Genomic DNA, 144,179 nt, shown 5'->3' on the forward strand with positions numbered 1-144,179 from the left:
CCACCTCCGCCCTGCAGAGCCCAGTCCCGGGGAGGACGCCGCCGGTGCCCCGCTGGGTGACCCCGGGACGCTGTTACCCGCCAGGCTGCCTGGAGAAGCCGAGAGCTGGCCCTCACTCCTTGAGCTATGCCTGGACTTCGGGCGCGTCCAGCCCAGTTGGTCACCCAACTCCGAAGAGGGCAGAGCTCACAGGAGCGAACCAGCACCGAGCCCACTTCTCCACCGCTCCGGTGTCCGAGGGCTCTCCGGCCTGGGCTGTCCTGGGCACACACGCGTCGGGCTCCATGCTCACCGGGTGGGGAGGCGGCCGGGAAGCCGTGTCGTCTCCGACGCGGCGATCTTCACCAGGGAACGCTCAGGCGTCCGCCCGGCCAGCCCAGGACGACCGAGGGCAGGGTCCGCTCCACGCCGACTTCGGTGGTAGCAGGGGCGGGAGCGCGGGCCGGGAGCCCACCTGCCCCTCCAGGTCCCCGCCTCGCTCCCTGCGCTGGCCGGCAGGGACGCTTCCCGCCTGTGTCAGCGGCACAACTCAGCCCTCGCAGGCGCCCAACGTCAACCCGCGGCCACGTCGCCCAGGTCAGTCCAGAGGAGGTGGCCCTTTCAGACTACAGCAAGACACTAGGAGTAGGAATTTGCACAATCATTATATCTTTTTATTTACATATAGAAATTAGTAAAACTTAAAACAAAACCAAATGCGACTTGTACAGAAATCCTTTACTTTTCTTTATTTCACACATTAGAAAATGAAACACACTATACAAATGGATCTTCATAGCAGATGACACGTGGGCCCTCAGCCTCGCTCTCCGTAAGCGCTGCCCCGCGGCAGCTGGAACCAGGTAGCCAAGTATTGACTTAAATGCAGTAGCATGCAGCCCTCAGCGTGGGAGGTTCAGTCCCCTCTGTTCTTAAATTAGGTTAAATGGCATCGGTGTCCTTATTTACAGACTTGAAATGTGTCGATCCTGAGCAGTTCTGATGTACTGAGACCACCGGTGGGAGTTCTGGTCTCGGTTTTAAAAAGGGAGGTCCAAACGGCGCAGGCTGGCTGCTATGACCGAGTCGCTTTCCTGTGCGTCCGAGCCGCCGGCGGGCCGCGGCGCACCCGGAGCAGGGCTAGGCCAGGTAACTGTAGGTGTCCTTCTCGCCGTCCACGCGCTCCAAATACTCCTTCTCAATCAGAATGTCAATGCATTTCTGGGTTCGTTTAATGAAAGGAAAGAGACAGACAAGCCACCATCAGGACGGGCCGGGCCACCGTCTCCTCGCTGCCCCGCGGGCGGGCTCAGCTCGGGCAGGTCTCGCCCGGGCGGCTGACGCTGCCTTCCTGGCCCCTCCTCGCCTGTCGCCTGCCCCCCCCCCCGCCTGAGGGAGCCCGGCTGCCCCGCCCCGCCCCGCCCCTTGCCGGCTCCCGCGGCCTCCGGGATCTGCTGGGGGGAGCCCCTCTCGGCTCCGGCCCGAGGCCCCCCTGCGTAGCGGGCTCTGTGGACCCGGCCAGGCTCTCCCCGGCGCTGGGTGCTTTCTACACAGCTTCACCGCGTGAGTGAGCAAGCGGTGCGCTTTGCAAACACGGAGTCACAAGTGAGCGGATTTCCTCCCAGACGCCGCTTCACAGGAAGCAGCCTCGCCGCGCGCCTCCCTACCTTGATCACCGGGACCCGCGGCTTGAACCTGGACGACAGCTGAGTGAGGACCTCGCCGAGCAGCTGCTGGTGCTTCAGCACCTTCCTCATCTTCATGATTCGCACGATGGCCGCCTGTGCGAGCGAGCGGGGACACGCGCCGCCGCGGTCAGCTCCGGCACGGCCGCACGGGGCACACGGGGCACACGCGCCGCCGCGGTCCCCTCCGGGCACGGCCGCCGCGGAGGCGCGAGTCCTGTCCACGCTCGCTTCCGGCGCACGGCCCTTAGCGCACCGCGACCTGCCGAGCCCTCTCATTACCCGGCAGCTCGGAAGGAAGACGGAAGCGCACTCCGCGGCCATGGGGGCTCTCGCCCTCTCCACCCGACGGCGCGCCCTCGGCTGCTGCCCCATGAAGAGAACAGGTGGGTTCCGCCTGCCTCACAGCGCCCCCGGCGACTCCCTCCGCGCACAGACCCACAGAACCACGGCCACTCGCGCTCGCTCACCGGCCACACCCAACAGGCGCCGCCCGCGCGCCTCCCCCACCGCGACGCTGCCGGTCACCTGGATCAGCAGTTTGCGGTCCTCCTCAATGTTCTTGTGCGTGGTCTCCTGCTCCTGCTTCTGCTCCGTCTTCATGGGCACGTTGATGTTCACCCTTAACTTCTTGCTGTGGAGAAACGAGGGGACGCCATCACGGCGGTTCCACCGGCAGGCGACAGAGGTCGGCTCTGCTCCTGCGCGACCCCACCGCCCACCTGGGGCCGGGCCTCCTGGGAGCCCCGCGAGCCTCCCGCTCTGCCACCAACGGGGACATCTGTGACAGGAAAGCTGCTCCCCCAAACGCTGTCAAGCAACACAAAATAGCACACTTGGCCCCGAGAGTCTGTACCTTCCGCGCGTGCCATGTAGGGAGACGTACTTGCCCGCACACTCGAGTCACCCAGAGAAACACCCCTAGGGTCACCAAGTGGCAGCAAAGGCCTACGCCAAGCTCAGGGCGCAGGGCCCCGCCCATCTCACGCTGAGTCTGCCCTCTGCCCCAGCTCACATGGACACGTCCCCACAGTGCCAGGGCACCCGCCTAAGGCCTAGGACCACCTACTTAGATCTTCCTTACTTTTTATAGCCAAGATACAATTTTATTAAGGTGTCCGGCTTCAATTCCACTTCATCGACGTTCGCATTTTCATCTTCCAAGACCTGTAAGAAGGAAATGCTGTCACCACACCATCTCCGGGAGGCGCTTCCTTGTAGCTTCACATAGAAAGTACAAACGTACCAGTAACTTTGACTTCAATAAAATCTGGAGGACTTGGGCCAAAATGTCCTGCAATTAAAGAAAAAGGTGGTAAGGGAAAAGGAAAATGCACTTCTCTTTGTAATGACCTCCACCGGCAACCCCCGGGGTCCACTTCTCCATGAAAAGCACAGTAATGACAACCACCACCCCCGGGGACGCCCAGCGGATTCTCTGAACCCACCACTTCCTCCCACCTCCGAATACAAAACCAACCCCTTCCTGGTTGGTTTCCATTACTCAATAATGAACATGGATAATTGCCATATTTAAATATCAGACACCATGCACAACTGACTTCTTCCATTAAACCTACAGGAACCTACCTGTGGGGACCCATGAGCCGGCCATGGGCCCCCATGCTAAGGCTTAGCTTGCTGACCGTTTGCAATAGTTACTGCTGTGTGGATGTTTACGGTTTCTGCTGAGCTGCGATATCGGCCCGTTCCATAACCCCAGGGTTGAGTCTACAACTATGGCCTTGGGGCTTCCCGTACTTCTTTTCCCACTGACCAAGGCTGAGAAAACACCAGGTGGAGCAACGATAAGCTTTCTGCTGGCGTCCGAGCCGCCTGTTACGTGACCAGGAGCTTGATTGGATGAAGACACGTGATCACCTTTATGGTTGGACAAGGAGCGCATGGACTGTGCGTGATCAGGCACCGGACTGGAGCGCCGCCGCATGGACTGTAGCATGGACTACGCTTGCTTACATGCTTCTGCAATGTTATACTATATAAGCTGTTTGTGATATGGGACGGGAGCTTCCCCTTTCTTTCGGAGCTCCCCTTGCTCAAGGGTTTCTCTTTCTTCCTGTTTAAATAAAGCCTACTGAAGGCCGATCAGCTGGGAGCAGTGTCGTTCCTTTGCGGGCAAGGGAACCACACTATCCACTTCTCATCTGTCAGCTGTTCTCGGACATGTTCAGCAGGACTGGAGGTCCGGTGCTGTTCACGACTGTGCCGGACGTGCCGGGGTGTGGCCTCTCATCTGTAAGCAGCGGGCAGCCCGGGCGTCGCCCAAAGCTCTGTGACCCCATGGTCCAGGCGTACCATGAGCCTCAGCGGCCACAGCCAGCCATGGGCTGCCCTCGCAACGGGGAGCCCTGCTGGCCCACGGTGCACTGCCCAAGCTCTCAGGGCCACGTGGTTCGGAATCCCACAGCAGTGACGCCAGGGAGGGCTCACTTCGTAGGCCGATCCGACTCCACAGTGGGAGGGAGAGAGCAGCTGTGGCCCCAACAAGCGAGTCTAGTATGAACACGAGCGGAGGGACCGCAGAGTCCGGCTGTCGGCCCATCCAGCGCGGAGCAGGGAGTGAGCGGCTCTGCCCGGTCTGGGCGGCACCTGCGTCTCCTCGTTCTGATGTGGGTGAAGGTGAGCAGACTCTCCACACACACGCTGAGCACACACCTGTGACGAACCTTCCTGATGCCATGCTCCGGGGTCAGCACTGAGCTGCACCAAAGGAGCCACGAGAAACCAGACCACTCCCCGACAGAACAACCTGCACGGGCCCAGCAGCCGCCCCTCACCAAAGCGCGCGCCTGGGACGACCAGTGGCTCAGACTCCAGAATATCGGCACAGACTCTATCAGTTCAACGTTTCTAATTGAAAAATCAAAAATGCTTCAAAAGATGGAACTTTCAGAGCAGCAAGTTGGTGCTCGAAAGGTTTGGGATTTTGAGACGTTTTGGACTCTGGGATTAGGCTTGCTGAGCCTGGAGCAGCCAATCAGGCCCTGCAGTGTACAAAAGAAACGACCGGGGGTGGCTCCGCACAGGGCCATCGCTCAAAAGGCTGCGCTCCGCCGACAACCAGGAGGCACATGGCTGCCTCAAGGCAGGGAGAAGAACTCGACAAAATCCAGCATTATTTCATGAGCTCGAAAACACACATGAAAAGCTAGGAACAACAGGGACTCTCCAGTTCGATCCTGAAGGCGCGCTGGAAAGCCGACAGCCCCTCACTCCCCAGGGATAGCTTCCCCCAAAGGGCAGGAACAAGGCGAGGACGTTTTTTTAACCACTTCCACTCAACAATACATCAGCACTTCTCATTCAGAAGAACCGGGCAAAAACAAAAACAAAAGATCAAAATAGGGAAAGGAAGAAATAAACTGCAGATGCCATGATTATATTTTTAAAAATATCCTAAAGAATTCACCCTCCAAAGTACCAGAGCTAATAAATGAGTTTGTCAAAGTTACAGGTCACATCAACTGGATTTCTTCATAGTAGAAATCAGAGCGAAACAAAGTCATTTACAACAGCATCAAAAATAATACTTAGAAATAAATTTAACTAAAGAAGTGCAAGACTGAAGCAATGAGAACTATGAAACATCTTGAAAGACACTAAAGGCGACCTCGTTAGATGGAAACACACCTCCCACTCCCGGACTGGAAGACAGTGCTGCTGCCACGGTAGTAAGGCCCAAGGCAGCCTGCAGTTTCAGTGCCCGTCCTATCAGGACCTTGACTGTTCTTTGTGCAGAAATGTACAAGAAGTGTCACAGTTCATATGGTGATAGAAGGGACCCAGACCAGCACAGAGCACAGTTAGAAGTCTCAGTGTCCGCACTCACCACGCAACAGTAACCAAGACAGTAAATACCGGCCAAGGGGAGATCTTCAGATCACTGGCGAAGTACTGAAATTAGAAAAATGCACTCGAGTGTCTATGGCCAGCTGCCTTTCGGCAGAGCTGCCGGCACTGACCAGCGGGGAGAGAAGGCGGTAACCTCCGGCAGGCAGGCATTCCCCAGACACCAGCTCACAAGAGCAGGAGGGAAAACAAAGCGGGCTTCATCACAATCAAAACGGCCTACAACAAGGCGAGAACACAGCCCAGTCACGGTGTCCAGAGGGTTTAAGATACAGACTATGGGCCGGCGCCGCAGCTCACTAGGCTAATCCTCCACCTTGTGGCGCTGGCACACCGGGTTCTAGTCCCGGTCGGGGCGCCAGATTCTGTCCCGGTTGCCCCTCTTCCAGGCCAGCTCTCTGCTGTGGCCAGGGAGTGCAGTGGAGGATGGCCCAAGTCCTTGGGCCCTGCACCCCATGGGAGACCAGGATGGGTACCTGGCTCCTGCCATCGGATCAGCGCGGTGCGCTGGCCGCAGTGCGCTGGCCGTGGAGGCCATTGGAGGGTGAACCAATGGCAAAGGAAGACCTTTCTCTCTGTCTCTCTCTCTCACTGTCCACTCTGCCTGTCAAAAAAAAAAAATAAAATAAAATAAATAAAAAAAAGAGAAAAAAAAAGATACAGACTATGAAGAATTCCTGCGACAACAATGAAGAGAGAAATAACCCAATGGAAAAATGGGCCACGGAATTGAAGATGTTTCACACAAACAGCTAATAAGCAAATGCAAACATTCTGAACAGGAGCAGTTGCTAGGAAAATGCAAATCATAAGAGTGGTATCATTTCATGCCCACTAGGATGACAATCAGAAGAAATGGAAAGTAACAAACGTTGAGTTAGAGACACTGAACTCTCATACGATGCTGGTGAGAATATTAAATTGTCCAGCCACCGTGGAACAGTTCTGCAATTCCTTAAAATGTTAAGCACAAAGTTGTCACATGACCCAGCAACTCCATACCTAGGTCTATACCCAGGAAAACGGAAAACATACACTCATGGAGGGATTATTCAAAATCAGCAAAAAGTAGAAGCGATTCAAACATCCACCCATAGACCGAACACTGGTCAACTATGAGAAAGAAGTACTGGGGCCGGTGCTGTGGCACAGTGGGTTAAAGCCCTGGCCTGAAGCACCAGTATCCCATATGGGCGCCAGTTCAAGTCCCGGCTGCTCTACTTCTGATCCAGCTCCCTGGGCATGTGCCTGGGAAAGCAGCAAAAGATGACCCAAGGACTTGGGCCCCCACATGCACATGGGAGACCTGAGTGAAGCACCTGACTTCCTAGTCCCAGCTGTTGCAGCCTAATATTTAGGAAGTGAATCAGCAGACAGAAGATCTCTCTCTCTTCTCTAACTCTGCCTTTCAAGTAAATAAACAAATCTCAAAAAGAAAAAGAACTGGTTAAATGAATGAGGGAAACTTGTCATGGGGCAGGAGTGGGTATTATGTTGAAACTAAAAATTAAGTCTTTTAACATTAAAACTCAGACTAAGAGCATATTCACCTCCATGAGGCAAATGTATTTCAAATCCAAGACACCACATTCTCTCCCGTGCCTCCCCCACAATACACGCAGCCCTCAGGCTGTGAAGAGAGTACCATTTTAATCTGAGTGCTGTCAGTCAGCTGTTGGACCGTGTAGGCGTCTTCCGTGTTGTACTGCAGCAGGATCGCCATCTGGAACGTGGATGCCTGTGAGGCGCCGACATAAAAGCAAGAGAAGAAGATTTAAATGCGTGGGAGAAACCGAGAAGTATGCAGCCTGGGTCTGGGTCTGAAGATCTAATCTAGGAAACAAACTCTTCATATCGATGTAAAGATAAAGGAATATATTATAACTATAGTGGAATACAACGTAATAATTCCATATGGGCACTGGTTCAAGTCCTAGGAAGATGAGCAGGAGCTGTCAAAGAAGGCAGCTCTCATGTCTTGGTGACCGAGGGAACAAAAACAAACCTCACAGAAATGTTCCCTGTCGGGCAGGCACCTGGCCCACAGTGGGTTAAGCCGCCATCCCACGTGGACTTGGTTTGAGCCCCCAGCTGCTCCACTTCTGATCCAGCTGCCTGCTGATGTGCCTGGAAAGCAGTGGAGGATGGCCCAAGTGCTCAGGCCCCTGCGTCCACGTGGGAGACCTAGAAGAACCTCCTGGGTTAGGCCTGGCATATTCCTGGCTGTTGCGGCCATCTGGGGAGTGAACCAGCAAATGGAAGATTCTGTCTCTCCCTCCCTCTCTCACTCTTTCAAATAAGTAAATACATCTTAAAAGAAAAATCAATAATAAAGAAACGTTCTGTCTTGGGAGTGGTTACACAGGTGAAACATTAGCCATGACTCAAAGTGGGTACTTAAAACACCTGCCTTTTAGCATGTAAGTGATCAACAAAGTTGATGTCAGTATTTTTTACAAGAATCCAGGAACACCAGGAAAAAGCACCCTACTGAAACTAAACAGAGGCAGAAAGGCAGGGGAAGAGCACTGTAGCCGGTATCCTACAGCGCGCCTGCTCTGGGCCACGCTAGCTGTGGCAGACACCCTGCGCTACGCCTCTGATCAGACACAGGGCAGGGACACGCAGGGACTCTGGCATGAGCACCCCGCGTCTTCTGTGCACAGGAATAAACACAACTCCACCCGCCTCGCAGTAACACACGCGAACGGAGCGCGCCTCTGAGCCCAGCGCGACTGGGGGGATCACAAGAGAATCCTGGAAGCTGCAGACATCCCCGTCACTGTTACAGGCTCACCGGGGCCCTCCGGAGCCTGAAACAAGCCATCACGGCGAAGCCCCCTTCGCAGCAGCGCCAGCACAAAGACCGGTTTCCAGGGAGGTCACTGACGTAACCGGAGCCGCTTTCGAACCCACGGAGGGCAGTGTCAGCGGCCACCGCCCGGCGCTGGCACTGCAGCAGGCGCTGTTTGCTCTGTCCCGGCCGCCAAGGGCTTCCTGGAGCCGCCGGCCCACGCCGCGTCTTTGTGCCCACACTGTGTCACTCCGTCACACCCGCCGCTCGCCGACCCCGCGGGCCCGGAAGGCTGGAAGCAGCCCGGCCGACCCCAGCCCGGGGTTCCCGGGGATTCCCGTCATCCGGACCGCGCAAGGCTCCGAATGCAGCGCGACCTTACCTGCAAGGTGTACCTGTTCTTGAAGCAGTTGGTGACCAGTTCTCCTTTAGACAGCTGATACAGCCACGTCAGCTTCCGGCCGCTGTGCCGGCTGGCGTAGAAGGCCGTGAAGCGCTGGTAGCTCCGCTCCAGCTGCGCCCAAGGACAGCGTTAGGGGAGCGCCGGCCCGGCCCCGCGCCCCTCCGGCCCCGCACCTGCCCTGTGCCCGGCCTGCGCCAGGCCTGTCCTCCCGCCCGGCTCCGCCCGTCCGCCGCTCCCGCCCGCGCACGACAAACGGCGCGGTTCCCGTTCCCAGACGCAAGGTGCTATCGCGACGTGACGTACATTCGTCACACAGACCGGGGCTGCACTGCCCAGCCCGGCCGGGAGCCGCCCAGCTTCGCGGCCCACCCTGCCCCGCCGCGCGGCCGCGGCCCCTACCTCCGAGGGCAAGGCGAACGTGCAGGACTGCTGGAAGGGCCAGGACCCCGAGCTCAGCACCTGGATGCTGAAGTCCACTGGGGAGGAAACAGCGGTCAGTCTGTCAGCGGGACGCGCCGGGCCAACGCGCACCGCTTCTCACCAGGAAACACAAGAAACGCCAGACCCTGCCTGAACCGAAAACCAAGAACTGACCTACGCAACTTCAGTCTATTTTATTTCATTAGTAGTACAGGTTTAAGAAGAGCCAGAAATTCTTTCCCTGCAGAGAGGCAGTTTCTCCACTTGACCGCCAGCTCAACTGTGGCAGCCTCTGCCTGGTGGCTCCCCTGGCTTCCATTCTCGGTCAAGGACAACTTCAGTCGTCTCAAGCCACACCCGTGTCGCCTCGGCAGGGCCGTACAGCCCCACACTCAAGGAAGCAAAAATGCAGATGTAAACATCTAACTACCATTGTGAGTAAACACACACACACACACTGCAATAGTAATTTCTTCTCTTTCTTAAAGAAAAAAAAATTATTGGCCGATGCCGCGGCTCACTAGGCTAATCCTCTGCCTGCGGCGCTGGCACACCAGGTCCTAGTCCCGGTTGGGGCGCCGGATTCTGTCCCAGTTGCCCCTCTTCCAGGCCAGCTCTCTGCTGTGGCCTGGGAGTGCAGTGGAGGATGGCCCAAGTGCTTGGGCCCTGCACCCCATGGGAGACCAGGAGAAGCACCTGGCTCCTGCCATCGGATCAGTGCAGCGCTGGCTGTGGCGGCTATTGGTGGGGGGTGGTGGTGAACCAACGGAAGGAAGACCTTTCTCTCCCTGTCTCTGACTAACTCTGCCTATAAAAAAAAAAAAAAAAAAAAAAAAAAGCCCTACCCTTACTTTGATCAAATTCCCCCTGAGGAAAACTTGAGTGAGTTCATGACTGGCATGATGACCCCCACACCCATCCTGAGGCTCTTTCCACCCATCTCTCTCTCAAAAAAAGATAAAACAAAACAAAAAGATAAAAAAAAAAACAATTTATTTCAACAGAATAACACAGAGAGAGAAGGAGAGGCAAAGAGAGAGGTCTTCCATCCACTGGTTCACTCCAATTGACTACAACAGCTAGAGCTGAGCTGATCCAAAGCCAGGAGCCAGGAGCTTCTTTGGGGTCTCTAACGCAGGTGCAGGGGCCCAAGGTCTTGGGCCATCTTCCACTGCTTTCCCAGGCCATGACAGAGAGCTTGATGGGAAGTGGAGCAGCTGGGACTGTAATCAACACGCTATGCCACAGTGCCCGCCCCAACAGTATTTTCATTATTTATTTATTTATTTATTTATTTTTAACAGGCAGAGTTAGACAGCGAGAGAGAGAGAGAGAGAGAGAGAAAGAGAGAGAAGAGTAATTTCATCTTAACAGATAGCCAAAATCTTCTCTTGTAAAACTCTTTTAAGATTAATAATGGAATAGCATTCTCGGTCTGAGAAAAACAAAATTTCCCATTTTTTCATTTAAAAAGACAAAAATTATCATGTGATGATTTAAGCATAAGTACGCCATCCTGCTACGGCAAGACCTAAAGAATATAGGGCTGGCACTGTGGTGTAATGGGTAAAGCCAGTGCCTATGGTGCTGGCATCCCATATGGGCACAGTTCAAATCCTGGCTGCTCCACTTCCAATCCAGCTTCCTGCAATGCGCCTGGGAAAGCAGCGGAAGATGGCCTAAGTGCTTGGGCCCCTGTACCCACATAGGCGACCTGGAAGAAGCTTCTGGCTCCTGGCTTTGGATTGGCCCAACTCCAGCTATTGTGACCATTTGAGGAGTAAACCAGTGGATGGTTGATCTCTCTGTCTCTCCCTCTCTAACTGTGCCTTTCAAATAAATAAATAAATGTTTAAAAAAATGACCTAAAGGATATGCCCTGCTGCCTCTCCCGGGGGAATGGATTTCTGCAGCCCACCTGCATTAATTCCTACTTTAAACCTGCAGTCACAAACTCGCTGGTTTTACTATCTACATAGGCCAAGCAAGTTTCCTTTAGCTTAAAAAAAATGCTAAAAGAGATCCAAATCAAGTTTGAAAGCAAAATAAAACAAGCCCATGAGTCTCTCATTTGTGTGTGGGGTGGCAAGAGTCCAGAGGTTTGGCCTCAATGCAGGTCGCCTGCATGGTCTCCCCGACTCCCAGCGTGGTGACCCCATCCTGCCATCTCTTAAGGTCACACTCGGGCCAGGAGAGAGGGGCATTTGGGAGGAACTTCCTGCTTCTGAGTCCTTGAATTCGGAAGAGGCCTCTCCCATCCTTTCTGAACACTGTACCTGTCATCCCATCTGCTGCAAAGAATCCTGTCCGTAAAAGCGGCTTAGACTCACACAGATACTCACGGTCTAGTGGCTCCGAATTCGTCAGGTGTTTCTTGAACTGCTCGTTCAGATCCTTGCTGACACCGATGTCCTGAAACATCCGCTGGAGCTTAGAGGTGTACTCAAAGCCACAAGCTTGCTGAAATGAATCCAGGCAATGGTCTCACTGACTTGTACAGAGATCTACGCACGCAAGGGAGGTCACAGCACAGGGTACAGACCCGACTGTACGAAACTCCTACTAAAAGTTAGTAACACCGTGAGTATCCATTCATTACAACTATACACTATGAAAACCAGTGCAACTAGAAGCTAGACAGCCCTTATCTGGGTACCCACTTCCCCCCTCCCCTTCCAGTGTGATGCTGCTTGCGGATGGTCTGTGCGGGAGACGACTGGGTTTGGATGAGGTCTAAACCTCACCTGGGGCCCTCCCGGTGCCATCGTGTCCTTATACAAGATGCACAGGAGAGCTGCAGACTTGCGCTGTCGTGTGAGGGAGACAGCCCTCTTCAGGAGCCAATCGGCTGGCATCCTGATCGTGTACCCTCCAGCCTCCAGAACTGGGAAGAATCAGTTTCTGTGGCGTTTGAGTCACCCTGTTTACGGTATTTTGCTCCGGCAGTCTGAGCAGACAGAGGCACCCACACAGGGATGAACGCGAAGGAAGCAGAGAAAGAACTACTCGGTGGCAAGGGCGCACTCATGGTCCTGCCTTCCTGCACGCAGGGCTGCAGACGGTCAACCGAATCCAGGGCAAACCAGAGCATCCCATCAGCTCAAAGCCAACGAAAAGTGAATACCCAGGAACCGGGGTGGGGGTGTGCGGATGGTGTCTGGAAGGGACAGAAGGCCCCAAAGCGTGGTGGGGAAGCACTGGGAGAGTCCTTGAGGCCTGATCACGGAGGAGCTGGCTTGGCCACAAAAGCTAGCATGGACTTTTGCCTGGAGCAGCAGAGCCCACACTACTGTACAAACTCCCCTGCACACCATGCAGCCTGGAGTGAGTAAGAACTATTTTGTGAATGACTGAGAAAAGGGAACTTCTCAGGACAAGAGGAAACTCACCTTTAACTTGGAGATCATGCTTGCTTCAGCGTCGTCACTTGCACTGTTCTGATGCACCAGTCGCTTGGCCAGCATCTTCGCGTAGAACTTCTGAAACACATCTTTGTCCTCGATGTACTTGAAGACAACCATCTGGCAAAGCCCAAGAGAATACACTGAACACAGCACACTCACAGGCAGCCTGTCACCCGCCACACGCCAGGAGCCAAGATGTGTGCTTGGTTTTGGCTGGGCCTGTTTGCCAACATTTATATGGTAAAAAACTATGCCAAAGACTTTAAATATTTTCATCAACCCCTTAAAATCACATCAAGTTGTACCAGACTCAGTAATAGTGATCAAAATACAAATGCTAAAATTAATGACTCAATTTAGGGAGTAAAACTGTAGATTTGAAATAAAATCTGTGGTTATTGCTTTCCCATTTCAGATGCCCTATGTGAATAACGTTACAAACAATTTGTGTAATCAATTGCTACGGAAAACACATGTGATAATGAAGCACCTTACCACTTGATTAAGCGTGTCTTCTAGCTCAGCCTCTTCTGGGTTCTTGGAACTGAAATTTTTAAGACGACACTGTGTTGTGAAACAAATCAGCGAACACTGTAACAAGCACCACTTACCAAATTCCCATATGAGGATGTGGAATCGAGCACTCGCACTCAAGTGATCAGTTCTCTTCCGATTAGTACAGGGGAAGAGGGAAGGGTACCTTCCTTACCTACAGCTAGCTGGCAATTTCATACTGTAGCATCATCACAAAATAGGTTATGAATCAGTTACTTAGAATATCCAAGATGACAACAGAGATATTTATAGTCTCCAAACAAAACGGTTCCCAAAGAACTTTTCCTTTAAGATAATCCATTTATATGTAAGTAAATGAGTCTCACTTCTCCAATTGCTTTCTACAATTTACAGTTTCCTTTTCATCAGCCTGATAAAATTAACGCGGCGGTTCGGACTACTGCCGAAGTGAGGCCTTCCATTAGGAGTCATGTCTACAAAACAGATTATCCTTCAGTAACTGATTCATTCAATGAACAAGCATTTCTTTAAATATGATTTAAGTATAAATGGATTTTTTTAAAAAGTTTTTCTACAAGAGTCCTTTATGAACTTCATCTAAAACAAATCCGTCACCAAATAAGCTCTATAGAGGCATTTCTAACCCGACAGTTGGCTCAGGAAGCTCAGTCCTGTTCTTCACCCCCGTAGGTCAGGGCTGTTTGTTTGTCCCAAGAGCAGCTGCACTCTGACTCCAGGTGAAACTCACCAACGCGGGCTCATCAGACACGGCCAGCCCCGTCTCCGTGCCCTGTCTGGCTCGGCAGCCTTAATCAATGACCTATCAGTGGACTCGGTGAGGGACACTAAGTGTTCTCTCACAGAAACTGAGGAAGTTCTCTCGCTGTTTAAATTCACACTTTACATAATCTAAATAAAAATCAAGTCATTACACACATTCCAATTTAAAGCCCCGTTTCATTCCTAGAAAAAAATGCATTAGAGGATCTGACCAGAATTGCTAAATTATATATTAGATCATCATTGCAATACACAGGAAATAAATCCAATACTTGGTTTCTCACTGGCTCTGGGCAAATGGCTTTGTGGCAAAGTCAGAAGACACACAGCTACCAATCTCTACCAAACGTTTCCTCGTCACGTACCAACACGTCCACATGGTTCCCACCTGGTTCTGTTATCTCAGGAAATCACACTGAACTCGCCGCTGCTGAGCCACCCTTGTGTTCCTAGAACCTGGAAGGGAGGCTGTGTCCTAGCCCACTGGCCGGTTTGGTCTGCCGGCACGCCAGTGACAATTTCTACAGATCTGTAAGTGAGCCTTGTCTGCAGCCTTCCTATTCTGCCAGGTGCAGGTTTTCTTGGTCTCTGCTAATGGGCTTATGCTAGCCTCAGAGAGCTGCTTAAAACATGACTGACTCATGTGCAAGCCACCGTAACAGAAAGCCAGAAGAGGACTATTCCTCCTGCAGGAGAATCTTTCATTTTTGCTAATTGCTGCTTGGAATAGTGAAATACACCTTGAGCATTTCTGATCAGAAACTGTTAAAAGTGAAAGCAGCAGAGGAAAGTCAGAACAAACACAGAAACAAAAAATCAGAGAACTTTAAAAACACAACACAGACAGAGGTGAAAACCGCATTAGATGATGTTGCCTCTAACTCTTAGTACACATAAACTGATTAGGAAAACTGTCAGTTGATTAAGAAGCACAGACTATGACACAGCACTAACACAAACTCATGAGATGAGAACAAAGTTTGAAAGTATACCAAATAAAAAAAGTACTGTAGCACATAGAGAAACTTTAGATTTAATAAACAGCCTGCAGGCACTAAAGCAGGTTTTCAATGTCAAAAAGTATAACGTTAAAAGTATTTTCTCAAAAGGAATGAAATACAATCATTTTGTTTGTAAAATGTAATGTAATAGAAGCTGGTATTTCAAACAGGTTCACTCAGAAAAAACAAAGTCACTTAAATACCTTTTCTTCAACAAGGAGTCACAGTATCGAGCCAGCAGCTCAGGGGATTTACTGGATGACTGAGCCATTTTGGTTACTGCATTGTTGTTTATGAAGCGGCCACAAGCCTGTGTGACGTGAGACACAGTTAGAGAAGGATTCTGATTCACACACTCTCGCACTATAGTGAAGTCACAAGTCATACTTCACCTTGTCAAGCGCAGCCACGAAGCCAGCGTCGTTGTTGAATGCTGACATCACCAGGGCGTTGTACTTTTTATGAACATCTAGCACTGTCTGTACATACATTTTGGGGTCCTTCGGTAGGAGAGAAACAGAATCAGAAGTTGGTTACTGGATTACATTATCTACTACTGTGTTGCTATACAGCATTCTAGAATGTTCAGCTTTTTCTTCGAAGACATTAACCAATAAGATAAAAAAAAACCCAACTTTTGGTTGTATCACTGAAGCACAAGGCACATTTTGTCTCAACGCGTAAGTCAAGAAAATATCTTTTCCACACTCAAAATTAAGCACCAATTTCAAGCCTGCACTACAAACAGCAAAACCTCAGCAGAATCATGAAAACAAAATTTTCAAAGTGACTGCTTTGCTTAGCCAACCTTGTGTTGTTACGAACTCACATTTTGGACATTAATGGCCACAATCAGTAGCCAGCCGGCAACGCAGAACTTAGCTGGGCAGATAATGTCAGAGGAACAAGCCCATGGGGAAGGGCATTCTAGCAGGCACTGAGGTCAGAGCCAACCAGAAGACTCCTGGGGACCGGCAATGGGAAGGGGAGGACAGGGACCGAGCACCCAGAGCCAGGAAGACTGGAGACCACTGGGCACTCCACACAAGGGACGATGCGACGGCAATCAAGTGGGAAGATCAGCCAGCGGGGAGGTTCTCTGTCAGTGCCAAAGGAGACAGCGCTGAGACAGAGGGGGCAGAGCGGAGACTGAGCACTAGCACACTCCAGACACAGCGAGGCAGCTACTTTTATCCCCACTACACAGATAAAAGAAACTAAGTCACAGCTAAGTATCTTGCCAAGAATGAGACGCAGAAGAATCAGCTGTGGGCCCAGGCAGCCCAACCTTCCGAGTTCAGCATTTCCTCAACAGCTATGGAACAAGACGAGGCCCACATGCCAAGTCAGACACGAGCCGGGTAAGCCGTGGTAGCAGCCCGGGAGGCGGCATGATGGAGAGGGGACACATCATCCAGGAAGGAGGGTGGTCACAGCACAGCCGGGTGAGCTGTCACCCCAGACACAAGGGCTGCGGTGTGGATGGCTGCAATGGGTCGCCAACGTCTCCAAATGCCTGACATTAATTCCCTGTAATTCAGCAATGAGACCAGAATCCTCTAATTCTAATTATTTTGCATGCTTTTAGAATGTTTTGACTTTAAATGGTAACCAGCAATAGTGCATAGTTTTTCTGTAAAACAAAAAGGATGATAAATGTGATTATTATGAAGAAATACAGTATAAGATAATTTAGGGGCTGGCACTGTGGCACAGTGGGGTTAGGCTGAGGCCTACAATACCAGCATCCTGCGTCACAGTACCAGTTCTAGCCCTGGCTGTTCTGCTTCCGATCCAGCTCCCTGCTGATGCATCTGAGAAACCAGCAGAAGGCACCTCCAAGTGCGCCACGGGCTCCGGGCACTCACGTCGGAGACCCAGAGGGAGCTCCTGGCTCACGGCTTTGACCTGCCTCAGCCCCGGCCATTACAGCCACCTGGGGAGTAAAGATATCTCTGTCCTTCCTTCTCTCTGAAACTTTCAAACAGATAAATCTTAAAAAAATCAGTAAAATGCAATTATGGTCTCCACCTGATACAAACATCTGAGAAGAAAAAACACTAAGAGGGAACTTAAGGGTGGGGTGTTTGGCCTACTGAGAGCCCACTTGGGTGCCCTGTGCCCTCTACTGCAGGGTCTGGATTTGAGTCGCGACCTTGCTCTCCATTTCAGCTTCCTGCTAATGTGCACCTGGGAGGCAGTGGTGAGGACAGCTCAGGAACCTGGGTTCCTGCCACCTGTGTGGGAGGCCCAGATGGAGTTCTGGGCTTCAGTCTGGCCCAATCCTGGATACTGTGGCCAACTGGAGGGTGAATCAGCAGATGGGAAAACCCTCTCTCTTTCAAATAAGTAAATATTTAAAAACATGTTTGTTTATTTGAAAGAGTGAGAGAGGAAGAGACAGACAGCAAGATTTCTTTCATTGCTGTTCACTCCCCAGACAGCCGCCAACGGCCAAGCCAAAGCCCGGTCTCCTACTCGGGTGGCAAGGGCCCAAGCACTTGGGCCGTCTTCCGCTGCTTTCTCAGGCTCATTAGCAGGGAGCTGGATCATAAGTGTAGCAACTGGGACACTAACCAGTGCCCATATGGGATGCCAGCATTAGAGATGGCAGATTTAACCGCTACTCCATGCTGGCCCCTAAATGAATTTTTTGGAAAAAGCACTTAATGCAAAAATAATTGCCAAATGGATATCACTTAAAATGCTGATGGGTAATCACAGGTAACATTTCTAAATAATCCACCTTAAAGTGATAACACTGGGGCTGGTGCTAAGGTGTAGAAGAGGTTAAGCTTCCCTCTGCAACACCAGCATCCCATATGGGCACTGGTTCAAGTCTCAGCTGCTCCTCCTCTGATCCAGCTCTCTGCTATGGCCTGGGAAAGCAGCACAGGATGGCCCAAGTGCTTGGGCCCCTGTAGACACATGGGAGACATGGACGAAGCACCTGGCTCCAGCCTCACCCAGCAACAGCCATTGAAGCTATTTGGGGAGTGAACCAGCAAATGGAAGACCTCTCTCTCCTCTTTGTAACTCTGTCTTTCAAATAAATACATTAAATCTTAAAATGAGTGTTTTTTTTTTTTTCAAAGAGTAATAACTAATTCATGAACATCCCTTTACTCGTTCACACACAGGAGCTTTTTCATGAAACACACCATCGCACAGGGTTGTCCCAGGGGCCACTGGCACTGTTTCCATGGCCATCACTATGCCAACGACACATTTACATCTGTAGACCAAACCTCCCCACAAGCTTCAACTGCCCTTGGATGCTGCATGGGATTCCCAAACTCCTCTGCATGTCAGAAACGACCAATGCTCTCCCCGCCTCTGCCTCCGGAGCCCTCCCTCTCATCTCAGTAAGTGCCGCCTACCACCCTGAGTCACGGCGACTCCTCCTTTCCAACATCCGATGACTTGATGACCCTACCTCTTTTCTCAACATTTTACTGCGGAAAAATTTCAAATATTGTTAACTACAAATAGTGAAATCTGCCCTGTGTACTCATCATGCAGCATTGGCAATGATCCAGACACAAAGCCTGCCTCTGTCAGTGTCCCATCCTCCCTAATTCCTTCTCTCCAGGCCACCCAGATCTCCTCGGCTGTGGTCATGCTCATTCCACATGAACCACTGAGGCAAACTTCTCCCTTTTCATCCATTTCCCACATGGAAAATGCGAACAATTTTTAAAAAATAAAAATTCCATCTTTTTATTTCCATGCTCTCTTAGCTGGCTTCCGCTTGCCCTTAGGATGAGCCAATCTCTTTAGCAAGGGCTTTCAAGGGCTTCCCGGATCTGCCGAGGTCATCACCCTCTCACGCTTACTCTCAAGGTCAAGGTTCTCACCCCTGGCCGCGCCGTGTCTGGGGTCAGCCTGAAGGGCTGTGCTCTCTGGGATCCCCTTTACCCAGCTAGCTCTACCTCTTCACTTGGTCTCCATGCTATGTGATGCCACCTGCAGTCTGCTAACAGCTGCCTCTCTTGCAGGGCACTGGCCCAGTGGAGCCCCCGGGACACCAGTCTGTGCCTACACTGCTGTTCTAAGTGCTCGGGGAAGCTGGCAGCACCAAAGATTTCCAAAACAACTAAATCAGGAATGTAATGATGGTCTGAATTATTACGCTTTACCCCACACATTCCCACTAAAAGGATTTGGAAAGCCAGTATATGGAGAGAAAATAAACGAGGACAGTCTCACTAATGTCTACTTTATTCTGTTCTTAAAGTAAGTGGAATACACATCCACAGACATTGGGGCACATTCCCTCATGGAGTACCCACTAAGAATAGGGCACCTCAAAAAACTTATGGAAAAAATGCAATTAAGAGGGGCCAGCGCTGTGGTGCAGCAGGTTAACGCCCTGGCCTGAAGCGCTGGCATCCCATATGGGTGCTGGTTTGAGACCCCGCCTGCTCCACTTCCTATCCAGCTCTCTGCTATGGCCTGGGAAAGCAGAAGATGGCCCAAGTGCTTGGGCCCCTGCACCCTCGTGGGAGACCCCAGAAGAAGCTCCTGGCTCCTGGCTTCGGATAGGCACAGCTCCGGCCATTGTGGCCAATTGGGGAGTGAACCATCGGATGGAAGACCTCTCTGCCTCTCCTTCTCTGTGTAATTCTTTCAAATAAATAATTAAATCTTTTAAAAAATGCAATTGAGATAAATATGCTTTTTAATTTTTTTTTTTGACAGGCAGAGTGGACAGAGAGAGAAAGGTCTTCCTTTAACATTGGTTCACCCTCTGATGGCTGCTGCAGCCAGCGCACCACACTGATCCGAAGCCAGGAGCCAGGTGCTTCTCCTGGTCTCCCATGGGGTGCAGGGCCCAAGCACTCAGGCCATTCTCCACTGCACTCCCGGGCCACCGCAGAGAGCTGGACTGGAAGAGGCGCAGCCGGGACAGAATCCAGCGCCCCGACGGGGACTAGAACCCGGTGTGCCAGCACCGTAGGCGGAGGATTAGCGTATTGAGCCGTGGCGCTGGCCTAAATATGCTCTTATCCAGGGCCACGTTTGAGGGTACTTTTCACATACATTTCAGGGTGAAACAGAACTCAGCAGCTCCCGGAGCCTTGGGGAGTTGTGGGGACAGGCAAGCCAGCACTGCGAACAGTTCCACCAGAGACACAGGGACCCTGCTGGACAGCAACCACGGTTCTCACCTCCGGGCAGTCTCTCTTTCCAAAGAAGGAGGAGGAGAGCAATCAACCCTCCTGAAGTCGCTAACATGATGCACTTATTTGGGGGCAATGGGATTCTTCCTCCTATCCACTTGATCTTTGGAGTAACATCATCTCCACAGATAATATGGAGAGCGCAATTTCCAGGAAAAAAAGTACCACAAACCATCTGCTACAGAGAAAAAGGAAACAATGTGTCTGCATGCAGAGTCCCATTCAACTGACTACCTGCGAAAATCAGCCCTGGCCTGGCTTCCCCACCCCCAGCAGGTTCCGTGTTCTCCCCTCCACGGTTTGTTGTGTAGCCAGGGAATAAAATTAGTGTTGATATGATGATCAATAATGGAGATAAACGTGAGGTCTCAAAAATCATTTCGTAAACATCTTGCATTTTCTTAACAGACTTTTCCTAGCTAACCTAGGAATCAACCGTTCTTCAGAGGGTAGTTTTAATTTTAAAATACTGAGACAAAAATACTATCATGTAAGTATGCTCTGTTCCCATTATCTAACCTGTCTCCTTGCTACTTTTGGCTTTCTCTTGTGATCAAGGCTCTGAGTTTCGGGCAGGTAACATTACCCGTGGATTCTGCTAACTTTCACCGGCTCCTGAACCAGCCGCCCCAGTGCAGGGGTTAATGTTGACCCTGGTCTTGCCCTAGTTCCGCTCACACCTACGTTTTTCTTCAGTCCCAGGTACAGCTGCAGCTTCCGTCACCTCAGCCTGCTGGTATTGCTCCCTGTCACTGCTGAGGCTCTAGGCTGACCAGAGTTAGGGCTGAGCGATCAAAGGTGAAACACTGAATCTGAATGCAGAACTAAGACTTGCCATGCCTTGTCATTCTGAAGAGAGTGAGTAAAGATGCATCTGAAAGACAGGAGCAGTGGGCAGGAAGGCAGGCACAGGGCTGCCTGTCTCAGGAAGAACACAAGACGGGGAGAGCGACGCTCGCAGGTAGTCTCTAACTGCCTCGACGCAATCAGGGGTCACGTCAGGACTCGTAAATGAGAAGTCAGAGTTGAGCAGGAATGTGCACTTCCAAAAGGGGCTTGCTTGTGACATGGCTCAAACCTTCTCTACAGTTGGAAGAAAGCAAGGAGCATCCTGGATATAAAAGCAGACTGATTCTCCTAGACTCAAAAACCACAACTAGTTTTTTCATTCAAAGTGGTTCCTCTTTTCCTCCCGATAAACAGACCCAGGCCATCCTTGCTTCCCTTGAGTTACAGATCACAATTCAGCTGCCTGCTACCTAAACCAATTTCTATCTCCAGCACGTATCAGCTCTTGGTAAGTAAATCCGTCAGTCTGAGACGCTGCGCACAGCTGTGCTTTCTGTCCTACAGTAACTTTCCGAACACATCCACTAACTGATAGCCTATGTGTTCCTTTTCTTATTTTTTTTTAAATGTCTTTTTTTTTTTCTTTTTAAAGATTATTTATCTGAAAGGCAGAGTTACAGAGAGGAAGAGGCAGAGAGAGAGGTCTTTCATCCGCTGGTTCACTCCCAGTTGGCCACAACGGCTGGAGCTAGGCCAGTCCGAAGCCAGGAGCCAGGATGTGGGTGCAGGGGCCTAAGGACTTGGGCCATCTTGTACTGCTTTCCCAGGCCATAGCAGAGAGTTGGATCAGAAGTGGAGCAGCCAGGACTAGAATCGGCACCCATATGGGATGCCTGCACTGCAGGCAGTGGCTTTACCTGCTCTGCCACAGTGCCAGACCCTAAAATGGTCTAATATGGAAAATTCTCAAACATATTCAAAGTAAGAAAGAACATCATCTGGCTTTCAGGGACCGTCACGCCTGTGGCCGGCTAGGATTTTCTTGTTCTATAAGCTTGTCATTACCTTCTTCGACCAAACCAAGCCAGGTCAGACTCCAAATGTAAGGTTCCCTGGTTTCATCACTAAATGGTTATTATTGTTTTCCACCCATCTACAGAATAGGACTCAGTTGTTTAGGCATGCAGTTGACTGTGGAATACAAAGGGAATCGCAGATGTACAAAGCAGATCCAGACCTCCCGCAAGTATCCAGTACTGTGTTACTCTGTTCACTCTAGCCTAAGTTCACACATGACCAGGGTTTTATAACTACTTACAACTCAAGCTCTCAATACGGACCATAGAACATTTCATAATTCCGATAAGTTCTTAAACACTCCTGCCTTTAACGCCATACTGGAAAACATGCTTGTTGGAGCTACCTGGTTTTATTTCTGCCTATAAAATTCTTCATGTTAAGTTCTCCCTCTTGCAAGCACTATCATTACAACCCTGAGACCAGCCGCTCCTGGCAATTTGTCCTCGGATTTCATTCAAGACACAATCTCCTTCAAAGCTGAAAATAAATATGCATGATTTGGTTTCTGGGTCAGTCTCTACAGCCTAATATCCCCACGTTAGACCAAACAGCCTTGCTGGACATCAAAATACCTACACACCCATTTCTGCTGGATCACATTTCAACAGCAGTTAAACCAAGGATGCTAAATTAAGATACGGTTTTATGCTTTCCTGTTGCCATTGTGACCCTACCGACAGCAGTGACACATTCTGCTGTGACCCAATTTATGTTCATTTAGGAAACCACCTTTGAGGAGAGGACAACAGCATTCACATCCTGAGGAATCATGTAATTATCAAGATGGCTTCAGTTTTATCCTCAAGAGCTAATTAACAAGTACTAACAAGTGTGCAGGATTTGACTCCCTCCCTCAGTTTTTTTTTGGCATTTTGCTCTAAGCTGCTGTTAAGGAAAACTGCAAAGTCATCCAGTGGGTCAACATCGTATTTACCTCTAAGCGTACTGCTGAGATTCACTCTACATTTAGGATGTTGCCTCCAGATGAGACTGGAGAAAGAACTGAATAGGAAAAACTGTTCTGAGTTGCCAGCTGATCATACTTCCTAGTACTGACTAGGAAAATTCAATGGCAAATATGTGACCCACCCTTACCAAGAGTTAGAGTACACTGATTGCACTTTACGTGCCCACTTAACCTTTGCCTTGTGTTCCATATGCTTACTTTGCTACTCTGATTTATCCTGAGGGGGTCTTCAAAAAATTCATGGAAAATGCTGTTGAAAAACTATGCATGAATTTCAAAAATTTTTTGCACCCAAATAGATCAATGTTTAAATTCCATTTATCTACTCTTTTTGGTGTACCCCAAATTTTACACATTGTGCAAGCAGCCCCTAAATGGGAAGAATAAAGAGTGCAATTGAAATCTAACAATAATGCAACTCTACACAGGGCACTGTGCTAAACTGAGGATTCACATGTGGGTAAATCTTTCTCTGCTAGAAGCATTTCAAAAATGGTACTTGATTATTTTTCAATTACTCTTTGAAATTTTATTTTAAAATTACTTTCATTTCCTTTGAAAGTCAGAGAGACAGAGGCAAGGCAGAGACAGGTCTTCTATCTGTTGGTTGGCTCACTCCCTAAATGCCTGCAACAGTCATGTGTGGGCCACGCCAAAGCCAGGAGCCCAGAGCTCAATCTGGGTTTCTTGTGTGGGTGGCATGTAAGCCAACCCCTGCAGCCCCTCAGGATACACACTAGCAGGAAGTAGACTGGAAGCAGAGGAGGCAGGGCCTGAATCAGGCACTCCAGTATCAAATGTCTGCTTAACTGCTATGTCTAATGCCTGCCCCTCTGTTAGAAAACTACACAGATAACTGAACTGTAAAGTGACCCAAATATCACTTAAATAGTCCAACATGCTATTATTCCAGGGGGAGATTCTAAGGTGACCGAGGACAGGCTTTTTGCAACAAATGGCATCGAGCTAGATTTTGAACCATAGACGACAGGTGTTTAACAGAACTAGGAAGGTCAAGAAAAGCACATTTACAAACAGTGAGGGCTCCAGCTGAGACAACACACACAACCAGGAAGGGAGAGGTGGCCGTGGAGAAGACAGCTCTTCTTCACCATCATCATCAATGAATACTTGATGAGCTAAGTGCTAGGTGCTAAGATTACAGAGAGGATACAACTATAATGAGGGTATGAGCTTCACTCGAGACATCTGCAATATATGGCAGACAGACAGGAAACACGGAAGTTATAAGCAAACCAAGTGATAATGAGAGAAGTGTATAAATGCCACAGGGAAGGGGAGGGGAATCTCTTCTTTGCCAAGGTCATCTGGATATTTGTAACATCACTTCGGGCCACACAAAATTATCAGCTTAAAATTAGCCTGCTGTAAATTTATTGAATTTCAAGTTCCACCTGTGGTTGCCCGGGCAGGGCTAGCCTGCAGGCTGGGCCTTCCCCACCCCTGCTAGGGGCTTAGAATGGAGTAGTGAAACAGAGTTCTTCGAAGCGAGGACTGGAGTTGGCCTAGCCAGCAGGACTAAGCCAGCAGAGAGCAGAGATGACTGTCATCAAGAGACATTCCCGGGAGTCTAACCAGCGAGTGCACAGAATCTGGGGGAAGACACAAGCTGACAGAACAGTTCACTGGAAGACAAGGTTCAGGAAAACGGGGGTGGGTCGGAGAGGATTTCAATTTAGATACAGGGATTTCACGTATCATGGAAGGAACAGTTTTATTTTTCCTGTTTAAAACAAAAGATCAAGACTGCAGAGCATTGGCCGGCGCCGCGGCTCACTAGGCTAATCCTCCGCCTAGCGGCGCCGGCACACCGGGTTCTAGTCCCGGTTGGGGCGCCGGATTCTGTCCCAGTTGCCCCTCTTCCAGGCCAGCTCTCTGCTGTGGCCAGGGAGTGCAGTGGAGGATGGCCCAGGTGCTTGGGTCCTGCACCCCATGGCAGACCAGGAAAAGCACCTGGCTCCTGGCTCCTGCCATCGGATCAGCGCGGTGCGCCGGCCGCAGCGCGCCGGCTGCGGCGGCCATTGGAGGGTGAACCAACGGCAAAAGGAAGACCTTTCTCTCTGTCTCTCTCTCTCTCACTGTCCACTCTGCCTGTCAAAAAAATAAATAAATAAAAAATAAATAAATAAAAAAAAAAGATACAACATTAAAAAAAAAAAAGACTGCAGAGCAAAACTATTAAAGCATTAAATGATGTTTTACAAAGATTAAAATGCTGTGGACAGTGTTGGGTGTAGCTGGTTAAGCCACTGCCTGGGACACTGGTATCCCATATGAGCGCCAGTTCAAGTCCCAGATGCTCCACTTCGGAGCCAGCTCCCTGGAAAAGCAGTGAAAAGTGGCCCAAGGACTTGGGCGCCTGAGCCCACATGGGAGGCCTGGAAGAAGATCCTGGCCTAGCCCTGGCTGCTGTAGCCATTCTGGGCAGTGAAACAGAGGATGCAAGCCAACCCAGCTTCCTGCAAATGCACCTGGGAGCAGATGACAGCTCACATGCTGGGGTCCCTGCCATCCACCCGGTAGACTCACATCAAGTTTCGGCTTCTGGCTAGTCTGAGCTAATTCCGGCTGCTGCAGCCATTTGGGGAATGAACCAGTGAACAGAAACTCTCTCTTCCTCCCTCCCTTTCAGTCACTCTTTCAAATAAGTTAATTTCTTTTCTTAAAAAAATGGATCAGTCGGGGCTGTGGCTCACTTGGCTAATCCTCTGCCTGCGGCGCCAGCACCCCAGGTTCTAGTCCCGGTCAGGGCGCCAGATTCTGTCTCAGTTGCTCCTCTTCCAGTCCAGCTCTCTGCTGTGACCCGGGAAGATAGTAGAGGATGGCCTGAGTGCTTGGGCCCTGCACCTGCATGGGAGACCAGGAGGAAGCACCTGGCTCCTGGCTTTGGATTGGCACAGCGTGCGGGCCATAGCGGCCATTTGGGGGGTAAACCAATGGAAAGAGGAAGACCCTTCTCTCTGTCTCTAACTCTGCCTGTCAAAAAATAAATAAAAGGATCTACAATGTAGTCACTACGCTAGGCACATGAGCTCATCGGGATCTGATGAGAAGATAAAGGTTAGCATTTCAGTTTCAACTATTCAAAGGAATTCCCTAAATGCTTGCTGAATAAGTGAAAACAATGACTTCAATTTTATCTGCAACATTTGTTGGCCCTTTGAGCTGTAACACCAACTAGTACCAGTCTGCTAGCTGCCTCAGTGGACTTAAAAAACAAAGAAAAACTAGGAACCGAGGGTGGCGCCAGACACACAGCTGGAAGGAACGGTCTACTTTTAGGGTGCTCCCCAAGGGGATGGCACCTCTCTTCCTATGTTAGTGCACAGTGCTTTCTATAACACGACACTGCCAACTACTAAACACATTTGTGTTCTGCCCCGCCCCCTGCAAGCACACAAGATTTTAAGTTTCTGACTACCAATAATTTTGTTTTGGTTTTATTTATTTGAAAGGCAGAGCTGGAGAGAGGGAGGCACAGAGAAAGATATCTTCCTAACCACTGTTCTACTCCCCAGATGGGCCAAGCAGAAGCCAGGAGCTTCATCCGGGTCTCCCACGTGGGCACAGGGGCCCCGCATTTGGGCCATCTTCTGCTGCTTTCCCAGGCACATTAGCAAGGAGCTGGATCAGAAGCAGAGCATCCAGCAGTGGCTTAACCCACTGTGCCACAATGTGGGCCCCTCAATGGAGTTAATGCCATGTAAAATGTGCTCTTTACCATCATGCCCACTGTTTTTTCAGTCCAAAGTCAAACACGGGGTAACTTGTCTATTAAATAATTACTGATCCTCTTTGCTTGGCTATAATAAACCAGTTTTACACCCCATCCTTGCATGTCTTTGTGTACCAGTTTCCCCAGTGATAGCAACATGGTCATTCATTTCTGGCACAGCAGTAGGGTGTCAGCACTCTCAACCCCAATCTAGGCTGGGGAGAACTCCAAACATGCTGGATGCCTTAAGGATGGGGGCAGTACGCTACGTCAACATCACACAGCCCGGAAGCCCCTGTTCTCCATGAGGAGCCGACACCTGCATGCCCAGGGCAGCAGCTGGCAAGGGTGTCTGGGCAAGGTACAAGAAACAGCACAGCTAAAAATAGTACCCGTTTGGAGGGCTCTCTCTCCAGTTACGCTTCATCAAGGAGGACTGCCAGTTTTTATTTAGGTACAGACGGGGAGACACCACGAGGGAAATCCCCCTCTGAGCCACTTATTCAGGAACAGCCTTTAGTTTTTAAATCAGTTTTAACTATGAGAACAAAAATCTTAAGAAAAAATTCATAAACATGTTTTGAAGCATGTAACAAAAAGATACTATTTCAATCACATTATGAATCTGCAGTCTAATAATTTCAATCTAGCCCAGATATTTAACAGTAAAGCTGGTTTTTAAGCAGATAATTATCGGCCTAGGTGAATAAGAAACGCTGGGGGAAGACCTCTCAAAGGATCTTATTTAATAAAGGACAATTTGGGTGCAACATAAAGTATTTCAGTTTAGACCAAGACACTGGATTAGCATGTAAGAACTTTTTTGCCCTTAAAAAATCATTTAAGGGCCGGTGCTGTGGCACAGCAGGTAACGCCACCGTCTGCAGTGCTGGCATCCTGTGTGAGCACTGGTTTGAGTCCTGGCTGCTCCACTTCGGTTCCAGCTCTCTACTGGGAAAGCGGCAGAGGATGGCCCGAGTCCTTGGACCCCTGCACCCGCATGGAAAACCCAGAGGAAGCTCCTGGCTTCAGATTGGCCCAGCTCTGGCCCTAGTGGCCATTTGGGGAATGAACCAGCGGATGGAAGACTGCCTCTGCCTCTCTGTAACTCTGCCTTTCAAATAAATAAAAAAATTTTTAAAAAATCATTAAGTAGTTTCTTCTATGGCATTTAATATGCTGATTATAAGTACTTCTCAGATACAATGGTTCAACTCAATCAGGCAAAAGTTTTTAACTTTAAAAATTGAGTTCTCAAAGTATTTAAATCCTGTTTATAACTATGTGGAATAATTTAACTTTCACTAATTCCAAACAAGCTTTTTTTGAAACAGTGGGCTTTAGAAAACCACCATATTTGTGTTATCTTTTACACCTACCACATATGATCACAATTATTACCTACTTTAATTATTTTTTGGCAGACCTACTTATTCTATTATTCTTTTTTACAACAAGTATTTAAGCACCCACTGTGTGCCCGCCACACAATGGGTACATCTGTTCTTCTGTGAGCTTCCCCAAGTTCATGGGTTATCCTATCACTGGGAATGGAGGCAACAGGTAGGAAGCCAGAGCTGGAAAGGTTGTGCAGTACAAACTCGGCAGTCTGAAACTTCACAGCCATGAGCAAAGAAACATTTGGGAAAATATTCTTTTTGCAGAAATCCAGGAATAGTATTCGCTCTAAAAATAATCTTTCGGGGCTAGCATTGTGGCATAGCAGGACAGCTACCCCCTGTAGTGCTGGCATCCCATATGGGCACTGGTTCAAGTCCTGGCTGCTCCTCCTCTGATCCAGCTCTCTGCTATGGCCTGGGAAAGCAGTAGCAGACGGCCCAAGTGCTTGGACCTTGCACCTGTGGGGGAAACCTGGCGGAAGCTCCTGGCTTCAGATTGGCTCAGCTCCAGCTGTTATGGCCATTAGGGAGTGAACCAGTGGATGGAAGACCTCTCCCACTGTCTCTCCTACTGTCTGTAACTCTACCTCTCAAATAAATAAATCTTTGAAAAATAATTTTTCTTAATTAAAAACATTTTGTGAGTACAATATAAAAACTATTCTATGGAAACAATAAAATTCTGTTTTAGGATAAGAACACAATAGTAATGAGAAAATTTTCAAGGAAAAAAAAACCAGTGACCTCCTCAATGAAAAAACAGTACAAGAAAACCTACGGCAGCACGTGCTACCCAAGGTGCCCGTGAATGCTCCACTTCAGAAAGGTGAAACTAGGGCCCTCTGCCGACCTCTGGGGACAATCTTACTCTCTGCCTTGGCACAGAAAGGTGCAGAATATGTGGCTGCAGTCCACTGTGAAGTTAGGTCCACAGCTGCGTATTACTCACGTTCAAAGCAGCTTCTCCACACTTTTCAATTGCTGCAAGACCCTGATTGTGGATGTGTGTCTCCAGCAGTTTTTTCAGTTCTCCTAGGCCATCCTGGATCCTGGAGACAAGGTTATACATGCGCCCCAGATCTGAAAGAGGAAGGTGGCCACTGAAACAAACTGTATACCCACTCCATTCACTACGCATTTCCATTATGACGAGAGATACCCTGACACGAAATCACCATGCATTTAGATCTTAGTAACCAAAACAATCATAACCTAGTGTTTTCTATTTGGTTTATGTATACTTGGCTAAAATGAGATCATGTTGTTGTGAAGATTATTTTTCTTCAGTGTAAAACACCATTAACATTAGAGAAATTTTTAAATCTGAAATCATATCTAATGCCTCCCCAAATTCCCAAGATCAAGTTGTTATTTATTTTGACACATAGTAAGCTTTCAAATAGTTGTTTAAAAAAAGGAATAAATTCAAGGAAACTACAGATAAACCTCTCAACTACATAAAGAAGTCACTAAAAAGTCCTCCAAATTCTTCATTAAACCTGTGTATGGTATATGTTCAATTTACAAGGACCGAAGACAAAAGAGATTCCCAAATCTTGAACATCTACCTTTTACTGAGCTTCTAACACGTCCTAGTAAAACATGCTGTGAAGGAAAACATGAAATCATCTCAGAATTTTCACAGGGAAGCTACTCAGGGTAAAAACCAGGGGTATGGGACAGGTCGTAATTCACGCTAACCCCAGAGCACGCGCTTCCCCGAGTCGCCCGGAAGCACCCTGGCCAAGTCAGAGACCTACTGGGTACACGCAAATACGCGCACGTGCAGCTGACCTGAGAAACATGGCCTTAGAAATAACGTTACTTCACAGGATAGAATTTCCAAACCGCAGATGATAACAAATACCTACTCGTGAGGCTTCACGACTCACCTTCATTTTTGTCAGCATCCAGCAAATTCTGAAACTCCGTGTGGAAGATTTCCAAGTGCTTCTCGATGAGGACCTGCTCACACTTGCGCGCCAGCTCGTCCTGGGTGCTTTCGTGAAGGTAGACCTGGACTCTCCGCTGCTCCTCGAGCAGGCGCGCCTCTGCCTGTGGAGCAGGACATTTCAGGGAGTGGTTCTGACTCATTTTTAACAACTGTTCTGCGAATAATGGCAGATTCAATCACAAGTATGCGCTCATGAAGTAAGATTAAGAAAAAAAGTAAGAGGTTCTTTGGTTTGAGGGTAAATACCAACCATATTTAAACAACCACCAATGTGTTTTTTCTCTGCAAAATATATTTTCATTTAAAATTCCTCTTTAAATACCCTAACGATGTTATTATCATCAATAGAGTCCAATTGTCTATCAATTTTTTCCTTCAGGTAAGTGCCAATTCACCTTTTGGGGGTACTATCCCTCCCTCTGACACGGAGAACCCCAGGGACCCTCTCCTGGGTGTGGACCCACTTTCAGCAGTTCTACTTTGTATGGGAAGCTAACCTATGTCAAGAGCCACACGAATATACTACCTGAAATGGCCACATGCAGACAAGCACCAGCAATTAAGACTTCTGGAAAAGACAGGCATCTCCGTGACCACAGAGACACTCCCGTGCAGAGAGCAGCATGTTTTATGTACTGGTAAAGAAACCAAAGTCCTAGGCAGTGAGTGTCATTAAGTCGCAGGAAGGACAGCCATTTTCATTCTTGGTCGCTTCCAAGTCATGTAAACTCCCTCTAAGCATAATTTAACTCATCTATATGTATTTATTTGAAAGAAGAGTGACAGTGACAGTCCTCCATCTCCTATCTGCTGGTTCACTCCCCGAATACCTGAAACTCTTGAGGCTGGGCCAGTCTAAACCCAAGGGTCCAGAATCCCACCTGCGTCTCCCATATGGGTGTCAGGGACTCAAGTAACTGAGCCGTCACATGCTGCCTCTCAAAGTGTGTATCAGCAGGAAGCTGGATCAGAAGCAAAGCTAGGGGTCAGACCCAGGCATTCTGATACGAGATGTGGGTGTCCCAAGCAGTGGCTTGGCCAGTATGTCATGCCACCTGCCCCAGATAAACTTCTGGTCATCACTGTACCTGGCAGAGAATTATAATAGAACATCAAGATAAAATCCAGATAACTGAGCAAGATTACACAATCAAAGACTGCATCTTTTGAATTTTATCTGGGTCTCAGTAAAAACAAAAGGAAAAAAAGAGGTAAGCAAAAATTGGTAAACAAGGCATTTTATTTTTAAAGTTTTAAATTAGAAGGGAAAGCACTGGATCTAGTGGTTCAAACAGCTCAGTCCCATACCACGGTGGCTGGGCTTGATCCCTGCTGCTGGCTTCCGATTCCAGCTGTATGCCCATGCGGACAGCACAGTGGAAGCAGTGGTGATGGCTGAAGGCATGGGTTCTTGCTGCCACACAGATCTGGATTGAGTTGGCTCCAGTCCCAGCCGAGCGCTGGCCACTGTCGGCATTTGGGGAGTGAACCAAGAGATGGAGACTTGCTCTGGCTCTTCTTCCTTCTGCCTCTCAGATAAATTTTGAAAATTTAAAAATCTTGGGGCCGGCGCCGTGGCGCACTAGGTTAATCCTCTGCCTGCTGTGCCAGCATCCCATATGGGCGCCGGTTCTAGTGCTGGTTGCTCCTCTTCCAGTCCAGCTCTCTGCTATGTCCTGGGAAAGCAGTGGAGGATGGCCCAAGTGCTTGGGCCCCTGCACCCGCATGGGACATCTGGAAGAGCATGTGGCTCCTTGCTTCAGACTGGCGTAGCTCCAGCCATTGAGGCCATTTGGGGAGTGAACCAACGGAAGGAAGATCTTTCTTTCTCTTTCAGTGTTTGTAACTCTACTTGTCAAATATAGAAAAATTTTTTTAAATAAAATTTAAAAATCTTAAAAAAATGTTACAAACCTGAAATCATGCAAAGTTTTAATAGTTCAGATTAATCTCAACCATGTGAGATAGTAAGACACCATGAAAATACTGCCATGGCTTAGGTTTGTTTGCTGATCAAAGCCACCCTTAGAAAGACAAGCCAAGGAGTCTCAGATATTCCCACTAAAATTCTCCTGCCTACAGAGAAGAGCATACTGAGGCCACCAGGGAATCTGTGAATCTAGCCCCAACTGGCTGCTCAAGAATATGTCTTAAAAAAAATCAATACTTGATATCTCAATATTGTTCATGATATGTTTTACTGTAATTCCTGATAAAATGTATGTTTTCATATAAACATTTCTTCCCAAGTTACTGAGTAACATTTGTTCTCTTCTGCCACGTGGCTTTGTACCCTCTCAGGCACATACTAGGGGTTCTGTGAGATGTGTGTATGTAACACCAAACACACCGGGCTTGCTACTTGCCACACACTATTCTAGCACTTTGTCTTTCTCTCTCTCTCTCACACACACATACACTTTAAAATTATTGTAAATTATTTAAAAATTAAAGCTTATTTAATCTTCATTACCTATTATTATTCCCTTTTTATAAATGAAGAAATTACGGAAGAGAAAGGTTCAGGTCGTCCCCTAAGTAAATGGCAGAGTACGGATTTAAAATTAAGATTCACGTCCCAGTTTGAGACGAAAGGTTACAGAATAGAACTGCTCACATGGCTAAATTCTCATTTCATGTTTATAGATTCTTTGCATTACAGACTCTGAGAATGTGATGGAAAGCATGTTTGGTACGATCCAAGCAGATATGAACTGAACTTTTAACTTCTCTAGAAAAAAATACCTTTATGGGAACCAGGAAGCAGGAAGCATATTGCTACCTGAGGCGGGGCTCATGCTGGACTGAAAATATTCAGGCCATTGGATGGAAACGCTAGTTTCTCAAGTTGCCTTTAGCTTTAGGGCTGATTTTAAAAGCAGATTTCTCTGCTTTGGGATGCCTACAAAGCTCTGTCCTATAAAGCTGGTCTCCTTGCACCAGAGAGCTACCACCGTCCTAAGTACAGAGAGCTGACTTTAATAATCATCATAATCTACTCAGAAGCCTGAAGTAGGACAGTTTTGCTCCCCCACTGCATACATGTACTCTGATAACAGGTTCCACCTTAAAAACATATGGTTTAAAGGAGTCACCACACAGGAGACTTCAGCAAGAGATATATTCACTGTCAAACTATAAAATGAAATAACAGGCAATGCTAAGATTCAAAACAGATTACGTTTCAAAAGCTCATCTGTCAGGCAGTTGTTTGAAATGCTGAATGAACTGGCTGGGTTCCAGGTCAGCATACAAAGTCCATTTAACCCCAAAATACACATACACAAGGAACTATTAATATTTCAAGTATAATACTTCTGAACCAATCCATTTTTTCTTAGATTCTGAGCTATCAGTTTTTGTTGTTATTCTAAGCCCCAATTATAACTGCTATCTCCTATGAGACAACACATTCAGAACACCACAAACTGGACAGGACTTTATCGCTTATTTTCTCACATCATACAAGAGGAGGCGAGTCTGCAGTCCCTCACCAGGTGCACAGGGAATAAGATCAAAGCAGCCACCAGACCAACAAGACCCAGACTCCCTAGAAATCTAACTCATCTAGTTCAAGGATCAGCAAACTTCCACGTAGGCCAGATCCAGCCTACCACCTTTGTTTTTCTTCTTAAATACAGATGAAGTGGTACTGGAACCCAACCACACCCATTTATTCACAGGATGTTACGTCTGCTTTTGCCTGCAGCACCAAGAGAGACCACATGGCCCACAATGCCTCAAGCATTACTATCCAGTCTCTGGCAAAAAACGTTTGCTGACTCCTGACACAGGTCTTTCCTCAGAGCCCAAGTCCAGGATTCCTGTATTTCTAAGAAAGTGAATACAGAACAAATCTGTTAGAACTTGGTCATATCACTCGGTACAGAAAAGGACTGGAAACCCTGGTTTAATCTTAGGTCTTGTCCCACATGAGAAACAGGATCCTGCTGTGTCAGAGACTACTCCTCTACCTTCAACCTGAAACTGTTATAGATTCTCAGGGAGACATGTTAGAAGAAAGCAAAAACTTACTCACAAATCTGAGAATATTTGTATCTGAAAATGTTCTCACTAACATGGTAAGACCGAGACAACCCTAAGATATTTACGTTCTAGGAAAAATAGTTCAAAACAAAAGTCACACAGCTTTTATATATCTGTAAAACAGCCAGAACTTTCAGGCATGGTCAGCAAACAAATTTATAAAAAGCTCCCTGGAGAATTAGAAGAAGTATTTACACCTGCTGAAGACATGCTAGGACAACAATGCCCAACAAATGACTTGTGTGAAGAAAAGTGCATATGCTATTTTAAACAGTAACTCATCTGAATGGCACATTTTTAGCTTGTCTACTTTAAGTACTATATTTAAGCTTACCTTTTTCATATATTCGGTAACTGGGTTCTGTTGCAAGAATTCAGTACTCTCTCTGGTATAAAATCTTTCTGTGTCAGCCAAAAATTGAGATTCAAAGGATTCTTTATACACTGTTAACGTAGGGCCCTTTGCAAATGCATCATCTTCATTCAGCCCCAATTCCACTAGAAATAAATATGAGCTGCATTTCAATTACCCTATTTTTTGTTGTATTTCACAGAATATACTTAGATAAAAGATTAAGTTAGGCATAAAGGTAAATGTGAATGGCAGAGCATAAGGTAATTATTATTCACTAATAATAAAGTGCATCGCTCAATAGAAGAAAAAAGCCAGGACACACAAAAATAATTGACTCATACCAGGTATCCTTTAGAATTATCATGAAGTACATTTGGAAAACTTCGTATTTCCAAAAGCAATAAAAACCTCTAATTTAAACTTTCAAAGAAATACCATGCTATCCAAGGTTTTAAATACTGTGTTAACTTATCAGTTCCTCAATGTTTCAAGCTGATAGATTTCTATTTATCATTCAGTTCAATAGCATTCTATCATTAGCCAGTAGCTAATTATGAGATCAGAAAACTCAAATGTCTATTTCATTAAAGTTTCTCAAAGGCATAAGGATCAAACAACTTTTAAGAGGGTAAAATCAAGTAAAATATCACCAAATAGGAATTATGAGTACCTCTGTAAATGCTAACAGTCCTGATGATATTAAATGTTTTTTAAATGAATCTGGTATGGCACTGTTGTGACTGTAATTTGACATGAAAACTCCAAATAACTGAAATTATTTACCATAAGACTGTACAACTCCACTAATCAGTCTTGTATTGATGGTTTCACCATTTCTTTCCTTTTCAATCAGTTTTAAGACAGCATTTGTTACCTTTAGAAAGGAAACATGAAATATATTAGAGATTACAGTATTTAATATTTAATATCCCATGTCCCTTAAACATTCAGAGCCATTAACAATGTGAGATAAGGGATACTCTCAAGATGTTCTAAAGGACAGAGGCAGGAAGCTGGCAAAGGATCATAAAAGAGAACACACAAAGTTCTTCAGAGTGGGTACCTGTTTATTCAATGGCCTGAACAGACAATCTCTCCAAGTCACCAATGCAAGCTGGACAGAAAAAAAGAAAAAAAAAAGTGTAAAATGCCTATACTCACTGTTTTCCCAAGACATCTGAAGTCACAGGAAATAACCTGAATACAAGATGTCATCAAAATGTCCAGATTATAACCTGGCAAAAATTTATTACCATGATGAAATCAGACTACTGCACGAGCTAGAACTTCAAAAGGTATCAGCTCACATTTTAAGTTTAAAGGAAATTTTGCATTTAGAGAGACAATTCATACTGGCTTAAAAGACAACAGTGGATTCAATCTATGAATGTGTTCCCTGGATCAAATAATTTTAATATTTGACCTAAAAGAATAAAGATAATTCCATTTATCATCATGGTTTCCTAATAGTCTGCAAAATAAATTATAGACTATAAAAATCTATCAACTTTCAAGTTCTTTTTTGTGGTGATGGTATACAGATGCACACAAATATAAATAACTTTAAATTTTACATACTTCAAATGGATGTGGTTTACTATAGATTATTCAGATTCCTACTTCTCCTCGCATGTGTTTATGCATATGTGACTTCTTTTTAATGAAAACATTCAAAGATGATATGGTTTATTTTATCCATTTCTCTAAACTCCCCACAGGAGTCATGTTAGCAAATTAACTAATAATATAAAACATTCTCTGAAACAGGAATATTAGAATTCATACATGGGTATTATTTGTTGGGAGATTATCCAGTTAAAATGAAATTCAGATTTTTTAACACAAGAATACAAAATGCTGAGAAGTTCATTTAAATATAAACACAATCAGCCTTACTTTTCCCAAATTTAACTAGAGGTGCAACTGGGTTTATATTCATATTGTATTTATGAAAAGGTTATATGCAAATTTAATCTATATAAAGAACTTCAAAGTAGCAATTCTGCTAAAAATGTAAGAAATAACATGAAAGCAATATTAAAGGAAATATTAATAACACATAATATACACTCGAGCCTAACATAACAAGGTAGAATGCGTGGGTTTTGAAGGTAAATTAAAGAAAGGTGAGCCATGACAGACATACTCTAGAAAGTACCCTCTACTTCCTCTGTACTTTCTGTAACTATTGTTAAACATAGTACAGGAGAAGTTAAAAACTAGGGATTTTTAAGAGTCTGTGGTTCAAGAGAAATCTCAGACATGGAAAGCCAAGACACTGTGGCAAAAAATGACCTCAATGAAAGATCTGAGGGAGACCTTGGTGGAAAGAAGAGGCCATCAAAGGAGGTATCTTTCTCTGAAGGGAAGAGAGAACTTCCACTTTGACTATGGCTTTGTCTAAATAAGGTCAGAGTTTGTGAACTCAAGAGGCTTCCATAGCTTTGGCAGCTCCAGACAAGAGTCTTGGGTGATTACTGGCGTCATAAATAAGAGTGACAATTGCTAAATCAACAATGGGAGTCACGGTGTACTTACTCCCCATGTAGGATCTCTGTCCTTAATGTGTTGTACTATGAGCATTAATGGTAAAACTAATCTTCAAATAGTACTTTATACTTGTGTATCTGTGCAAACTGTTGAAATCTTAGTAAATATTAAGTCGATCTGTATATAAAGATAATTTAAAAATGAATCTTAATGAAGAATGAGATAGGAAAGGGCGTGGGAGATGGGATGGTTTGTGGGTGGGAGGGTGGTTATGGGGGCAAGAACTGCTATAATCCAGAAGTTGTACTTTTGACATTTATATTTATTAAGGGCCAGCACTGTGGTGCAGTGGGTTAACGCCCTGGCCTGAAGTGCTGGCATCCCATATGGGTGCAGGTTCAAGACCCGGCTGCTTCACTTCCTATCTAGTTCTCTGTTGTGGCCTAGGAAAGCAGAAGATGGCCCAAGTGCTTGGGCCCCTGTACCCACGTGGGAGACCCGGAGGAAGCTCCTGGCTCCTGGATTCGGATCAGTGCAGTTCTGGCCGTGGCAGCCAAGCCAATTGGGGAGTGAACCAACAGATGGATGACTTCTCTCTTTCTGCCTCTCCTCTAACTCTTTCAAGTAAAATAAATAAATCTTTAAAAAAATTTATATTTATTAAATAAAAGTTTTCTATATAAAAAAGTCTATGGTGGTGTTGTAGGACACACAGGGTGTTTTAGGGCAAGCAGGTTTCCGAGAATAAATCAGTCAAAACCATGCAGGTCCTACACTGAGAGCACTGAGCCTTAAGAAAGGATTTGTACGTGGATAAGAAAAGCCTATTCGTCATTCCACCATGGATACAATTTCAAAGCAACATGTTGTACATGATAAACATACACAACTTCTGCCAACTGAAAAAATGTTTAAAAAGAAATAAAGAAAAAAACGAGTAAAAAACCTCAAAAAAGCTAACCCCAGAAAGTTTAAAAACTTAGTAATGCTGGAACAGGGGTCTGGTATAGTAGTTCCCACTTCGGACACCTTTACCCCACAGGGTGCCAAGGTCCATCCTGGCTTCTCCCCCAGTGTCCTGGGACGCCTATATCCCACAGGGTGCCAGAGTTAACCTCAGCTTCTCTGCTTCTCCCCCAGCGTCCTGGGATGCCTATATCCCAAAGGGTGCCAGGGCCAACCCTGGCTTCTCTGCTTCTCCCCCAGCGTCCTGCTAACTTATACTCTGAGAGGCAGCAGGTGATGGCAAAGTACTCAGGCCCCTGTTGTCCCTTTGGACTGACTTCCAGATCTTGGCTTTGGTTTGGTCTAGCCCTGCCTGCTGTGGGCCTTTGGGGAGTGAACCAGTGGATGGAAGATCTTGTTCTCTCTGTCCTGCCTTTAAAATAAAATGAAAATAAATAAATTAAAAAAAAAAATCTTTAAGGGGCCAGCACTTTGGCTGTGCTGGGAAAGCAGTGGAAGTTGGGCCAAGCACTTGGGCCCCTGCCACCCTTGTAGGAGACCAGGATGGAGTTCTAGGCTCCTGGCTTCGACCGGGCCCGGTCCCGGCTGTTACGGCCATTTGGGGAATGAACCAGCAGATGGAAGAGCTCTGTCTATCTCTCTCCCTCTGTTAACTATGCTTTTCAAGTAAGTAAAATAAATCTTAAAAACAAAAAACAAAAACAAACCCAAAACTCTGTAATACATAACAAAGTACCAGTATGAAGCAGTATCAGCTCTGACACAGACATTGAGCTATATAAACAATAAAAATAAGTCATGATTCTGAGAAGCACTGTTTCTTTTAATCAAATTTTCAAAAGTTAAGCAATAAAATATTGCCACTATGGCAACATTCTTGAATATAGAGATAAGCTTATTATTCAGAATTTGAGACTTTAACAGCATGGTTCAAGGAGGCAGTGTGCTTACTTCACAGAACGCTTTTGCTACTCTCGCTCTGTCCTCCCTTAACGGCCCTGGAACAGTGTTTCTCAGAACTGGGTGTGCCATGACAATCACCCAGAAGGCTGTCAAAACTCGGACGGCCCCGTCTCAAGCATCTAATGAAGTCAGCGCAGGACGAGGCCGCAGGTGCCCGGGTGACGCTGATGTTGCAGGCGTGGCGATCACACTCTGAAAACACCTTTGTTGACTGAGGAAATATCGGAATGTGGGACAGTTCATAGTTTGTTGCGGGTGAGGGTCATTCCTGAGGCCATTAGCTCTGGTAAGGGACCTGACTGGCCCAGGACCATCAGGCCTCAGGACTTCAGCAGAAACAGAGTCCCAGGCAAAACATGATGGTCTGTGAAATGATGGTAGAAGAGACCTTAAACAGCAAACGCAGAGGCATACAAGTTGTGTTTTTAGAACTCCCAATTCACCCACACTTCCACTTTCTTGCTACAAATATTTAAGAGTAATATGTTGATAAAACAAAGACAAACCGTCTACTATTCTGAAACAGACTCATATTTGCTTACATCCCCTTTCTGAAAGGTGATGTATCTTTCTGAAATACACATGTGAAAGGTTTTTAAAGGAAATCTTACTGAATAGATTTCATATATTCCTTTTCGTCCTTCGTCACATTCACGGCGAACCCAATGTCTATTGAGGTAGGCACAAATTCCATTCAACACTTTGCTTGAAAATCGATAATCTTCCCATTGTTGAGTGTAGAATTTCAGTACACTCTCATCCATCAAATCTTCTCCATCCTAAAAATAAGTTAACTCAAACTTTAAGATGACTAATTTGCATTTTAACAAATTAAAGATGAAAGCAAAAACAAACTGATAGCCTTAAAACACATGAATGCATAAGGCTAACCTATTTTGTGTAAAAAACATGCTAATTAACAAATTCAAGAATACAGCAAAAAAATTCTTTCATCAAATTAAACTACAAATGCTTTCATAATAGGTACACACTCAATAAAAAGTATCCTGAACTTTAAAGTATTTCAAGAAAAATCACCTCGATATTTTTCTTGTTAAAAAAAAAATTAACATGCAATTTAATTTAGCAATTTAACCATGAAGCCAATACTATTAAATTGTATCTTCTTCTTTCTTTAAATTTACTTAAAAATTATAAACATTTTGTGTTTTGTGGTAATCTGTTGTGCTTTTGTAAAAATAGTACATTTCTTCTTTAAGGAGACCTCATAAATAAAATGTATATTCACTAAGATTATTTTTATTGAGACTTCCATAGTTTAAAATCACAGACTTTTTGAAGAAAATCAATTTAAATTTTTTATTGGGTATTAATGGCATCTACCAAGTCTCACCCTTTAAAAACTGAGCACTGTACAGCACTACCACGTACATGGGCTGGAGGAAGGCAAGAGAGGTGGGGCCTGCTCTTTGTAGTCAGGGCCTGGCCTAAGCCCCTCAACGCCTCTAGGCTGCAGTGACTTCAAGTGGGCAAAACAAGACTTGAAGCCCCATAAATCTGCAGTACACAAGTGACCATCTAGGTAAAAATCTGATCTTGACACAACCACAGCTTTGTTACTTAAATAATATGAAATAAACTTTAAAATGTAAAGTTAAGGTATTCTCAATAATGGAAATGTGACCTTTTTAAAAATGCAAAGACACCACTGAAGGCATGGCTATCGACACGCTTACACGATCTGCTGTTTTCGTTTCAGAACTGAATTACAGCTTTCACTTTACAAAGCGTGAGAGCAAGACATTAGAAACACCCTTAGGGGAACACGAAAATGATCACTGAATTTGTCACAATTTGTGATCAATTAAGAGTCTGTCAGAAACTGTTTCAGTTTCCAATTAGCTTGTAACAAATAAACAATTTTTCAGCATGGTGAAATTTTTGCACATTATCTGTGTAAATAAAAAAATTTAAAATATATACACAGAAAAGTCCCTGCAAGTTTCCCAGGGTAGAGAGTACAGAGGTCTTCACTCACTCTATATGATATGGTAGCACCAGCTGAAGGAGCCACTGCCCATCCTGTGGCTGGGTGTAAGGCATCACACTGCCTTTGCTACAGGGGAGGAAGACTGAGGAAGAGAAAGGCAGAAGATGAGGGGGAAGACTCCACCACTGCCCACGCACAGGCTCGAAGCAGGAAGCACCATACTCAAGGACATGGACACTTGGAGTGAAACCCAAACTAGTCAAGGGCACGTCACAGCAGTTTGGAAAAATGTGATTACCAAAGTATAAGCAACGTCATCATTATTTATATATCATTTGATAGAGAACACCACATTGGGGTCAAAATAAAACACAGGTAATTGGATATAGAATTACATGCTTTAATTGAAAAAGCTCACCAACTTCTAACAAATACAAACCCATTAAATCCTTTAAGGAAAGTGGTATTATGGTATAAGATTATCAAAACCTTTTAATGTGAACAAATAATAAAACAGTATGTTACAAAGATTCCGTCCTCATGACAGTTAAAAGGCTAGGCAAGATCAAACCACCTTCAGACACATGCTAACATCTAAGTCAACAAACTAACATTTAGGTTAAAATCAATTCACTTTTTTTTTGCATTCTATCACAATTGCTCAGCACAGACATAAAACATCTTACCTTAAGAAGATTTGTCAAGTAATTCTTCAAAAATTCCTTAAGTCGTTTGTATAATTCCAAGCCAACAAACTGAGCTCCTCCAGGTGTCTGCCCCTTTTTTGACTTGGAAGGCGGGCCACCAGCCCCCCGGGCTTGGTTGGACTGGTGCACGCTCGTGCAGTAGTTATAAACATGACTTGGAGGAAAGTTAAGGAAAGTGTGTAGCACAGCTGTTGACAGCAATCACTATGAACACATTTGCTTATATTTCAGTTTCAACAGTCCCAATGTGTCAACCAAAACCTTTAAAAAACTAGGATGGAAAAAGATCCCATTCATACTATCAATGGACACAAAGTCAACAAGTCCGGTTCACAAGGTTGTCTGGAAGCCTAGGGAGAATAGTGGAATGTGCCAGGAGGAATACTGCCCCCTCCTGGCGGGGGGAGGGAAAGAAATAATAATCCAATAATCCAGATCTTGTAGACTGCCTAACGTGACTGAGCTTGTAGAATACTGCTCTGCGTGTGCTAGCGTGAAAAGAACTGGCATAGCATATGCAAAGACACAGGTACAAATGAAAAAGAAAAAGCAATTCCAGTATTTAGGAAAACAGAAAGCTACTCATCACCACAAACTGTTCTGATGTCTGGCTATAAATAACGTTCCCAGAAGTGCACATCATAAATACTTTAGAGTGGCTTACAAATGAATTAAACAAAACCACATTTTGAAGATGAGGGATGAAAAGCAGACAGACAGCAATGGCGCACACGAGAGCCACATTCTCACAGTGGAAGTCACAGATGTCCAAAACTCATCGGGCAACAATAGCAGTGCACGTACTACTGAGAAATACAGCTGCATCTCACAGCAGAGAGGGACGGGGACAGGGATGGGTGAGGCAAAGAACGCCCGCATATTATTTCAACGTTTACATCCTATGAGCTTATCTGCAAACACTAATTGGATAAAATTCACAGAAAGCCAATGACACTGACTTGGAAAGAATGATCCAGAAAATAGAGTAAGAAGCAACAAAACCCAATATTTAGGTACATTAACAAATTTATTATATAAAGATATCTCAAGTCAGCAGGCAAAAGGTTATTTAATAAATAAATATGTAGAATTAGGTAAAGATATTTCAGAACACATTACACATGGATTAAGAAATGGAAACTACAGGGGTGCCAGCACTGTGGCGTAGTGGGTAAGGCCACCGCCTGAAGTGCATCCCATTTGGGCACCGGTTTGAGTCCTGGATGCTCCACTTTGGATCCAGCTCTCTGCTCTATCCTGGGAAAGCAGTGGAAGATGGCCCAAGTCTTTGGGCCCCTGCACCTGCATGGGAGACCTAGAGGAAGCTCCTGGCTCCTGGTTTTAGATCAACCCAGTTCCAGCTGTTGTGGTCAATTGGGAGTGAGCCAGCAGATGGAAGACTTCTCTCTTTCTCTGGCTCTACCTCTCTGTAAGTCTGCCTTTCAAATAAATAAAGAAAAAAGAAAAAAAAAAAAAGAAATGAAAACCATAAAGCTAAGACGACACACAGGAATACAGGAACACTTACCTGTTCAAGTTAGGGAAGCCTTTCCTAATAAGCAAAGGCATACAATTACTCTGAAGTTTTTAATTTATGTACACCAAGAAATACTGTAAACAAAAGGCCACTATCTGCAGTAAATTCAGGTGCAATATAAAAATGGATTGCTAGAGAAACACAGGTAAAATACACTGACAGAAAATCCCAAAGACATTTTTATTAATAGCTGAAAACCTAATAAAATATCCAAACCCTCAATAGTAATCAAAGAACTATGTGTTAAGACAATGAATCGTTTCATGAAATGTTTCCACTCTAAGAGAATAACAGATTATGATAAGGGACTACCTCGTGGCCCAGCTTTGACGAATCTTCCTGCATTCCCACACTTGTCTTATATGCCACCTACAGCCCACCTCAACTTTTTAGGAAATGCACTATTGCAAATTAAAACAAACACCACGCTCTCCCCAGGCCCACCCCTCTTCTTTACCCTGAGCACCTCCACCGTGTGGTAGGTGACATTCCTACGACCATTCTTATTTTACTAGATAAGGATACAGGCAACGCACTCTCCTGTGTGCTGTATGCTTTCATTTGACACAAACTGTCACATGATACCACGCGAGCAATCCACAGCTGTACGTAATATCCTCTACAGCAGATCCTCCAACAAACTTACACATCCTCCTGTCGACTAACCCTGCTAAGCATCATTCCAGCAGGCAGGATCACTGCAGCAGCTTCGCTTCCTGCAGCCCTCATGCAGCAGCCTAATGCCGCGTGTACATGCAGTTCCGGTCACTGGGTGACCAGTGGCTGTGCGGTCCCAGCCGTGCACGGGCCTTCACCACCCACAGCCTCACTCACTCATGTGTACCGTGTGTCACCCCAGGGTCAGTGCACATTCCCTAATTACGGTGGGACTAAGCATCTTAGAAATTTATCATTTTCACTTTCTTTTCTGTATACCACCCACTCATATCCTTCACCGTTAAAAAAAGCTCGCTAAGACATTAACGATGGGAGGGCAAAATGGTACAAACAGTATGGCAATTTCTTATGCAAATTGGGGTATATTCATAGAATGCTACTCAGTAGTTTAAACAATGAACTGATACACACGTCATGAATGAATCTCAAAAACACGGGAAATGTGTAAAGCCAGACATATGAATCCATTTTTACAAACTTCTAGAACAGGTAAAAATAAGGTGGTGACAAAATTCAGAAAAGTTCTTTTGATTTGAAAACTAAATAAAGAACAAAAGGTTCTTGAGGCAACCTGTGTCTTGATTAGGGTGTTGTTTACATGAATATGTGTTAAAAACTTCAAACTGGGGCTGACGCTGTGGCGCAGTGGGTTAACGCCCTGGCCTAAAGTGCTGGCATCCCATATGGGCGCTGGTTCAAGACCTGGCTGCTCCACATCCAATCCAGCTCTCTGCCATGGCCTGGGACAGCAGTGAAAGATGGCCTTAGTCCTTGGGCCCCTGCACCCACATGGGAGACCCGGAGAAGTTCCTGGCCCCTGGCTTCTGATCAGAGAAGCTCTGGCTGTTGCGGCCATTTGGGGAGTGAACCAGAAGACCTCTGCCTCTCTTCTCTCTGTGTCACTCCAACTTTCAAATAAATAAATCTTAAAAAAAAAAACCTTCAAATCATACACTTAAGATCTGTGCATTTTACAGTATATAATTATTGCCTTAACACTTCATTTTAAAAAGGTAAGCAAGTATTTGTACCACATACTAAAAAGAAAGGAAAACTGAGTTGTCCTTTGGACTTGCAGTTAATTTATTGTGAAAATCCATCTCTTGGGGCTGGCTTTGTGACAGAGGGTTAAACCACCATCTGCAATACCAGCATCCCATATGGGTGCAGGTTCAAGTCCCAGCTGCTCCACTTCTGATCCAGCTCCCTGTTAACACGCCTGGGAAGGCAGTGGAAGACGGCCCAAGTACTTGGGTCCCTGGGCACATGTGGTGGACCAAAGCTCTTGGCTGTAGTCTGGCCCAGCCCTAACCATTGTAGCCATTTGTGGAGTGAACTAGTGGATGGAAGACTTTTCTCTGCCTCTTTCTCTCTGTAACTCTACTTTCAAATAAATCTTTATTGTTAGATTCATTTATTTGAGAAGCAGAGTTAACAGAGCTGTGGTGGCTTTATCCACCGTGCCACAGCACCAGCCATTTTTTTTAAAGCTTACTTTCTCACTGAGGTTTCCCATCTATCCAGAATGACCTTGTGCAATGAGGAAAAGTCTTATATTTCTTTGCATAACTAATGTTTCACAAACCATGCACTTTATAAATGGTCTATCCTTTCCTCACTATATGTTTTGCTACTTCTGGAAAACTGTTTCAACTGTTTTCAAATACACTGCCTTATACAATGGCAAAGTTCCCTTTATAAAAAAACTTTCCTGGAATTTCCCTAATATTGTTTTTTTTTTCCATTTAAGATTTATTCATATATTTTGAAAGTCAGAATTAGACAGGGAGAGGAAGAGATAGAGAGGGGGATCTTCCATTATGGTTTACCTACCAAATGGCCACAACAGCCAGACTTGGGTCAGGCTGAAGCCAGGAGCTTCCTCCAGGTCTCCCATGCGGGTGCAGGGGCCCAAGCACTTGGGCCATCTTCTGCTGCTTTCCCAGCCCATTAGCAGGAAGCTGGATGGGAAGTGGAGCAGCTGGGACTCAAACTGGTGCCCATATATCCTCAAACGTAAAGTCTTCAATCCTATGCGGCATCAAAGGTGGTGGCATTACTTGCTATGTCACAGCACTGGCTTCCTTCTAGCCTTTTCAAAGAGCCAGTTTTTAACTGTCATTGTTATCTTTCATTTCTGGACTTTTTCATGGATTTACAGTTGTTCTTTCTTACAAAGTATTGCTGCGGTTGAGAACCGTCATTTCCTCTCTTTGTTCCTTTTTAATATAAGCATTTAAAATACTTACATAAAAATAGTTACTCTACAATTTCTTCTATGCACTGCTTTGGACGCATCATCTAAATCTCATGTTTATATTCATATTTTCCTTATTCTGTGTTACCTTTCCCAACTAGTTCTCTTTTAGGAGTCATTTACATTGTTTAATTTCTATCGTGTATTTTTTACCCTCATAGAATTTCATTTTTAAATAAAACCAGAACACACTCTACCTGTGCCTGAAAAGGCCGTTCCTTTCTGGGGACAGGGACTCCCTGGGAAAGCTGGCCAATCCTTTCAAATACTCTATTCTCACCGATTGGTCTTCTGTATTCTTACTGACTACTGAGAAATTTACCCAATCCAAGAATGATTTGTGTCGCTCCCCCTCTCGCAGAGGAATGACACCGGACCCTGCGCTGTTCTTCCCCGGCCCTTCCCAGGTTTGCAGCCGCTCCCCGGCTTTCTCGGAGAGGCGGCACTAGCGAGCTCTCTCAGGGGGGCGCGGCCGCGCATGTTGTCTCTCACCCCCTTTTAAGGGGTTGGGTCAGGAATCAGCTATTTAATGAAACAGCTGTGGAAGACTTGTTTACTCTCTCAGCGCCATATGATGGCAGATCAGATGCATAGAGTTAGTCTTAATAGTCTCAGTGGTCTAGTCTAGTCTCGGTAGTCTCAGTACTTATTTCGCCACGTTGCGGGAGACGGGGCCCTGCTCCCCACAGATTTGGTCATTTAAAAAATAATTCTTTGCAGTGTTATATATTTTTAAATTTTCTTTTCAAATCGATTCAAGAGAAAGACAGCAAGAGGGAGAGGCCCCGACTGCTGGCTACAGCTGGTGCTTGGCCAGACAACTTACTGTATCTGATAACACAGCAGTGTTCGGTTGTGGTTGAAATTGTCCCCCAGACGTCTTCCTTCCATGCTTTCATTCTGAAGCTTTCTGCTTCTGTGTTTTCGTATATCTACTGGAAGTTACAACAGCAAGGGAAAAAAAGTCTGCCAGTCTCTACGGGCAAGTTTGGTTTCTCAATAAACTGTCTTACACTGCTACTCGGCTCAGGTCCCAACATCCCATTTTGTACTTTCTATCTCAGTTCTGTTTCTATGCAGTGACGTGGTAACGGATGCACCTGCTGCATCCCCGTTCCCGTCTGACACTGAAGCTACACTCTGTGTTCCTGGAACGGTACCTTACAACGTGACGGGCACACCTCACCGCTGCCGGTTCTCACACTCTCGGCCACTATCTCCTCACACATCTCTGCTCCCTCATGTCCTCCCAGCTCTCCCACTGCGTGAATGCTGGACATTTTCACATTATTCTCATACCTAACGTCTTCAATCATTTTTCATCACTTTATCTTCATCCAAACTTCCTATTTTTAAGAATCTAGTATGTACTTAACATTTTTTAAAAAAGATTATTTATTTGAAAGTCAGAGTTACAAAGAGATACAGACACACAGGGAAGTCTCCTATTTGCTGGTTCACTCCCCAGATGGCCACAACGGTGGGAGCTGCTAAACCAATCTGAAGTCAGGAGCCAAGAGCTTCTGCCAGGTCTCCTACACAGGTGCAGGGGGCCCAAGGACTTGGGCCATCTTCGACTACTTTCCCAGGCCAACAGCAGAGAGCTGGATCAGAAGAGGAGCAGCCGGGACTAGAACTGGCGTCCATATGGGATGCTGGCGCTTCATGTTGGGGCTTTAACCCACTGCACTACAGTGCCGGCCCCCTAGTTTTTCTTAATCTGCCATCTGGTTAAGTAACTTTCAGCTGTGCTGTTTGTAGTTTAATTTTAATTACTAAATTTTACATTCATAGAACCTGTCTTTTTAAAAATCTTATTTTCTATAGTGTTTTATTCCTTCATATCTTTTATTCTTTTATGTCACTTCTTTTGAACTTACAGGCTCTCTATAGATCCTCTTATTTGAAGTTCTCGATGGTCTAATTCTGTTGTAGGAATAAATTTTTAAAAACACTAACTGAAAATCCAGGTTATTTCCATCAGGTTATGTTTAGTTATCAAAGTAAAATCAAAGTAAAATCATTATTTGAAGATTCCAGTGATACAAATTTGGCAACTACAAAAAAAAATAAAACATTTCCCATAAAGAAAAGTTTGAATTGTGAGGGGACTTCAAAAAGCTCATGGAAAAATGAAATTAAAAGAGGACACTCACTTTCCATGAAACTGCTGAAGACTTCAGATTTAGATACCAACTCTCCCCTATATGACCTCCGCCTCCACTTCTCTGCTTTACTTCTCCACTAACTAGGCAACTACTAGCTCATGGCCTGTGGCGCCTACGACCAACGAGCCACCATTTTTACCCGATTCATAACTTCCGTGTTGACTTTTTCACGGTGGCCTCTCCTGCGCTTTCTAACTTGAGCTCATTTTTGGTGGGACTTCCACATTAATTACTTGGGGAAATCCTCAAATAAGCTGATAAAACCAACTCAAACCCTCAACATCACGAGGTGACAGTCTCCAAACAGACTCTCCCTAGCCTTTCCACACCTAGAACTCAGCGTTGATACTTTCCTAGTTGCCCCCTGGGAGAGCAGGTCATGAGTATTACTATTTTTTCAGTTTACCTTTTCACTAAAGACTACTTGGGTTTCCCAGTCTTCTGGATTTCCATGGCAACATCACCTTCCAGCCCCTCCTCACTAGGCCCAAGACTTCGTATCCTGCCAGAACCCTCATGCTGCCACCCAGAGGCTCGTACCTGTCAGTGCTTCGTTGTGCCTTGCCAGCCAAACATTTATATTTTGCTGTACAATTCACCCAGCAACCAGTTCTAGAGGATTGGTTCCAGGACTGCTTAGGTTACCTAGTTTCAGTCTGACTTCTGTTTCCTGGTAATATTACTTTCCAGCTATTAAGTTAATAAAGGCTTTTAAAAAACCATTAGGTGGCCGGCGCCGTGCTCAATAGGCTAATCCTCCGCCTTGTGGCGCCAGCACACGGGGTTCTAGTCCCAGTCGGGGCGCCGGAATCTGTCCCGGTTGCCCCTCTTCCAGGCCAGCTCTCTGCTGTGGCCAGGGAGTGCAGTGGAGGATGGCCCAAGTGCTTGGGCCCTGCACCCCATGGGAGACCAGGAGAAGCACCTGGTTCCTGCCTTCGGATCAGCGCGGTGCACCGGCCGCAGCGGCCATTGGAGGGTGAACCAACGACAAAAGGAAGACCTTTCTCTCTGTCTCTCTCTCTCACTGTCCACTCTGCCTGTAAAAAAAAAAAAAAAAAAAAAAAAAAAAAACAAAACACCACCATTAGGGGCTGGTGCCGTGGCATAGCAGCAGCGCTGGCATCCCATATGGGTGCTGGTTTAAGTCCTGGCTGCTCCACTTCCAACCCAGCTCCCTGTTAACGTGCTTGGGAAAAAAGAGGAGGATGGCCCAAATGCTTGGGTCCCTGCACCCAGGTGTGAGACCAGAAGAAGCTCCTGGCTTTGGATCGGCTCAGCCCCAGCCGTGGTGGCCACTTGGGAGCGAAGCAGCAGATGGAAACTCGATCTCTAACTCTGCCTTTCAAATAAAATAAATAAATCTTAAAAACAAAACAAGTGAACCCAACGGTAGCTAAGTGCAGGAAAACAGGAGCTCCTGTACACTGAAGGCCGGACAGCACACACGATCACAACGTTCCTGGAGTGCAGTTAGAGCCTTTATCATAGAAAACCATCACCGGAGCACACAAGACTTAGCTAATACTGCTCATAATGACAAAACATCTAGCAATCTAACAGAGAATGAGTTACATCCACGGTAGGATTCACCTGTGTATACAGTTTACAGCTTCTAACTTCACAGAATACACAGCAGTTAAAAAGACTGAAGTGTATTTTTCAAGCTCCCACTACTACACCACCAACCTTTGCTTTAAGGACCAGTAAGACCAAAAATACTGCCACTTATAATGACATGCATTCCTGTCAGGTGGAATTTTTACTTTTAGTTACTGCAAGGTTATTGGTTTCAGACTTAAACAGATTCATTGTAACATTCTTACAAGAACATAAGGAAAAGGCAATGTGATTAAGATCTTGCTAAAATGTTTTTGCAGGGAGTCTAATCCTTCTGAATCACTGACTTGTTAAAGGTGCTGTCTGCCCTCTGAGCCACTAAGTGTGTGAGCACTTTTCAGTAGTGGTCTGAAATGGATCACAGGATTTTCTTCTAATCTCTTCCTTCCACATTAGCAAATTTTTAATGTTTTTTCCTTTCAGGGCAGATTGTTCAAGTATTTCTTATACGGTTTGCTAACAGAACAACGTTGCACTCTAGTGTGTACAGGGACAGATAATGACAAATGTGTTATGATCATTACCAATACTTGGCCAGCTACTGTGCTGTGCCACCGACTCTAGCATGTGCCTCAATCAATGCACCATGTGGTACAACCACAGACCACATTGGAAAAGTTGTTAAAAAGGACAGTGCTCCTAGGCCAGCGCTGTGGCACAGCTGGGTTAAGCTGCAGCCTGTAGTGCTAGCATCTCATGTGGGTGCTGGTTTGGGTCCCAGCTGCTCCACTTCCGATCTAGCTCCCTACTAATGCGCCTGGGAAAGCCAGTGGAGGTTACACACCTGGGAGACCCGAACAAGCTCCTGGCTCCAGCCCAGCCCTGGTGGTTACGGCCATTTGGGGACTAAATCAGCAGATGGAAGATCTCCCTATTCCTCCTCCTCTCTCGGTAACTAAGATTTTTTTTTTTTTTTAATTTGAAAAAGCGATCATGGATCATGCCCCTTTGCCCATGTAGGTAAAAGGCTGGGTGTGTTCAGACACAGATAGCAGTTCCTGCTGGAAAGCAGAGCTGTGAGTCCTAAAGAACTGGCCACAGAATCCTCCTTCCCACCTGGTGCTCTTGGGGAGCAAAGTCCAGGGCACAGACACGCCCTTCTCCCCACCACGTCTTTCTCCTCCAAGGCACATGCAAGGGGTCCAACAGAACAGACTGAAAGGCATAATTTTGACGGAAAGAAAATCTCTAAAAGCCATTTTAAAGTTTTTGTTCAAAGTTTAACTCCACATTCATTCCAAAACTAGCATCATCCCTCACTATTATCCAATCATGGAAAGCAGTGGATAATAATGGATACATTTCTTGTTTACTAAAGTTCAGGTTTTCTTCTATTGGCTTATATCTAGTTAAAGAGATAAAATAATGCAACAAAAATAATAAAGTGAGTGCTACTATTCACCCCTTCCTACTTGTAGCAACAACCATTTCTAATGATTTCTGGACTTAGTTCTTTTTCAGGTAGATAGGTACACAGCTTTAAATCATATGTCTGTATTTTTGACTTGTCAATGTTTGCATAAGTTACTGAATTTCTGCTAACAGAAAATACCTTGTCTCTACCCTCTACTTCCAGTCAAATCTTTATCATTAAGGGTCACCTTTGCAACTTTAGCTATACTTAATCCATGGTTCTGAATCTCATATCAAGGTATTTAAATACATTTCTGGCTATAAACTATAAACTCCTAGAAACAACTACCCTTGGATACCAAAAAACACCAAAAGGCAGCCTACACTGAAGGGTAGCCTAGCATTGGAAGAGAGGCAACAGCATGGCAGCGCCACAGCTCACTAGGCTAATCCTCCGCCTATGGCGCCAGCACCCGGGGTTCTAATCCCGGTCAGGGCGCCAGATTCTGTCCCAAAAAAGAAAGGCAACAGCATGACTGAACATCTGTGATGTAAGAAGAAACAAAAATAAGATCTACTCAGAAGAGGAAAAGACAGAGATCACGTGGGGGTTCACCCAAATGCTGGAATTAGGAGACTAGGATTTTAAAACAACTCAAGGATATAAAAGAAGATAAGTTCACAATAAATGAAAATTAACTGCAGCAAAAAAAAAATAGAAATCAGGTAAAAGAACTAAATAAAAACTAAAAATTCTAGAACTGAAATACACAAAATTTAGAATTATTGGATGGCTTTGACAGCAAATGGAGGCAAGAGTCACACATTCTAGGACACACAAACAGATATGATTAATTCTAGAGAGAAAAAAAAGCAACTGGACATCAAAGGGGCTAAAGCAGACAGGAAAGAATTCCATGTAAAATCTAAGAAAAGAATTCAAATGATCACTAACTACTCCTCAAAAACTATAAAGGTCAGTAGAACAACATCTTTAAATGCTTGAAGAAAAAAAAAAACCTTATAAATCCAAAATTCTAAATCCAGTGAAAATATCCTTTAAAAATTAAGGCAAAAATAAACATTTTTTTTCAGATAAAACAACTAAGGGAACTCACACAGGCCAGACCTGCATTTCAGGCTGGAGGGAACTGACACCACACAGAACCCTACATCTGTAGGAGAAAGGAATGGAGAGCATCAGGAAGATCTGGGTGTACACCAAAGACTGTTCTTAATTTTTTTAAAATATAAAGGAAAGTTTCAAACAAAAATTTGTAACACTGACTTTGATTTTTTTTGATAAGTTTTAAAACATATTGCCCCTCTTCCAAGCCAGCTCTCTGCTGTGGCCCGGGAGTGCAGTGGAGGATGGCCCAAGTGCTCGGACCCTGCACCCCATGGGAGACCAGGATAAGTGCCTGGCTCCTGCCATGGGATCAGCGCAGTGCGCCGGCCGCAGTGCGCTGGCCGCGGCGGCCATTGGAGGGTGAACCAATGGCAAAGGAGGACCTTTCTCTCTGTCTCTCTCTCTCTCACTGTCCACTCTGCCTGTTAAAAAAACAAAAAAACAAAGCAAACAAAACACAAAAAAAAACAAACCAAACAAACAAGTAAAGAGGGATGTAGTAGTAAATAGATCTATACAAGGGCATATTTAAAAGCTCATGCAAAGTGGAACTGAAAGTTTATTTTGGTGCAAGAAAATTTTTAAATTTATCCACTTTCTTCAAAATACCCATTTTCCATACTCTTTTAAGACCTCTCATATACATGGATTTTAGCCTTTTTGTGATTAAACTTATTTTTTCATTGTTTTCCATGAACTTTGTGAACTACCCTTATACAACTAAAATGTTGCTATATTTCCTGTGACGTTATACAATAAGGACTCTAAGTGGTAAGTTAAGAAAGGAAAAAATGGTGTCCAGGTGTGCACCGTGTTAACAATGGGCTGCATACAAAACAGCAGTCCCATAAACCTATCACCTATGACACTGACGTATGCTGGCGCAACGATGAAATTGTCTAATGACACGTTTCTCAGACTTATCTTCATCACTAAGTGATGTGTGACTGTATGTTATAATCCCTAGAGCAATCTCATGCTCTCACATACAGTCATTCTGCAGAGTGAGCTAAAGCTAAAAGTCATAGATATACTAAAACAGAATTCTATACAATTTCAAATAATCTAAAAGAGATGAAGGCAAAAAACAAAAAGCTTTAAGAGGAAAAAGAAATGATAGCCTTAAAACGCACCTGTTAATATAATAAATGTTAATGGGCTACAATCATAATCAAAGGTACAGATGGTCAGCATGGACCAACAAGACTATGGCCATCTATATTTAAATTGTATCTCGTATCATTAAACACATTTACAGGCTGAAAGTAAATGAACGCAGATACCAAGAAGGCTCTAACTGTAAGACAACAAAATGTTACCAGTCACAGGAGGACATTCCAATATAACAGAAATGTCAAGTTATTAAACAATTGTGTTTATTTTCTTAAAAACCGAGCTTCAAAATTCATGAAACAAAATGTGACAATACAAAAAGGAGGACATAATTTCACAATCAGATTGAGATTTTCAACATCTCTCTGCAAAGATGAAAGGGGAGGGATCACTCAAGACATTGATTATCTGATAACACCATCATTAACCTTCACTTAATGGACAGTCATGGCATTCTACACTCAGCGGCATGCGGAGAAACCGGCTCCTTGAAAGAAAAACAGACTAGAGGTGGCAACAACAACAACAAAAAAAAAACCTGACTTACAGACTCAAGTCTCACTGTGGCGGACTGCAAGCTACCAACAGGACATTTATGAACAGGTAGTCGGGCAAAGATGTGCAAAATTCTCTCCCAGAAGCTGGCATGATTTCACTCCAGAAAAACGTTGTCCAAACCTAATCAACTGAAGACGGCATGTACTTTTCAAGAATACGTACGTAGTACATTCACCAAGATAGGCCACTGAAAAAGCCATCATACATTTAAAAGGGCAGAGATTTGTTCTGAGACCAAAATGGAATTAGTTAGGAATCAGCAACAATGAACTAGGTAGAAAATCCCAAGTATTTTTATATTAAACAACACATTTCAATGTAACTCAAGGGTCAAAGAGACAAAAAGGAAAATTATAAAACATTTTGAACCAAAGAAACGGAAAACACAATATTAAAATTGGTGGAATGAAGCTAAAAATCCTTATATATATGCCTTCAATTACTTGTATCAGAAAGAAGGTAGATTGATTTAGTATTGTTAGACTGGCAAATTTCCCCCAGTTGATCTACGGATTCAATACAATCCCTATCAGAATTGCAATTAGCTTTTTTACAGGAACTGACAAAGTGATTCTGAAATTCCTATGAAATTTCCAGAGACCCTTAAATCCCCCTAGCAATCCTGGCAATAAACAGGTTGTAGGATTCACATGTCAGGAATTCAAAACTCACTACAAAACTATAGTGATTCAGACAGTGAGGTACTGATAAATCAATGGAAAAGGACTAAGAATCCAGAAATAAACCCACGTGTCTGTGGACAACTGATCTGACAAGGGTGCCAAGACTATTCAACTGACAAAAAATGGGATTTTCAACAAATGATACAAGGACAACAGGATAGCTACATACAAAATATTGTCAGATACCTATTAACTCTATAGATCAAAGACTTAAATTTAAAAGCTGAAACCATAAAATTCTTAGAAGAAGGCATGCCTCTGGAACCTCAGAATTGACAAGGGACTCTTAAAATGACACCAAAAGTATAAATAGCCAAAAGGAAAAAAATAAATTAGACTTGTTCAAACTTAAATTCTGAGGGCCTGTACTGTGACACAGAGGGTTAAGATGCTGCCTGTGACGCCAGCATTTTAGAGTACTGGTTTGAATCCCAGCTGCTCCACTTCTGATCCAGCTCCCTGCCAATGTGCCCGGGAAACCAGCAGAGGATGGCCCAAGTACTTGGGCCTTGCCACCCACATGGGGAGACCAATCTTGGCTCCTGGCTTCCGCATGGCCCAGCCATGGCTGTTGCAGCCACCTGGAGAGTGAACCAGTGGAAAGAATATCTCTTTCTCTCCTTCTCTGTCAGTCAGCCTTTCAAATAAAAGTAAGAAAACAGAGGTGTGTGTGTGTCTGTGTGTGTGTGTTAAAGAACACCATCAAGAAAGTGAAAAGACAACCCATTTGGAATCAAAGAAAATATTTCTAAGTCATATATCTGATAAGGGATTTGTATCTACAATATAAAAAAGAACTCTTACAACTCAATAACTTAAAAAAATGACCCCATTAAAAGGTGGACAAAATCATCTCTCCAAGAAAGATATACAGATGGCCAAGGAACATATCAAAAGATGCTTAGTCAATAGAGAAATGCAAACCAAAACCACAGTGAGATACTACTTCACACCAGGGTGGCTAGAATCATAAATTATATAACAACTGTCAGCTAGGATGTGGAGAAACTGGAAACTTCATATACTACTGGTGGGAAGGTAAAGTGATGTAGCCACTTTGGAAAATAATCTGACAATTCAGATTATTTTCAGCTAAACAGAGCCATCATCCAACCCAGAAACTATACTCCTAATTATTAACTCAAGAGAAATAAAAATCTATGTCCACAAAGAAACTTGGACACAAATGCTTATGGCAATATTATGTGTAGTGGTCACAAGGTGGAAATAATCCAAATATCAACAGATGACTGGATAAACAAAATGTGTCATATCCATAAGAGGGATTATTGGACCATAAAAATGAGTTAAGTATTAATATATGCTACACATGGACAAAGTCTGAAAACGCTATGCCAAGTGTTAGGTAGAAAGGCAGTCACAAGAGACCACGTGTATTAGTCTGCTCAGACTGCTATGACAAAAGAACACAGATGGATGGCTTAAAAATTGAACTTATTTCCTCGATTTTGGAGGCTAGAAGTCCATGAGCAAGGTGGTGTTGGGGTTAATTTCTGGTGAAGACTTGCCTGGCTTGCAGTCGCCCTCTTGTCCTCACATGGCTTTCCCTCTATGTGCACCCTCTGATGTCTCTTTCTCTTCCTATAAATCTTACCAGAGTAAGGTTTTACTGTATGACCTCATTTAACCTTAACTGATAATCCAAAGGGCCCACTTCCAAATCCCATTACCACACTGGGGACTGGTGACTCAACATATGAACTGAGGGACACAATTCAGTTCATAACACCACATATTATGTAATACTTACATGAAAATTTCAAAACACACACATTTATAGAGATAGAAAGTAGATTAATAGGGAGTAGAGAAGAAAAAGAATGGTAGCTAAGAGGTACAGGTTTCTTTTTGAGATGAAAATATTCTAAAATTGTGGATGGTCAGATGCATTTGCAAAATACACTAAATACTACTGAAATTTATATTTTAAGCAGGTATATTGTATGCCATGTGAATTACATTTCAATAAGGCTGTTATTTTTTTATAAAAATTCAATGCAATTACAATCATACTCCACAACTTTGAGTAGAAATGTACAGGCTAAATATAAGTATACAGAAAAATGCAAAGAATCGTGATAATCAGAGGAAAAGAGAACAAAGTGGCGAGATTTACACTATCTTCGAGTTTTCACAATGCCAGAGTAATCAAGACACCTTTCTTTCCATTTCTCCCTTTCTCTGTAACTCTACTTCTCAAATAAATTAAAAAACTAAAAGAAAACCCACAGAGAAACTACATGCCCAATTTTCAAGAAAAAAATTTAATAAGACATTATAAAAAATGAAAACATAACCAATATCCCAAATGAATATAGTTGCAAAAAAACCCAAGAAGTAAAATTTTTCATTCCATTAAGATCAGCATATTAAACAGAATCCTGGAAACGGAACCATGCTTCTATTGTCATTTAATTTTAACAAAGGCACTAAAGTAACCCACTGGGGCAAGCAATGATGCTGGAATAACTGAATAGACAGGTATAGGAAAAATAAGTTCAAGCCCTACCTCATTCCCCCTCTCCACAAAAGCTAACTCTAGATGGATCACAGGATCTAAAAGTGAAAACGCAAATCATAAAGCTTTAAGAGAAAAATACAGAATATCTTTGCGACTTAGGCAAAGACTTGTTGGGTCACAGGAAGCAGTGATAGTAAGAAAAATAAATTAGGTTTCCTCAAAATAAAAAACATCTACTCACCCAGATATGCCATTAAGAAAATGATTAGCAAGCTTCAAACTTTGAGAAAATATTAGCAAAATATATGTGGTAAAACACTGATATTTAAGACATTTATAAATAAAATCCTCTATGACGAAATAAGTCAAGTATTCCATAAGTGGAGTAAGAGTTGGAGACTTCACAGAAGAAGACATACACATGGTCACCCAGCAGGTGAAAGGCACTCCCAGGAGGCAGTCCTCACGGGTAGTAAGACACCCTGACAACAGGATCAACCTGAATCCAGGACGATTCAGGAGATGCACACCACCTTCACTGCCAGTTAGTTTTGTTAGCTTTAATCAAGTAACTGCGTGGGGAAATGTTTGCAGCTAAGGAAAAAGCAGATTGTTAATGTACATGAGTAAATGTCTAACAGAAATTTGGCCAAAGGCCCCAGAACTTGCTCATGTCTCACTGGTGTGAGGCCCGAGGGAAGAGCACCATTCAGGGGGCCCGTGTTTAATTTATCAGTTAAGATGCTAGCTGGGATGTCCACATCCTATAGTTGGGTGGCTAGGTTTGAGTCCAGGCTCTCTCCCAATTCCATCTTCCTACACACACACACACCCCTTGGGAGGCCGAAGGTGATGGCTCAAGTAGTTGGGTACTTGCCATTAACATGCAAGACCTGGACTGAATTCTGAACTCCTGGCTTAACGTGGCCAATCCCCAGCCATTGTGCTACTTGGGGAACGAACCAGCAGATGGGAACTCTGTCTCAAAAAAAAAAAAAAAAAAGGTTGGGGGCAAAGTACCATTCTAATAATTCAAGTGCACCATCTGGAAGGAGAGAATCACCCTCGTCCACAGAAGGACTTTTAAACAGATGTATTCTTGAATTACTGGGAGTGGCTTCTTCCTACAGAGCGAGCCCAAAGGGGCCCTATGAGGAAAGTGCGAGGCACTGCTCTTAATGAACCCAGCTCATTCTGCTGCTCACTTACCATCTGCTGTCCCAACACATGCACAGACTGTTAATAAACCACATACTTCAGACAAGTATAAAAAGTAAATATGATGAATATTTAGAAGAATAATGCTCACCTCTAAAGTTACTCTCAAAGTAAAAAAATTAGAATATGAATAAAAGTTAAACACAGGAGTTAAAAAAAAGAAAATAAGGAAAAAACACCAGGGAAAAAACTAAAAATACCAAAAGCAATAAAATAAAGCTTTATCCAGCAGACAATGAGTTAGCTGGTTTTTAACTAAGACAGAGTCTAGCAACTGCTCCCCCCCCCCCCAACACACACATTTTAACTTGTAAAACTTCGACCTTCTTTTCCAAAGGTTACACAAAAGAGTTTTTCTGGCAAGAAAGCGGAAGGGTTCTAAGCAGGTATGTGCCTGTGTCTTCTACTGCAGGCAAGTGTTAAGTATGTAAGGGAGTGTCTACAACCAATTCTTTGTCACCCTGGACTGTTTATCAAGGTGTTCTTCATGACTGGTAGGGACAAGTCACCACGTAAGGGTCCTGTCAGAGTCAAAGCTGTCAGACTCTAGCTTTGCAGCAGAGCTCACTGGGCACCTGTCCTGCACCAGGTGCTATGCAAGTTCAAGTTTGCAGGAGAAACTGCCTTCATGGAGCTGACCCCCAACACAACTAGCTGTCGTACAAGGTGAGCAGAAGGGGACAGGTCTTCTCAACAGACTGTAAACATCTCATGAACAGGGAGACGTCTCTGTCACCCCAAAGTACAATGTCTTATCTCTGAAGCAGGTACATCCACCAAATCAATTCTCAACTTTTAGTTATTACCAAACACCGACTATTTCCATTTCCTAAAAGTCAATTTGCTTAAGGAAGCAAAATCAAACAGAACAGAACCCCTTAGTACTAGCTCTTTCCCAAATGTATCTTAACCTCTTTTAAGTGACTGGAAAAACTTAGAAGTTGTATTAAAAATAATTCCTGTCCTTCCTCATCAACAAGTTTATAAAATGGCAACAGCAGCAGGCCACGTATCACCCAATACCAGCCTGGAAAGTCATAAAATAAAGTTCTCCCCAGCGTGTGATTAGGTGCATTTCTGAAAAGGAATATTCCATATAAAGGAAATAAATTCCCATCTTAAAAGCATACCTCAAAATCAAAGACTACTTGCAATTGTTTGTGCTAAACTATAAAATTTGTTTAAAAATGTTCAAAGTGTTCTGTGCACATTTACCATGAAACAAATTTAAGAGAAAAAAAATCTGATAAAATTTATACTAATGAAAACAAAAAAATCATTTCTTAAGGGAACTACACCAGAAGCTGGTAATTTCTGTGGGTTCTCACTTAAAGATGATACCATTTCTCAATCATAAAACCCATTTTTAGTACCAGGTCGGCAGTCAAAGGTAGAATTTTGCAAGTGCCTATAATTAACATTTACATTTGTAATGAGGAGAACCAGTAAATTTATATTTTAAAATGCATGCTCTATACTGAAAATCCAAAAGGCACAGACCATTTTTAAAAAGTCATGTGCCGGCGCCACAGCTCACTAGGCTAATCTTCCGCCTTGCGGTGTCAGCACACCGGGTTCTAGTCCCGGTCGGGGCGCCGGATTCTGTCCCGGTTGCCCCTCTTCCTGGCCACAGCAGAGAGCTGGCCTGGGAGTGCAGTGGAGGATGGCCCAAGTGCTTGGGCCCTGCACCCCATGGGAGACCAGGATAAGTGCCTGGCTCCTGCCATCGGATCAGCGCGGTGCGCCGGCCACAGCGCACCAGCTGCGGCGGCCATTGGAGGGTGAACCAACAGCAAAGGAAGACCTTTCTCTGTCTCTCTCACTGTCCACTCTGCCTGTCAAAAAAAAAAAAAAAAAAAAAAAAAAAAAAAAAAAGTCATGTGTATGGGGCAAGGGTTGTGGTGTAGCAGGTTAAGCCTCTGCCTGTGATGCTGGCATCCCACATGGGGGCTGGCCGGTTCAAGAGCCGGCTGGCCTCCTTCCAGTCCAGCTCCCTGTTCATCTTCCTGGGAAAGCAGGGGAACATGGTCCAAGCCCTTGGGTCCTTGCACCCACAAGGGAGACCTAAAAGAAGCTCCAGGCCCCTGGTTTCGGTCTGGCCTGCCTATAGCTGCTGAGGCCATTTGGGGAATGAAGCAATATAGATGGAAGATCTCTCTCCTCCTCTCCAACTCTTTCAAATAAATACAAAATAAAATCTTAAAAAATAAATGAAGGATCATTAAAAAAACTGTCACATGAAAACCCAACACCCATTGACAGCCATTTTCAGTATGGCGTGGAGAGACCTCTCTAACAGCAGGCAGGGGCACTGGGGCTCACAGTCCACGTGCCGCCGGATAGCCTGCTTTTCCGCAGCAAGACTGCACTAGTCTGTCTTCACTGCATTTGGAAGGACTATTCACGGTTCCAAGGAGTCTTCTTGACGTTCCTGTTAGGAAAAACTACATGGACTTCAAATTTTTGTACCAGGGTAAGCTTAATTTCATTTCCCATAAACCTTCTGAAGTACCCTGATATATCCAATTCTTAGTGTTGCAGGTTGGGGTTACTCTTCATTATTTCTTCTTAATATATGTTGAAGAGTTTTGCACACAGCAATTTGCATGTAACTATTTCCTTAGGGTAAGAGTTAAAATTTTAAAAAATCACTGGGCTCGAGTATATTTTTGCCTTTAGAATTTTTATGTTTTAGTTTTTTTTCTTTTTTTATTTGACAGACAGTGAGAGAGACAGAAAGGTCTTCCTTCCATTGGTTCACTCCCCAAATGGCCGCTACTGCTGGTGCTGTGCCGATCCGAAGCCAGGAGCCAGGAGCTTCCTCCTGGTCTTCCATGCAGGTGCAGGGACCCAAGCACTTGGGCCATGCTCCACTGCCCTCCTGGGCCACAGAAGAGCTGGAATAGAAGAGGAGCAACCGGGACTAGAATCTGGCGCCCATATGGGATGCCAGCGCCGCAGGTGGAGGATTAACCAAGTGAGCCACGGCATTGGTCCCTATGTTTTAGTTTTAAAATTTAATAGTTTAACTTTGTTCCACATACACTTCAAAAATGAGCATACATATATATACTAATTTTTCTTGGAAACAGACATTACTATCACAAAGTGAGGGATTCATGACAATGAGAAATGTATTCCTGAATGTCTCTCCAGAAAGGTCACACACTTGCACCTGCACAGCAGGAGCTGGGGCGCCCTCCCTCTTGCCAACACAGACTATTGTTTCTTTAAAACTATTTAAATCTCAGTTTTTTTTCCCCAATCTAATTTTTTAACATTACAAGGCTGAACATTTTCCCATAGGCTATTTTGATTTTTTTCTTTCTGTGAACCCATTGTGTATCTTTTGAGCCTTGTTCTGAAAGCATTAATACATATGGAAATGACACTTTACATTTGAAAAAATAAAAAAGCTTCTGTTTAGGTTCATTTGATGTAAGCCATGCTCGTCAGGTGAACAAAATTAGATTAACGTAAGATTCCTTAAAAAAGCAAAGCTGAAAATAAAGAGTGCAAGAAGAGCAATGGCCAATTGGTCATGAACCACACACTGTTCCAGTCAACAACAGACAAATACATGATAAAGGTCTCCCTCAGATTAAATCACATGGTGATGCTGTAGTCATCCTAGGATGTTCACACGACCATGACCTTGTCTAAAAACATTTCTCAGAACACATCCTTGTCATTAAGTGACACATGACTGTACACTTGTTGGGTCAGAAGGTTTGAAACAATCTGTTATTCCCTCTGTTATCTGCTGTTCTACAAGATTTTCATTTTCTAGAAAGGAAAGAGAAATATGCAGTAGTGAGGCAAAGTAGGAAGCCTGCCACCTGGAGCACTCCCCTTGTACCCGCAGCTCCTACACAAGAGAGGCAAGGGGCAAAGTGTACAGAGCGGTGGCAGCAGCGGTGACACGACTGCACAGCCGACAGGTGCTGAGCGTGTCCTTTCATGCTGTCCTGCACACACCTGCACACAGCTCAGCCTGCCAAGAGCTTGGCAGAGTGACCCCGGGTGAAAAAGCAGCCCGCGCTCTGGGAGTAGTCCTCCCGCATCAGAACGGTGGATTCAACATGCATTCTGAGCACGGTGATCTTACGACTTGGAGACGTAAGCAGCAAGACCAGGAGACATGAATGTGATCCTTGTGAACTAGTGGGTGAAAACAGGACTTCGGGAAAAACAGGTTAAGAAAACAGAACAAATCATTGCAATTTACAGCACTATCGGAAGAAAAAGAAAAACTTCAGTTTATCACAACTTAGGTAGACGGAGGAAAAAAGCATATCAACATGGAAGTTTACCCTGATTCCAAGAGAAGCTGAAGTTATGGATCTGAGGCACATGACTACTGCAGAAAGGAGAAAGTCTGCAGTCCAGCAAAACTGAACCAAAACCTCTCACAGATGACCCAAGGCCCGGACTAGCTCAGCTGGACCGCCATACTCCACTGTGTCCTCTAAATACCTCTTGCCTAGTCAGGATCCATGTTTGTTTTCTTGGTCAAGTATGGCACCCAAAATTTAATGGTTTTAATAAAATGAATGCTTAAGTACAAAAGGAGGGAAATCTATCACCTGCAAACCTACACAGAACATACACACACACGGCAGCGGGATGGGGGTCTGTCACCGCAGTGAAGACTGGTACGTCTGCATTCCGTATGCATGCCTGGGTTGCAGTTCTGGCTCGGCTTCCAACTTCCTGATAGTGTGCAACCTGGGAGGCGTCATGTGATGGTTCAAATACTTGGGTTCTTGTCACCCACATGGGAGCCTGGATTGTGTTTTGAGCCCCTGGCTTTGGACTGGCCCAGCTGTGGCTATACAAGCATCGGGGCAGTGAACCAGAAAATGGAAACATTTTTCTCTTTTTGCCTTTCAAATTGAAAAAAAAAAAAAAAAAGTTGTTGCATTGGAACTCTATATATGATGAAAGGCATCACATAAAACTAGAAGTAGACAGTAGTAGAAAGCAAGGGCTTAAGGCACAATACTTAAGAAAACAAAATGTTCATGAAGGGCTAGAAACAAAGTTATTGAACCTTATCTTTCTGTTGGCAGATGCTTTGGGCATTTTTCCCCCTCTCCTCTGTCATTCAAGAAAGGTACCTAGGCGTAATAACTCATCTTCCTGTAATGACAATCACAAATGGTTTTTAAAGGTGTTAAGAATATTTGTTTTATTGCTTTAAGTAGCACTCTGACCTCAGAATCAGCCCTTAAAGCATCCTGGTCTGGCTGAAAAGCCCATGAGAGCGCTTCAGGGCATGGAAAGCCAAGACACTGTGGCAAAAAATGTCCTACATGAAGGATCTCTGAGTTAGATCCCAGTGGAAAGAAGTGGCCATCAAAGAAGGAGGTACTTTTAAGGCTTCCATAGCCTTGGCAGCTCACGTCAAGAGCCTGGGGTTATCACTGATGTCATACATGTAGGACCTCTGTCCTTAATGAGTTGTATTATGAGAGTTAATTGTAAAATCTGTTCTCTCTGTGTGTGCAAACTGTTGAAATCTTTGTACACAGAAGACCAACTCTGTACCAAGTAAAGTTAATTGAAAATGAATCTTGGCCGGCGCCGCGGCTCAATAGGCTAATCCTCCACCTAGCGGCACTGGCACACTGGGTTCTAGTCCTGGTCAGGGCGCCGGATTCTGTCCCGGTTGCCCCTCTTCCAGGCCAGCTCTCTGCTGTGGCCCGGGAAGGCAGTGGAGGATGGCCCAAGTGCTAGGGCCCTGCACCCCATGGGAGACCAGGAAAAGCACCTGGCTCTTGCCTTTGGATCAGTGCAGTGCTGAAAAGAAAAAAAAGAAAATGAATCTTAATGGAGAATGGTTCTGGGAAGGGGAGAGGGAAGAGAAGGGGTGGGAGCATGGGTGGCAGGGCAGGTATGGTGGCAAGAATCAGTATATTCCTAAAGTTGTACTTATGAAATTTGTATTCATTAAATAAAAGGTTCAAGGCCAGTGCTGTGGCATAGCAGGTGAAGCCGCCAGCTGCAGTGCCAGCATCCCATACGGGCACTAGTTTGAGTCCCGGCTGTTCCACTTCCAATCTGGCTCTCTGCTATGGCCTGAGAAGGCAGCAGAGACTGGCCCAAGTCCTTGGGCCCCTGCACCCACATGGGAGACCTGGAGGAGGCTCCTGGCTCCGGATTGGTGCAGCTCTGGCTGTTGCAGCCAATTGAGGAGTGCACCAGTGGATGGAAGACCAATCTGTGTAACTTGGACTTTCAAATAAATCTTTAAAAAATAGTTTCTTTGGCAGGGAGGGGGTGGCAGAGAATATCTGTTTTACATCCAGAAATAGGACTCATTCCCTAGCAAACATTCACATATGCTTCTCCAGCACAAAGCACAATACACGAGTTTCTGAACACCTGGATTCCAGCATCAAAGAGGAAGGTTGCCCCCACTAACCCTCAGGGGGAGCTGAGCCCAAATAAGAGGTAGATACTGTTGTGTTATTTCAAAAATATCTAACAACTCAAAGATATTTTTAGGTTCAGTTTGGATTCTCTAAGTTTAATAAATATATGTCAAACAAAACGAAGGACAAGAATGCCAACTTCAAGAGTGGCAGCCCTAAAAAATTAAAATTGTAAATATCTGAGCAACTACAAATTATGACTATAGCATAAAAGAACTCCGTAATCTCCGTAAGCACACAAAGCCTCTACTCTCACAGTTCTACAAAAACACTATCAGACAAAGGAACAATTTGATTTAGTAAAAAAATACATTTTAAGAAATTTCCCAGAGACAGATTAGCAACAGAATTTCTGCAGTCTTCAGAGTAGCGCTCCTATTTCTCTGCTTACCAGAAATTCAACCACGTGTCCTGCCTCCCCACTGGAATCGTCATCCTCAGCAACATTACTTACAAGAATTTGAAAAATAAAATGCCATTCCTATCACACCAGAACCCTGTTGGAAGAATATTCTCCCACTTGGCACTCTTTCTGCCTTAAAAGCATCTTACATATTGTATATGTCAGCAATTCCATTCCTATGTATATACCTAGCGAACTGGAAACATACAGCCATAGAAAAACTTGTATACAATATAAGACTATTCATAATAATAACTTCAAAGCAAAAGTAACCCAAATCCTCATCACTGATGAACAGGTAAACAAAATTTACAATATCAAACAATTCAGTCCTAAAAGAGATAAAATTCTGACCAATACCCCAAGGATAAAGCTTAGAAACACACTAAGTGAAAGCAGCCAGACACGAAAGCCTGCATTTTATGGTTCTGTTGATATGAACTGTCCAGAGTAGGTAAAGTCACAGAATCAAAGTAGATTAGGGGCTGCTCAGGCCTGGAGGAAGGGAACCATGGATAGTGACTGCCGACAGATACAAGGCTTCTTTCTGGGGTTATGAAATTTTTCTAAAATTAGACAGTGGTTACAAAACTCTAAATACACAGAAAACCACTATATTGAATACTTTTAAAAAGTAAATTTTATAGTACGTGAATTCTCTCTCAATGAACATGTTTAAAAAGTGCTCTATAGTGTAAATATATGTATACAAATATGTGTACACACAATACACTTTAAGTCCATTTAAAAATAGAAATCTTATCTACTTAAATTAATGTTAATTGTTTTAGGATTCTAAAATAACACATTTGAAGGCATAATGGAATAGCACATAATCTAGTTTGCTAATCACTGATGCATACATATTTACAGACAACCTTCCACTGAACTATCAATGTTGTAAAGTCCTAGAATCAGCAGCAATTGGTAAACTGAAATAGCTTAGCTTTAATTTCAATTTTATGTTTGTATGGAATCAAGAAACTCTACAAGTTAAATGGCATACCTCTGAGTATTTAGTAGCAGTAGCTACATCTTTTATAGCCTCATAATCTTTGTAGCATAGAGCATAGTTCCTCTTCATATCATGAACCAAATATTAAAGGAGTGAAATAACTTTTTAATACCATACCTATAATACAGGACCATAATAACTTTGCTCTAGGTCCTATCCATTTAGAGCAGGTCAACAATTTTTTGTATAACAGGTCAAATTATAAATATTTTAAGCTTTATGGATCAGACTTTCTGATACAACCTCTCAGCTCTATCCCTGTAACATGAAGGCAGATACAGAGAACACCTAAATACATGGACAATATATAAATGAATGATACCCCGCTTTAAGCCACTGCCATCCAACAAATTTTCTATAGTGATACAACCGTTCTATTATCTGGCTGAGCATCTGAAATGTGGCTATAAGGAACCAAAGTTTTAAATTACTTTAACTGTAACCAGCTATATGTTATTAGTGGCTATTATACTGACCAGCAATACATTAGGCTACTAACTAGCCAGTTTTACTTCTATTCAAATAACTTAAAACTAAAAATGAACTCTGACTACAACACAAGATGAACTGGGAAGAGAAAAAATGTAAAATTTCTAGTAAGTCATAGATCATACCTGTCAATATTCAAAGTTCTAAACAGATTATCTCAGCTCTAACGTGAGGATACGTATAGAGTTCCATGTATCTGGACTTAGCCATACTTTGTCTGGTATACACTTGCTGGATTCCAGCTCTGAGGTCGTCCCAGATCTGGTCAAGGCCAATCTGCTTCAGTCCATGGGGATTCTGACTCCTGTTGGATGACATTGTGAGCAATATTCTGAAGTCGTCCAGTGCAGCAATCCTTAGTCAAGGTACAACTAATTCTCCATTAGTTGAAAATATACAGTATCATTCCAAGTTTATTCACAGCAGCTCAGAAAGGATGTCCTTTAAATGTAGAAAATGAAATCTCATTGCAGGAAAACCTGAAGAAGAAATAAAGGGAATTAATGATTTCTAACATCCTGGGGTGACACACACTGACAGAATATTCAATCTGTAAGGTATTAACAGGTGCCACTCTATCCAGAGATTCTTTTAATATACGGAAACACACATTATGCAGACTGTGTATAGAAATATGCTTGCTTAGGTAGCCCATTCAAAATCATTTTTAACTATTAGCATTAATGAGAAATGCTGAGTCAAACTCAGCACAAATACAATTTGACTCTGTTGCCTTTTTACTTCATAAAATTACGAAGACAGGTACCACGTGACCTTTGTAACAATTAGAAAACTCCAAGGAAAAAAATGACATGCCCAGGAAACTGCCAGAAGAGAGAGAAAACCACTAATAGGAAAATTCATTCAATCTCATCAGTTTTCTGTGAATTTTAGTAATTTTTCATATAGCACTGAGCAAGAATGCAAATATTGGTGAGGCTGAGGATGAACGGAAATGAGTGCTCCCATTTAGAAGGGAATTCAGCAAGAATTACCACAATTTAAAATGTATCCTGGGGCCGGTGCTGTGGCATAGTGGGCAAAGCTGCGGCCTGCCATGCTGGCATCCCATACAGGCGCCGGTTCAACTCCCGGCTGCTCCACTTCCAATCCAGCTCTCTTCTATGGCCTGGGAAAGCAGTGGAAAATGGCCCGAGGCCTTGGGCCCCTGCACCATGTGGGAGATCTGGAGGAGGTTCCTGGCTCCTGGCTTCGGATCAGTGCAGCTCCGGCCGTTGCAGCCAATTGGGGAGAGAACCAGCGGATGGAAGACCTCTCTCTCTCTGCCTCTCCTTCTCTGTGTGTAACTTTCAAATAAATAAGGCCGGCGCTGTGGCTCAATAGGCTAATCCTTCGTTTGCGGCACCAGCACACCAGATTCTAGTCCCAGTCAGGGCACTGGATTCTGTCCTGGTCGCTCCTCTTCCAGTCCAGCTCTCTGCTGTGGCCCGGAAGTGCAGTGGAGGATGGCCCAAGTCCTTGGGCCCTGCACCCCATGGGAGACCAGGAGAAGCACCTGGCTCCTGGCTTCGGATCAGCACGGTATGCCGGCCACAGCGGCCATTAGGGGGTGAACCAACAGAAAAAGGAAGACCTTCCTTTCTGTCTCTCTCACTGTCCACTCTGCCTGTCCAAATAAATAAATAAATAAAAATAAAATAAAATGCATCTTGAATTCAGAGACCTGGATTTGAAGCTCAGCACCGCACTTAGGAAGTAGCTAAGTGGTACTGGGTAACCTACTTAGCTTCTCTAAGCCTCCATTTTCTACTCTGCAAAATGGGGACAGAACTCTTTCCTCAAATGGTTGTTATAAAGTTTAAGATAATGCATGTAAAATATTTACCGCAGTGCACACTTAAATAGTAATGGCTATTATTTGAAGTACACGAAGCTACTACAACAATCTATATTGCTTTAGGATCCTTGTCCCACAAATAAAGGACCTTAGGGATTCAATTAGTGCTTCTCATTGCACAATGTCACACACGCCCTGTAAGGGTTGTCTACGGGCACCACTTCAATATGTGGAGGACTTAAAGAGTTACTTGTATTTTAGTGCAAATCAACAAACAATGAACTAATTGGCTTCATAAAAAATGACTCAATAATGAGTTATTGGAGAAATCTGCAGTGGAAGGATGTTGTCCATCAGCGTGGAAGATGCTAAGCATGGACACAACACATGACCCCCACAGCCGAGAGCTGGAGTGCGAGGCAAGAGCACACCGCAGCCGCCTGTGCACAGGTGACACGGCTGGAGGAAAGCCTGGCAGAGCACACTGTCTGAGTCTGGCCTGGAGCCCAAAGGGGGATGAGGTACTGCCTAACCTAGCAAAAAATAAAAGGGAAAAAAGGGCACTTTTCTCTCTCCCTACGCAGCAGCACTCAGCAAACGGCTGGGAGGGGGCGCCATTTTGACACGAGTACTGGCTGTGGCAATCCTTCACACAGGGATCCAGGGATTTCACCAGAGGGAAAATCAGTGTTTTCCCCACTGACTGAGTCTGGCTGGAAGGACTGACAGGGAGCTGGGCACCCATGGAGAACTGCAACACACCCCCAGCCTCTGGAAACATCACAGGCTCTGGGACTCAAACCATCAAGGCAGAGCACCCAAAGCCGCTGGCTCTGGGAACATCTCTACCCCTCTCTGCATGGGATCAGCGAGGGGCAGAGCAGATCCTCTGCACTCCATGACTGTGGGAGCCTTGTGTGCTGAGACTGTGGGAACTCTGTCAATACATGACAGGGCTCAGGGTGGAGCTGAGTCTCAGGGCAAACACTGTAGCAGGATCTGGGCTCACAAGAGATCCTTAGTGCAACTGCACAGATCCTTAGTGCAATTCACGTGACAGTGCAGGCGAGCGTTGCACCCACTGTGGGTTAACCCTAAGCACTGATAACCTTGGAAGAGAGGAGGCAAGGGTGTGATTACACCAACAGAGGTGACCCTAACCTCTGCCCTGCTGACAGAGGAAATCTACCACATCCAACATGAGCGTCAGCCTGGATACCGGCCCTACCATGGAGCACTGCCCATACCTAGCATGTGCCTCTGGGCATTCGCTGAAAGAGCAGACACTCCACTAAGCCACAGAGGATTAAGTCAAAGATAAAAACCACCAAGAGAGAAAATCAACAAGCTTTTCCACAAATGCTTAAAAATAAATGCAGAAATTCAAGAAACAAGAATAAGGAAGACAGCATGACTACCCCAAAGGAACACAACACTTCAGTATTAGAAAGTGAAGACAGAGGTTGATGAAATGCCTGAATGGGAATCCAAAAGATCAATCACAGGATTACTCAGAAGCAGTGAGAAGCAGATTCATGAGTAAAAGAAATCTACACGACATGGAAGAAAAATTTTCCCATGAGATTGAGATTTTGAAGAGAAATCAAACTGAAATACAGAAATAAAGAATTCAATGTCAAATAAAAAAATACACTGGAAAACCTTAACAACATACTTGGTGAGGCAGAAGAAAGGATATCAAAGCTAGAAGACAAACCTTAGGAAATTTCTCTGACCAAACAACAACAACAAAAAAAAACAAAAAATGAAGAAGAAATTAGAAAAATTCAAAACAGTGTTGGAGATTTATGGAATACAATCAAATGACCCAAAATGTGGGTCTTAGGAGTTCCTGAAGGCATGGAAAGCTAATGGATTAGGCCGGCGCCGTGGCTCAACAGGCTAATCCTCCACCTAGCGGCGCCAGCACACCAGGTTCTAGTCCTGGTCGGGGTGCCGGATTCTGTCCCGGTTGCCCCTCTTCCAGGCCAGCTCTCTGCTGTGGCCCAGGAGGGCAGTGGAGGATGGCCCAAGTGCTTGGGCCCTGCACCCCATGGGAGACCAGGAGAAGCACCTGGCTCCTGCCATCGGATCAGCGTGGTACACCGGCTGCAGCGTGCCAGCCACGGCGGCCGTTGGAGGGTGAACCAACAGCAAAAAGGAAGACCTATCTCTCTGTCTCTCTCTCTCTCACTGTCCACTCTGCCTGTCAAAAAAAAAAAAAAAAAAAAAAAAAGAGAGAGAGAGAGAGAATGGACTAGAAGGCCTATTTAATGAAATAATTACAGAAAACTTCCCCAATTTGGAAAAAGAAAGGGGCATCCAACTACAGGAAGCAAACAGAGCTCCTTATAGTCATGAACAGAAAAGATCTTCACTATGACATATTGTGGTCAAACTTTTAGCAGTAAAACATAAGATTCTAAAATGTGCAGAGAAATGCCAGATTACTTTCAGAATATCTCCAATTAGACTCACAGCCGACTTACCAGAAATTCTACCGGCAAGGAGAGAATGGAGAGACATGTTCACAGTCTGGAGAAAAAAACCTATCAACCCAGAATTTTGTACCCTGCAAAACTCTCATTTATGAAGGTGAAATTAAAACCTTCCACAACAAACAGATCGAAAGAATTTGTCACCATTTGTACAGCCTTACAAAAGATGCTTAAGGATGTGCTACTCACAGTAACACAGAAAGACAGTCATATTATGAAAGAATGTAAAGGCAGGAAATCTAGTAAAAATACAAAGGAAATCCAAAGCAACCAATGGGAATATTTATGGAAAAATACTAGGGCTATGTCATTACTTATCAGTAGTCACATTGAATGTAAATGGCCTCAACTTTCCGGTTAAAAATACAGACTGGCTGAATGGATTAAAAATAAGATCCATCTGTTTCTTGCCTACAAGAAACACACCTCACCAAAGATGCAATCAGACGGAAAGTGAGAGGATGGAAAAAGATATTCCATGCTAATGGAAGGCAAAAAGGAGCAGGTGTAATCATCTTAGTATCCGATAAAATGACTTTACCACAAAAACTGTTAAGACATTGAAGAACACTATGCAATGATTAAGAGATCAATTCAACAGGAAGATGTGACTATGATAAATAATGTATATGCACTCAATGCCACAGTGCCTGGCTATCTAAAACAAATGTTAATGGATCTAAAGGGAGATACAAACTCCAATACAATAGTAATGGGGGACTTCAGTATCCCACTTTCATCAATGGACAGATCTACTAGACAGAAAATCAACACAAAAACAACAGAACTAATCTACACTATTGACCAAATGGACCTGATGTCTTCAGAACTTTTCACCCCATAGTTGCAGAATATACATTCCTCTCACCAGTGCATGGAACTGTCTCTAGGATAGATCATATGCTAGGCCATAAAGCAAGTCTCAACAAATTCAGAAAATTCAAAATCATACCATGAATCTTTTCTGATCACAATGGAATGAAGCTGGAAACCAACAACTCAGGAATCTCTAGAACATGTGCAAACTTACGGAGACTGAGCAACATACTCCTGAATGAACAATGGGTCACTGAAGAAATCAAAAGATTTCTGTAAACGAATGAAGACAATACATCATATCAAAACTTATGGGATATAGCAAAAGCAGTGTTAGGAGGGAATTTTATAGCAATTGGTGCCTACATCAGGAAACTGGAAAGGCCCCAAATGAGCCATCATTGCAGCCCAAGGGCATATAAACAAGAAACCAAACCCTAAATTAGGAGGAGGAAGAAACAATTAAAATTAGGGAAGAAATAAACACAACTGAAAAACAAACAGAAAAACAAGAACACAAAAGATCGGCAATACTAAGAGCTGGTTTTTTGAAAAACAAACAAAACTGATACACCATTGACCAAACCAACAAAAAGAAAAGAGGGAGAAGACCCAAATCAACAAAATCAGAGATGAAAAAAGGAGATACAACATACCAGAGAAATAAAAAGAATCATCAGAAATTACTACAAGAGGTGTATGCCAACAATTTGAAAAACCTAGAAGAAATGGATAGATTCCTGGACATATACAACATACCTAAATTGAGCCATGAAGACATAGGAAACCTAAACAGACCAATAACCAAGACAGAAACTGCATCAGTAATAAAGACTCTCCCAACAAAGAAAAGCCCAGGACTGGATGGCTTCACCGCCGAATTCTACCAGACATTTAAAGAACTCCAATAACTCAAGTTATTCAAAACAACTGAAAGGGAGGAAGTCCTCCCAAGCTCCTTCTACAAAGCCAGCACCACCTTAATTCCTAAACCTGAAAAAGACAAAACAGAGAAAGCAAACTATGGACCAATACTTGTGGTGAACATAGATGCAAAATTTCAACAAAATACAGCTAATTGAATCCAACAACATATCAGAAAGATCATTCACCCAGACCAAGTGGGATTTATCCCTGGTAAGCAGGGATGGTTCAACATTCACAAGTCAATAAATGCATACGTGAAATTATCAACTGAAGAGCAAAAACCAAATGATTATTTCAGTAGATGCAGAGAAAACATTTGATAAACTACAACATCCTTTTATGATGAAAACTTTAAACAAATTGGGTATAGAAGGAACATTCCTTAACCCATCAAGGCAATCTATGACAAACCCACAGACAGTGTACTACTGAATGGAGAGAAGCTGGAAGCATTCCCCTCAGTATCTGGAACCAGAAAAGGATGTCCACTCTCACCATTACTATTCAATATAGTCCTGGAAGTTTTAGCCAGAGTCATTAGGCAAGATAAAGATATCAAAGGGACACAAATTGGGAAGGAGGAAGTCAAACTATCCCTGTTTGCAGATAACATGATCCTATATATAGGGGAACCAAAAGACTACACTAGAGACTAATGGAACTCATAAAAGTGTTTGATAAAGTAGCAGGATATAAAATTAACACACAAAAATCAATAGCCTTTGAAGAGAGATGATGCCATGGCTGAGAAAGAATTTTTAAGATCAATCTCATTTATAAGAGCTACCAAAAAAACCACCAAATACCTTGGAATAGATTTAATCAAGGAAATGAAGGATTTCTATAATGAAAATTACAAAGCATTAAAGAAAGAGAAGAGACAGCAAAAAATGGAAAAATCTTCCATGTTTGTGGATGGGAAGAATTATTATCAAAATGTCCATACTACCCAAGGCAATTTATAGATTCAATGCGATACCAATCAAAATACCAACATTCTCCTCAGATCCCAACAGAATGTTAAAATTCAAACACAAGAGACCCCAAATAGCTAAACCAATCTTATACAACAAAAACAAAGCCGAAGGCATCGCAATACTAGATAAAAACATTACAGGGCAGTTATAATTTGTACTGGCACAAAAATAGACATATAGATCAAAGGAACATTATAGAAACTCCAGAAATCAATCCATGCTTCTACAATGGTAGTAGCTTTGGGATCCGCAAAGAGGGAGGGCCTATACTTCCAGAAATGGAGAGTCCCTACCTATACTTCTGGGGAAGAAAAGTCCTTGTCAAGGTCCCCATGGGTGCCTAAAGGTCAACCAATGAGGATCAGACCCACCTCAACCTTTAACCCCCATGCCCTGAATCTATAAAAGGAGCCCTCCCAGCCTTTGACGCGCAGCTTTCCCGGTCCCAGCTCTGTTGCTCTGTTGGGACCGGTGAACCTTGCCCAGGAGCAGAATCCCAATAAAAGCTTGTGAATTGATTGATTCGTCTGCCTGGGAAGATTTGCTACATGTCGGACACCTTGCATACAACAAATGTCTATTTGACAAAAATAACTAAAATCAATCCCTGGAGTAAGGACAGTCTCTTCAACAAATGGTGCTGGGAAAACTGGATCTCCACATGTAGAAGTATGAAACAAGACCCTTATTTTACACCTTAGAGAAAAATCTACTCAAAATGGATCAAGAACCTAAATCTAAAATCTGACACCATCAAATTACTACAGAGCACTGCGGAAAGTCTGCAAGACATTGGCATAGGCAAAGAGTTCTTAGAAAAGACCCCAGAGGCACTGGCAATCAAAGCCAAAATTGACAAATGAGATTACAGCAAACTGAGAAGCTTCTGTACTGAGAAAGAAACATTCAGGAAAGTGAAGAGGCAGCCAACAGAGTGGGAGAAATTATTTGCAAACTATGCAACTGGTAAAGGACTAATATCAGAATCTACAAGGAACTCAAGAAACTCAAAACAAACCTAAACATTTTTCAAAAGATGATATCCAAACGGCCAACAGACACATGAAAAAATGCTCAGGATCACTAGCCATCAGGGAAATGCAAATCAAAACCACAATGAGGTTTCAGGTCACTCCAGTTAGAATGGCTCTCATATAGAAATCAACAAACAATAAATGCTGGCAAGGATATGGGGAAAAAAGTACCCTAATCCACTGTCGGTGGGAATGTAAACTGGTACAGCCATTGTGGAAGACAGCATGGAGATACCTCAGAAGTCTGAATATAGACCTACCATATGATCCAGCCATCCCACTCCTGGGAATTTACTCTAGGGAAATGAGATCAGCAGATCAAAGAATTATCTGTACTCCCATGTTTACTGCAGCTCAATTCACAATAACTAAGATATGGAATCAATCCTATGTCATCAACTGATGACTGGATAAAGAAATTATGATATATATATACACCATGGAATACTACTCAGTTGCTTAAAAAAAAATCCTGTCTTTTGCAACAAAATGGGTGCAACTGGAAACCATTATACTTAGTGAAATAAGTCAGTCTCTAAAAAGATAAATACCATTTGTTTTCCCTGATCTGTGGTAACTAATAAAGAACCTAAAAGGTAATGTATAGCAGTGAAACTGACATATTAAACTGTTATTAAACTGTTTACAGCCCTGGTCTCCACTGCGGAAGTGTTCTTTTTTCCCTTCATACTATTTTTTGAACTCTTTACTTAGTGTAGAGTTAATCTTATGTATAAAGTAAGCTGAAAATAGATCTTTGTAAAAATTAAGAGTGAGACTAGCAAAGAGAAGAGGTAGAAGGGTGGGAACATGGACACAAGGGAGTGTAGGGTGAGAAGTATCATATGTTCCTGAATCTGTATAGGTGAAATACATGAAATTTGTATACCTTAAATAAAATTTTAAAAAATTCAATGGGGAAAAATAGCTAAGATATGGAATTAACCCAATGTCCATCAACTGATGACTAAATATGGAAATTATGGAATATATACACTATGGAATACTACTCAGCCACAAAAAAAAGAATGAAATCCTGTCTTTTGCAACAAAATGTATGCAACTGGAAACCATTATACTTAAATAAGCCAGTCCCAAAAAGGACACATACCACATGTTTTCCCTGATCTGTGGTAACTAACAGTACCAGGTATGTAAATATAGGAGTGAAATTGACATTTTGAGATTGGATGATTGTTTACAACCCTTGTTTCAACTGTTCAGGAACAGTGTTTTTTTCTTTTTACTGTTCATTGAACTCTGTACTTAGTGTAGCGTTAATGTTAGGAGTATAAAGTAAACTGAAAGTAGATCACTGTAAAAAGAGAATGAGAAAGGAGAAAGAGTAGGAACCTGGGCAAGAGGGAGGATAGCTTTAGAAGTATCGCTGTGTTCCTAAATCTGTATATATGAAACATGAGATTTGTCAAATAAATAAATTTTATTTAAGGTATACAGAGTTAGAGAGAGACTGAGAGAAAGGTCTTCCTTCTGTTGGTTCACTCCCCAAAGGGCCGCTATGGCCGGAACTGTGCCAATCTGAAGCCAGGAGTCAGGTGCTTCCTCCTGGTTTCCCATGTGGGTGCAGGGGCCCAAGCACTTGGGACATCCTCCACTGCCCTCCCGGGCCACAGCAGAGAGCTGAACTGGAAGAGGAGCAACCGGGACTAGAACCCAGCGTCCATATGGGATGCCAGCGCTGCAGGAGGAGGATTAACCAAGTGAGCCATGGCGCTGGCCCCTTAAATAAAATTTAAAAAGAAAAAGATTGAATTATCAAGCACTGAATCATCTGGCTTTGTAAAATAAACTGCTGATAAGTAAATGAAATCTAGAACACTAAGCTAGGTTGTTAAAGCCTGCAGATCTAAGTTTGGGTTACCTCAACAATTAGTTCAATACATCCTATATCCTCAACAGCATTATGGAGCTCTCGTAATCTAAGGCACGTTTAAGGACTGTAGGTTATGCTTACTGAACCTCTACAATCCAAATCTTTAGTATTTATATCTGAGCTATGGAACTAATGTTTTTGTAAAACCACAGCACCATTCCTGATCTTGAAAAATATTTTATTTCATACAGTTATATTCAAATGTGAAATATAAAATCTCTCAAGTTTTAAGAAACTAACAACTCAGCAACTACTCTGCAAAAGCTCTGCCTCTGTAGTGCCCATCTGCCTTTCATCTCCCTGGGCAGGATCATACCAACACCCCACTGGATGATGAGTACTGGCACTTGACAACATCAACTATTTAAATCTACCCTCCCCTTACCCATTGCTTCTTTAATTGATAATTTCCCCTTAGGGGAAAATTAAGTTCTCCTAACTCAGTTCAGCTACTTCTATCCTGGATAAGCTCTCTCATACCATCTAGCTGTCCCTTTACTCCTTTTTCTACATTCTACTTCTAATTTCTATCTGCAACGGAGAAAATGTTCTACTCTCCTCCACTGGGACTGCCCATCTATGACAACCCAACACATCAGAAACCTGGGAACGGCTCTCACCTCATCTTTCACATTCAAGTATTTCTGATTTCTAACTTCCAACGCTACTTCAAATCATTCACTATCGGCCTTTGTTTCTGCAGTAGTCAGCATGGTTGCCTCTTATTCGGACCAAGCTTTCAGTAGCCTAACTAGACTCCCCTACCTTCCACTTATTTGTATCATCCTTTTCCCCATTCCTGACAGCAGTTGGGAGTCTGGAATTCCCATCATCCTAATTCTGAATAGATTGTCTCCCTAAGAGCAGTAGGTAGCCAAAGCAGTTCAGACCAGGGAAATCCTTGATATGGCATAATCCGATCCTCTTCTCCCTTTCCATTTGCCTCTTAGAAAACCACCTGGAGTCGGAGCTGTGGCATAGTAGGTTAAGCCTCCGCCTGCAGTGCTGGCATTCCATATGGGTTCCAGTTTGAGTCCCAGCTGCTCTACTTCTGATCCAGCTCCCTGCTAACCGCCTGGGAAAGCAGCAGAGGTGGGAGACCCAGATGAAGCTGCTGGCCCCTGGCTTCAGATGGGCCCAGCTCCATTGCAGCCATTTGGGGAGTGAACCAGTTATGGAAGACCCCTCCCTCTTGTCTCTCTCCAACTCTGCCACTCAAATAAATCAATCTAAACAAAGGAAAGAAGGAAACTTCACCTTATTTCCTTGGTCACAGTCCCACCATCTCCTTCCTGTTCCTGAGCATCTCTGGCTGCTGCTTCTGCCTGGAAAGCTGCTCCCCTTCTTCACCAAGTTGTCCTCTAGCCAAACTTCACTGCACTTGAGAAGAGGTGCAAGTTCACCCATCATAATTGGACTATTTAACACTCATTCAAGACTCAAACCCCATGCCCATTTCCTTCCTGGAGTTCCTTCACTGCACGGTGTGAAAGATCTGTGGGCATCGAGAATGTATCTGGCTTATCATATTATCTTATTTTTTAAAAAAAAATACATTCCCATTATTTTAGTTTTTATTTTTTAAAGATTTATTTATTTTATTTGAAAGAGTTACACAGAGAGAGAAAGAGGCAGAGAGGTCTTCCATCTGCTGGTTCACTCTCCAACTGGCCACAACAGCCAGAGCCATGCTGATCCAAAGCCAGGAGCTTCTTCCAGGTTTCCCACATGGGTGCAGGGGCCCAAGGAAGCCCAAGGGAGGGGGGGGAGAGAGGGAGGCGGAGAGAGGGAGGCGGAGAGAGGGAGGCGGAGAGAGGGAGGGGGAGAGAGGGCTCTCATCCATCTGCAGGTTTGTGCCCCAGATGGCCCCAACAGCCAGGGCTGAGCCAAAGCCAGAAGCCTAGAATTCCATCCCAGCCTCTCCTGTAGGTCTCTCACCGCCTTCCCAGGAGCATCAGGACTCAGATCAGCACGGATATGGGCTGCCAGCCTCTCCAGCAGCAGCTTAACCCTCTGCACCACAGTGTGAGCCCTGACAGCAGTCTTAACTTCATAGAAGGCAGTGAGATTCAGAAGGCTTTTAGATAGAGGCAAAAAATTTCCCTAATCACTTCACATAGCCAGAAACCTTAGAAGGACCTCCAAGACCTAGAGACTTTAAAACTAAAAACCAAAACGTGTACATGTGCATGGATTTGAGAAGTTTTTGCACCCAAATACTTTTATCTTCCAATTCCATTTTCCCCACACATTTTCGAAAGAACTCTGGTATAGCAGACCTGCGGTATCACAGGACACTGACCTGTAGTTAGGAACATCAGAAGTTCTAAGACACAGGGACTGCAGACTTGCTACTGCATCCTTACTTGGAAGCACAGGGCTGACCTGCTGGCAGACAATCAAATGGGCAGAGTGCAGTGGGCCACAGGCCCCTTACAGCTTCAGTGTTTGCTGGGAAGCCAAGTCATGCTCCAGAGTTCCCTTCAATTCCCGGGAGATGGGCACATTTCATTTTCTTGGGAGGAAACTAAGGCACAAAATACAACCTATCAAGGACAGGTACCAAGGGCAGAACCAGCTGCACCTGCACACACTAGGCACTGGCTGACAGAGCCGGTGCCAAGGAACCCCAACTCCGCCACTGCTATTCACTTTGATCTCACCCTAGGAACTTAAGATAATGGGATGGAACACAAAAACCAAAATCAACAGGTCTAATACAAGGAGTTTGTATATTTACGGCTTTGTCGAACAGAAAAAGACTGTTATTCCAAAAGGAGATGAAAGCCAACAAAATCCATTTTAAACTTGCTCCCTAACAAGTAAACCATGAACTAACCAAACAGCCCGTTTCTCAAGATTAATGAGGCATATGATTTCTTCATTGAGTAGAGTATGAACCAACAAATCACCTTCGAGTCATGGAAACATTTCCTTTGATATTACTGAAACAAAGTTCCATCCATGTATTCTGAAATGTCTTTTTAAAACGCAGTCTTCTACGGAACACTAATTGGAACATAAACTGAACTGAGTAGAAGTGGACTTCAGGAAATACTACCTTAAGTTAAATACTTCATTTGCTACACACTCCAGAAGCCTTAGTAAACTAGTGAGCACATTTTATGAATTTCCATCAGGAAAAGCATCTTCCACTCGAATGTACTTGGCCATAGGATATTTCTTCCAGAAGGTATCTTGGGAGTAGTTTCTCAAAACACTAAATGAGGCCTGCACTGCAGTGTAGCCTCTGCCTCTGGGGCAACCCCTATGGTCGCCGTTTGTGTCCTGGCTGCTTCTCTCTTATTTAAAGGTTTATTTATTTGATAGAGTTACACACAGGAGAGGCAGAGAGAGGAAAGTCTTCCATCTGCTGGTTCACTCCCCAGATGGCTGCAAAGGCCGGAGCTGCACTGATCTGAAGCTAGGAGCCTTCTTCTGGTCTCCCACGTGGGTGCAGGGGCCCAGGTACTTGGGTCTTCTTCCACTGCTTTCCCAGGCATTAGCAGAGAGCTGGATCGAATGCGGAGCAGCCGACATGGGATGCTGGCACTGCAAGCGGTAGCTTTACCCACAACCTCACAGCGCCGGCCCTCCGGCTGCTCCTCTTCTGATCCAGCTTTCCTCTATGGCCTGGGAAAGCAACAGAAGACGGCCCAACTCCTTGGGCCCCTGCATCCATGTCGGAGACCCGGAAGAAGCTCCTGGTTCCTGACTTCAGATTGGTCCAGCTCCAGCTGTTTCGGCCATTTGGGGAGTGAACCAGCAGACTGAAGACTTTTCTCTGTGACTCTACATCTCAAAATCTTAAAAACAAAAACCAACAGGACCTGTGCTAACCCACACACTCACTGGTCTTTTTTTAACTTATGAATGAGCTACATCTCATTTCACCCACTGAAATATACCTCACGGTTTTTGTGAGCTATGCATTATGCTATCGTTTGTCAAACTTGTTCCTGCACGAAGTATTCAGGTTTTTACTTTTTAAGAACTATAATGCTGCAACAAGCAGCCTTGGAAGTATTTTACTTACTTGAGTGAGCTCAGATGACAAATACCTATGTATATCTGTATAATAAGTAGGATTTAAACCATGGCATCGCCTGCTAAGGCAGGAAACAACAGGGGAGGAACAGCTTGTGGGCGGCAGCTTCCTTTTGGCCATGATGACCCGAAGCACTGGTGAATCACAGTGCAGGAGAAGACGGACTTGCGAGTTTATCTTTGATATACAGCACTTGATTCTGGGACGCAGTTACTCAGAAACCACAGGCAGGTGGTCTCACACCAGGTAGCTTCTGACGATGAAGCCAAGGTTAGAAAAGCCAGTGGTCATCCAGGCCTAATGAAGTCACATAAAGCTGCCATTTACTCGTGTGATCTGGGGCAAACTCCTTCATCTAGCTCAATGCACCGCACAGGTGTGTCATGAGGGTTAAGTGACACACGCTATTATTTTCATCATTACCGTACCTGAACCCTACCTTCTGTAGCTTCATGTACTCAACACTTATCAGTGACTTTAGCAAGGAAAGTGTTACAGTGTGGTTTCAAGAGCAGGAATCAAACTGGAATGGGCTGGGAGCGACAGAAAATGCAGGCCATCTTTAAGAAGGCTGGCAGTGGACACCACGTGGGAAATCTGGATTGTGTTCTTGGCTCTCAGCTTCGGCCCTGGCCCTGGCCCAATCCCCACTGTTGTGAACACATGGGGGAATAAGTCAGTAGATGGGATCTGCCTGCCTCTTTTGCTCTCTTCGCTTGCCTTTCCATTAAAATAAAATAATTCTTTAGAAAGTGAAGAAAGCTGGAGGTGGACGTGATCCCCAACAGGCTCTGGTGCCCTCATTCCCTCTGCCCCTAAAGAGTGCGCAAGACAGGCAGACAGAAGGCTGTGGCTGCAAGTGCTGGTCTGGGCGGGAGGGTGTGCAAGGCCTGGGAAGGGCTGTGCCTGTGAATGACTGCAATAAAATGGAACTCCAATAAACAAGAGGTCAAGGCACGATGAAGCCGAGCAACCTATGACAACAGGTACTAGGAGTGGGGAAGACTTTGGGTGGTGACAAGGTGACCATTTGACTTCAGTAATTTGATGGTTAGGAGATGACCCCAAGGAGGGAAAATGTGCACAGGGCAGACAACTGCCAAGGGACACACCTTGGGGTCTGTGGTTACAAACACACGAGAGATGATGGAAGGACACTGTCCTGCACCCCAGAGACTTGCAGGATGTGGGAAAGCGTGGACAGCCACACCTCAGGAAGCCAGTCTTTAAGGAAGAGGAAGGATAAAGGACTGAGAGAGGCTTCCTATCGAGGACCAGACTCCAGTGAGCACCAGAAGAAATGAAGCGGGCAAGACAGAGTCGAGTGGGGTAGGGAGTCTCCCTTAGAGGTGTCCCAGACAGCTATAAGGACATGCAGTTCAGAAAATGGAAAAGCAACCTGAGGGCCTGTGATAGCCAGCGCCCACCGGAGAGCCACAGCAGAGCTAAACCCTGGCTTGAGGAAGGACGGCAGCCTCTGCTCTCCAACATTTGGCTTGGCCCTGGGACTGCAGTGCAGCGCCAGGCATTTCTTCACTGCACAGCTAGCTAAGCTTTGTGCACGCTCCCCGGGATCACTCCCCTGAGAATTCCCAAACAGACAGCAGAGGACAGTACAACTCTGAAGACCTCAATGAGCACAACCGCATCTCCATTCTCAGGGAGGAATCTACAGATTTTAAGAAAATTGTGTTCCCACCTCAATTTCACATCAAATACCCTAAACATCTAGTTACTATTTTTTGCCCATAAATGCAAAACCAAACACATTTAGCAGATGCTGCTGCAGAAGCCAACGTTGAAAAATGTTAACATGAGATAATTCAAATCAGAGTTATAACAGAACACAAGAAATAAGGTTTTCAAGAAAAGGAGTAGAGCTGCTTTGGTCAGGTTGATTGCTGAAGACGTTAAGATAAAAACAAGGCACAGACTTAAAATTTTACAGTGCAAGGGCCAACAGGTTAGGCTATCGTATCAGAGCACCAGTTTGAATGCCCAGCTGTTCTGTTTCTGATAGAGCTCCCTGCTAAGGTGCCTGGGAAGGCAGCAGAGGATGGTCCAAGTGCTTTAGCCCCTGCCTCCCATGTGGAAGACCTGGATGGAGTTCCAGGCTCTTGGCTTCAGCCTAGCCCAACCCTGGCTGTCGTGGTCCCTAGAGAATAAACCAGTAGACAGAAAAGACAGAGAAAGAGATCTTCTATCACTCTGCCTTTCAAATAAATACTTTACTTTTGAAAGATACTGTAACTTTTTAAAGTCTGTAGTAGAGCTAACGAAATTAAAGCTAAAATTGACTGTTAAAAATAAAACTAAATTTAGCTTTTCTAGTTTGGTAAAAGTTTAAATATGATTAAAATTTCAATGATACTGAGTATTATTCAACAAACAATTTATTTTCTAACACCTGTTTAGACGTACACATGGCACTCTGGCTTTGACTTGCAGTGTGACAGATACACAATGAATACAACAATTTTGACCTAGAGAAACTCTTGCATAGGTGCACAAGAAAACATGCATACACATTTGCCATGCTGTTCATAAGAGCAAAAAAACAACCTGGAAACAATCCACACGTCCACTAACAATCCACTAGTAAACTGCAGGACAGTCACAAAACAGGTCACACACAAGATAAGTTGACTTCCACTACATGCTTATACATGGACTAGTTTCAGAAAGATTCCACAGTGGATAAAAGCAACAGAGGAATCCATCTACTATGATATGATTATTACATCTAGATTAATTAAAGGAGTACTTTTATGAAGGAATGGCACACCCATGACAAGAATGGAAGACACCTAATGACCTACACTACATGTCTGGTCAGGGTGCTGGCCACCAAGGCTCCGCTGTTTACACACTTACATACACATACACACTTTTATGGGTAAAATTATATGATGGTTGTGATTTACTTTAAAATATTGCAGGGTAAAAAAAAAAAAAAAAAGCCTGAATGATAGACTGGCATGTTGCAGTTCCTATTTTCCATAATAAAAAGCTAACAAAAATCATGTAAACCAACACAACACATGAATTAAAAATAGAAAAGCAAAGGAACCTGGGGAGGGGAGGGTGCAGGCAATTCCAGATTCTGGTGAGGATCACGTGGGACTGCAAAGACACGCAGGGGAATTTCTAGCACACTAGGAACACTGTAGTTCTTTAGGTGTTTATCACAGCAGCATGTTTGCTTCTTAACACTATCTATTTGATATTTACATAGAACTACTTAGCAGGTTAGTGTGTACTTAATGCCATGAGAGTTGAAATTGGAAAGCTCCCCAGTTGAGAAATTCTTAGTTTTAAATGAATGCAATGCCTGCAAAAGGCAGACACAGAGGACCAAGTGTTTAGCCTAGCAGCTAAGATCCTGGCAGGCCACACCAGAGTGCCCCAGTTCAATTCTCAACTGTGGTTCCTGACTCCAAGCTTCCTGTCCATATACAAGACAGCAATGATGGCTCAACTAAGTGGGTTCTTGACACCCACACAGGAGACTTGGATTGCATTCCAGCTTAAACCCCAGCCAGGCTCTGGCCATTGTGGGCATTTGGGGAGTGAACCAGCAGATGGGAGAGCTCACCCTAGCGTGCATGCACAGGAATCCACTTTCTGTCACTCTGCTTTTTTTCTTTTAAAAATTTATTTATTCTAAAGTCAGAGTTACACAGAGAGGAGAGGAAGAGAGAGAGAGAGAGAGAGAGAGAGAGAGAGAGAGAGAGAGAGAAGTCTTCCATCCGATGGTTCACTCCCCAATTGGCCGCAATGGCCGGAACTGTGCTGATGGGAAGCCAGAAGCTTCTTCTGGGTCTCCCACGTGGGTGCAGGGGCCCAAGGACTTGGGTCATCTTCTACTGCTTTCCCAGGCCACAGCAGAGCGCTGGATCGGAAATGGAGCAGCTGGGACTAGAACCGGCGCTTCAGGCCAGGGCATCAACCCGCTGCGTCTCAGCGCTGGCCCACTCTGCCTTTCTCAATAAAGCTATTTAGAAAAAGACCAGTAGGCATGAAGCGCGGCAGCTGTAAGCTTTTAAGGGTGCAGTTCAGCGCATTCACAGGAGTCAGTCTCTACAAGACGACCAGCCTCTGCGTGCACATGATCTTAGCACAAGCACTGAGAGCATTATTATTCGGTGTCCTACCAGAAAGAGAACTTCAGCAAGTGCACGTGAGACATTATCGAGAGGAGCTTATCCTCTCCTGCAGCACCTACAGAGTATCTGCCTGCAGGCCCAAGTCACAAGGCATGCACGACTTACTGCCACATTAAAGGTAACAGACAAAGCAGCAGCGCAAGTTCAGAGGGGGAGAGAAGTCACTCTGGGCTACAACGATCAAGAGGCATTTAAAACACACACATACAAAGGATGAACAGGATTCGAACCAAAGCAGGGGAACAAGAGTGTGAGGCAGAAAAACAAAGCACCAAGGCCGAGTGGAGACTTGTGCACGAGCTGAGAGGCAGGGTGGGCGAGCGCAACAGGGAACGCAAAGCCTTTACTCTGCGGGTAACACCTGCACACAGCCCTGGAAGGTTCCAGGGAAGGGGAGTGACAGACATGACCGATGTGATCTGAAGAACAGTCTGACAACTCCGTGGAGTTTGCAAGAGAACACAGGCAGTGAAATTCACTGGGACACTATGGGAACTGAGGTAACAGCCCCACTTACCAACAGCAATGGAAAAACAGAACAAAGGACAGAAGCTCAAGACAACACAAAGTAGGCATTACAGTAACGGAGCTCACTAGAGCTGGGGTGCATAGGTAAGGAAAAAAAATGACAAAGACTGGCTCCCAAACATGCACTTTCAAGCCTCCAACAGGTTACCTCTGGATCCCCCCACTTGACAGACAGCACACTAATACAAAACCATCCAGCTACTGTTGGTAGAAACCCTCAATGTTACAAATAAGAATTTGAATGTGTCTAATAACTTGACAGATGCACTTACCCTTTGACCCAGTAATCCACTTTAAAGAATCTATCCCCAAAGTAAGCCAGCCAAAACCACAAGAAGCTGTAACTCAAGATTAGTCACTGCAAAGACTGGAAATCCAACCCAAATCCAACGGAATACCAGAGAACTATGGCATATCTACAGAATGGAGCATTACGCAATCATGCTTTTTTAAAAATTAGGGCTATTTACACTTTTAAAAATCTATTATTTATTTGGCCGGCGCCGCGGCTCACTAGGCTAATCCTCCGCCTAGCGGCGCCGGCACACCGGGTTCTAGTCCCGGTCGGGGCGCCGGATTCTGTCCCGGTTGCCCCTCTTCCAGGCCAGCCCTCTGCTGTGGCCAGGGAGTGCAGTGGAGGATGGCCCAGGTGCTTGGGCCCTGCACCCCATGGGAGACCAGGAAAAGCACCTGGCTCCTGGCTCCTGCCATCGGATCAGCGCGGTGTGCCGGCAGCAGCGCGCTGGCCGCGGCGGCCATTGGAGGGTGAACCAACGGCAAAGGAAGACCTTTCTCTCTGTCTCTCTCTCTCACTGTCCACTCTGCCTGTCAAAAAAAAAATTAAAAAAAAAAAATCTATTATTTATTTGAAAGGCTGAGTTATGGGGGGGGGGGCAGGGGGAGAGATGCAAGAATCATCCATCCACTGGGGCACCTCCCAAAAGGCCACAACAGCCAGGGCTGTGCAAGCCCTGTGTCAAAGCCAGGAGCTTCTTCCTGGTCTCCCACATGGGTGCCACGGTCAAAGCATTTGGATCCTCCTCTACTGCTTTCCCAGGCACATTAGCATGAGCTGGCCTGGAAGTGGAGCAGCAGGACTTGAATCAACACCCATAGGAGAGGCTGGCCTCGCAGGCAGTAGCTTAACTCACTCTGCCACAACGCCAGTCCCAGAACCATTTCCATTCTAGTAGTGCAGTAACTGAAAAAGCAAGATCTCTCTGCAGCAAGGAGAGAGGGGAATACGTACTAACACACAGGTATGAACGTATTTTTCTTTCCAGAAAAGTTCAGGGGCAGAGTTGTGGCACAGCGGGTGAAGCCACTGCCTGGGATGTCAACATCCCATTATCAGAGTGCCTGGTTCAAGTCCCAGCTACTCCCTGGCCACCTGCTAATGCACATCCTGGGAGGAAGCAGTGATGCCTCAGGTACCCAAGTCCCTGCCACCCACAAGGGAGACCCACACGCCCAAACCCAATTCCCGGCTTCCGGCTTCATCCTGACGTAGGCATTTTAGGAATGAACCAGGAGATGAAGATATTCTAAGTAAATAAATCTAGATAGAAAGAAAAGAAGAAGGAAAGAAGTAAAGGAAGGAAAGAAGAAGGAAAGAAGGAAAGGAAGGAAAACGCGAGGGGCAGGTATCTGGTGCAGCAGTTCAGACACCACATCCTGCATCAGAGTGGCCGAGGCTGGAGTCCTGGCTCCACTGCTGATTCCAGCTTCCTGGTAGCGCACACCAGGGGAGAGCGGCGATGGCTCAAGTAGTCCCTGCCACCCGTGTGGGAGCTCTGGCTTGAGCCCCCAGCTCCTGGCTTGGGGCCTGTCCCAGTCCCAGCCACTACAGGCATTTGGGGAGTGAAGCAGCAGATGGGAAATCTCTGCTTGCTTCTTTAAATAAATTTTTAAAAAATAAGAACAATTGGGACGATAAATTGAAAACAGAAAAAAATGGTTACGCATGGAGGATGGAGAATGGAGCAGAGAAGTAGAAGCAACTCTTCAGTGGGACCCAGGGAGAATTCAGGAGGACTGTGAGTTCAGGATAAAGATGCAAATTTCTTTCTCATCTAACTTCTGAGATGTGACAATTTCATCAATTAAGAATGTAGCAGAGACCCAGTAGTTTCAGCAGTGCCTTTTTACCAGCAAGAAATTGGAGATTTTCATTATTCCATGACAGGTAACACCAGCAGCATTTATGCTCATCAACACTTTGAAATTACATGAGTTATCAAACCTACCCACTAGATCTTAACTAGGAAGTAAGTAAGTTGAAACATGCAACTGTGAGGTGTGGACAGGTTTGCTGCACTTTGACACCTTAAATGATAAAAGTTACACTGTGAAACGTCTAAGGACCGTATATGGCCTGCTGGATCTCGACTACCCAAGCCCTCTGCTTTAGGTAATCACCTGGCAACAAAGTAACTAAATAAATATGAACACACTAACAAAATCTCATGGCAATTTTAGGTTAAATGATCATCATACAGACATGTATAAATGTCTTAAGAAATTATTTATCTCAATAAATTAAACACTCAAAACTTCTCGTGTTGGCAAAACCCTGGGAGTAGAAGAAGCTTCAGAGGAACAACCCTGGGGCCAGCGTTGTGGCACAGCAAAGCCGCAGCCTGTGACGCCAGCATCTCATATGGGCACCAGTTCAAGTCCTGGCCGCTCCACTTCTGATCAGCTGCCTAACAATGTGTCTAGGAAAAGCAGTGGAAGATGGCTGAAGTACTTGGGACCCTGCCACCCAAGTGGGAGATCAGGATGGAGTTCCTGGATCCTGGCTTTGGCCTGACCCAGGCATCACGGCCATTTGGGACAGGGAGAGATGGAAGATCTTTCTCCCTCCTTAAAAAGGAAAAAGAAACAACCCTATATGATAGTTGGCATTATTAAAATAGAGAAATTATATGAAAAAGCCAGACTCTAGAGGGAAAATGAAGAGCTTTATTTTAGAAAAAGCACTTAGTGATTTAAAGCAAAGAAACACCGAATAGGGGCTGGTGTTTTGGTACACAGAAAGTTAAGCCACCACTTGCAATGCTGGCATCCCTTACTAGAGCACCAGTTTGAGTTCTGGCTGTTTCACTTCTGATCCAGCCCTCCATTTATGTGCTTGGGGAAGCAGTGGAAGACAGCCTAAGTACCTGGATCTCCGCTTCCTATGTGGGAGACCCAGAGGAGTTCTAGGCTCCTGGCATAAGGCGGCTGTGGCCATTTAGAGAGTGAACCAGCAGAAGGCAGACTGCTCTGCCTAGCACTCTGATCTTCAACTAAATAAAGTAAATCTTTAAATAAAAAATAAAAAACACCAAAATGGAAACACCCAAGCAGGCAGTTTTAAAATACAGGACTGGGGTAGGCAACATGACACAGAGGGTTCACTGCATCCCATGTCAGAGAGCCCAAGACCGAATGCTCACTGCTCACTGCTCTTTTAGTCCAGCTTCCGGCTAACGCACATCCTAGGAGGCAGAGCTGATGGCTCAAGTACTTGGGTTCCTACCACTACGTGAGAGACATGGATGGGATTCGGGGCTCTCGGCCCAGCCCCTGCTGTTGTGGGAACTGAGTAGTGAACCAGCACATGGAAGAGCTTTATCACTCTGCTTTTCAAATAAACAAACATTAAAAAAAATACATAGAACCACAACCCCAAAGAAATCACATTAGAAGAAATGAATTTGGTAACTGTCAAGAAGTTAACACTTATCGTGAGTGTGAACAAAACCTTCAAAGCACAAAGAAAGAACTACACAGAGATGAGAACTGAAGCTTACATCTAGAGGACATGCACACAAGTAAGTCCCCTGCCTCCCAGCCCACATAAAAGGAGAGACAGGATATACAGATAGGAGAACCAGGAAGCCGGAAAGTAGGAGCCAAATTAAGAGTTCACTGCAGCCTCTAGTCCAATGATGTCAAAAATTGGAGACAGACCAAAGGAAAGGCCTATTATGAAAAAGCCACTGACTCCAACAAGTGCCAAGACACTGGTGGCCTTCAAGAACGCCTGGTGCCTCCAACAGAGCAGAAAGTGTCAAAACCAGGTTGCAGCATTGTGGAAATGAACCTGACCCCAGAACAATGGACAATACCTGCATCTCCTGATAGCTGGTATCACAGCAGGATCTCCTGGGATTAGCTCAGAGACTGATGAATAGAATGCTTATTCATCATCATAAAATGACAGTAAAAGCCCGACATGAATTTTCCTTTTAAATTACAAAGCTAGTACATAAACACCAACATGAGGGGCCGGCATTGTGGCACAGCAGGTAAAGCTGCCACCTGTAACACTGGCATCCCATGTGGATGCCAGTTAGAGTCCCCGCTTCTCCACCCAATCCAGCTCCCTGCTAATATGTCTGGGAAACAGGAGAAGACAGCCCAAGTGCTTGGGTCCCTGCACCCACATGGGAGACCTGGAAGAAGCTCCCAGCTCCTGGCTTTGGTCTGGCCCAGCCCTGGCTGTTGCAGCCATTTAGGGAGAGAACCAGAGAAAGGAAGATGTCTCTGTCTCTCACTCTGTGTAACTCTTCCTTTCAAATAAATAAATCCTTTTTTTTTTTTAAGGTTTTATTTGATAGGTAGAGTTATAGACAGACAGAGAGAAAAGTCTTCTTTCCATTGGTTCACTCCCCAAATGGCCGGAACTGCGCCAATCCGAAGCCAGGAGCCAGGTGCTTCCTCCTGGTCTTCCATGTGGGTGCAGGGGCCCAAGCACTTGGGCCATCCTCCACTGCTTTCCCAGGCCACAGAAGAGACCCGGACTGGAAGAGGAGCTGCCGGGACTAGAACCGGCACCCATATGGGATGCTGGCACCGCAGGTGGAAGATTAACCTACTGTGCCATGGCGCCAGCCCCATAAATCTTTTTAAAAAGCACAACTCTTGGGGCTGGTGCTGTGGCGCAGCGGGTTAAAGCCCTGGCCTGAAGTGCTTGCATCCCATATGGGCGCCAGTTCGAGTCCCAGCTGCTCCTCTTCCGATCCAACGCTTTGCTGTGGCCTGGGATAGCAGTAGAAGATGGCCCAAGTCCTTGGGCCCCTGAACCCACGTGGGAGACCTGGAAGAAGCTCCTGGTTTCAGATTGGTGCAGCTCTAGCCATGGAGGCCATCTGGGGAGTGACCCAGTGGATGAAAGACCTCTCTCTCTCTGTTTCTCTAACTTTCAAATAAACAAGTCTTTAAAAGACTAATAAAAAAAAAGCACAACTATTGTAAACTTATACATGAACAGACATAACACACTTTAACTCCCAAAATAAACTCCATATCTTATTCAAAAATAATGTACAACCAATGATAATTATTTCCTAGAGCAGTCATACAAAAAATTTTTTAAAGATGTACTTGAAAATCAGAGCTACAGAGAGAAGGAGAACACAGAGATCTTTCATTCACTGGTTCACTTCCCAAATTGCTACAATGACCAGGGCTGGGCCAATCCTAAGCCAGGAGCTTCTCCCGGATCTTCCATGTGGGTACGGGGCCCCAACCACTTTGGGCCATTTTCAGCTGCTTCCCCAGGCACATCAGCAGGGAGTGGATCAGAAGTAGAGCAGCCATGACATGAACCAGTGCCCACATGGGATGCAAACAACAAGCTTTACCCACTACGCCACAGTGCCGGCCCCCACAGTAAGTTTCACAGTTGAACACACAAGTTTGGTATCAAGTCAACTATATTACGTCCGAGTGTGTTCATGCTTCCCTCTACAATCAGTCCCCCTGCAATCTCACCAGGGTGGCCCCAACTCACATCACCACCAGAGGGCACCGAGAAAACACTACATCAATGACAGAAGAGACAAATACAGAGAACCCAAGACCACTACTTGTCAGATTTACTTTTTTTTAACTTGGAAAACAGATACAAAGAGATGAGGGAACTGGATTGAACGTGGACCAGCTGGGACACAAACTGGCACCCATATGGGACGGTGGCATTGCAGATAGCTGCTTAATCCACTGAGCCACAACTCTGGCCCCATTACTACTTAGTTTTAAAGATGTATGTAGGCCAGTGCTGTGGTGTAGCAGATAAAGCAGCCACCTGCAGTGATGGCATCCCATATGGATGCTGGTTCGAGTCCCAGCTGCTCCATGTCCAATCCAGCTCTCTATGGCCCATGAAAGCAGTGGTAGATGGCCCAAGTCCTTGTGCTCCTGGACCCATATAAGAAACCACGAAGAAGCTCCTGGTTCCTGGCTTCGAATCTGCTCAGCTCTGGCTGCTGCAGCCATTTGGGGAGTGGACCAGTGGATGGAAGACTTGTCTTTTTTCCTGCCTCTCTGTAACTCTACCTTTCAAATGAATGAATAAATCTTTAAAAAAATGTATTTAAAAGGTAGGGTAATAGAGGGAGAGACAGAAAGATCTTCCATCCAGTGGTTCACTCCCCAAATGGTCACGACGGCCATGTCTGGGACAGCCCAAAGCCAGGAATTTCCATCTAGGTCTCCCACTTGGGTGGTGGGACACAAGTACCTGGGCAATCTTCCAGGGCTTTCCCAAGCACATCAGAAGGAAGCTGGATCAGAAACAGAGCAGCCAGGAGTGAAAACTGCATGCTGGTATTGCAAGTGGCAGCCTCACTGGCTGTGCCCCAAGGCCCGCCTCGTCAGATTTACTTAGTCTAAGTTGACATTTGGTTCCTTTTATAAGGCCAGTTCCAATTCTGCTGCTGCTTTTTTAGTCTCTTTAAAAATTGAACACCAGAGCAGGTGTTTGGTGTAGCAGTTAAGATATTGCATGAGACACCCAAGTGCCTGGGTTCAAGTCCTGGCTTCACTCTCAACGTTAGCTTCCTAGCAAAGTGTACCCTGGGAGGCAGCATGTGACGGCTCAAGTACTTGGATCTCTGCCACTCATGTGGAAAACCAGGACTGAGTTCCCAGCTGCTGGCTTCAGTTGTCACAGGCATTTGGGAAGTAAACCAGTAGATGGGAGATCTCTCCCTACATGTCTTTCAAAAAGATAATAAAATTATTAAATAAACACCACAGGCCAGCGGAAGGGGAGAGTCTGGCCAAAGGGCACAAATGTTCACTTAGGATAAACTTAGCACAGCATGGACTGTAGTTAATAATCATGTACTGTATAATGGAAAATTACTTAAGAAAACTTCTGATAGACTTTCTAAAGTTCTCACCACAAAAAAATGGTATCTGAGGTGCTGGAGATGCTAACCAGCTTGATTTAATCATTTCCACATTGCATAAATGTATCAAAACACCACACTCGATACTATAAATATGTCAGCTTTTTTTTTTTTTTGTCAATTATACCTTGATAAAGCTGAGGGAAGGAAGGGGGATTAAACACTAAAATACCAAATTCTCAGAACTGCTATGAAGATTAAATGAGACATCACATGTGAAAAAGCCTGCTATGCCTGGCACATAGTAGGGGTTTCCCAAAAGATGGCTTGCTTTCTTCTGAGAAAGAACAGAGTGGCAGGGGACTGTCCTTAAAGATCTTCTTAATTTACATTATTTTAGTCAGAAAAGGAGTAAAATCTTTTACAAAGCCATTTTTAGTATGTTAAACATTATTTGCAAAATTTCTTAATAAAAGTACAGGTTCACTTTTTTATTTCATGCAATATATTTTATAATGCATAAAACAATAAACAAAAAACTAGTATTTAATATTTAACACTTGTTCGTTTTCCTAAAGTAAAAATTAGAGGTTTTTTTTTGCTAATTACTGCTATTTGAATACTGAATGCTTAGTAAGTGGGTTTTACGTTTATATCTGTTACTATGAAAATGGAAAACTGTGTCAATAACTAAAGGTATTCTTTGTCAACAACCTAACTTTCTGACTTTGAGATTTAATGGAGGCAACTGTGTGTGTGTGTGTACATGCATGTGTTCGTGCTGTGTGTGTGTGCATGTGTTAAGAGCTTCTCTGCAAAGCAGACAGGCAGTTTCCTACTCAGCTTCTGGACTCTGGGACAGCACTGCTGGCCTGTGAGCTGCAGGTCAGGCACCATATTTGCAGCTGAACCCCTGGTGCTGAAAGTAGTGCTTGGGCTTTGGCCTAAGTGTTCCACCTACACTGGTGAACTAATTACTCCAAACAGTCTGGAGACACACCCAACCCTCTGACCACATCACACATACACCAACTCCCACTCACCCCTCAGCATATGAACTATAACATAAACAGACTGAAGAGTGGTGAATTACACACCATTTTCTAATGGCCCGCTACCAGTACTGTATACAACATATACACTACACATACAACTTAAGTGAAATATAATCACTCAAGAGGCTGGCATTGGTGGCGCAGTGGGTTAAAGACCTGTCCTGAAGCTCCGGCATCCCCTATGGGTACCGGTTAAGTCCTGGCTGCTCCACTTCTGATCCAGCTCCTTGCTGATGCACCCAGGAAGGCAGTGGAGAATGGCCCAAGTTCTTGGGTCCCTGCACCCACATGGGAGACCCAAAGAGGCTACTGGCTCCTGATTTCGAATCATTACAGCTCCAGCCATTGTGGCCACCTGGGGAGTGAACCAGCAGATGGAAGACCCCTCTCTCTGCCTCTCTGTAACTGTCTTTCAAATAAGTAAAACAAATCCTTAAAAAAAGAAATATAATTATTCAAACAAGCCATAAAAACTATAAAATTTTTCATTTTAACAACTGAAACAAGGCTAAGACTCACCATTCTGGGGTAGGATATTTCGTAGTCCAGTTAACTCTAGGCCTTCTCTCACTTGCTAAAATTAGCAGGGGCTTCAGTAAATGAATTAACATATTAGTCATTTTCTGATTAATCTTGTGTCCAATATGTAATATATACACACATGCTAATTTATCACTTTTATAAGAAATCTCATATATCATTAAGTACAGAATTTGCTCTTATGAACACTTAGCAATTAACAATTTTTCTTCTTAGACTTGATACCTGAACAAGTAGAAGAGTTGTGTGTGTGTGTGTGTGTGTGTTTTTTTTTTTTTAAGATTTGAAAGAGGGACAGATATGTGCAAACAGAGAGGTTTCCATCTGCTGGTTCACTCCCCAGATGGCCACAACGTCTGGAGCTGCGCTGATCTGAAGCCAGGAGCCAAGAGTGTCTTCCGGGTCTCCCAGGTGGCTGCAGGGGCACAAGGACTTGGGCCATCTTCCACTGCTATCCCAGGCCACAGCAGGGTGCTGGATCAGAAGTGGAGCAGCTGGGACTAGAACCGGCACCCATATGGGATGGCAGCATTTCAGGCCAGGGCTTTAACACGCTGCACCACAGCACTGGCCCCGAAGAGATTCTTCTTAAATCTTAAAGTCCACACACAAGATCTAATGTGTTAAGTATTGTTCAATTCATAACTGAACCTTAATTCAGTTAACACCTATATTTTTCCTACTTCAATTACTACATTACTTTGGATGGGGTGCCAGAAGCTTCACTGGTATAAACGGCTTTAGAAAACTTGAAAACTTGCAGGAGTTGTAACCGCATTATAATCAACAGGTGGTGTGGTGAGTGAAGTCGCTGCCTGGCGCCTGCACCCCATATGGGTACTGGTTCATGTCCTGGCTGCTCCACATCCCATCCAGCTCCAGCTAATACACCTGGGAAAGGAGCAGAGGCCCACGCCCAAGTGCATGATCCCCTGCACCCATGTGGGAGACCCAGAAGAAGCTCCTGGCTTTGGTCTGGCCCAGCCCTGGACATTGTGGTCATTTGGGGAGTGAACCAGTGGATAGAAGATGGATCTGTCTCCCTCTGCCTCTCCTCCTCTAACTCTTTCAAATAAGTAAAACAAATCTTAAACAAAATACTAGGTGTTGTATTACTAGCCGGTTTATTCAAAACACTAGTTTTAAACACTAAGAACTGAATTTTAATTGTTTTAGCACAGTGTTTCTTATTCAAATTCTAGAGGACTTACATTTACTCATGGTTTAGATTGGTACTTGCATATATTTCATTCTCAAGCATTTTTCACTTTAAAGGACAAACACTATATTTGACCAGAACCATGTACACAACATCTATTTTTCAGACTGAAGAGTACAGGTCATTGTTTTCTAAGTCATCAAATTAACTTAGTAAATAGCAACTGGACATTTTTTATTTATTTATTTTTTGACAGGCAGAGTGGACAGTGAGAGAGAGAGACAGAGAAAAAGGTCTTCCTTTGCCGTTGGTTCACCCTCCAATGGCCACCACGGCTGGTACGCTGCGGCCGGCGCACTGCGCTGATCCGATGGCAGGAGCCAGGTACTTATCCTGGTCTCCCATGGGGTGCAGGGCCCAAGTACCTGGGCCATCCTCCACTGCACTCCCCGGCCACAGCAGAGAGCTGGCCTGGAAGAGGGGCAACCGGGACAGAATCCAGCGCCCCGACTGGGACTAGAACCCGGTGTGCCGGTGCCACAAGGCGGAGAATTAGCCTAGTGAGCCGCGGCGCTGGCCGCAACTGGACATTTTTTTTTTAAAAGTAAAACAGAAAAAAAGTTTATGGTACAGAAAAGTATTTCCCAGGGCATCTTTCCCCCACTCTGAGTTATGTCATCCTACAAAATGCATTTATTGCACCATAGACAACTCAAGAGACACTCAACTTCACAGCAATAAGACCATTTCAAATAGCTAATATAAAAAATGTATATAGGTATCTGAAATGGCAAATTTCTGGCTCCACAACTCAGTAGCCACATAAGCCTGGACACATTTCTTCACTTCTGTATCTTTCACTACCTGGAGTTGGGATAGTAACTTTTAAGTCAAAATGAAGAAAATCAATATTGCCTGAATTCCACAGTATCTTTGATAACCAAAGACACCAAAGCAGTACTCCCCTCCAATTCCCACCAAAACGTTCATCCTGGCATAAAGAGGGTCTTGGTAGCCTCAGGGAGCTGGTGATAAAGCCTAAGTAGCTGACAGAGGTCAGATTTTCTTTGAAATATCATCTACCTTAAGATCTGTGTGAATCTCTCATCCTACCATGAAATACAGATTTGTCTTTACAGAACACCCATCCTACTGGTGAACGGGCGAGCCTCTGTGGTGCAGAGGCCACTGACTGAAAGAGCCGCCACTAAAGGCCTTTCACTGCGTGTCAGCGTCCCAGACATTTCCCTTCTGTCTCGACGCCGCCGCGTGGTCTTTTCAGAACCCTGGGGAAGACAAATTAGCAAGCAGCAAGTATCTCTGCACTCCTGAGATGGTCAGGATGCTGCTGTACAGGGAATCACCTTCAGCCCACTAAGGCTGCAGCCCAGATGTGCACCAGCTGCCAAGTCTCCCCTGGTGAGGGTGTGTCAGAGGACCACTCCAGTGAAGGACATGCAAATGTTCTCTCATTTAAGTGCGCTCCCAGAATCCTATTCAATTATCTTCCAAATTCCCCGGATATGCAGTGAACAGTTTGTCCCATAGCTGTAAGCACTAGGCTCAAAAAGCCATCTGCTCAATAAGCAGGCTCTGGAAGCTAGCACACCACTAAGAGAACATGACACTGTTCATCACCTTTATCAGAGTTTTCAATTAAAAAAACTCCTTTTCATCACCTTTCTTCCCACTAAGATAAACTATTTAACCCAGAATTCAAAAATTCTGATCTGGAACTATCCCTGGCTAAGAGAACTTTCAAACACATTTCCCATTTACGACAAACTGGCTCAGCAGAATCAACAGTCACACTGCTCTCCATCTGATGCAGAGCTTTCACATTTTCAGTCTGTCTTAAAGTTAAGATATAAACAAGAGTGCATATTTAAACCTGCGCTTCAAACCTCTTTCAAGTAAATAAATATACATCTTTAAAAAATCGTGGGAGTGGGCGGGCACTGTGGCTAGTGGGCTAAGCCTCTGTCTGTGTGGGAATCCCATATGGGCGCCAGTTTGTGTCCCGGCTGCTCCTCTTCCGATCCAGCTCTCTGCTATGGCCTGGGAAAGCAGTATAGGAGATGGCTCCTGGCTTTGGATCAGCTCAGCACTGGCCGTTGCTACCATCTGGGGAGTGAACCAGTGGATGGAAGACCTTTCTCTCCATCTCTCCCTCTCTTTGTAACTCTTCTTCTCAAATAAATTTCTTAAAAAAAAAAAAAATCGTGGTTTTGGGTTCAGCACTATGGTGTAGTAGGCTAAGCCTCTGCCTGCGTTGCCAGCATCCCATATTGGCACCGGTTCGAGTACTAGCTGCTCCTCTTCCCATACAGCTCCCTGCTAATGTGCCTGGGAAAGCAGTGGAGGATGGCCTAAATGCTTGGGCCTCTGCACCTGCATGGAGACCCTGAAGTAGCTTCTGGCTCCTGGTTTCGGATAGGCCCAGCTCCAGCCTTGGCAGTCATTTGGGGAATGAACCAACTAATGGAAGACCTTTCTGTCTCTCCCTCTAACTCACATAAATTCTTAAGAATCTTAAAAATGGTGGTTTCTTTTCCACAATGAGGTGTCATCTCACTCCAGTAAGAATGGCTGATGCTCAAGAGGTTGAGGAAAATGAACTCATACACTGTGTGAGTGGGAACACAAATCAGCATAGCCACTACGGAGAACAGTGTAGAGGTTCCTCCAAAACACAAGAACAGAACTACCAAGTGACACATTTAACCCCACTTCTGAGAATATATCCTAAGGAAATGATACCGGCATGGGAAGGCGATACCTGTACTCCCACGGTCCCTACAGCGTTTTTCACAATAGTCATGATACGGAATCAGGAATAAACCTACATGTCCAATGCCAGATGAATGCATACAGAAAATGTGATGTTTACACACAAGGGAATATTATGCAGCCATAATAAGAATGAAATCCTGACACTTCCAACAAAATGGAAGAAATGGAGATTAACTGAAATAAGCTGGACACAGAAAAATGAACTCCACGTGTTTTCTCTCATGGGTAGAAGCAAAAAAAAAAAAAAAAAAAAAAAAAGCCCATGTGGCTCTACCGTGATTTCTAGAGGTTAAGTAGGGGAGGAGAGGGGAGGTAGAGGGACACTGGATAGCAGGTACCGTAACACAGGTAGAAGTAACAAGTTCCAGTGTTTCTTAGCGCAGTGGAGCCACTGTAGTACACAATGATGCAGTATACAACCTATAAAGAACCGGGGGGGAGCCAGTAGATTGTAAGCACAAAACAGGAAATAGGAAGGCGGGCTGCTTGGTTTGACTGGTCTGCACTGTGTGTGTGTGTGTGTGTGTGTGTGTGCTGAAATACCCAAGGGTACCTCACAAAAATGTAGTACTTGGTAATTAATTTTTAACAAATTAAGGAAATAGTTCCTTAGGCGTATTGTTTAGGGGCAGAAGAGGCAGAGGCAGTTCAGCTGCATCTTTATCACTGAAACCCATATTTAAGTATGCAGAGAGCATATTCCACAGGGTAAGATCGTTACAGTTTTCTACACCGCACCTGCTGTGACAGGCAGTACCATATTACTGCACAACAAGTAATCTTTCATGATTCTTGGTTTCAAAAAATCCACTTTCCATGTGCTTGGGTCCCCGCAACTAGGTATGAGGGTATCAGGGCCAACTGAAGCTGGTGACAGAAGGACCAAAAAGAAAGATATGAAAAAGAGTATTTTGAAGGAGGAATTATTAAAATCTGGTAGTTCAGGGCCAGCACTGCCACTTAGCGGGTTTAGCCAGAGCCTGCAGTGCCGGGGCATCCCGTATGGGTGATGGTTCCAGTCCCTGCCACTCCTCTTCCAATCCAGCTCCCTGCTAATGCATCTGGGAAAGCAGTGGAAAATGGCCCAAGTCCTTGCACTCCTGAACCCATGTGGGAGACAGGAAGAAACTTCTGGTTCCTGGCTTCAGACGGGCCCAGCCCTGGACATTGTGATCATTTGAGGAGTAAACCAGCAGATGGAAGATCTGTCTCTCCTTCTCTAACTTTTCCTTTCAAATAAATAAATCTTTAAAAAAAGCGGTAGTTCACTGAAGACAGAAGAGACAAAATGTCAAGTCTGTCTCAGATACAATGCTGGAAGTAGAGAAGTTGTTTATAGTTTAGAGAACAAAAAAAGAGCAGCTTGGGCAAGATGGAAGTAAAGGCAGGTTAGCCATTGGAAAAGCCCTGAAGTCTGAGGTTCTGAGCTCAGCTCTAAGTTGCTGAGCACTTCTTAGCCTAAACAAAACTGAAAAACTCCAAAGCAAAACAGACTAGAACACAGAATCAAGTCAGAGACTGCTCCCGAATTCCCATGAAGGGTATAATTAGAACCTCAAGTTTATCCACTGAACCATACTGCCTAGAGATTTATTTAAGAAAAAAAAAGGAAAGAAAAAAAAACTTGGTCTAGAATGGGTACAAGCTACAGCCCATCCTTAGAGTGGCCAGAATGTGCTAAAAAATAGATCTGGTTATGCTACCCCCAAATGCAACCTAGCACATCAAGTGAATAACGTTCACATACCCTGGAAACCAGAGTTAAGAAATGCAGGAGAATCAATCTAACAAATCAAGAACCAAGGAAAAGTATAGCAGCATTACTTTTAAAATCAAGAAGTATTAGATCTTTAACAGGAAGAATTAAATCCCTTTGTAGTTACCATTATTTTCTAGGTGTAGGAAGTACTCTTGGGACCGGGGCTGGGGCGCAGCAGGTTAAGATGCTGGCTGCAAGGCTGGCATCCCATACAGGTGCCACTTCAGAGTTCTGGCTGCTCTGCTCTGACCCAGCTCCCTGCTAATGTGCCTGGGAGAGCAACTAAAGAAGGCCCAAGTGCTCGAGTCCCTGCACCCATGTGGAAAAATAGAATTCTAGGCTCCTGGTTTTAGTTCGGCCCAGCCCTGGCCGTTGCAGCCATTTGGGAGTGAACTAGTGGGTGCAGGAGCTTTGTCTCTCCCTAATTCTGCCTTACAAATAAAATGAAATACATCTTTAAAAAGAAATATTCTCAATATGATAGTGCCAATAAGATGAGAAATGTGAACGAGACAGATTCTGTTATTTCCCAGTAGCAATTATGGATTAATGCTGATCCACATGCTTTCGCATCTTTGTAGACACTCTGTAATAGCATTTTCAATCTAGGATTCAGATACAAGGCTAAACTGAAACAAGTCACTTTTTAAAAAAGATTGATTTATTTGAAAGTCAGAGTTACACAAGAGAGAAGGAGAGGCAGAGAGAGAGGTCTTCCATCTACTGGTTCACTCCCCAGTCGGCCACAATGGCCAGAGCTGTGCTGATCTGAAGCCAGGAGCTTCTTCCGGGTCTCCTACGTGGGTGCAGGGCCCCAAGGCCCTGGGCCATTTCCTACTGCTTTCTCAGGCCATAGCACAGAGCTGGATTGGAAGTGGAGCAACTGGGACTCAAACTGGCACCCATATGCAGGTGGTGGCTTAATCCACTATGCACAGCGCCAGCCCCAACAAGTCACTTCTAGACTACCGAGCCTATGCCTATATACATCAGAATCTTTGCCCCGAGGCCTCGATGGCACAGCCCACCGTACTCTAAAGAACACCAGCATTTTTGAATGCTTGTCACTGCTCCGCCCAAGATGGAAAATGCCAGCTTAACTTACTACATACCAAATCTGTACTGTCAGGCCCATGACCCTGCTCATTCTATTATTTAAAATCAGCATGTGTTCTACAAATTGTTCTTTAATATGGTCAGGGAATTTCTTCCTTCAAAGACTATTATTAAAGGTACACTTTATACACACAGTACTTCCCAAAATTCATGAAAGATGGAATAGAAAGATTTTAGTGGAAAATCACTTTGAAATTCATAATATGCATTTCCATGAACTTTGAGGGCCCCCAATTATGCACCAAAATTAACTTATCTTTAATTCTATTTCCTGTGAACTTTCTGAAAAATTATATACATCATCCCATAAGATAAATGCTCCTTCTAAGACCAGCAAGGCACACTAATAGAAGGACCTTCAATACACAACCCAGCATTCCCCAAGTTCGCTTAGTCACACATCTTCCCTCTTACTTCCTTGTCTTTACAGACGGGCAGCTTCAGACCAAACCTGCCCAACTGGCTGAGTAGTCAGTATCCCTAAGCCTTTCTTTCTCTGCTGGTCCCTTGCTGGCAGCAACCTACTCTACATCAGGTACCCAGTTAGCCTTCTGTCAACCATAGCATGCGGGACTCTAATCTCAGGAGTCTCTATCTGATGCTTGACACTGTGCTGCATGTCAAAGTCTATGTGCAACCAGGACAGCTTAAGACAGACTTCCGGGGGCCGGCCCTGTGGCGCAGTGGGTTAACACCCTGGCCTGAAGCACTGGCATCCCATATGGCCGCCGGTGTGTAAACCTGGCTGCTCCACTTCCTATCCAGCTCTCTGTTTTGGCCTGCAAAAGCAGAAGAGGGCCCAAGTGCTTGGGCCCCTGCACCTGCATGGGAGACCCAGAAGAAGCTCCTGGCTTCGGATCCAGGCAGCTCAGGCCATTGCAGCCATTTGGGGAGTGAACCATCAGATGGAAGACCTGTGGCCCTCTCTGCCTCTCCTCTCTGTGTAACTCTTGACTTTCAAATGAATCTTAAAGAAAAAAAGACTTCTGTCCAATGCAAGGCATATGCAAGAAGCAGAGAGCTGAGGCTAGACAGTGGCTAGGCCATAAAACATGTGCAGCACAGCCTTTAGCGTATACTTACTGCTGAATACCCAGTGTTGTTACTATATGCAAGATGAGCCTACAAGTCAATGTTGTAAATATTTTAAATCTTTTAAGATTGGAGAAATCAGACGACATCATTCCAGACTCTTCTTTCTCCATCGTCCCCCCAACCAAAGTCTCCTAATTCTCAAAGATAAGTGTGAGATTTGGTGAGAGGTCAAAGGCCTGGCTCCTACATCTATCCTTGGGACTCCGAAGTCAGGTCCATGCTCCCCATTCTTTCCTTCCGGCCTGACACCGGCAAGCCTCCTGCCATCCCCTCTGAAATGGATGGCTGAGATCTCTTGCCTTTTTCCCTCATTCTGATTTTCGGATTCCTATCAGGCCTAACTGACAACTATTTTAGTTAGTATATAATTAATTCCTATGTAGTCAAGACATCCCATCCCCTAGCATGTGGCAACATATCCTGTGCACCGATTCTCATCATTCCAACAGTATTCCTAATTCATGCCACTTAGAATACACTTTTAAAGTAATCATTAGTAAGCTTTCTATTTCTCAAGCTACAGCAAAATTGTACAAATAAAATTTTCAAAAATATTTATTTGAAAGGCAGAGCGACAGAGACAAAAAAAAAATCTTCCATTGGCTGGTTCAACCCCCAAGCAGCCCCAACAGCTAGGGCTGGGCCAAGCTGAAGCCAGGAACCTAGAACTCCATCTAGGTTTCCCATACAGTCCAAGCACTTAGGCCATCTTCAGCTGCTTTCCCAGGCACATTAGCAGGAAGGTGGATCAGTAGCTGGGACCTGAACCAGTACTCAGATATGGGATGTGGGTGTCAAAAGCAGTGGCTTAACTCACTGCCTAACAATGCTGGCCTCTCAAAATATTTTATTATTTTCCAATTTTTAGCAAATTTATATTTCTAAGCATAAAGACATTAAATTTAAGTCTTCAACTTAAAAGTTCACCTATCATCACTAGAGTTGTGAACTAAGCAAAAACAGAAGTTCCCAACTAAGAAAAGGAAATTTTCATGGGAGATACTTCATCAGTCTCCAAAACGTACATGAGTTCCATGAGATTCAGAGAGGTTCACAGAGGGGAACCAGAATATGTGAGGGATTAGGAAGACAGAGCGAGTGAACTCAAGGATGAGGCTGCAAAGACCCGAGCACAGCAGTACCCAACACTGCATCAGCAGTGTGGAAAGGGGTGGGGAGTGAAGTAAATTGCAAGTGATTTCAGCACTAAACTAAGCAGAAACATCTTCCTGCCTCTATTGTATTGGGACCAACGTAGTGTTATAAATACAAGAGTATTTCAGAAAGTTCATGGAAAATGGAATTTAAAAATAAGTTTACTTTGGTACAAAACATTTTGAAATTCACTTTTTTTCAGAACCTCCGGAGGATATCTTATATGCACAACAGACATTCCCATGAACTTTTTTTTTTTTTTTTTTTTGACAGGCAGAGTGGACAGTGAGAGAGAGAGAGACAGAGAGAAAGGTCTTCCTTTGCCGTTGGTTCGCCCTCCAATGGCCGCCGCGGCTGGCGCGCTGCGGCCGGCGCACCGCGCTGATCCGATGGCAGGAGCCAGGAGCCAGGTGCTTCTCCTGGTCTCCCATGGGGTGCAGGGCCCAAGCACCTGGGCCGTCCTCCACTGCACTCCCTGGCCACAGCAGAGAGCTGGCCTGGAAGAGGGGCAACCGGGACAGAATCCGGCGCCCCGACCGGGACTAGAACCCGGTGTGCCCGCGCCGCTAGGCGGAGGATTAGCCTAGTGAGCCGCGGCGCCGGCCTCCCATGAACTTTTTGAAGATCTCTGTATGCATGGATTTCAAAATGTTTTGCACCAAAATTAACTCATCTTTTAATTTCCTGTTCCAAAAACATTTTGAAGTTCCCTCATAAATGGACACTGTAGAAAAGGAAAAAATAAGCTAAGAATAAACTAAAAATAACCCGTAATCCCACCACTCAATGGAGACAAGTTAGTATTGATCTCTGGTTTAAGGTATTTTTAAAAAACTGTATATTTGCAAACAATAAGACCCCAAAAACTACATATGTTGTTTTACAGTATGTTTTAATATTCATTACTTATCACATTATAGAAATGCAAAGATTTAGCTGAACACTGATGAAATAATTTAAGCAATCACATTTTTTAATAGCAAAAACAAAAACCTGAAAACAAATGCTCAATAAAAGAACATTTATTGAATAACATGATACCCAGGACAGAATATTAACCTACTAATTTTTTTGTATTTTCTCAGACTAAATCCTTAGATTATTTTAAAGTACATATTTTGCAAGCTTCTGTTGTATGTTTTGCTTTTGAAAAGCTGTCTGAAATCGCATTCTAGCAATGTACGAGTGGGCTTACTGTCCATACCCTGGCCACAAACAGCTTATTTTCTCATCTACGTCAAAATTTTAAGAAGAAAGAACAAAAACAGTATCTCACTGACTTGTATTTCTGGCAGTACTGATGGTGAAGCTAAAATTTCTTTTTCATGTTTCTTGCTTTTAAAAATTACTAGTCTGTCCATTTTTTCCATGAGTTGGAGAGGTCCTTTTTTTTGTAGGAAAGAAAGTAGATTTGCTTGAAAGTTACTTTTCTCAGTTTGCCATTCACTTTTTAATTCCATTTATAAACTTTGCACATATGGAAGTTTTATTATTCTACAGCAATCAAAGTTGTCCCTTTACAGTGACTACTGTGCTGTTTTCTGCCTCCTGAAAGCACCAACCACCTTTTATCTTTTGGCCCTTAAGGTTTTTTTTTTTTTTTTTTTTTTGGAAAAACATTTTAAAAGCACACAAGGTCACCACCCTAAAATTACAATCATTTTTTACTGTGTTATTTTCAACAGTGCATACACACTTTACTCATTTTAAATGGCTGCACCCATTTCACACAATCTTTTTCAAAGTGTCTAACACAGGCCTTTGAAAAATTAAAGCTGGTTAGATTTGAACAACCTTATATGGCTTTGCAAATTTTTGCAAGCCCAACGAATCTTAACATCACACCCAACTGAACAATAGCCCCAAAATTCCAAAGCTGGTCACTTCCATGCCATCAGTGCCCAATTATTCTCCTTCAATGTTACTAAAAGAGCAGGAAGAACAAGTTTATTCTTGGTAGTAAATCCTAGTTCTGAATGATGAATTGTTCTAATTACCAATTATCAGATGTCAATCCTTACAGCATTTTGATTTGAATCTCTTTAGTATTCCATGTCATAAATCACGCATTTAGGGACTGTCTGGTTAAAAGCTCAGGCTCTGGAGTTACTGTTCATTTTAACTTGGGCTTCACCATCCTACTAGGCCCAGCCTTAACCACTCAAAGCCTCAGCTCCTTCTCCTGCATTCTATAGGTGGGTTACACCGCGGTACCTGCACTTCCCAGGGCTTTGTAAAGATTTCAAGTGGGAGCAGTGCGGAGGCTATGGGAACAGAGGCACACCACAGCACCCATTTCCTAGAGGAGGCCACCCAGTGGGAGAAGACCAGAGCAGCCCAGGGAAAGCCCTAGCCCACACAGCATCAGCACCAGCGCTCCAGACATGGCAATGCCCGCACTGTCAGGCGGCAGGAAAGGGAAAAGGCAAACAGACGTGAAATTCTGCAAGTGGAACTGCCAGCTGACAGTGAAAGCCAAAGAGCACAGAGCTGGGCTCACTTGCTCCAGGGTCCCCAAGGCAAGTGTAACCAGCAAACCTGGGCTTTCCAACTCTGCCATCGCACACGAGGAGGATACACCTTGCTCTCCAAGACAATATTTACAAAATGCTGTTACTGCTAAAAGGTATCCCATTCCAACAGAAGCCACATGCTTCAAGGACCTAAAGATATCTCAAACAGTGTTAATGAAAATGCATGTCGTCTCACAAATGAGGAAATACAGGACTAACAAAGTTAATTCACACTGGACCTCTTGTCGTTTTTCCCAAGCAAAATGTTCTATACTAAGCAAAAAGAAATGAATCTCTTACACACACGAACACACACACATTCAGCTTTTTCAGAAACTAGGACCTATCTCTGAATAAAAACATGTAAAAGTTATTGTTATAATTGCTATAGTATATATTAAATATACATATTATAAACAGGGAGCTTATAAGGTCTTCAGTAATAACCTTAAGGGTTTCATCCAGATTTTACTTTCTTCAGTTAATAATCATTTCTCAGGCTTGAAGCAAAACAAAAAGAAAGTCACCTAACTGATAAATTACCAACTTTTTAAAAGCAAGGCCCCTAAGTGGTTAACACTCTTTTCTCCAGATACCTAAAATGCAGTGAATGGTCACTGAGACAATTTTTACCCCAGACGGACTCCCGTGAGGGGAGAAAGGGCATGGTTCGGGGACCCACGGCCGGCCGCGCCAGCAGGGCACGCGCACGCGCACACACACACACACACCCCCCACACACACACACTTCATTTCCACAGGCCTTGCAGTTTCAAGTTTGAAGACTTGTGAAGAACAGCGCTTACTCACTTGAATTTTCCACACTGCAGGAAGGTGCACTACAGCTGGCCCCAGAGTGACCGTGTGCCCGAAGCCTGAGGACCCACGCTGGCTCCTCCCATAGAGGCTTCCCCAGACTCCACTGCAGCAGTGGGCCAGCCTCAGCCCCAATTCCAAAGGCAAGGCAGAGCTATATTTAACCTGGGCCTGGGGCCACTCTTGTTTTTTTAAAAACAAAACAAAACAAAAACAAAAATATTCTTTCAAAGCCTTACAAGTTTTGGAGGGGGAGAAAAGCTAACTAGATCGCAGGCTGTTTTCTTGGCACTTTCCTGGGCGTCTGTAGCTAAAGAAACCTTGTGTTCTCCTGGCAGGGCACTGCGTGGATGCTGGGGTGCCAGTGCGCCAAGGGCTGGGGAGAAGGAGCCTGAGAAAGACAACAGTTTACTCCCAAGGCGTGTGTAACAGTAACATAACAGTAACACAGCTGGCATCATTCACCAGCACCCTAAGTCAGCACAAGTGGTCAAACATCGGGTTTAAGTTACAAGTATTCCGGAAAAGTCACTCATTCATTCAAAACAGTAACTGAGGTACCAGCACAACCAAGTTCTGAGTTACTATGAGGATTCAAAAATAAATAAGGAGCATCCCCGCCTTCAATGAGTTCACGTGCAATGTAAGGGAAATAAGGCTGTTTTGCTGATCAAGACTAAGTTAGAGTTAGAAAGGAATACCCCATCAGTGGAGAGGAGTACTCGAGCCCTGATCCCTAAGGACACCCAGCAGTCGGGCTCAGGCGTGTGTCCCGAGATCCTCTGATGCCACATAGCCTGGGGCAGGCTTGGGGGACAGGACGTGCCTACAGGGACCTGAGCACAAAGCTCTCAGGCAGAGTGGATTGTATACACTGATGAAAAACCTAGCGTATCTCAAGTTGGTTTGTTTTCTGGAAAAAAAAAATTTTAAACGGTACCAAGGGAAACAAAGCTTAACTTTTTCTTTTTAAAAGCAGACAATTCAGCCATCTTTCAAGCTTAATGAGCACTCTCCTGAAACCTCCAAAAATGGGCATAATAGAGTTAAAGCAAGTCTTGTGTTTGCGTGCTTTGGAATTTGAAATGCGATGCAACTATTTCAACTTACTATGGAAAGCAACACACAGGACTTTGAAGCAAAAATCTTTCTAATACAAAGAAAAACCTCATTCCCAAACTTTTTATAAAAATAAATGCTTAGTTCGACTTTTTCAACAGATCATCATAGATTATCCTACGTGACATAAATGCTCCAGGACTTCAGAAAGCCGGGTCCATTTTGAGGGACACTCCAAAATTAACTGCGAAACTTTAAACTGCACACACTTCTGCAAGGCAGGAACTCATGCTAGAAGCTCCTGGCTTAAAGTAAGAATGAATTTAGTTCCTCTTCTCCAATCTGTTAAGTGCATTTACAAAAACACTGTGACCCTTTACTCCACTCATAACTTTGGACTATTTTAATGCTACTGCAGCAAAGAACAATTACACAGAGTAAATACATACTTGAGTAACTTGAATGCAATTCAGTATTTGCGCACTTACTCTAACCCCTATTACGAACTGCAGGCAGCAACAGTGACCCAATCAGCAAAGAGAATCGTCTTTGGCACAGCCAGCTCAAGAAGGGACACCCTCAAGTTTGGGGCTTCATCTTAAGGAACGCCAAGCATTTCTCTTTCTCAATCATACGTCTACACTGCACAGCGCCACACAGGTGATTGGAAAGCCGGAGTTTTCGGGCTAACCTGGGCCTTGGGCACCGAAGCGCACGACCCGCGTGCCTGGCGGACCCCAAATCCCCGCGGCCGGGGCTCCCTCCCGGCTCGGGGCGCGCGCTCGTGCCGGGGCCGGGGGCGCGCCGAGGCCAGGGCGCAGGGCCTGGGGCCGAGTCGAGAGCGCTCGGCGGGCGCCGAGGGGCTCCGTCCGGTTCCGCCGCCGCCCGGGCATCCCTGCGCCGTCTGCGCCGGCCCGCTCCCCCGAGAGAACGGAGCAAAGGGGAGACTATTACCCAATAATAGCGCCCTGCACGGCCGCAACAAAGCGAGCGGGGCACCCGAGAGCCAGGGAGACCGGCTCGGCCGCTCCGGAGGCGCGCCGGAGAGCATGCCAGCGACGCCCGAGGGAGAAGCGCGAGCCGGAAGGCGGGGGAGGGAGAGAGGGCCGAAGCGCGGCCGTCCCGCGAGGGTCGCCGCACGAGGCGAGGCGAGGCGCGGCGCGGACGCCGGCCCAGCCTCCGGGAGGCGAGCCCGGCGCCACGCAGGCCGCCGCCTCCGGGCGCGATGAATCGGGCTTTTTCCCGGTGCGTAGTCCGGGCCTGGCCGCCCCGGAGCCGCGGCCCGGCCCGGCCAGGCAGGCCCGAGCCAGCCGGGGTGACTCAGGGCGGGCCCCGCTCGCCCCTCGCCCGCCCCCGGCGTCCTCCGCCCCGCGAGGGCCCCCGGCCCGGCCGCCATTCCGCCCGGCCGCGGGTCGGCGGCTCAGGCCTCGCCCGCCGCCTGCGCTCGGCCGCCGCGGCCCCAGTCACTGCGACACCGCGGCTCGAGGCCGGGCCTGCGCCGCCGCCTCCGTTGGGCCGCCGACACTCACCCGCATTTCCAAACGCCCGAAAGGCTCCCGCGACGTCTCCGCCGGGTCGCTGGGTCCCGGTGAAACCCCCCCCGTCCCGCCAAGGTCTGGCCGCGTCCCTCAGCCACCGGGGCTGCCCCGCCTGGAGCTGCGTGCGACACGGCGCCCGCCTCCTCCTCCTCCTCCCCTGCCTGCCCGCCCGCCCGGCCCTCCTCCTCCTCCCGCCGCCGCCGCCGCCGCCTGCACCACGCAACCTCCGCCCTCTCGCCTTCCCTGCGCGGCTCCCCGCCCTCCCGGCCTCACCGGCTCCGGCGACCGCGGGGGAGACGCTGTTGGGGGAGGGCCGGAACGCACCGCCATCGGCGTCCGGGGCGGGGGAGCCGGGAAACCGTCGCCGCCATCGCCCCACCAGCCTGAGGCGCGGGAGGGGCCCGGCCGCCTCCCGCCCGCCGGGGTCCCCCCCGCTCGCTTGGGTTGTTTCTACCTGCAGTCTCGTGGCCCCTGGCCCCCCCAAACGCCCGAGCCGCCCCCCACCGGGCGCACCGGATCCTCCACCAGGTTTCACAGCCCGCCTCGCCTGGGGGCCGCCTCCGAGGGAGACCCGGCTTCCCGCCACTCGGGACCTCGCGAGCGGGGCTGACCTGGGGGCTGGAGGGGCGGCGGGGGGCTCCGGCCTCTGGAGACGCTGCGCGAAGCAGCGGGAGGAGAGGGGCTCCCCGCGCCCCTGCCCCTCCCCGTGCGCACACACTCCCCCAGAGCTGACATGGAACCCGACTACCCCCAGCCACGTGCCTCCGGGGACCGGGAGCGCAACCAGCAGCGGTGTCCCCGACTGGCGTTTAAAGTCAGCGGGGGCAGGTGGTCCCGAAAATCCGCGCGGACTCCCGCGACACGTGCGCGCCTCGCTCTCCCCGCGGTGCACCTGCCCGCCTTCGGAAAGAGCGCCCGAAAGCCTGAGCCAGGCTGGCTGCATGTCTTTCTTAAAAAGTCTTTTTCTAAAATACACCCAACCAGGCTCCCCTCCTCAAACCCTTTAACCGACGCGCTTTGGGCAAATTTTGACGAAGATTCGCTTTTCCTTAGTCTTTGTAAGCACACATCAAGAACAGAATTGAAGGTTTTGATGACATGCTTGGCATGAGATGTGACTATAAAATACTGTTTTCACGTGTCGTCAGTAGTAGTTAATCTCACTCCTTAGGAATAATCTTAGGATTGGGTGTTTGGAATATTAAGCAAAATTTGGCAGCACCAGTAACAGAAAGCATTGACTTACCTCACACCTAGTGAGATTGCGAGATGCCTAATTCCACTGAATGAGTAAGGAAGGGTTTCCAATTAGCCTGTCGTCTGGGCAGAAGTTAGGATGGAGGCAGTTTCCTGTTTTCGCCAAACCAAAACATTGCAGAGATTGTAGAAGCACTTTGGGGCAGAAGTGGTCAGCCAGAGCAGAAGGCCACCCCCAGAGTCCACACGGTTCCCCTAGGAACACCGGGTTCTCTTAGAAGAAAAATCCCTCTCTGAAATGGGGGTCTTTTGTCAGTCTCTGTTAAGCATCCTTAGTTTGTAAATAAACTTGTCACCAAAGTATGGAATCCTTAATTTGTGCAGGGGTTGAAAAATTCTTGGTCTGTACACTTCTAAGTAACCTAGTCAAACGAATCGTTAGGTGTATGTAGCCACTTTTTATATGGCTTTCCTGTAATATCCTTGGTTCCTCTTACTGGGACTTGTGTGTTCCACAGACAACTTATCTCCGAATTCCTTAACCTGTCTTCTCCATCTCTTTCAATGGGGTTTCCTTGTCTGTGACTTCCCACAGATGAAGGTAATGGCTAAATGGGTCAACTTTCCCTTTATTGTTTACCAGAAAACCTTCTGTTTTGTGGGTTTCAAAAAAAAAAGTTTTATTTATTGGAAAGCCAGAGTGACAGAGATGGGGAGACAGAGAGCGATCGATTAATTATTCATGTACTGGTTTACTCTGCAAATGCCAGCAATAGCTGGACTGGGCCAGGCAGAAGCCAGGAGTCGGGGATTAAATCTGGCTCGCTCATGTTGGTGGTAGGGACTCAAGTCCTTGAGCCATCACTTACTGTCTCCCAGATTTGTGCATTAGCAGGAAGCTGGAGTCAGGAGCAGAGCTGGGACTTGAACCCAAACACTCAGCCCCAGCACACAGGTGTCTCAGGCAGGGCCTCACCACGCTGCCAGCTCCCCACACCCGTTCCTGTTTCTGACTTCCTCCTGCACCTTCATTCCTAGGAGCTGGATCAACACCGATCTCCACTTTGCAACCAGACTGCATCTATTCTGGACAGATAACCTTGCCTCCAACACCACGGGCCAAGGCCACCTACTCTGTTCTGACTTCACAACGGCCTTCCTCCAGCTTTGTTCCCCATCTCAGCAGAATCAATGGCCCTCCAGATGACCCAGTGTTTGGAGAGAGAATTCATGTGGTAGATGTCAGAATCAAAATTTAAAATAACCTCAAAAGATTATTAGGCCAAACCGATGAAATAAAAATACAACTTTACAAGTCTAAAACAATATGACAGAGCCGGAAAAGGCCATGTTTGAGGTTTAGGCAGACCTTGGTTTGTATCCAGAAACAAATTACTATCTTTTGCTTTAGTTAAGTCACCTGTTAGTTGGGGCTAAGAAAACACCTACTTGTAAGGGTGTGGTGAACGGTAATTCCAGCATAATTCCTGGAACACTCAGGAAGTTTCCCTTCCTTTCCTCATCTTCCACAAAGTAGAGGCCTGCTCATTTCCCTGTTACTATTTGTAAGGCTCGTGTTTTGTAAGTCATAAAGGTCTAGAAACAAATTCAAAATACTGACACATGCACTTGGCATCCCAGAGCTGTTGGCTTCCTGGAGAATCTCATGGTCTACTTTAGCTCAGACTCCAGGGTACAAGCGCTGTCGTCATCACACCTGCTTCCCAATGAAAAAAAAAAAAAAATCCAAGGCCGAGAGTTGTTAGGCAATTTGCTCTGAATCACTCAGCCTGGTCAGTAGCAAAACCTGATCCGATGACTCTCAAGTCCAAGTATAACCGCTCCTTCGCTAAGGCATTTCCACAACCGAGTTGCTGCTTTCACCTTCCCGGGGGTTTCCCGAGTCTGGTGTCTTCCCTGTCCTCCTGCCTGCATGCCGAGTGACTGAGCGTGTTTCTTCTAAACGGATTCCTGCATCATTATGTCTTTATCCTTGTAAATTTCAATGGATTCCCATCGTGTACAGCATTCAGTCAAAACTCGGACCTGGCACTTGTAAGGTGCGCTATATCTTATCCCAACTTACTCTTCCAAATTTATTTCCAGCACTTGTAAGAGGAACTCTCAGCTCTGTCCAGTTCTGTTGGACCTACTCACTGGGCCGTAAATACCAACCTGAATCGCCCTTTAGGGATGCGGGATTCCATTTATCTTGCTAGATAGTCAGGGAGCAGTGATTGTCAGCTTCCTGCTGATGCATCCTGGAAGGCAGCCAAAGGTGACCCAGACACTTGGGTCCCTGAAACCCACGTGGGAGACCCAGATTGAGTCCCTGGCTCCTATCTGGTCTGGGCCAGCTCCAGCTGTTGTGAGCATTTGCAAAGTAAACCAGCAGATGGAAGATCAGTCTCTCTCTTTGTCTCTCCTTCTGTCACTCTGCATTTCACATAAATAAAATATTTTTAGAAAAAATATACAAATGAATAATTTTTACAAAAAACATACTTCAAAAGGTTCATGGAAAATGGAATTAAAAGATAAGATTGAAGCTGATGTTGTGGTATAGTGGGTAAAGCTGCTGCCTGCGACACCAGCATTCAACTTGGGCTCCGATTGGAGTTCCAGCTATTCCACTTCTGAGCCATTCCCTGCTAACAGCCTAGGAAAAGCAGTGGAAGATATCCTAGGTGCTTGGGCCCCTGCCACCCAAGTAAGAGACCTGGAGGAAGCTCTTGGCTCCTGGCTTCAGCCTGGTCCAGCCCCAGCTGTTGTGGCTACCAGGGGAGTGGACCCGTGGATGGAAGATCTGTCTCTGTTTCTCCCTCTCTCTTTGTAAACTTTTTTTTTTAAAAGAAATATTTATTTATTTGAAAGACAGAGTGAGAGGAGAGACAGACAGGTATCTTTGACCCTCTGGTTCACTCCCCAGATGGCCACAACCACTAGGGGTGGGCCAGGCCGAATCCAGGAGCCAGGAGCTTCTTCCAGGTCTCCCACGTGGGTGTAGGAGCACAAGCATTTGGACCATCTGCTGCTGCTTTTCCCAGACCCTTAGCAGGGAGCTGGATCAGAAGTGGAACAGCTGGGACTCAAACCAGTGCCCATGTAGGATGCTGGTGCTGCAGCTGACGGCTTTACACACTACACCACGGCACAGGCCCCTCTCTGTAAATCATAAAAAAAAAAAAAGAAAAAAAAGGTGTTTATTTTGGTGCCAAAATGTTTGGAAGCCCTCTCTCATAAGGAAACTTTAAAATGACGATTTGAACTTAGAAGAGTGATTACCACAGGTGGGGAAGGGTAGCAAAGAGGATCTAGAGGGAGGATGCATAGGGCACCAAAAAGGGGTTAGGAGTGATCAGCCTGGTGTTCCAGGCGCAGAGACGACTCTGGTTCACAATAACGTATCATATACTGCCGAAGACCTGGAAAAGAAAACCTTGTAAGCTCCAAACATGAAGATCAGGAACTAGAGATCCTAAGTACCTGATTTGATCAGTTTATGTCGATACACGTGATGAAACATTGCACTGTTCTCAGTAAAATGTATATTACATTTACTAAAAAAAAAAAAAAACTTTTTAAAAGAAAAAAATTGCATCCACACTATGGGGAATCTTCAAAAATTCATGAAAAATAAGTATGACAAAAAAACCTATGTATGGATTTCTAATTTGATTTGCATCAAAATAAATGTATTTTTAGTACCATTTTTCTACCACTTTTCAGAGGACCCTTGGCTTTCCCTCCTTCTTTTCCGTGTCTCCAGAGTGTGCTCCTGTGTCCAGCCCAGTGCAGCGCCCTCCCAGGAAGCCTGCCTTTCACCTCCACGCAGGCCTCTGTGATCCTGCCCCCTCGTTGCCGGCTTCCCACTTGTGCTTTTAAACGAGGTGGCCTGGGACTGTTTCCTAAAATTCACCAGCTTCTCAGCATTGTTTACTACCTGGATGATGAAAGGGTCCTGAGTCACGTGACTATGAGCTTATTTCTAAGGCGTGGGTAAGGAACTAGCCAGCCATCCAGGGCACAGTATATTGATTTAATGGGATGGTTTCCAACCCCGACTTTGCTTCGGAATCATCTGGAGACTTAAGTGCTGAGTCCAGGGGCCTCATTCTAAATTAGCTGAATCCAAATTGCGTGGGAAGGAGCGGGGAGGAAATTTGAGACGACCGCAGTTTATTTTATATCCTGGCTTCACCACTTATTAGCTAGGTAACTGGGCAAGTTACTGAACCTCTCTGGATCTGTTTCTTTATCTATGGGCTGGAAATGGTAATAATAGTATCTCATACACTGTTGTGAATTAAATATGCAATAAAATTGCATACGACGATGGTGGTGGTGAGATGACTCTGTAATGACCTGCGTTTGGGAATCACTTGCACTCCTTCCCCTATTAAAGTTACAAATGTTATGACCTTAAAACTTTTAGTTTTAAGCATTATGATACATTCTAATAAGCCTTATTTGTTTTGAAATAGTGTTATTATTTTAAGGAAGAGGAGCCAAGTAAATCAGATTTTTCAATTACATTTATTTAACCCAAAGCATGAAATATGCATTATTCATGATTTTTTGAGAAACTAATTCCTTTTAGAAAAGCAACTACATATATAATGGAGTAATTCAATCAAGTTAGTATTCAAAGGAAGCAAGAAACAGACGAAATCACATCATGATTTCTTCTACTTCACCGAACCATAAACTTCTCTTGAAGAAGCTGGTTTTAAATCCTCTAATTTATTAGAAAAAAATTTCATAATTCATTTTGGTTCATCAAATCTCAAAGAAACAAAATATTTATAAAATATGAATCAGAAACTTACTTACCGAAGTCACAAGTTGTCCCAGTGAGGAGCAGAGAATTAGCGGACCTCACCTACTCAACTCTTAATTTCTAAATCTATCCGAGGACAGAAGGGCCCTGTTTTCATTACTTAAGATTCCACCCATGATTGTTAAGCACCAGCTTTTGAAGAGTCAGATAGCTCTGGGGGAGCAGGGCCTAGAGAGTCATCCACCCGTTAGCCTGACCCCCTCTATCAGGTTGCTGTCCTAGTTTGGGACAAATGAAGTTTGGAAGAAATTCTGAGTGCCTCGGGGCAGGCTGAAGGTTGTGGGGCAGAAGTTCTGAAGCAGAAGAAGGCAATGCAGGAAAGGGTGACAGTGTGTGTGTCCAGCTTCGGGTCTGCCAGTTGCCAGGCCTAGCCCTCTTGCTGTGTGTCCCAGCAAGTGCTGCTCTAAGACAGTCATGAATGAAGCCCTCTCCTGAGACCTCACCTGCCGGGCCTTAAAACCATGCAGCACAGGAAATGGAAATTCATTTTTAAGTGATTCAGCCTAGTCTCTATGAGAAATTATTCAGGGTTCCAGAAAGCTCTACTAAAAGTACTTCTTCCCGCCGGCGCTACGGCTCAGTAGGCTAATCCTCCGCCTGCGGCACTGGCACACCGGGTTCTAGTCTCGGTCGGGGCGCCGGATTCTGTCCCGGTTGCCCCTCTTCCATGCCAGCTCTCTGCTGTGGCCAGGGAGTGCAGTGGAGGATGGCCCAAGTGCTTGGGCCCTGCACCCCATGGGAGACCAGGAGAAGCACCTGGCTCCTGCCATCGGATCAACGCGGCCATTGGAGGGTGAACCAACGGCAAAGGAAGACCTTTCTCTCTGTCTCTCTCTCTCACTGTCCACTCTGCCTGTCAAAAAAATAAATAAAAAAAAATTTAAAAAAAAAAGTACTTCTTCCCGGAAGCTATGGTGCTGCACGTCTCAGGCCACCCCCATATCCACCAAAGAAGGCCTCCGTTCTGATTCTTCTTTACCATGCCTTTATTCTGATTAAAGAGTTTGTCCTCGGGCCTCTTACTTTCCCCCTGTCCTGTATAGACAGCAAGCTACATGAATTCACAGACTGTCTTTTGCTTCTGTGCCCTTAGGATTTAGCTTGCTTCCTGAAAGAATGGACGGAACCAGTCATTCTACTTCCTGGCTCAAAGGCCTGCACTAACTTCCCATTTACTGCCCAAAGCATCACAACACCACCTTCCTGAGAGCGAAACACCATCTGTATTTTGGCTCCAATGCATCAGTCCCTCTGGTTTGTCTCTCTCTGGTTTCGTTTTGTTTCGTTTCGTTTCGTTTCGTTTCGTTTCGTTTCTTTTCTTTTCTTTTCTTTTCTTTCTTTCTTTCTTTCTTTCTTTCTTTTCTTCCTTTTTAATTTACTTATGCTTTTATTTATTTGTCTTTTATTCATTTGAGAGGCAGAGAGAGAGAAAACCAGAGACAGAAAGACAAATAAAACTGTTATCGGCTGTTTCACTACCCAAATGCCTGCAACAGCTTGGGCTAGTCTGGGTGGGAGCCAGGCATCAGGAATGCAATCTAGGTCTCCCACATGGGTGGCAGGAACCCCATTACTTGAACCATCACCACTGCCTCTCAGGGTCTGCACTGGTCGGAAGCTGGGCTCAGGAGCCAGAGATGGGAACCAAGCCCATGCACTGACGTGCGGCAGTGGGTGTCTTAACTGCCGGGGTGAACGTGTCCTGCCTCCTGGTTTCTTACATGTAGTTACTAGATCCCAGCTGGACTCCGGCTGAAGCCCATGAGCCTCCATGAATTTCCTCATCCAACTACACCTTCCACGGAAGTCGTTCTTCCCATCACTGCATGCCCTGATACAATCCATGGTTCTGGGCCTGCTTTAAGTGAAGTCTCTGGTGAAACCGTCCTGTTCCTCCTCCCTTTCCCTGGACAGCTTCTTGGAGATGTGCTTAGGCGAGCTTGTATCCCTACAGGATTGGGTTAGCTAAGTATCTCCAGGGAGACAAAACCTAATCATCTGTGGAAAAATTATATTAAAAGATAAGCTTATTTTTGTGCAAAAAATTAAAATCCAAGCATAATTGTAGGATAATACGCATTTTCCAATGAACTTTGTGAAGATCCCTTGTGTGTGTGTGTGTGTGTGTGTGTGTGTATGTGTGTATAGAAAGAGAGTGAAAGAAAGCCAGCAAGCAAGAAAGGGAGGAAGGAGGAACTTCAAGGAATTGATCCATGACTACGCAGGCTTTCATGTCCAAAATCTTCAGAGCAGGTTGTCAGACTGCACCCCAGGGAAGAGCCACTGTTGAAATTCAAGACTGAAGGCTATCAAACTTCTTGTTTAGCGAAGGTCACTCTCTGTTCTCTTAAGGTACTCAACTGGTGAGGCTAGTCCTGTCCTGCCCCACCCCTACAATGTGGATGGCAATCTGCTTTGTTCAGAGTCCACCAAACACCAACATCAGAAGAAAAAAAAACCTCACAGAAACATCTGAATACTGTTTGACCAAATATTTAGGCACTGTGGCCCAGCAAAATCATCACAAAATTAACCACCATAAGAACCGAGCGGAATACCTTGGACATAGCAGATCGCACTTTATTTAAAAAGTAGTTAGACACGCTGTCTCAAGTTTCTTACATCCTAGCGACTCCTCAGCCCATTTCTATGTATTCCTTAAGTTCAACAGCATTTGGTCCTACTACTTCCCACCGCCCCATCATCTAACTGCTCATTCTTTGACGCCCAACTACTATACTCTCAAGACGCTCCTATCTGATATGTTTCCCTTCATCTGACTCTCTTCCATCTACTGCTTAAATATGGGTTCCTGAAGCTTCTATGTTCCTGCAACATGCTCTTCTTGTGTGATTTGGTCAGTTTCAATTGTCATCCATATAAAATTATCACCTCCGACTCTATCCAAAGACACATCTAGGTTTTGCGGTACTTGACGTTTATACAATTTGATATGTGTGGGTTGGTGGGGGGTACTCTAAGAAAATTTGTATGCTGGGATGACTAGCAATAACTGAATTGTACATGGAAACCCCATAGATATATCCCATGAAACCCATTCTATATTGTGTTCCTCAGTCAGCTTCCCCCTAAGCAGCGCTCTCCCCCTCCCCATGTCTGGAGAATTCCAGTGCCACCTGACCTGAGAGAAAGAGTGAGGAAGAGGAAGGCTTACTGCGGAAAGAGGCAGTATTCCTGATCTTAACCAAGTGCAGCTAAAATAATCTACTTCTGACATTTTTATTGAAAAAAATATGACTACCTGCACATATTGCTAGGGCCCCTGCCAGGGGCTTGAATGAACCCAGACAGGTTGGGGGGGGTGCCAAAGCTTAAGTTTCACTACCTTCAAGAAAATCCATCTCCTCTCTGTCTTCAGCCTGACCTCTCCCACGTTCCAGCTCTGAATTTTGAGCTGCTTGCCGCACCCCTCCACTTCACTGCCCCTCATACTTTAAACCATGTGGCCTCAAAGACCACCATTCTTTCTTCTCCCCCGACCCCTCCTATACCTCCCTTTCTGTGGGGAGCAACTGGGAGCAACTCGGACTAGAATAAGTTACTGGAATTAAGACTTATTCTATGCATCTGCTCTCCCACAATATGGCGCTGGGAGAGGAGGAAACAGCTTCTACTCAGCTGCCTCCAGTTCAACCAATAAACAGCAGGACCTACTCCTGATTGGAGGAGAGCAGCGTACTCGGCGTGTGGGTAGCAGAGTTGGGATTGGTGGAAGAGGACTATAAAGGAGGAGAGAGACAACATGCACCGGGAGCATCTATCTGAAGGAACACCTGAGCAGCCCCCGAGAGAGCCGGCTGGCGGTGTGCTGCTCCCCTGCGGAAGTGGGGAAAGTGGCAGGGGGCCCGCCCCTCCACGGAGGTGGAAGGGACGGTAGCCAACCCGGGAAGAACCAGCAGCAAACCCGGGGAGGGCCGAGCAGACGAAAGAACAGCGCAGGGTCCTGTGTCGTTCCTCCGTGAAGAGGGGGAGCGACATAATGGTGCCGTGACTTGGATAGGGAAACCTAGGAGGGAAGAAATGGGAAGAAGTGGGAAAATACCGGAGAGACTAGCAAAGAGCCTAGGGAAAAGCCGGACGGAAAAGGTGCCGGAAGAAGCTATCGAAAGCCTAGGCATAGACTCAGATATGGACTGTGGGAAAGAAGTTAGGATTGAAAGTGAAAGTGAAAGCTTTCATAGACTTGGATGCGGACTATGGCGGGGAAGCTAGGAGATTGAAAGCGAAAGTGAAACCTGGAGGAGGCTTGGACTCGGATGCGGACTGTGGGGAGAAGCCGGGAGAAATGAGAGGGGAATATTGTTGTTGGAAGAAAAGTTAGGGAAACATACTGGGTAGAGAAAAATGTTAGGGAAATTGAAGCCGTGGGGGCAGGCCAAGGCGGAGACGTAAGCTATCTTGGAATTCTTCAAGTCAGCCCGGGGAGCAAAAGGCGAAAATCTGGAACCAGAGGCAGAGACGTGGGCCGCCAGGTTGGAATTCGACAGGTTAGCCTGGGGAACTTGGACTGAATGCCGGTGGCGGAAACGTGAGCTGGGCTGTGTGACTCGCGGAAGCTGCCGTGCGCAGAGAGAGTGGGTGGGGCACAAGTGGGGAGAGTGCACAGGGCGCGGATAGATAGGGAACGTGGGGCTAGTGCGAAGGCCGTGGAGACCGCGGAGCGCGTAGAGCCAGGAAGTGACCTCGGGGCGGGCGCCGGGAAGCCAAAGCATGGGCTGAAGCAGTGCAGAGCCGGGAAGCCACCGCGGGGGAGGCGCCGAGAAGCAGCCTCGGGGCGGGCGCCGGGAAGCCGCGGGGATAAGAGAAACAGAAGTTTAGAGGTAAAATGAGAGAAATAGGAATGCTGGCAGATAGAAGTAAAATAGGAGAAATAGGAATGCCCGGAGATAGAGAAATAGAGAAAAATAAGGCCTCCCCACAACACGGCAATGAGAGAGCTTGGATTTGGTCTGCCTGATTAGTAAGACGATAAGCACCTGCTGGCGGCTAGCAGCTTACCCGCTGCAGGTCACTGAAGACAGGCACATTATCAACACCAATAAGTCTCCCCACAAGACGGCAATGAGAAGGCTTGGATTCGGTTTGCCTGATAGGGCTTGTAAGCACCTGCAGGCAGTTCTAGCAGAGCAGAGTATGCGCTGCAGGGCACCGAACACAGGCACGCATCAGCGCCTAAAAACCTCCTCACAACATGGCGAAGAGAGGACCCGGATTCGGTTTGCCTGACTGGTAGGGCTTGTAAGCACCTGTGGGCAACTCTAGCAAGCAGAGCAGAGTGTGTGCCGCGGGGCACCGAAGACAGGCGCGTATCAACGCCAAAAAAATAAAAAGAAAGGGGAATCTGTGGGGAGCAACTGGGAGCAACTTGGACTAGAATAAGTTACTGGAATTAAGACTTATTCTATGCATCTGCTCTCCCACAATATGGCGCTGGGAGAGGAGGAAACAGCTTCTACTCAGCTGCCTCCAGTTCAACCAATAAACAGCAGGACCTGCTCCTGATTGGAGGAGAGCAGCATACTCGGCGTGTGGGTAGCAGAGTTGGGATTGGTGGAAGAGGACTATAAAGGAGGAGAGAGACAACATGCACCGGGAGCATCTATCTGAAGGAACACCTGAGCAGCCCCCGAGAGAGCCGGCCGGCGGTGTGCCGCTCCCCCGCGGAAGTGGGGAAGGTGGCAGGGGGAACTGCCCTTCCACGGAGGTGGAAGGGACGGTAGCCAACCCGGGAAGAACCAGCAGCAAACCCGGGGAGGGCCGAGCAGACAAAAGAACAGCACAGGGTCCTGTGTTGTTCCTCCACGAAGACGGAGAGCGACACCTTTCTGTTTTCTGTCTCTGATATTGGCACAAGCATCTACCTCATTCTGCCCTCTTTTCCACCACTGAATATTTTTGTTTATTAAATTCCATTGCTGTGCTCCAGATGTGCTTTGTCCTCGAAAGGTGCATGTGTTGGCACTTGGTCCTCAATGTGGCAGTGGGAGGAAGTGGCAGACCTCTAATAGGTGAAGCCTAATGGGAAGTCCCTGGAGATACTGCCCTTAGAAGGGATGGATGTTGTTCTCCTGGGACCCCAAGTTGGTTCTCATGCAGGAAAGCTGTTCTAGAAGAGCCCCTCCCTGCTCTCTCTGGCTCCCTGTCTTGCCACCTGTCCCTCTCACACACACTCCCACCATGGTGATGCCATTGCCATGAGGTGGTGCAGCCAAGGGGCCCTCACCAGAGCCTGCCTCATGTTGTTCAGACTTTTAGCCTCCAAACTGTGAGCGCTGTAAACTTCTTTTCTCCATAAGTTGCCCAACTTTAAGTATTTTGGTTATAGTAACAGAAAATGGGCGAATGTGCTTATCAAGTTCAGGACTGTTAGCTTTCAGTGGAACTGCTCCATGGCCTCCTAGCTGGTCTCACCTCTAATTCGCCCTGCACACAGCTGTGGTTATATTTCTGCGATATGATAACGACTTCCTCAAGAACTGGGGCTGGGGCTGGGGCTGGCGCTGTGGCATAGCTGGTAAAGCCATCCCTTGCAGTGCTGGCATCCATGTGGGCACTGGTTCGAGTCCCAGGTTCCGGCTGCTCTACTTCCTATCCAGCTCCCTGCTAATGCTCCTGGGAAAGCAGCAGAGGATGGCCCAGATGCTTGGGCCCTTGTGCCATATGGAAGACCCAGAGGAAGCTCCTGGCTCCTGGCTCCTGGCTTCAGACCAGTCCAGCTCCAGCCACTGCAGCCATTCAGGAATAGAACCAGCAGATGGAAGATCTCTTGCTCCTTCTCTCTCTGTAACTCTGCCTTTCAAATTAATAAGTTATCTAAAAAGAAAGAGAGAAAGAAAAAGAACCATGGTTTCATGGGCTCTGCAGCTAGACAATCCAATTGGAAAACTGCTTGCTAGTTGTTTGACCTTGGGAAATCATTTTATGTGTCTGTGCCTCAGTTTCTTCACCTATAAAATGGGAATAGCACCTACTTCACAGGATTTTTTTTATTTATTATTATTTTTTTATTTTTTATTTTTATTTTTTGACAGGCAGAGTGGACAGTGAGAGAGAGAGAGAGCAAGGTCTTCCTTTTGCTGTTGGTTCACCCTCCAATGGCTGCCACGGCTGGTGCGCTGCAGCCAGAGTACTGCGCTGATCCGATGGCAGGAGCCAGGAGCCAGGTATTTATCCTGGTCTCCCATGGGGTGCAGGGCCCAAGCACCTGGGCCATCCTCCACTGCACTCCCTGGCCACAGCAGAGGGCTGGCCTGGAAGAGGGGCAACCAGGACAGAATCCGGCGCCCCGACCGGGACTAGAACCCGGTGTGCCGGTGCCGCAAGGAGGAGGATTAGCCTAGTGAGCCGCGGCGCCGGCCACAGGATGGTTTTGAAAAATAAAAGCATGTCATGGTGCTGGATATGTGACCCAGAAGAAGCATGGGTATACTACTGTCATGACGTAGCTCTCCTAGGAAAACTGTCCACAGTTCCACCGCCGTACCCACAGACAAGGCATTCAATAATCATCTCCAGCCTGAGACTCAGCTCCTGTCCACACCTCTTCTGAGACGTTGCACTGCAGTCACACTCAGGCAGGCAGCTCACTCTGTGGGGAACGTCCTCCTCGATTTTCCTCCCGAGGAAATCTTAGTCCTTCCCCAGGCTCCTGATCTAACACCATCCTCTCTCTGCAGTTTCTCCAGTAGACACTGGAGTCCACCCTCACTGTGTCCTAGCGTTTTCTCCCCCAACACTAGGAGAAAGACCTTTCAGAAACTCTCCCTCACTCTGGATTTTCTTCATCAATGGCCAAAAAGTGGGTTTGAAGTTTTCGAGCCACTCTTCTTGCAGGCATGCTCTCAAGTCATACATGTAAAGTATTTCTTGGATTATCCCGAGTTTTTATTGGCACAACTTGGAGAGAACTTTCTAGCCATGAATGATGAAGTGTGTTTTCCAGGTCATAGTGAATTTGTGCCAGGAAAAACTTCATAGCCCATCCACACCATTTGTTTATATGACATATGGTAAGGAACTGCTATACTATTTAGAGAATTCACAGAGAAGAAATTTCAATGACCTTAGTACTTGGTTTTCTTGGTCTATAAGGTCAGTTGCTTTTGACTCAATATTCACTTTGGAGTAAAAAGATGGAGCTGGAGGGAGCTTGCTGGCTGGAGTCACCAATGAACAGGGAATCATCAAAAAAGATATTATACTCCTATTTTATGAGGAAATAACTTTTCCTCTAATTTCTCTGTGGGATGGCATGTGAAGAGAGCTTTCCAGAATTTGCATAACTTCTCTGACCATTTCTTTTTTTAAGATGGTGCATTTAATTCTGAGTTGGAATCTGCATTAAAACCTCCTGGCCAGTTCTGCTGACAGAGTAAGATCAGAAACCAAACTCTCTGTGCAACAAGGACTACCTATTGTCATCATAGATAATGTTCCGGGAACTTTGTAAGGGTCACCATCCATTCAGCAAGGTCATTGGCAGGTGTTTGGCTTCTCCGAGGATGCCGCAGCCTCCCAGTCAGGAGCTGGGAATTCAGTGCGCGTCTCTCTCTGAGTGCCAGGAGCCCAGCAACCTCAGTGTTTATTGCTGCCTCCCAGAGTCTGGAAGCTGGGGTCAGAAGCTGGAGGCAGGCACCCAATGCCGGCACTGTGATACGGGACGTGGGTATCTTAACTGGCATTTCAACTACCAGGCTAAATACCCCCTATTTATCTTTTAATTTAACTTTTCTGTGAACTTTTTAAAAGCCCTTTTGCAGAATTATTCTCTTATAGTCACTCTTTCATCACATTGAGCAATTCTTTTTATACAACATTCCTGTTTAGCCTACTCTGTGGTTTCTATGTTCTGAGTGGACCCGGACGGCTACACGTGGTTTGCCACTACCCTTATTTGTTAGGGTCCCTGTGGTATTGAGTCTCCCTGCTTTGCCTGTGCAAGCAATATTTTAAGGCGTACCTCTGGTAGTTGTAATTTATGTATTGGGATGAATTAAGCCAGCTTTTTATGATGGAAAGATCCAGCACTTTGGGATAAAGAGCTCAGCGTTTGAGGTTGGTCCCTCCGTTATGAGTTGAGTGATTGTCAACATGGCACGGGCCTTCTTGGTCAAGTCGCTTATCCATGGAGCCTTAAAAGGAGAGTGATCACACCACAGTGCTGATGTGCAAATCAAATGAAACACACACAGGACATGTTTCATCCAGTGACGTGTTCCAAATGAAGAGCCATCTTTTTCATTTAACTGTGAGACACATTGTGTAATGAAAGACTGTGACTTTTGCTGATAATCTCTCAAACATTCAGAACAGCAGTGGATGTCTTCAAAAATTGTACCACGCAGGCCATTACTTGGAAAAACATTGGCAGCTGGCACATCCATCCAAGATGGCCACCTCTCAAGATCCACTACTAGGAGCAGGTAAAATAATTATTCTCTTCTTTATGTCAAAGACAAGGAAAGGAAACCTACATACAGTGGAAATACTGTAGAAGAAAAGTTGCTGTTTATATAGTTTAAGATTTCTAGCTGTTCTGAAAAGTGAAATAGTTAAGGATGTGAAAGAACAGGATCAAATTAAATGTGTTTTTAGCTAAAACATTTGAGTATAGGCTAGTTATTGTAAGAAAAACTTGATGTCAAGTCAGACTTCAGCAAGTAATTTTGAGAATCTGGTGATAAAAGTAAACACTAAAGAAGCATAAAAGAAAGAAAGTTACAAAAAGGATTTCTCAATTTCTAGTTTAGAAGTAACTTTAGCCTGGTTTAAAAGTTTCCAATACTTAATATTTTACAAACACTTTTTATAGGCAGAACATTCAATATGTAAAAAACCACCGAATTCCAAATTGAAATATATTATGATACTCAGTATTTCAGGATGCTTTTTTTTTAAGATTTATTTATTTATTTGAAAGTCAGTTATACAGAGAGAGAAGGAGAGGCAGAGAGAGAGAGAGAAGTCCTCCATCCACTGGTTCACTCCCCAGTTGACCGCAACAGCCAGAGCTGCGCTGATCCGAAGCCAGGAGCCTCTTCCGGGTCTCCCACGTGGGCGCAGGAGCCCAGGGACCTGGGCCATCTACTGCTTTCTCCAGGCCATAGCAGAAAGCCGGACTGGAAGTGGAGCAGCTGGGACTCAAACCGGCGCCCATATGGGATGCCGGCACTGCAGAGAGTGGCTTTACCTGCTATGCCATAGCGCCGGCCTCAGGATTTTTTTTTAATAAAAAGATTTATTTGTCTTTATTTGAAAGAGTTACAGAGAAGTAGAGACAGAGAAAGGAGAGGGAGCTCTTCCATCTGTTCACTCCCCAGATGGCCGCAATGGACAGCAATGGGCCAGACCAAAGCCAGGAGCCAGGAGATTCATCTGGGTCTTGCACATGGGTGGCAGGAGCCCAAAACTTGGGCCATCTTCCGCTGCTTTTCCCAGGCCATTAGCAGAGAAGTGGATCAGAAGTGGAGCAGCCAGGACACAACCCGGCACACAAGGGGGATGTTGGCATGGCAAGTGGTGGCTTTACCCACTATGCCACAACGCTGGCCCCTTTAGGATGCTTTTTGTAAATCATTACATAAGGAATGGTAAAAAATATTTTCAACAGGGTTACCTGAAAATAGCCCTTTGTTAACGTGTTGATTTCTCATCCTGAGGTGCATTAACAAAGTGGATATGAATGCAATGGGTTTTGCTAGTTTGTCTAATTTTAGAGTCAGCAACGATATACATTCTGCCAAAATCAGCTGTCATCCTTTAAACGCGTTATTTGCACAGGTAACTGTGTGGTTGTTTACCTGCTGCGTCCCAACAGGATGTCAGCGTCTGAGCGGCAGCAGTCCTCAGGGAATCCTCTTCATGGTAGCTTTCATATATGGACGAAATTCCCTTCATCCTTCTCCCCTGGACTGCCCTGCACGTTGTGGCTCACTTCTGATAAACAGAATGAGTGGAAGTGACAGCGTGAGCCTTGGGAAACTTGGTCCTCGGAGGCAGCGCGTCTTCTCCTCTGCTCACCCGCCCTTGGACTGTCCGCTCTGGGGGGAGCTGGCTGCCAGTTGCGAGGACATCCCCTACGTGCTAAGAGACCAAAGCCCACGCCACAGCCACGTGAGCGAGCCGGCTCCTAAGTGGAGCCTCTAGCCCTGGCCAAGTGCTTGGATGACTGCAGCTCCACTGAGACCCTGAGTCAGAACCACTCACCTCGGCCACTCCTAAATCCTCGAACTACAGAAAAGACGAGATCATAAATGCTTGTGGGCTTTATGCCCCCACAGTTTGGGGTAATTTATCAGCCAGCAGTAGTGAACGAACACAATCTTGGAAAGGACACATCTCCTTTATCCACCAGGGAGAGATGGCCTGAGGTGAAGTATCTTTTTTTTTTTTTTTTTTTTGACAGCAGAGTTAGACAGTGAGAGAGAGAGAGAGAGAGAGAGAGAGACAGAGAGAAAGGTCTTCCTTCCGTTGGTTCACCCCCCAAAATGGCCGCTACAGCTGGCGCACTGCACTGATCTGAAGCCAGGGGCCAGGTGCTTCCTCCTGGTCTCCCATGGGGTGCAGGGCCCAAGCACCTGGGCCATCCTCCACTGCCTTCTCAGGCCACAGCAGAGAGCTGGCCTGGAAGAGGAGCAGCCAGGACGGAATCCAGACCCCGACCGGGACTAGAACCCGGTGTGCCAGCGCCGCAGGCAGAGGATTAGCCTAGTGAGCCGCGGCACTAGCCTGAAGTAACTTTTGAGCAGTAAACCCGTGACCGTCTGGCAAGACTGTGGAACTCCTCTGACTCCACACGCGTGGACTTCAGGGAATCATCCCTTCCCCCACTGTCGTAGTTTCCTGTTGCTGCCGTAGCCCATTTCCATAAAGCAATGCTTCCGGCCGGCGCCGCGGCTCACTAGGCTAATCCTCCGCCTAGCGGCGCCGGCACACCGGGTTCTAGTCCCGGTCGGGGCGCCGGATTCTGTCCCGGTTGCCCCTCTTCCAGGCCAGCCCTCTGCTGTGGCCTGGGAGTGCAGTGGAGGATGGCCCAGGTGCTTGGGCCCTGCACCCCATGGGAGACCAGGAGAAAGCACCTGGCTCCTGGCTTTGGATCAGCGCGGTGCACCAGCTGTGGCGGCCATTGGAGGGTGAACCAACGGCAAAGGAAGACCTTTCTCTCTGTCTCTCTCTCTCACTGTCCACTCTGCCTGCCAAAAAAAAAAAAAAAAAAAAAAAAATAAAGCAATGCTTCCAGCAACACCAATGTATTATCATCCTGATCCGGGGGTCAGTCGTCCAGAAAGGGTCAGCAGGGCTAAGTTCTTTCTGGGGGCTTCCGGGGAGAATCTGTTCCCTTGCCTCGCCCAACCTCTGCAGGCTGCCCACACTCCATGGCTTACAACCCAGCGTCATCCCGACCTCTGTTCCCAGCATCGCACGCTTTCCTCCTTCGACCCGCACCCACTGCCTCCCTCTCTAAGGACTTTATGATTACACCGGCCTCACCCTGAGAATCTCCCAAGACTAAAGTTCCTTCACTTAATCACACCGGCACAGTTCATTTTGCCATGTAAGGTAACACGCTCTCAGGTTCCAGAGGTTAAGCTGTGGGCGTCGGTGGAGGCCTGTTTTTCTTCCTAGCACACCCACTAGGACTCACAGCCCAAACTCGGGTCCAGGTGGCCCCCTGGTCCCTCTCCCTTGCACAGCAGCACCCCTCTCACCCCACTACCTGAGGGGCGCTCTGATTTCCTCTTTCCCCACAGGCTCTTCCTCTTTGGAGAGGGCTCTTAAGCTTCCTTGTTTTAACAGAAACGTGGGTCTCCCTTAGGAACATTCCTTCCCCCATGATTTTCCACCTCCTCTGCTGTACTGACCACAGGGCAGCAAGAAGGGTTCTGTATTCTCCTGGATCCCAGATGCCACTGCACAGACCTTCGTCTTTGTCCCTCAGTCAATGGCTTTTCATCTGAGAGTCATCCAGTGTTCCTGCTTATCACATCCACGTGGTCACCCTCTGGACCCTTCCTTGTCACCGCTAGCAGCGTTCCTCCTCTGACAGTGTGGAGGATGGTATTCCAGTCTCTCATCACGTCTTCGTGTCACGGCAGCTATTCTACCCCTCATTCCTGTACCGCTGCATCACCACCACCACCAATCGTGATACGTAATACAGTCGTCCCAGGGTACCCCCTGGGGATTGGCGCCAGAACCCTCTGCAGATACCCACACCTGCTGAGTCTCAACGTGCTATCGTGTTTGCACATTACATATGCATATCGTGTGTATACTTTAAATCCTCTCTAGGTTATTTATGGTACCCAATACAATGTAAATGCTTTGTAAAATGGTTGTGAAACTGTATGTTTAGGGGATGGGGACAGAGATAAAAAGTTCATGCATGTTCAGTGCAAGTGTATTCTTTTTCTGAATAATTCTGGCCCACAACTGGTTGAGCAGAATTCAGATTCAGAGGGCCAACTGTACGTTACAGCAGTTTCAAAAATTATTGCCTCCTCAAAAAGTTAAGTTTGGCATTATCATTTGGCACAGCACTTCCACTTCTGGGTATAAGTGAGAAGGCTGGGACTTGGGCAGATATCCGTATACCATGTTCATACAAGCATTATTCTCAATAGCCAACAGGAGCATTGACCCATGTGTCTATCGACAAATGAATGGATAAGCAAAATGTGGCATACACACACAATGGACTATTGTTTGGCGTTAAGAGGAGGGACATTGGGGTGGGCATTTGTCATAGTACCTGAGATTCCGCTTAGGGTACCTACAGCTCATGTTGGAGTGCCTGGGTTCCAGAGCTGGCTCCGTTTCCAGTCCAGCCTCCTGCTAATACACACCCTGGGAGGCAGCAGGTGATGGCTCAAATGCTTGGATTCTCTGCCATCCACCTGGGAGACCCAGAGTGAGTTCTAGGCTCCTGGTTTCCCCTTGGCACAGCCTCAGTTGTTGTAGGCATTTGGAGAGTGAACCAGAGACGGAAATACACATACTCTGTCTCTCTCTGTCTTTGGGCCTTTCAAAGAAATAAAAAGACAATTTTAAAATTTAAAAGAAAATTCTGACATGTGCTAAAACATAGATGAAACTTTAAACTTAGGAAATGATGTTAAGTAGAATAAGGCAGATACAGAAGGACAATTATTGCATGATTCCACTCCTAGAGATATCTAGAGTAGTCAAACTCAACAGACACAGGAAGCAAACTTGTGGATTTCCAGGGGTTAGGGGAGACAGGACTAGGGAGTTATTGTCAGGGTTTCAGTTTGTGAAGGTCAAATATTCTGGACATGGATAGTGGTCGTGGTTGAGCAACAGTGTGAATACTTACTTACCACTCAACTGTACATCTAAAAATGCTGAAAAGGACAAATTTCATGTTATGTATATTTTATCACAGTAAAAAAAAATCTCATTTTTAAAGTGAGGAAATCAGGGCTCAGAGAAATGAAATATTTTGCCCAAATCACATGGAAGTCATCATATTTGTCAAGGACAATGTTGGCACTAGGACTGGACCCAAGCAACCTGATTCACAACTTAATCAGCTTCCTCTTAACAATGCCCAGGACCCCGACTCCTACTTCTCCCGGTTTCTCAGCACTTTGCCTGCTCCTGCTTTTGAGGATGCCTAAAAGCCACACACTTCTGGATTTCCAAGCAAATAGACTCCTAGAGCCTGGCCCGACCTTGGGCTCCAGGCACCGGTCGTGTGTGCTCACCGAGGGCCATGGACAGGAATACAGTAGGCTCTCAGGGGCGTGGATCTTGGGGGAGCACCGGTCACTGGCTCCACCTGGCTGGTTTGGGCTGCTCCAGCCCTCCTTCTCCACAGTGGCCTTACCAAATGTCACGGCTCTTCTCCGAGCACCCTTCTTCTCCTCCATTGTATCTCAGTGGATGGTTTTCTACTTGGCTGGGAAGAGTGAGGCTTCTGGTGCATTGACAACTCCTGCAGGCATCACCCTTCCCCTGTCACTTCTGCCTATCCCTACGGTTAACTTTTTAATGTGTGCTGTTTTCGTCTGTTTATGGACAGGTATGAATGTATCCCATCTAAGAAACAAAAAGTCAGACATCAAAGAAACAAATCCAAAGGACTTCCTTTACCCTATGTATTTCTCAGCTGCTGTCTGCTTCGGATCCACAGTCTCTCCTTTATCTCCCATAGGCTTCTCTGCCCTCTTCAGTTTAGTTTCTTTCTCACCCCTGTAATGAAGCCGGTCTGCCTAACAGCCCCTGAAATAATGGCATTACCCAGCATGGCATGGCATGGCACACGTTAACACATAAACATCACGTTTCGGTTGTCTCCAAGGGAAACATCTCAGTGCTGACATCCGTGCCCCCCCCCTTTTCTTTTGACAGTCAGAGTGGACAGTGAGAGAGAGACAGAAAGGTCTTCCTTTGCCGTTTGTTCACCCTCCAATGGTCGCCAAGCCGGCGGGCTGCACCGATTCGAAGCTAGGAGCCAGGTGCTTCTCCCGGTCTCCCATGGGGTGCAGGGCCCAAGCACTTGGGCCGTCCTCCACTGCACTCCCTGGCCACAGCAGAGGGCTGGCCTGGAAGAGGGGCAACCGGGACAGAACCCGGTGCCCCGACCGGGACTAGAACCCGGTGTGCCGGCACCGCAAGGCGGAGGATTAGCCTAGTGAGCTGCGGGGCCGGCATCCGTGGCTCTTTATGCAACTTTTGACCCTTTCCCTTTGCTCATTCTTGGCATCCCCTCGATGTCGCTTCGTATCCAGAACACCGCTCTGCCCTGAATCTCGCTCCCCTCCAGCTGCTCCTTCCAACTCGCTGTTGTCCCGGCTTGTGTCCGGCCCCTGCTTGCCCTGCTGCTCTAGGGACACCCTCACATCACCCCACCAGTGTGGCCTTAACACGCTGCCTGGGGCGACTGACTCCGACAGCATGTCCCTTCCCTGCCTTCTCTGCCCATTCCCCCAACCGCATGCCCAAGTGTCTCTTCTGATCCCCACGGATAGGTGCCGCGAGTACGGACACCCTCTTCTTTTGCTTCGCTTCCTGACTATAGAGCCTCTTGCTCACGTCTCCTGCTTCTTTGCTTTGCCTTCAAATGCTGCCCACCCCCCCACCCCACCCCCCCCAGGCCTGGCGTCTCCTTTTCTCCTTCAATTACTCCGGCAATGTCACAGCTTTCGAATGTCTGTCCTTAACCCAAGACGTGTTCAAGGCTGAGCTTGCGTGCGGCCGTGATTCTGCCAATGAACGCGTGGAAGGTGTGTGTAAACTGTATCAGGAACAGCTGAACGGAGTGAATCCCAACAGCCCGTCCCTCACACAGGGAACCAGTCAGTTCGGTGTTATTGATGATCTGGCAGGCCTCAGCGGCCTGGTTCACCGGGCTGATACCCAGACATCCCAGCCTCATAACAGACTGGATCCAAGAGATACACCTGCTCCTCCGCCGGCCGGCCCAACAGGCGGGGAAGTGATGGAGTTGGAAGCATTAGGGGGATGTGGTGGGCTTGGAACAGGTGCGTACAGCGAGCTGGGGTGGGAACTTCGTATTACAGGGATCCTGTTTCCATCTGTTACCCTCTAGCCACGACTGAATGTAGTAGATGAAGTGTGAGAATCTTTTTCGATCTGACACCTGCGTTGCACCTTTTTTCTTCCTTTTTTTAAACTTCAACATTTTTATGAGGATTTAGATGGAAGTTTTTTGGTCAGTTCATGTTGGTTCCAGAGCTCAAGGCTGTTGAGGTCTGCTTTGTAACAGTCACTGCACTAACTCTTGGAGATGGGGTGGGGAGCGGCTCAGTTAAGTTACATCCTCCAGGCAAATTCTTAGTGGAAAATGAATGTTCTTTGGTTATATTTTTCTCTGAGTGGTGGTGTTTGGTCTCTGAACATTGAATTTTCTTGCAAAATATTTTCAGTTTCAAAACCAGTATGTGGCCGGCACCGCAGCTCACTAGGCTAATCCTCCGCCTGTGGCGCCAGCACACCGGGTTCTAGTCCCGGTCGGGGCGCCGGATTCTGTCCCAGTTGCTCCTCTTCCAGTCCAGCTCTCTGCTGTGGCCAGGGAGTGCAGTGAAGGATGGCCCAAGTGCTTGGGCCCTGCACCTGCATAGGAGACCAGGATGAGCACCTGGCTCCTGCCTTCGGATCAGCGCGGTGCGCCGGCCGCATTGCGTTGGCCATGGGGGCCATTGGAGGGTGAACCAACGGCAAAGGAAGACCTTTCTCTCTGTCTCTTTCTCTCACTGTCCACTCTGCCTGTCAAACAAACAAACAAACAAAAAAAAAACAGTAGGCTAGCATACAAAGAATCTGAAGAAAATTTGTGTATGTGCTGAATACATTTTGCTGCAGAGTATGTAAAACTAATACACTTTTACTCCATTTTTTTAAAAAAAGAGACATCTTCAAAGTCCCAGACCAATGTACTGAGCAACCTCCTTGCCTATTCTTAGATATTTCAAAGGCATCTAAACTCAACCAACACAAAGCAGGCTCATGATTGCACCCCATACAAACCGCCCGTTCCTTCAGAGTTCATTCTTGCAACTAGCAGCTTTGCCATTCAAAGAGTTGCAACACAACCATTGTTCTTTCTCTTGTAAGTTCACACCTTTAGAGTTTACCAACTCCTATAAACTTTACCTCTAAATCTTGTTTTCTTGAAAGTCAGGTTTTTTTTGTTAGAATGTAATTTAGGTATCATAAAATTTAGCAATTGTAAGTGTACAGTTCAATGAATTTTGGTTAATATATACAGTTGCACATCCACCATCACATTCAAGATGCAGAATCTTTTCATCGCCCCAAAAAGTTTCCCTGGGCCCTTTTCTGTAAGTCTTCTCTCCCCATGCCAGCTGCTCCTGGCAACCACTGCTCTTTGGGGATTTAAGAATAAATGGAATCATACAATATGTATTGTTCTGTGTCTGACTTCTTTTACCTAGCACGTTGCCTTTGACATTTATGTTGTTGCTGTGCCAATTCTTTCCTTTTTGTTGCTGAATGCTATTCCACAGTGGAGATACACCACAATTCACTTACGGTGTTCAGGTATTGGATATTTGTGTGGTTTCCAATCTGTGGTCTTTACATAAAAGCTATGCACAAGCTTTTGTGTAGGCATCCATTTCGTTTCTCTTAAGTAAATCTAGGTGCAGAATTGCTGAGTCTGATAGTAAGAGTATGTGAAGCTATCGCTGGGTCCCTGAGCACTTGTACCATTTTGCATTTCCAAATGCAATGTGTGAGAATTCCAGTTGCTCCATATCCTCACGGACACTTGGATGTAGTCAAGCTTTTTAATTTCAGCTGTTCTAGTAGTTGTCTCTCACTATGGTTTTGGATAGCATTTCTCTATTGGCAGCTTCGAGCAACCTCTCGTCTGCTTATTTGCCATTTTTATGTCTGCTGAGGGAAAGTGTCTGTTGCTTTTAATTTCTTTGTCTTTTCGTTATTGAGCAGTAAGATCTTACGTACATGCATCTCAAGTATTTTCTCCCAGTCTGACATTTGTCCTTCCCTTTGTTGCGAATGTCTTTTGCAGGGAAAGGGTGTTTGGCTCAGTCGTTACGATGCTTCCTGGGGTGCCTGTGTCCCACCTTAGAGTGCCTGGGTTCAAGTCCTGGCTCCACTTCCAATCCAGCTATCTGCTAACATACTCTGTGGGAGGCAGCAGATGATGGCGTAAGTGCCTACGTCCCTGCCATGCATGTGGGAAAACTAGATGGAGTTCCTGGCTCATGTGCACTTCAGCCTGGCCCAGCCCTGGCTGCTGCAGGCATTTGTGGGAGTGAACCAGCTGAGGGAGGAGCTCTCTCTCTCTCTCTAATGTTACATTATTTATTTATTTTTTTTTTTTTTTACAGGCAGAGTGGACAGAGAGAGAGAGAGAGAGACAGAGAGAAAGGTCTTCCGTTGCAGTTGGTTCACCCTCCAATGGCTGCTGTGGCCAGCGCCAGGAGCCAGGTGCTTCTCCTGGTCTCCCATGGGGTGCAGGGCCCAAGCACCTGGGCCATCCTCCACTGCACTCCTGGGCCACAGCAGAGAGCTGGCCTAGAAGAGGAGCAACCGGGACAGAATCCGGCGCCCTGACCGGGACTAGAACCCGGTGTGCCAGCACCGCAAGGCAGAGGATTAGCCTATTGAGCCACAGCGCTGGCCATTTTATCCTTTTTTTTTTCCAAATAAACCTTTTGTTTACTAAGTACAATTTCATAAGCACAGCTTTATGAATATAGTGATTCTTCCCACCATACCTGCCCCCCTACCCACACTACCATCCCTCTCCCTCCTCCCTCCTCCTCCCTCTCCCTTTCCCAGTCCAATTCTCCATTAAGATTTGTTTTCAATTAACTTTATGCACAGAAGATCAATCTATACCAAGTAAAGATTTCAACAATTTGAACACATACTATATATGTATATATATAAAATATATAACATATATTATGTATATATATATAAAACTGAGAACAAGTTTTACAGTTAATTCTCAAAGTATAACTCATTGAGGACAGAGGTCCTGCATGGAGAGTTAGTGCACAGTAACTCCTGTTGTTAAATTAATAATTGATACTCTTAGGTATGGTGTCAGTGACTACCCAAGGCTCTTGACATATGCTACCAAGGCTATCGAAACCTTTCAAGTCCACAATCTCCATCAGTATTTAGACAAGGCCATAAACAAAGTGGAAGTTCTCTCCTCCCTTCAGAGAAAAGTACATCCTTCGTTGATGGCCCCTTCTTTCCAGTGGGGTCTCACTCACAGAGATCCTTCATGTAGAACATTTTTTTTTTTTTTTGCCATGGTGTCTTGGCTTTGGCTTTCCATGCCTGAAATGCTCTCATAGGCTTTTCAGCCAGACCAGATTGCCTTAGGGCTGATTCTGAGGTCAGAGTGCTATTTAGATCAATTGTCATTCTATGAGTCTGCTGTGTGGATTGCTTCCCATGTTGGAACATTCTCTCCTTTGTAATTCTATCTATTATTATTACCAGACACTTGGTTTTATTTATATGATCCCTTTAATACTTAATCCTAACTATATGATCAATTTAACACTTAATATGATTTGGGCATGGAAGCCCAAACACTTAAGATGGCATTATTATCACCCAGCTTAATGGTAATTGGAGTCCTATGGCAAGTTTTTAGCTGTACCCTTAGAAGTAAGTCTGTAGGAATGTATGCAGAAATGTACAGTTTTACAGTTACAAGCTTACTCCTCTCTCTCTCTTATTCCTACTCTTATTTTTTACTTGGATCTATTAATTAATCTATTAATCTATATGATTAATTCTTTGTTAAGTAAAGAATTCACCAATAGTATTAAGAAGAAAAAAAGAAAAAGAAAAACTGTTCCTCGACAGTCAAGACAAGGGCTATTCAAGTCATTGCTTCTCAAAGTGTCAATTTCACTTCTACAGGTTTCCTTTTAGGTGTTCTGTTACTTATCATGGATCAGGGAGAACATATAGTATTTGTCCCTTTGGGACTGGCTTATTTCACTAAGTATGATGTTTTCCAGATTCATCCATTTAGTTGCAAATGACCAGATTTCATTTTTTTTTACTGCTGTGTAGTATTCCAGAGTATGTATCCTATAATTTCTTTATCCAGTCTTCAGTTGATGGGCATTTAGGTGATTCCATGACTTAGCTATTGTAAATTGAGCTGCAATAAACATGGAGGGGGTGCAGATAACTCTTTTATTTGCTTATTTTATTTCCCTTGGGTAAATTCCTAGGAGTGGGATAGCTGGGTCTTATGGTAGGTCTATATTCAGATTTCTGAGGTATTTCCATACTGTCTTCCATAGTGGATTTACTAGTTTACATTCCTACCAATAGTAGATTAGTAGATTAGCAATGTTGTTGATTTCTGTATGAAAGGCATTCTAACTGGGGTGAGGTGAAGCCTCATTGTGGTTTTGATTTGCATTTCCCTAAAGGCTAGTGATCCTGAGCACTTTTTCATGTGTCTGTTGGCCATTTGGATTTCCTCATTTGAAAAATGTCTAAGTCCTTTGCCCATTTCTTCACTGGGTTGTTTGTTTTGTTGTTGTGGAGTTTCTTGATCCCCTTATATATTCTGGTTATTAATCCTTTATCAGTTGTACAGTTTGCAAATAATTTCTCCCATTCTGTCAGTTGCCTCTTTACTTTCCTGTTTCTTTTGCAGTACAGAAACTTCTCAATTTGATATAATCCCTTTTGTTAATTTTGGCTTTGATTGCCTGTGCCTCTGGGGTCTTTTCCAAGAACTCTTTGCCTGTGCCAATGTCTTGTAGGGTTTCCCCAATGTTCTCTAATAATTTGATGGTATCAGGTTATAGGTTTAGGTCTTTAATCCATTTTACATGGATTTTTGTGTGAGGTGTATAGCAGGGGTCCTACTTCATGCTTCTGCATGTGGAAACCCAGTTTTCCCAGCACCATTTGTTGAAGAGGCTGTCCTTGCTCCAGGGATTGGCTTTAGCTCCTTTGTTGAATATAAGTTGGTTTTGAGGAAATCTGCTCTCACTTTTTTCTTTCTGTCTCTCTGACTTTCGAATAAATGCATAGATACAACTAAAAAAAATCCTAAATTTCTTTTGAAGAGCAAAAGAAAATTTTAACGAAGTCTTATTTACAAAATTGTGACAGCAGCACAATTTGCAGTAGAGAAAAACTGAGATCTGCGTGCACACACACACACACACACACCTGCTGACCGTTGCATGGGTCCAATTCCAAGTCCGGTTCAGCAGATTCAGCCCCCGACACCACAATGCTTGGAATGGGAGGGCTGGAGTAGGAACTTGGACAGAGTCCTTAGAATGCAGACCTTGGCGTGGAAGCCCAAGACAGAGACTGAAAACACTGAGTGAGGGGTGGAGGGCAGTACAAGAGAGATGTCCAGTGTGCAGGAAGCAGCAAGCTGCAGAGCAACGCGGGTGGCGTGAGCGCGTTTTTACAAGAAGCTAAGCTCTGTGCGATGTGACCACAACTGGTTTCTGTAGCAACAGGCCTGGGAAGAAGCTGAACCACCCAAAATACTGCTTTTCTCTGGAGAGCACGCTGGGGACAGGAGAAAGCAGGAGGATTTCCATTTACTTTGGATAGCCTTGTATGACCTGCATTTTTTCAGATACAAAGCCTCTATTATATTATTTTTTGAAAATAGTTTGTTTTTTTGAAAACAGTTTTAGGCTCACAGCAAAATGGGGCAGAGAGTGCAGTGAGTTCCTATGTACTTCCAGCCCTTAAGTATTCACAGCCTCCTTCACTGTTAGCATTCTAGCACCAAGATGGTATGTTTAAATTGTTAGTTTAAATTGATACATCGTTATCACCCAGAGTCCATAGTTTACTTTAATGTTGATACTTGGTGTTTTGCATTCTATGGGTTTGAAAACTGTATAAGGTCATGTGTCTACCATTACAGTATCACACAGAGTCAGTTTACTGCTCTAAAATTCCTGTGTGCTTTAACACAGACTTGAAACAACACAAATATCCAACGACTGAATAGATAAGAAAATTATAGTGTATCTCCACTGGGGAATAGTAGTCAGCAATAAAAAAGAAAGACCTGGCACAGGCAGCAACATAAATTGCAAAGGCATTATGCTAAGTAAAAGAAGTCAGACACAGAAGCGTATCCATTGTAAGGTTCCATTTATTTGAAATTCCCCCAAAGCAGTGGTTACCAGGAACTTCTGGCATGGGAAGAGAGGATCGACTTTAAAAGGGCCCTCTAATCCCTACCAACTGCTGATCTTTTTTACTGTCTCCATAGTTTTGCCTTTTCTGGAACACTATATAGTTGGAATCATACAGTATATAGGTCTTTGGGATTGGCTTCTTTCATTTTGTAGTATGCGTTTGATGTTTCTTTACATTTATTTACATTTGTGCGAAAGGCAGAGAGAGATCTTCCATCCACTGGTTTACTTCTCAAATGCTCATAACAGCCAGGGCTGGCCCAGGCCAAAGGTAGGAGCCTGGAGCTCAATCTGATCCTCCAGTGGGTGGCTGGGATCCAATTACTTGAGCCGTTACCTGCTGCCCCCTAGGCGCACCGTGGCAGGGAGCTGGACTGGAACAGAGGAGGGACTTGAACCCAGGCACTCTGATGCGGGATGCTGAGATCCCAAGCAGTGTCTTAACTGCTGCGCAAAACACCTGTACCCATGTGTCTTTTCATGGCTTGATAGTTCATCTCTTTGTAGCACTGAATAGCATTCCACTGCCTGGATGTGCCACGGTTTATACACCTACCAAATGATGGCTGTTGCTGCTTTGGCAATTGTGAATAAAGCTGCTATAAATATCTGTGTGCAGTGTTTTGTGTGGGCCCAAGTTTTCTGCTCATTTGGGTAAACATCCAGGAGCAGAATTGCTAGATTATGTAAGAATCTGTTTAGGGGTGGGCATTTAGGGTAGCAGTTAAGGCACCCCTAGGCACCCCACATCCCATATCAGAGTTCCTGAGCTGGAGTCTGGCTCCTCCTCTGACTGTCCTGGTAATGTGAGTCCTGGGAGGCAGCAGGTGAAGCTTCAAGTTCTTGGATCCCTGCCACACACATGGAAGACCTAGGCTGAGTTTTGAGCTCCCGGCATTGGCCTGGCCAAGCCCTCACTCTTACAGGCATATGGGGAGTGAACCAGCAGATAGAAGACCTCTCTGTGTCTATCTCTGTCTTTCAAATAAAAGTGAAATGATGAATAACAGTTTTTAAAAAATAGAAGAGAAAAAAATTCACATTTAAAAAAAGGATGTTTAGTTTGGAAGAAATTGACAGACTGCCTTCCAAAGAGGCTATTCATCTTTCAAAAACTGTGATTTTTAAAAAAGTCTGCTCAGGAAATCTTTGCCTTCCCAAGGTCACAAAGATTTTCTCCAGTGCTTGCTTGCTCGCTTTCTTTTTTTTTTTTTTTTTTTCCTTTTTTTTTGACAGGCAGAGTTAGACAGAGAGAGAGAGAGAGAAAGAGACAGAGAGACAGAGAGAAAGGTCTTCCTTCCGTTGGTTCACCCCCCAAATGGCCGCTACGGCCGGCATGCTGTGCCGATCCGAAACCAGGAGCCAGGTGCTTCCTCCTGGTCTCCCATGCGGGTGCAGGGCCCAAGGACTTGGGCCATCCTCCACTGCCTTCCTGGGCCACAGCATTCTGTTAGGTGCCCACCTTGACATGAGAGCAGTCATCTTGCCCTCTTGGTGACACCGTAAGTCATCTCAAATCCTGTAGTGTACAAAGTCATTGGATAATCCGCTACTCTTGTCTGATGCCCAAAATGCCTCTTATAAAAGTTACAGCTTCTTAGGGGCCGGCGCTGCAGCTCACTAGGCTAATCTCCGCCTGTGGCGCCGGCACACCGGGTTCTAGTCCCGATCAGCGCGCTGGATTCTGTCCCGGTTGCCCCTCTTCCAGGCCAGCTCTCTGCTGTGGCCCGGGAGTGCAGTGGAGGATGGCCCAAGTGCTTGGGCCCTGCACCCCATGGGAGACCAGGAGAAGCACCTGGCTCCTGGCTTCGGATCAGCGCGGTGCGCTGGCCGTGGCGGCCATTAGAGGGTGAACCAACGGCAAAGGAAGACCTTTCTCTCTGTCTCTCTCTCTCACTGTCCACTCTGCCTGTCAAAAAAAAAAAAAAAAAAAAAAAGAGAAAGAAAGAAAAAAGAAAAAAAAAAGAAAAAAAGTTACAGCTTCTTGAGAAAGCCCAGGTGCACGCCTGCTGGCTGTGGACACTTTTGTCTATGAAACCCTTCTGCCCGTGCTGTGGGACTTGGTGGTTCTCATGTCCTGCTGCTGCCCCAGATGCACTTCTGTGCATCAATCCCTGGTGCATCATGTTCTGGGTGGTCCTCCATTTGTCTGTCTCTGTAGTCTCACAGAGCTTCCCACTCTGGAAGCCAGTTCTCATGTATTGCACTTCCCCAAAACAAACTTTTCTAGTTTTAGCTCTTACATTTAGGCCTGTGATTCATTGTGGGCACTCGTAGTGATAATTTTTGATTATGCTGTGAGATTAGTGTCCTGGTACATTTTTATTCTACATGTATATTCAGCCTTTTGAGCACTATTAGTTGAACAACTATCATTCCCCCCATTGAATTATCTTGAAATCTTTGTTAAAAAAAAAAAAACAGTTAGTTACTGAGATTTATTCCAGAAATGCAAGTGTTGTGCAACACACATAAGTCAGTAATTGGTGGGGGGCGGGTGGGGAGCAGGTAGTTGACCTTGTGGTTAAGATGTTAGTTAAGACATCTGTATCCCGTATCGCAGTACATAGGTCCAGTGCTTGGCTCTGCTCCTGACTTGAGCTTCCAGCAGACCCTGGGAGACAGCAATGGTGTCTCAAATTACTGGGTTCCTGCCACTTAGTGGGAGATCTGGATTGTGTTTCTGGTTTCCAGCTCCAGCCCCAGGCAGGGGTTGTTGTGGATATTTGGGGATGAATGAGTGAATAAACAAGTTCTCTTGATCGCTCTCTCTCTCTCCCTCCCTCTCTCTCTCTCTCTCTGTATGTGTGTGTATTCAGTTTTTTGAGCATGACTTGTGGAACAACCATTCTTTCCCCCTTTCTACCTGACTCTCTACTGTTCAAATAAATAAATGTTTCAAAAAGCCAGTCAGTCTACAGGGTGAGGTTTTTGTGCAGTAGTTAAGATGCTCCTTGGGCTTTCTGTATCCCATATTGGAGTGTCAGGGTTCAGGTGCTGGCTCTGCTTCCAATTTTAGCTTCTTGTTAATGTGCACCCTGGGAGGCAGCAGGTGATTGTTTAAGTTGTCAAGTTCCTGCTACCCATGTGGGAGACTGGGTTGCGTCTCAGATTCCTGGCTTCAGACAGACACATCCCTAGTTCTTGTGGGTATTCGAGAAGTGAACTAGCAGACGCAAGAGCTCTCTGTCTTTCTATCTCTCTCTGTCTCTTTGCTCTTCAAAAAAAGCCAATCAATGTAACACACCCTACTAGCAGAATGAGGGGGGGAAACATATGATCATATAAACTGATGCACAAAAAGGCCTTGAAAAAAATCCATACCCTTTCATAAGAACACCCAGTAAACTAGAAATCACCAGAAACTCCCTCAACATGATAAATGCCATATATCAAAATCCTACAACTAACATCATACACAAGGATGAAAAACTGAAAGTTTTTCTCTCAAAAACAGGAGTAAAACCGGGATGCCCACTTTTGCTACTACTAGTCAACGTGGTAATGGAAGTTCTAGACAGAGCAATCAGGCAAGAAAAGGAAATAAAAGGTTCTGAGTTGGAAATGAAAAAGTAAAACTGTCTCTGTATGAAGATGACATCATCTTAAATGTAGAAATCCTAAATATTTTGTTTTAAAGGCTTTTGTTTATTTATTTGAGAGGCAGAGTTAGAGCCAGAGAGAGAGAGAGAGAGAGAGAGAGAGAGGGAGAAAGGTCTTCTATCTGCTGGTTTACTCCCCAAATGACTGCAATGGCTGGAGCTGTGCCAATCTGAAGCCAGGAGCCAGGAGCTTCTTCTGCGTCTCTCACTTGGGTGCAGGGTCCCAAGGACTTGGGCCATTATCTTTGGCTTTCCCAGGCCATAGCAGAGAGCTGGATCGGAAGAGGAGCAGCTGAGACACAAACCAGCACCCATATGGGATGCTGACACCGCAGGTGGAGACTTAGCCTACTACGCCACAGCGCCGGCCCCTAAATCCTAAATCTTAAAAGAAAAGAGAAGAAAAGAAATCCCATGGCATCCACAAAAACACTTCGAGAACTTCTAGAACAAAGTTGTAGGAAAGCCATCACCACCAGCAGTTGTATTCCTTTACCCTAGCAGTGAACAACCTGCACGGAAATTAAAAAGCAATTGTGTTGCCCATCGTATTCACCCTTATGCCAACGGGACGCCGCACCTTGACCATGCACCTTTAGAGTCCGATTTGCAGTCAGGTGGTGGAAGTCCTTCAGTTCTGTTTTTCTTTTTGAAAAAATCACTTTGCTGTTGTAGATCTTTTCTATTCTATTATAAACATTAGAATCAGCTCGACTCTGACTGGGGTCTCTTCTCGGTCTGGGAATCTTTTTGTTTCTTTCCGTCTCTACCGCACTCGCCACCCTCACAGAAGCCAGGAAGAACAATGGGCGACTAACTCGTGCATCTGCCTCCACTTTGCCTCTCCCCAGGCTGTAATTCTCCCTGCCATTGGAGTGCTATTTTTAGAACCAGTATCTGATCATGTCACCTTCCTCAAAGCTGTCTCATTACTGTCAAATATTTAGCCATCAGTAGTGCACAGGGCCCCGCCCCTCAGAGCAGATGCCCGCACCACGGAGCAGTGTTTTCACACCTGGCCCCTGTATATCAGCCTTTGCTCACTTGGCTGCTGGTTCCTGGGGAAATTCAGAGGAGCGACTGACATCTGGAGAAGTGTGTGCGTGTGGTGGGCAAGGGGCACTAGTTGGCGCAGTACAGCAGCCTTGCCTCAGTGGACAGTGGGCGTAGAAATGTGTGACGTCTGGATGACAGCAGGGGCACAGTCGCACTGGCGCGGCCAGGCTGCCCCCCCGGGCCATGCCCAGGCTTTCTGCAGGCTGCTAGTCACCCACTTTGCTGGTTTTATCTCCTGCCCTCTTGCTTCAGTCACACTGCTTTTCTTGAACTTCTTTGGAAGTATCTCACTTCCACGACAAGCCCTTGGAAATTCCCTTTTCCTCTTTCTCCCCGCTGCCACTTAGCTAATTCCCACTGTTTTTCCCATCTCTGCTCTAACCCTAGCTCCTTAAGAAGTCCCGTGAGCCCCCTGGGGAGGTCAAGTCTCCCAGTGATAAACCCTCATGGGCCCACGCCCTTCTCCTAACAGCCAGTGCAGTTGGTGTTTATGCCTATATTTATGTGATTGCTCAGTCAATCCTCTCTCTCTCTTTTTTTAAAGATTTATTTATTTATTTGAAAGGCAGAGTTACATAGAGGCAGAGGCAGAGAGAGAGAGAGAGAGAGAGCAAAAGAGAGAGGTCTTCCATCCGCTGGTTCACTCCCCAGATGGCTGCAATGGCGGGAGCTGGGTGGATCTGAAGCCAGGAGCCAGGAGCCTCCTCTGGTTCTTCCACGCACTTGCAGGGGCTCAAGGACTTGGGCCATCTTCTTCTGCTTTCCCAGGCCACAGCAGAGAGCTGGATCGGAAGAGGAGCAGCCAGGACTCAAACTGGCGCCTATGGGGGATGCTGGCACTGCACGCGGTGGCCTTAGCTGCTATGCCACAGCGCCGGCCTCTAGTTTTGATTCTTAAAGGTATAATTGTTCAACTGGTTTTGGAAAGTCAGCTCTGCAAAATTCAATTCTGTAAGTCCTTGGGATATCTGAACAATTTGATCATGATTGGAAAATATTGTGTTGTCCTCTGAGGAGGCAGGAAGGGGAGTTTTAGCAACATTTGTGTTTAGCGTCACCTGTCTTAAATTCCCTGCGTGCACCATTTTTCTGTTCCTCCATATCATCACCATATCAGAAACTTGCAAACTGCTACCTTTCTGTTTTTATTTGCTGATTTTAGGGGTTGTATTTGGAAATAATTAAACTTAGGTATAACTTAAAATGTGACTAGAGAAGCGTGTGGCCAGAGATTATGTGATTCAATAGGACATGGGAAGAAATGATGCTAGCAGGTACCACACAGACACAGCCTATTTAAGGGACCAAATTTCCATCTGCTGAAGGCAGCTGGCCCAACAAACTGAGAAATACAAATTGAAAAGAGAAGGCTTCAGATACATGGACTAAATCTGCTTTAAACTAGGAGATTCTAACCAGAAGCCGAGCCGCTGTTGTAGCGAGGGGAGAGGTGGGACCTGGGGAACAGTTGGAGTAGAAAGGCTAAGACCCTATAATTACATCACTGGAGACTTTTCTAATGTGTGGCAAGAACAGTTAAGATGATTAAGTGATAATTGTGTCAATTTTCATGCCAGAGAAATGACCGCCTCAAAGGTGAGTCAAGTGGATATCGTCACTTCAGCACTGACCGCGACATTCAACTTGGAAATCCCACTTGCAACCAACGTCCAGCTGCAGGCCACGTCCTAAGAAACAGGCGAACTGGCTCCCAACGGCCAGCACATGGGTGGGCTCAACCAGGCATCTAATTTGAAGTCATCTTTTCACGATTCTAC

General features: G+C 45.5%; 1 protein-coding gene across 3 annotated transcripts; it reads right to left on the minus strand.

Moving 5' to 3' along the window:
- Nucleotides 1-631: 631 nt before the first annotated feature.
- On the minus strand, nt 632-109,713 carry CUL1 (cullin 1). 3 transcript variants are annotated; one of them, XM_051849029.2, is made up of 22 exons: nt 109,597-109,713; nt 66,756-67,056; nt 41,420-41,594; nt 39,394-39,561; nt 35,427-35,477; nt 35,147-35,237; nt 34,343-34,506; nt 29,900-30,062; nt 28,957-29,087; nt 15,245-15,352; nt 15,056-15,162; nt 13,051-13,099; nt 12,541-12,672; nt 11,494-11,611; nt 9,131-9,207; nt 8,711-8,842; nt 7,180-7,272; nt 2,911-2,958; nt 2,749-2,831; nt 2,193-2,298; nt 1,647-1,760; nt 632-1,200 (listed from the first exon to the last, which is right to left on the minus strand). In XM_051849029.2, the coding sequence occupies exons 2-22, from the start codon at nt 66,893-66,895 to the stop codon at nt 1,120-1,122; spliced, it is 2,331 nt and encodes a 776-aa protein (XP_051704989.1). In that variant the 5' UTR covers nt 66,896-67,056; nt 109,597-109,713; the 3' UTR covers nt 632-1,119. The 3 variants fall into 3 exon arrangements, with proteins under 3 accessions (XP_051704989.1, XP_051704988.1, XP_051704987.1); XM_051849028.2 differs by lacking the exon at nt 109,597-109,713 and adding an exon at nt 109,259-109,395; XM_051849027.2 differs by lacking the exon at nt 109,597-109,713 and adding an exon at nt 108,977-109,195.
- Between the last annotated feature and the right edge of the window lie 34,466 nt (nt 109,714-144,179).

The sequence above is a fragment of the Oryctolagus cuniculus genome, chromosome 3, assembly GCF_964237555.1.
Source record: "Oryctolagus cuniculus chromosome 3, mOryCun1.1, whole genome shotgun sequence".
Lineage (NCBI taxonomy): Eukaryota > Metazoa > Chordata > Mammalia > Lagomorpha > Leporidae > Oryctolagus > Oryctolagus cuniculus.

Bases quoted from the DNA above. Each gene is read 5' to 3' on its own strand.
- CUL1 (XM_051849029.2), bottom strand. From the start codon at position 66,895: ATGTCATCCAACAGGAGTCAGAATCCCCATGGACTGAAGCAGATTGGC. The intron at 34,507-35,146 runs GTAAATAATTTC...ATTTATTTCTAG, and splicing joins TGGAGTTGTACAGTCTTATG to TGGAATTGGGGCTGAATGAA. The intron at 2,299-2,748 runs GTAAGGAAGATC...GTTTCTCCACAG, and splicing joins TTGTATCTTGGCTATAAAAA to CAAGAAGTTAAGGGTGAACA.